At 38.4% G+C, this 144,179-nt stretch overlaps 5 protein-coding genes, 1 long non-coding RNA gene and 1 pseudogene across 8 annotated transcripts; 3 read left to right on the top strand and 4 right to left on the bottom strand.

Annotated features, from left to right (window-relative positions):
• Nucleotides 1–36,569: 36,569 nt before the first annotated feature.
• Nucleotides 36,570–39,803, bottom strand: LOC127450122 (beta-galactoside-binding lectin-like). Its single transcript, XM_051713924.1, has 4 exons — nucleotides 39,553–39,803; nucleotides 37,680–37,759; nucleotides 37,412–37,583; nucleotides 36,570–37,145 (listed from the first exon to the last, which is right to left on the bottom strand). The coding sequence occupies exons 1-4, from the start codon at nucleotides 39,556–39,558 to the stop codon at nucleotides 36,999–37,001; spliced, it is 405 nt and encodes a 134-aa protein (XP_051569884.1). The 5' UTR covers nucleotides 39,559–39,803; the 3' UTR covers nucleotides 36,570–36,998.
• Nucleotides 39,804–43,892: 4,089 nt separating this feature from the next.
• On the top strand, nucleotides 43,893–47,351 carry eef2kmt (eukaryotic elongation factor 2 lysine methyltransferase). Of its 2 annotated transcripts, XM_051713891.1 has the most exons (8): nucleotides 43,893–44,120; nucleotides 44,217–44,279; nucleotides 44,358–44,438; nucleotides 44,570–44,671; nucleotides 44,765–44,898; nucleotides 45,104–45,351; nucleotides 46,941–47,090; nucleotides 47,204–47,351. In XM_051713891.1, the coding sequence occupies exons 1-8, from the start codon at nucleotides 43,896–43,898 to the stop codon at nucleotides 47,302–47,304; spliced, it is 1,104 nt and encodes a 367-aa protein (XP_051569851.1). In that variant the 5' UTR covers nucleotides 43,893–43,895; the 3' UTR covers nucleotides 47,305–47,351. The 2 variants fall into 2 exon arrangements, with proteins under 2 accessions (XP_051569851.1, XP_051569852.1); XM_051713892.1 differs by lacking the exon at nucleotides 47,204–47,351 and having other exon boundaries at nucleotides 45,104–45,430; nucleotides 46,941–47,074.
• Nucleotides 47,352–47,495: 144 nt separating this feature from the next.
• On the bottom strand, nucleotides 47,496–53,125 carry LOC127450099 (chitobiosyldiphosphodolichol beta-mannosyltransferase-like). Of its 2 annotated transcripts, XM_051713870.1 has the most exons (13): nucleotides 52,840–53,125; nucleotides 52,550–52,627; nucleotides 52,344–52,447; nucleotides 52,105–52,253; nucleotides 51,911–52,000; nucleotides 51,650–51,760; nucleotides 51,367–51,488; nucleotides 51,230–51,268; nucleotides 49,177–49,236; nucleotides 48,960–49,070; nucleotides 48,715–48,829; nucleotides 47,832–47,907; nucleotides 47,496–47,685 (listed from the first exon to the last, which is right to left on the bottom strand). In XM_051713870.1, exons 1-13 carry the CDS (start codon nucleotides 53,111–53,113, stop codon nucleotides 47,548–47,550), a joined length of 1,467 nt encoding a protein of 488 aa, XP_051569830.1. In that variant the 5' UTR covers nucleotides 53,114–53,125; the 3' UTR covers nucleotides 47,496–47,547. The 2 variants fall into 2 exon arrangements, with proteins under 2 accessions (XP_051569830.1, XP_051569831.1); XM_051713871.1 differs by lacking the exon at nucleotides 51,230–51,268.
• Nucleotides 53,126–54,813: 1,688 nt separating this feature from the next.
• Nucleotides 54,814–56,499, top strand: LOC127450108 (UPF0764 protein C16orf89 homolog). Its single transcript, XM_051713905.1, has 9 exons — nucleotides 54,814–55,048; nucleotides 55,111–55,167; nucleotides 55,248–55,398; nucleotides 55,467–55,584; nucleotides 55,756–55,912; nucleotides 55,993–56,097; nucleotides 56,173–56,184; nucleotides 56,234–56,299; nucleotides 56,396–56,499. Exons 1-9 carry the CDS (start codon nucleotides 54,814–54,816, stop codon nucleotides 56,497–56,499), a joined length of 1,005 nt encoding a protein of 334 aa, XP_051569865.1.
• Nucleotides 56,500–67,233: 10,734 nt separating this feature from the next.
• Nucleotides 67,234–69,193, bottom strand: LOC127450125 (uncharacterized). Its single transcript, XR_007898913.1, has 3 exons — nucleotides 68,151–69,193; nucleotides 67,901–67,978; nucleotides 67,234–67,547 (listed from the first exon to the last, which is right to left on the bottom strand). It is a non-coding gene; the product is annotated as an uncharacterized LOC127450125 (long non-coding RNA).
• A 3,306-nt stretch (nucleotides 69,194–72,499) lies between these two features.
• On the bottom strand, nucleotides 72,500–89,849 carry LOC127450969 (tetratricopeptide repeat protein 30A-like; annotated as a pseudogene).
• Nucleotides 89,850–90,483: 634 nt separating this feature from the next.
• On the top strand, nucleotides 90,484–94,246 carry si:ch211-76l23.4 (uncharacterized). The gene is made up of 4 exons (XM_051713923.1): nucleotides 90,484–90,511; nucleotides 90,912–91,055; nucleotides 92,125–92,254; nucleotides 93,065–94,246. The coding sequence occupies exons 2-4, from the start codon at nucleotides 90,953–90,955 to the stop codon at nucleotides 93,264–93,266; spliced, it is 435 nt and encodes a 144-aa protein (XP_051569883.1). The 5' UTR covers nucleotides 90,484–90,511; nucleotides 90,912–90,952; the 3' UTR covers nucleotides 93,267–94,246.
• Nucleotides 94,247–144,179: the final 49,933 nt, after the last annotated feature.

A 144,179-nucleotide genomic window follows, 5' to 3' on the forward strand; every position in this document is an offset into this window, starting at 1 on the left:
TGCCGAAGCACCCAGGGGCGTTCTCTGCAGTGCACCAATGCAGAGGAGGGAGAAGCCGCTGAAATGCGCTGTCAGATCCAGCAGAGGTGAATGAACAGTCGTGAGAATTCAGCTTAGTGAGTATGACCGTTCAGCTCCGAAGAGATTGTCTGAATGAGTGGTTGCATACCAGCTTCTTTTATACCCGTATGTCCGGGGGAGTGGCATGCAAATACCACTCGCCAATTTTCATTGGCCTTTTATCAAAGACCAAAGGTGTCTCGGGCTCCCAAGAGTGACCCCTAGTGTCACTTCATCGACACAACATTGAGTGAGTGACAGATAGGGAACATGATTGTTCTCCCTTCGAGTGCCCTCCAGAGGGTGAATTATCACATTTCAAATGCACAACAAGCTGGAAATGTTCAAGGAACAAAAAGACGTCACTTCCTTAAACTGTCTTGAAATAGTCTATACTGTACTTTGAAAGAAGACCTAAATACATGTGTTGAAAAAACAGCCTTTTGATTTTACAAAATGTATCTACATTTGAGATATATGCATTGAATTCATTATTTTTAAGTAATAACAGTGTGATTAGATCTGGTTGTATTTACTCACTTAATATAATCATGTTCATTTTACTTAAGTAAATTAAGATTTAGATTAGAAGGATCACTAATCTCGATGTTGGTGACTGCAAATAAAACACCATAATTTAACACAAAACAGCATCAAATCAAAATCAATACACATTATACAATAAAAAAATAGTATATATAGTATATATAAAATGTACAGTAGGTTGTATTGTACTGTATTGACATTCAGGCTGTCGGTTGATAGTCAGTTGCCAGTGTGTTGTTAAGAGAGATATAATTATGACAGTCCAGTGTGAGATAATAAGTTTAATAAAGTGCAGTGCTGATGTATATTGATCGTGAGAGATCAAGAGTTCAAAATTCTGATTGCTTGGGGGAAGAAGCTGTCATAAAGATGGCTGGTGCAGGTCCTGATGCTGCGATACCGCCTGCCTGATGGTAGCAGTGAGAGCAGCCCATGGCTCGGGTGGTTGGAGTCTCTGATGATCCTCCGAGCATTTTTCACACACCGCCTGATATATATGTCCTGGAGGGAGGGAAGCTCACCTCCGATGATGTGTCTGGCAGTTCGCACCACCCTTTGCAGGGCTTTGCGGTTGTGGGCGGTGCTATTGCCGTACCAGGCGGAGATGCAGCCAGTCAGGATGCTCTCTACAGTGCTGGTGTAGAACCATGTGAGAATGTGGTGGTTCATTCCAAACTTCCTCAGCCGTCTCAGGAAGAACAGGCGCTGATGAGCCTTCTTCACAACGGCCTCAGTGTGGACAGACCATGTGAGTTCCTTAGTGATGTGGACACCCAGGAACTTGAAGCTGCTGACTCTCTCCACTGGTGCTCCATTGATGGTGATGGGGCTGTGTTCTCTTTCTCTTCTCCTGAAGTCCACCACAAGCTCCTTTGTCTTACTGACATTAAGGGAGAGGTTGTGCTCCTGACACCAGCGTGTCAGATTGTGCACCTCCTCTCTGTAGGCTGTTTCATCATTGTCAGTGATCAGACCTACCACCGTCATATCATCAGCAAACTTAATGATGGCATTGGAGCTGTGTGTTGACACACAGTCAAGTGTGTACAGGGAGTACAGGAGTGGGCTGAGAACACAGCCTTGTTGGGCTCCAGTGTTGAGGGTCAGTGATGAGGAGATGTTACTGCCCATTCTAACCACCTGGCATCTGCTTGACAGGAAGTCCAGAATCCAGCTACACAGCGAGCTGTTTAAGCCCAGAGCCCGGAGTTTCTCATCAAGCTTGGAGGGCACTATGGTGTTGAATGCTGAGCTGTAGTCTACAAACAGCATTCTCACATAAGTGTTCCTTTTTTCCAGGTGGGAGAGAGCAGTGTGTACTGTAGATGCAATGGCATCATCAGTGGAGCGGTAGTTGCGGTAAGCAACCTGCAATGGGTCCAGTGATGGAGCAGCACAAAGCAGATGTAATCTCTGATTAGTCTCTCAAAGCATTTGCTGATGATGGGGGTCAGAGCAACAGGACGCCAGTCATTTAAGCAAGTGATTTTGGATTGCTTTGGTTCAGGCACAATGGTGGATGTTTCAAAGCATGTTGGGACTACAGACAAAGAGAGGGAACACTAAACAAAACTGTTAACACAGCTACAACCCTTACCATTACCAACAACAACTATTTATGCTCCACATAAGCCCCCATACTTAGCCCAGGCTTACATAAATAAATATTCATGTGTAAGAGCATATAGCACTGCCCCAAACACAGCTCAGCTGAAACAACTTTTTTTTGAGTGACTTTTAATAATTGGCATGAGTTCATTCAAAACATAGAATAGTTTAAAAACAACATACAGTAATCCTCTTGAGTAAGATGAAAAAAATTAAAATCAATCAAAAGAGCCAAATTTGATACCGTACAATTTAACAAGGGCCAATCAATTTTTTTTTCAGTGTGTTTGAATGTACTTCATGCATATAAATCAAAGATATATTTGAAACTAAAAATTAAGCGACATGTTCAGCAATTTCAGCAAGTGAAATACATCAGTTATTCACATGCTCTCCCTTTTCATTTCACAAGAAAAGTTTTGCATGTCTTTTTTTGTTTCTTATGAATCTGACTCTGGATACATGTCTGCCAAGCTGGAATCTGGCTAAAATCCAACCCCATTATAAAATGGACCTCACAGTTTTTGCAGCCTGGGAGCATTAATGAAGGTCTGTCATTACATAGTAAATATGTAAGTGTGTGGTATACCTGTCCACCATTCCATGTCTTTCAAGCTTGATCGTAAAAAATTAATTATGAAATCAATGCGTTATAAATTTGTCTGTCATGCTTCCCTGATGATCACATTTAGAGCCTGTCTCAATGACAGCTCTTAGTCTGCTCAAAAGCCCATTCAGATAACGAATTACCTCCAGCTTTTGACAGATACACACACATAAAACAGAGTTTGGGAATGTGAAATCTGGCAACACTGGTAGATTTGGTAAAGTAAACAATCTCTGTTGGCAAAAGCACCTCACACAAAGCCGAATTAACCCCTTGCAGAGATATTATGAGCCAAGCTCTGATTGGTGTTCATTCCTCTAAACAGCCCTGCATCTATCCACCTGCTGTCAAATTGCTTCCTGCCCAGCACATCCCCTGAGCCCCATTGGGGATCGGAGTTAAAGTAAACAGAGAGTAGTTTGTATTTCCATTACTGCCATAATTCTATTCTGGCTATTTGCGCTATTGATTCACCAATGGATTATAGAGAGGAGCAAGTCACCCAGGCTATACAGGAGGGCCACAGAGGAGAGGTGGAATTAAAAGTCAGCCATTGCTAACCCCAAGTGACACAAATTACTATGAGTGACATGAGCATTCTCTAAGCTCAATAGGGAACGATGATGTGGCATTGATTAGAATTATTCAAATGCTACTCCTGTCTTGTGAAGGGTAGAATGTGAGATGGCAAAGCAATTTTTCAAAGTGCTGCATCTTTTTGAAGATGAGAACAAAATTATTAGCACGCTACTCTTCCTGTCCAAGCCTGCCCTGTAGTGCTTAAGGGAAATGTAGTCAAACGCAGTAGATTGCTGCTTTTATCCCAGTTGTTACAAAATCTGGTTTTGCAATAAGAAATAAAATGACAAAGTGGCAGCCACAGAGCCACTGCCTTAGGCAGTACAGTAGTTAAAGCTGGAAAGATTGTATTAAATCTTGAGAAAAGGACAGAAATGTTGTGAGAGAGTACAACCTTGGACAGGGCTCAAGGCGACCTAGGTGATGAAACTCTCAGGACAAAAAAAGATGCTTTCAGCCATAAAAGAATGAAGATGCATGGTCACACACACACACACACACACACACACACACACACACACACACACACACACACAAACTTGTTTTTATATTATTGTGGGGACTCTCCATAGACTTCCATGCATTTTATGGATTTTATACAGATCTAATGATAAATTCTATCTCCTAACTCCAACCCTACCCCTAAACCTAACCCTAACCCATTTTTTTTTTTTTTTTAGTATGTTTAATAAGCCATTTCCCTAGTGGGGACAACTGGCTGGGCCAGTTTGGTCCCCACAATGTAGTATAAACATGTACACACACACACACACATCCATGCACACACACACACACACACACACACACACATGTTGGTGCAGCTATCATTATGAGGACTCTCCATAGACATAATGATTTTTATACTGTACGAACTATAGATCCTATCCCCTAACCCTACCCCTAAACCTAACCCTCACAAACAAATTTCTGCATTTTTACATTTTCAACAAAACATCATTTAGTATGTTTATTTTTTAAGAGATTTGAATTATGAGGACACTAGAAATGTCCTCATAAACCACATTTATAGCATAGTACCCTTGTAATTACCAGATTGTAACCTAAAAAAAAGTCCTCATCAACCACTTAAACCTGCCCACACACACACACACACACACACACACACACACACACACACACACAAAATACAAAGTTTCTCACATACACACATTTGCACTTTAAAAAGACTTTACAGCACCTGGGTAGCCTGACAGGGATGCCAAGGTGCTTATCAGCTCAACCTGGGTGAGTCAAAAGGGACCAGAGTGAGAAAGAGATGGAGATGAGAGAAAGGAGAAAAAAGGAGTGAGAGTTCACAGAAAAGAGTGAGAATTAAAGAAAAAAGATGTGTGATAGAGAGATAGGATGCGTGTGAAAGAGGGTGAGTTGAGTCTAGAGTTCCCCACCAACGCTCTCAAGAGCAAGGTGTCAGGAAGGATGAGACAAAAGATCCAAATGCTGAGACAATGAACTGGTATTTATTTAACAACACAGCAGTGCTGGTAAAGCTTCAAATGGGGGGAATCCCCAGCACCGCCTGCAGCGTGGAGAAGGTTGGTGTGTTTGTAGGCTTGTGTGCATAATGGTAGTGTAGTGTAGATCCTCAAGAAATCCAGAGAGATTAGTACGTTCGTAGGTTTGTGTGCGTAGTGGTCGTGTGCAGAGTAGTTCCGATGCAGAGAGGTATCGCTGAGGAGAACTCAGGAGAAGCGCCAAAGGAAGCGAGGCAACAGGCAGGATGGTAACCACAATCCCGGCGCACACAGCACAGACTGGTAACCAATACACAGAACATGTAACAGGGTATACTAGGGCAGAGGGAGAGAGTGGTAAGCAACAGGACTCAAACAACAATTGAGCGATGAACACAAAACAGAGTGAGGTAAATATAGTCAGGAAAAGTCTGTATAGCGCTTTTTACAACACACATTGTTTCAAAACAGCTTTACAGGAAATCATGCATAAACAAAAACAAAAAAATGAAACTGTAATATCTAGAAGGTCTTACAGTGATCATTGTGTAATCAGGTGCTGCTCGCTCGCAGCAAGCTGGAATGATCAGCGATACCATGGAAACAATTAAGGCTTCCATGGCAACGCTGATTACGCGAGCCAGCGACACCTGAACCAAACAGAGAGAACATGTAATGACTAACTGGAACAAACCAGCACACTCACCGAGACACAAGGTATGCACACTCTGATAAAATGAAACCTTGACAACAGAAAGTGCAGATACATATTGTGTAAAATACATTTCTGCTGTAAGCTGATTTCAAACATGGTGAGATACAGAAGGTCATGTAACTATTAACAGGGTTCCCATACCTTTTGACCAGTGAGTTTCCATGATTTTTCTATGACTTTTGCATGATTTTTCCAGTAACTTGGATTTCGAGATAAAGATTTAAAAAAATAATTTATACAAACTGTACTCACAATGAGGAATGAAATGTTTTTGAGCAGAGCATAACTAGAAAACATGATTTACTATAGAAATTTCCATGACTTTTCTATGAAATTCTATGAAGTTCAATCTTTTATATATATATATATATATATATAATTTTTTTTATTATTGCAAAAGGCACTGGGATGTAAATGACCATTACACAAAGCATTAGCTATGTGTAATTAACTGCAGTATATTGGCAATATTCTAAATAAGAAATGTAAACATCATGTTCTGAATGTATTAACCCCAATATGAGTATATATGGAATAAGCATGAAGAGATAGTAATACAAAATCTTAATCAAGTGCGGAATTATAAGACTATGACTCTCTATTAGAGAGTATCAAACTACATGTGATTTCTGTCCAACCTTTCTGCAATGGGATATGTTACATTTCTTAAAACAATTATATAAATGGAATAGTTATTTTAGGCATTGTGTTATTTAAAACCAATATTCAAAGCAATAATAGTATTGTGTTCAATGTCAACATAACCATTGTGTCTCTACTGATGCAGACTCATGCAAGTATTCTCAAGAATCACATTGCCTTGAGGCAACAAGTCAGCCCTCTCTCTAAAGCACAAAGCTGTACAAACAGGCTTTCATTACCTTCATTATCTGTTTTGCTCAATGAGCAGCTGCAGTCTGATGCACTTGGACCCAATAAAAACTGGTACTGAATGAGACCACCAGGACTCCTCCAACTGACTCAAGCTGACATACAGCCTTAATACTAACCCCACAAATGATCCTCTAAATGAAACTTAAACCTAAAGATTTAGAGCCAAATAGAGAGCATTCATTTTGGTGAAGTATTAAGACTTACATGCTAAGTTGAGTAAAGTAAGCAGTGTTATAAATAAGCAAACCTTTACATCAGCAATGCTGAATTAGTGTATTTACATTTTTGAGAGATTGTAGGCCGCTTGTGTCCAGTGGTCCTACCAGAGCATACCATAAGCATAAAGACATCCATCTGACAATATAAGGCTTTATAACATTGGCACAGCTATTTTAACTCACCAGTGCTCAATTTGGACTGTAATGGTTTAGCTAGATTGTCTGCGGGAAACATTAAATTGGGCTTTAGTTGTTGTAGGTCTAATCTCATTGTATATTAATATAAAAGGCTGTTGGGATCCTTGGCCAAACATCCTATAGAGAGGAAATGATTTAATCACAGTCTGCTGTTCAACACAGAGCCTCACACTGTGCATATATGAGTGTGTGACATTGAAAGGGAGTGCAGGAGGGGAATAGTAAGGGCTGGTTTGAGAGAGCTGAAGGTCAGATCAGAAGTGGAGCTCCATGCACAGCTGCAGGGGTTATCTCACAGAGAGAGAGTGGCAGCAGGGGGCACGTCTTTACACATTTAACACCACCTCAGTGGAACCAGTGGGCATGAAGGTCATTGTGGCTAAAAACACATAAACACACATGCATTTAAATGCAAAGCAAACCCCGAAATAAACAAAGACACACACAAAAGATAATTTTAAAGGTAATGGACACAAATACTGTACATCCACAAAAAGAATTTCAAGATAAAACTATTTGCAGTGAAAAATGGGAACTTCGACTACTTATGCACTAAGATAAACACAGAGAGTGCTGGGCAGTTTCCTTTGGAATGTTATCAGGTACTGATTACAAATTACATGACAAAAAATGCAATCAGTAATGTAATCTCTTAGATTACATTTTAGGTAATCTAATCTGATTACTTTCTGATTACTTTCTGATTACTTTCAACCTAATTCTGCATGGTTTAATCATTTGAGTGGTGCCACAAATTGTCCACAAATTCAGAAAAATGATTGCAAATGTAAAAATATGAAGGAAGTTGTAATATTTTCATGTGTTCCCCCTTGAGAGGTCTACTTTTGTCTACTCTAGGCCATCCATCAATAATAGATTTACGATTTGCGATGTAAAGTAAAAAGAAAAAAAAAACATGCAAACATACATCAAAATGCTTAGATTAGATGTGGAATCCTTTGCAGTTGACAGGATATTAACTTTTGGAAGGCAGAGTTTACATTGCACAGTGATGTTTTTGCCCCGTGTCTCCTTAATGAAATTATCTCTATAGATCCAGTAGATAAATGCTGAGGTAGACTGCTCCTTCTTCACCTGGCTGGCTAGTAGCCAGTATCAGTTTTGAGTGCAGTACACACAACCCTCCCCCTCTCTTCTGAAAACACTCGAAGACCTACCGAACATACACTACCATTCAAAAGTTTAGGGTCACTTACTCATTCTCTATTTTTTCTTTTTTTTTTTTTTTTTTTTCACATTTTAGAATAATAGTAAAGTCATCACAACTATGGAATAATAGAAATGGAAATATGGGAATTATGTTGTGAAAAATCCAAAATAAATAAAAACGATGTTATATTTTAGCATCTTCAAAGTGGCCACACTTTGCCTAGATTTTGCAGAAATGTACTCTTGGCTTTTTCTCAACCAACTTCTTGAGGTTTCACCCTGGGATGCTTTTTACACAGTATTGAAGGAGTTCCCATCTATATGTTGGGCACTTAGTGGCTGCTTTTTTTAATTATTCGGTCCAAGTCATCCATTTAAAACTTTTTTTTTTTTTTTAAATAGAATTTTAGTTTTGTAATTAAATAAATGAATATGTTGACACAATTATATTTTTGTCTACTAAACAAATTTCAAACATTTAAGCATACACCTTCAGATCAAAAGGTTTTTAAGATCATGAGAAACATTTCAGGTAAGTGACCCCAAACTTTTGAATGGTAGTGTATATCTGCAGTGTGCTGATTTACAATGAATAATGCTAAAGATTGAAAATAGAATTATTAGGATGATCAATAAATGATTAACAATTTACTGCCATTGCCTTGTTAATCTGTAATCGTGTAATATATAAAAAAGTAACTATAGTCCGATTACAAGTATTTAAGAATGTAATTTAATCCAATTACAAGTACTTGATTTTTGTAATCTGATTATGCAATCCAGATTACATGAAATCCGTTACTACCCAGCACTGAACACAGATCATAAATCTACAAAGAGGATTTACATTCTGAGAGATGACATGCTTTTTAAAGATTTCTCTCTGAAATGAGAGAACATTTCTCAAAAACTTCTATTCTCTTGTTCCAAAAGATTACAACTGATCACAAGATCATCACACAGTTACCGTTCGTGTGGTGGACTTCTGAAATTAAGGGGGCCTAGTTCCATCGCTGTGTTTTAGTTTTGTTAGTATGGTACACATATAGTCTTGTGCAGCCAGACCTTTGACTAAAATAGTAAAAGTCAACTCTAGATTCTATTGCAGCTTATACTGGCCAAGAACTGCCTGCTTAGCCAGGAAGATCCTTCTGAACTGTCGTGTAAAGTGATCAATTAGTTGGTTTTGTTAGTACGTGTCATTTAGGGGTGGGGATATCCAAGATATGTAATACCATAATAAAACACAGGAGTGGGAAAAAACTAATTTAAATTGTGCTGTGGCAGTTTCTGCAAGCGATTGCACAGAAAATACCAGGAAAAAGAGCGAAAACTATTTCCCAGACATAACTAAGAAAACATGCTTGTGTATATCGGCTTTATACCTCAAATGAATATCTCATATCAAATAAAAGATATGATGTCACTAACCTGGCAAACTTTGGCAAATTCAGTGATAATTTCAAATCTCTTGTTGCATAAACTCTGAGCATTGTAATCAAGACTCTGTGTTTATAATGAGCTCGAGTTTGAAGTGCGAGACTTCTGATTGAACGAGAGGAGGAAAGACTTTCGGTCAACAAGTCTCATTCAACAAGAAAAGGGGCTGGATGAATTATGAATAAAAGTGACTGATGACCACACATTACAATGACATAGGGACGTTATTTATGTATTGCTTGATAAAAAAAATAAAAAAATAAAATAAAAAAAAATCATGCTCAGCTGTTCACAAAATTATAGGTATGTTTTTTTGTAATTTGTGGGAAAATGTTTATGATGCTTAAACACTGCTGAAGTCTCTTAGTATAATTGTAGACCTGCACATGTTAGTCAAGGATAAATGGACTTGTTTTGGTTATGAATGACTCAATGCAATGACTCGTTCAAAATGTAACAGATGCTCATTTCATTTGTTGCCATCTACTGGCTTTATACCTCAAATTAATATCTCATATCAAATAAAAGATTTGATGTCACTAACCTGGCAAACTTTGGAAAATTCAGTGATAAATTCAAATCTCTTGTTGCATAAACTCTGAGCATTGTAATCAAGACTCTGTGTTTACAATGAGCTCGAGTTTGAAGTGCGAGACTTCTGACTGAACGAGACGAGGAAAGTCTTTCATTCAACAAGTCTCGTTCAACAAGAAAAGGGGATGGATGAATTATGAATAAAAGAGACTGATGACCACACATTACAATGACATAGGGACGTTATTTATGTATTGCTTGATAAAAATTAAAAAAAATCATGCTCAGCTGTTCACAAAATTATATATATATTTTATTGTCATTTCTGGGAAAATGTTTATGATGCTTAAACACTGCTGAAGTCTCTTAGTAGAATTGTAGACATGCACATGTTAGTCAAGGATAAATGGACTTGTTTCGGTTATGAATGACTCAATGCAATGACTCGTTCAAAATGTAAAAGATGCTCATTTCATTTGTTTCTACTGGCAACCGTAATTTGCAGAAATGGCCAACCATCGAATCAATAAATTAATCTGAACAAATCTTTTTGGTGAACAGATTCAAAAGACTTGAATTATTGGGATCAATCAAAATCCACACCACTAGTTCCAGTAATGGCATACGTTAAAGTTATATGCACCAGTTACCTTCTACTATTAACACAGAACTTATACTAAAATATTTTTCAATGTTTTACAATATACTAATATTTCATAATAAAATAGAACTAAGGCACATTAATGTCTCATCAAGTAAATGCGTTTTTAAACATTTTTCACTTTCAAAATATAATTAACCAAAATCTATGGAAAGTTCAGCAAAACACACTTCTAACACACCAGTATGATGTGTATTCTGACAAAACCCTGCCAAATAAACTATCATACATGAGTGTGAAACAACCTCTTACACACCTTGTCCATATGTACACTTGATCAAAATAGACTCACATATACAGCATGGCAGCAGCAGTCTGAAACACATCATCAAACAGCTGTATATTGTACATAACATACAGTCTGGTGCACATTAACATACAACAGTGTGAGCAGTACTATAAAACATTAACATATAGAAGAGTGCCAAAGCACTGATATACAACAACATACAGCATACCAGCAGGAGTCTGATACATATTTATATACAGCAAAATTGCATTAGTCTGATAAACTGCGATATACAGCAGAGCAGCAGTATTCCAATATATATTTACATACGTACAGCAAAGCAGCATTGGTCAGATACAGCAAAGCAGAAGTGTTCTGACTGCAGTTTGTGCTTGAGGAATGCAAAGGCCCACATGCATATCAGTGTGGTCGATCACTCTGGTGCAGAAATGTGAAGTCATGCTGTCTAAATATAGAGCTAGGTTTATGTAAGTCTAGGTGAATGACTCCTTTCCACAGATTACTTCTCACACTCTCTCTTTCTCTCTCTATACATCCATCCAAAATCCAGATTTTAAAAACCTACAGATGTTAAAAATACCAAAATCAAACAGCACTGCAAATACTGTACAGACTCCTGAATATATAAATACATGGACATTCACACCCCAGTGAGTGTGTAATGCACACCAATATGCTGATAACCAAAATGTTAGTTTATTCAAAACATCTGACAACAAAAGAAAATTGTGTTTACATAAGAGCTGAAAACATCTGGTTATTCGCTTTTGATGTTAAAACTAAATAATTTGGTAAAAATGCCAGTAAAGGTGTTTGCAATGCGAAATCAGGGTAATGGGACAAAATCTATGTGTGCCTATGGGTTCATGCTTAAACTGCTTATGACCATACCCCCAGTGAATCAAGTAAAGAATAATTGATGATGGACCATTGAATTATTGAAAAATAATACACACCAGAGGAGGAAATGTGGCCACGACACGCAAAGTTGTTCCCTGCCAGACGTCAGACCTGGGGGAGTGGGAATTACGTGCGGAACATGTGCAACATGGACAGATTAAGCCTTTGCGCACTGTCTCCACTATGCGAGTTGGGGTGGCAAAGCTCATCTTTAGGGTGGCAGCTGCCACCCCGTGCCATCCTTCTGGCCACACCCGTGAGCCAGTGTCTTTGGTTTAATTGGTTATATTGCTGTGGTAGTCTGTATGGCTCTTTGAAATAACAGAAATAATTTGGCAAAGTGATATGTAACCATTATGCGGTCAAGACCTGGAACTACTTCATAGCTGTGCATTTACTGGAAATTAATTGCACACCTTAGAACGTCCATCAACCAGTCAGAATCAAGCATTCAACAGACCCATGATAAAATACTATTTAATACATGATTACACACGTTGTCAGCTTTATAAAGTATAATCAGTGTAAGAATGTGCATCTAAACACGCTCTCTGTTGTCTTTAGCAAAAACATATTTTTTATCTTTAATTCTCCCACTCACACACACTGACACACACACACAAATATTGACTGGTACTCACACCCTTGTGCTGTGTAATCTCCTCTAGGGTGGGTGATGGGGTGTAATATCTATAATGACATACCTTGACTGCACTGCTGTCAAACATATTAACCTGATTACATTCACATTAGCCCCATCAAACAGGAATGGAAAAATCATCACCATCTGTTGAATGATAAGGCAGGAGTACGTACTCTTGGAGGGGAGTATTAATGCTGCTTGAATGTATGAGATTGTCAGACTTCATTACCCCCCTTAAATATATATTAATTCATGTGAGATAATAACTGGACAATGCTCTGGTAATGTCAAACTAAGTTACACTTCTTTACCCTCTGCTACTTTGTACTGTATGTGTTTGAGAGTGAGTGTGTGATTGTATTATTCCCAACCATTATCAGTGTGATGGATGTGTGTGTGTGTGTTTGTGGTTTAAGAGGATTTTTTTTTTTTAGGTTACAAACTGGTATTTACAAGGGTATTATGCTATAAATGTGGTTTATGTGGACATTTCTAGTGTCCCCATAATTAAAATCGGTAAAAAAACAAACATACTAAACGATGTTTTATTGAAAATGTAAAATGCGAGAATTTTTTTTTTTTTTTTTTTTTGAGGGTTAGGTTTAGGGGTAGGGTTAGGGGATAGAACCTATAGTTCATACAGTATAAAAATCATTATGCCTATGGAGAGTCTTCATAAGGATAGCCGCACCAACATATATGTGTGTGTGTGTGTGTGTGTGTGTGTGTGTGTGTGTGTGTGTGTGTGTGTGTGTGTACAGGTTTTGCTATACTTGTGAGGACCAAGTATTGAGAATCAACCTGTTCTGTGAGGACATTTCTGGTTGTGAGGACCTTTTGTGTGGACCTCACAAGGGAAATGGCATATTAAATTATGTTTTTTGGAAAATGTAAAAATGCAAAAAGGTTTAGGGGTAGGGTTAGGGTTAGGGGATAGAATCTATAGTTTCTACAGTATAAAAATCATTATGTCTATGGAGGGTCCTCACAAGTAACAAAACCAACATGTTTGGGTGTGTGTGTGTGTGTGTGTGTGTGTGTGTGTGTGTGTGTGTGTGTGTGAATGATTGGTGAGACTTTAACCAGTCAAACTGATAGTAATTAAATTACGCTAATCATGTCTTAATGAGGGAGATTAGACAGGTGAGCTTCTATGCCTCCAAGCAAAGCTATGCTTCAAAGAGCAGAACATGAGAGTGAAGCAAACAACTGTTACACTGCTGCAACGTATGTTTCCATTGTTATGAATTTATCCCTCATTCGCTCTTCTTATCAGATTCTTGCTCTTACTCACACACGCACACACACACACACACACACACACACACACTTATACGTAGATAAACATCAGAGTAGGGAGGGTGGGAGAGGAGGGGTGAGGACAGGGCAGAGGAGAGAGAGGAGAGGTCTCGAGACAAGGCTAAAAATATCTGGTTGCTGTACTTAATGCTTTCACGCTTTCATGGAGCTCACATACATACTCACACACATGAAGACAGACAGAGACCCGAACTTAACAAGGTGAGTTACAGACATCTCTATCTCTCTGATACAACAACAAACACACACAAAAACAATCTCTACACTAGTAGACACACCTGCACAGATATGAACACAATCATTTATTGTGATAGTATTTGGCACTAAGTGCCAAGCAAAGAGATTGGTGTGTTTTGACTCTCATACACAGCAACATCTCTGATGCACCATTTTATTTTTGCATAACTTAAGCCTAAAACCAGCCTGATATCATTAATATATGTAACTATTTGAACGTTAATATCTGTAACATTTAAACATACATGTTTTTTGTTTGGATAGACACTAAAACGTATAATATGGATGTTTGAAAACATCTAAAAAATGTTTTTTTTTTTACTTACAGATTTAGAAACTTAAAATATTGACGAATCCATTACACTTATATTTGAATACACAAATCAATTATAAATATACAGGTGCATCTCAATAAATTAGAATGTCGTGGAAAAGTTCATTTATTTCAGTAATTCAACTCAAATTGTGAAACTCGTGTATTAAATAAATTCAATGCACACAGACTGAAGTAGTTTAAGTCTTTGGTTCTTTTAATTGTGATGATTTTGGCTCACATTTAACAAAAACCCACCAATTCACTATCTCAAAAAATTAGAATACATCATAAGACCAATAAGAAAAACATTTTTAGTGAATTGTTGGCCTTCTGGAAAGTATGTTCATTTACTGTATATGTACTCAATACTTGGTAGGGGCTCCTTTTGCTTTAATTACTGCCTCAATTTGGCGTGGCATGGAGGTGATCAGTTTGTGGCACTGCTGAGGTGGTATGGAAGCCCAGGTTTCTTTGACAGTGGCCTTCAGCTCATCTGCATTTTTTTGGTCTCTTGTTTCTCATTTTCCTCTTGACAATACCCCATAGATTCTCTATGGGGTTCAGGTCTGGTGAGTTTGCTGGCCAGTCAAGCACACCAACACCATGGTCATTTAACCAACTTTTGGTGCTTTTGGCAGTGTGGGCAGGTGCCAAATCCTGCTGGAAAATGAAATCAGCATCTTTAAAAAGCTGGTCAGCAGAAGGAAGCATGAAGTGCTCCAAAATTTCTTGGTAAACGGGTGCAGTGACTTTGGTTTTCAAAAAACACAATGGACCAACACCAGCAGATGACATTGCACCCCAAATCATCACAGACTGTGGAAACTTAACACTGGACTTCAAGCAACTTGGGCTATGAGTTTCTCCACCCTTCCTCCAGACTCTAGGACCTTGGTTTCCAAATGAAATACAAAACTTGCTCTCATCTGAAAAGAGGACTTTGGACCACTGGGCAACAGTCCAGTTCTTCTTCTCCTTAGCCCAGGTAAGACGCCTCTGACGTTGTCTGTGGTTCAGGAGTGGCTTAACAAGAGGAATACTGTAGCCAAATTCCTTGACATGTCTGTGTGTGGTGGCTCTTAATGCCTTGACCCCAGCCTCAGTCCATTCCTTGTGAAGTTCACCCAAATTCTTGAATCGATTTTGCTGGACAATCATAAGGCTGCGGTTCTCTCGGTTGGTTGTGCATCTTTTTCTTCAACACCTTTTCCTTCCACTCAACTTTCTGTTAACATGCTTGGATACAGCACTCTGTGAACAGCCAGCTTCTTTGGCAATGAATGTTTGTGGCTTACCCTCCTTGTGAAGGGTGTCAATGATTGTCTTCTGGACAACTGTCAGATCAGCAGTCTTCCACATGATTGTGTAGCCTAGTGAACCAAACTGAGAGACCATTTTGAAGGCTCAGGAAACCTTTGCAGGTGTTTTGAGTTGATTAGCTGATTGGCATGTCACCATATTCTAATTTTTTGAGATAGTGAATTGGTGGGTTTTTGTTAAATGTGAGCCAAAATCATCACAATTAAAAGAACCAAAGACTTAAACTACTTCAGTCTGTGTGCACTGAATTTATTTAATACACGAGTTTCACAATTTGAGTTGAATTACTGAAATAAATGAACTTTTCCACGACATTCTAATTTATTGAGATGCACCTGTATTTGTACATTTTTACTGTTTTATAGATCCCTTAACCCTACCCCAATATAAAATATAAAAACAATACAGAAACATGTAACAAGCAGATTAATGTACAGTAGCAATAATTTTTGTTGCAATATATTAATTTATATATATTTTACAGCCGCTAATCCCACACCTACTCCTAAACCTAACCATTTATTAAGCATATAAAACACGTAACAGGCAGATCAATTTAATCACAATAATTTATTCAGAAAAATGGCAAAATTCAATAAAAAAGTAGTCCAAAAGGCAATGTGCTGCATCCGATGTGCTCCCTAATGACATACAATAGCATTGTGTGAGGTGGAGAGTAGAATTTAAATTATTAATCGCTGTAATTCTTCTCCTGATGCACTCCATAATGGCGTTGTCATATCTCATTCAAACATATACATCACAGAATATGGCATGTCACAGACAGTCGCGAGACACTTGAGAGCCAATGAGCATTCGACATCCCTGCCATAAAACCGCTGGTGGTAATGCCTGAGGTGGCAGTTTGAGGTTTGAAAACGAAACCAGCATGGGTTGGCGGTTACCACAGCGGTGTGGAGGATGGAGATGGAGATTGTTGAATAAAAGGCTTGAATTTGGGTCTTGAGGATTTGGGTTACATTTACATTTATGCATTTGGCAGATGCTTTTATCCAAAGCAACTTACAATGCCCTTATTACAGGGACAATCCCCCTGGACAACCTGGAGTTAAGTGCCTTGCTCAAGGACACAATGGTGGTGGCTGTGGGGATCAAACCAACAACCTTCTGCTTACCAGTTCAGTGCTTTTAGTCCACTACCTCACCTTTTTGTGGTTTAATGGAAGTGAATGGGGCCAATTTTTGAATGTTAAATTACTCACTGATTCAAAAGTATAGCCACAAGACATAAACAACATGCATGTTAACATAATTTTATTTTAATAAAACCATTTACTAACCTTTTCTGGGTAAAGTTTTAGCCAATCTTTCAACTTTGTTGCCATGACGTAATGTCAACAAACCAAATCCCTAAAATGACTTTAAAAATGACAATTTAAACAACTTTACAGCTCAATTAATACATTAGTTTTAACAAAATATTTAATGCAAGTTCTTTTATAAATTATAAGCTTCAAATTTCTGCCTTTAAACCCTCCATAAATTGGACACATTCACTTCCACTGTAAATTCCTCACTGTAACCTCGATTTTTGCTTCTTTTGTTTTAAGAAAAGGAGGAAAGAGTCAAAATAAATCTTTGTGGTAATCAACATTATGTCATAAATGCTTTTGATTGAGCTTAACTTGTATTGAACCTGTGATATTCCTTTAAGGATTTAGTGTGATAAGTATTTTCGCACTAGGGCGAAATATGTTTTGAGATATGAGATATGTTTCAGACAGTGTAGTCAATATCTGGTATTTATAGATAGGATGCTGAAGTGATACAAATTTTGTCTCTGAGACTAGCTGTCAGTTTGGAAAGAGAGGATGGAAAACTGGAAATTTGTCTGTTATGACATTCTGCTGTAGTGCTGAAGTGAACATACTGTATGTGAGAGATGCATATTACACATTCATTCAGTTGCTACTGTGTTGAAAAAGCAGACTTGTTTATTCATTCACTACATTTATTCGTCACATAGTTCGCTATATATTGTAAAAAATTAGAAGATGCACAAGGCAACATTTGGGGTTCCTCATAGCCACACCAGCGAAACCCTCTGGAGATCTTACAGACACCCATTCGGTTCTCTGAGAGACTTATTCTTGATTCCTGAAAGAACTGTAAAGAACTCTTAAGGACTGTCAATGGTTCCTTCAGTAACCCATCATAAGGAAAAAGTTTCAAGGCATTTGAAATATATTTTGAAGTTCCTTGAGGACATAAATATAACATTTGAGGCACTTTTAAAGAATGCCTAGAGGATCTCCAGAGGGTGTGATCAAGGTGGTAAGATTGGAAGTGTGGCAGCTGACCCCAAATGTTGCCTCAAGTATTTCAAAGACACTCATGGATGTGGATCGGGTTTATAAAAATTGGATATGATGTGTTTGCTGTTCAGATTAGAAACAACTAAACAGATATGAGACTGATACACAATTTTTGCTGCCTGTCTGAACAAAGTGTTTTGGAGCATGGAAGAAAATTAGGGAGCAAAAAAAGGGACAAAAGGAGTACAAATAAGAAGTCAAGCTGAAACAGGCCAGGTAAGATTGTTTCTGTTCCACAATTAAGTATAAGGGAGGAGGAGGGCAATGAGTGTGAGAGACAGAGGAAGAGAATCATGGTGAGAGAGGGAGAGCGAGAGATAGAGAAAAAGCAGTGACAAAGGCTGACATGGGAGGCAGTAACCTGTTTGCCAAATCTCTGTACATCTCTTCTCCAGGGAGATGACCTCTAACCTTTGTGAGCTGATTACCATTCACACACCTGAGACTCACAAACACAAACAAATGCTCAAAGAGTCATGCTGTGTCACACACACACACCATCTGCTTGCCTGTCTCCATCTCTTCGACTCTCATTAGCAACCATACATATCCTGTACATTACACAAGGTAACAGAAGTCTGTTTGTGTCTGTGTGTGGCTTCTCTTGAGTTATGAGAAGAGACTGCTGGGACAGAGTTTAAAGCTGGAGAATCAAAATCATATTTATAGACTCAAAGCCTCCTATCTCTCAGACCTGCTGAAAAGACCAGCTAATACCAATATTAAGCTGGTTTATACTGGTAAGTGGTGGTAACGGTGTAATGCTGGCTTTGCAGTTGATCTATTTAACCATATAGGTCAACATTATGCCACAAATGCTGTCGATTGAGCTTAACTTGTATTGAACCTGGAATATTTCTTTAAGCTAGTAATGAAGCTTGGATCCAGAAAAGCAGCATCACCAGCATCCAAAACAAAATGGGGTTAACTTACCAGCTATGCTTGGTGATACAAGGTGAAAAGCTAAGCTAGCCTAGAAGGTGGGCCTGTAGCTCACCAGATGGATTCTCAATAATAGCCGCTGTTCCACTATCGGGCCAGTGCGAGCCAGGGCCATAAACTGGTCAGCCCATTTCAAAAGCCAAAACAAACACGCATGTTATCTAATTATCTAGTTATCTAGAATATCAAGTTTACATTGTATGGAAACATTAGCTAGCTAGCAAGATAATTTAACGTTGACAATAACTGCCATGGTCTCTCCACTAACAGCAGGATGATGTCCCAATATACTGTCCATGATCTAGAACCATGGAAAGTTCTTCCTTTGGGCACCGCTTTGTCCATTGTGCATCTTAACAGCTTTGTAATGTGTCCGCAATTTTTGCTGAGATGCAGGTGCATGACAGCACACAAATATGTCGGCATCCTATACATTTACTTTTATTAAATGATATCGATCAATGAGTCAAAGTTCCTACATTACAAGATATTAAAGCTTGTTTAACTAATGTTTTTAGAGACTGGTGTACAAAACACAGTAAATTAAACTCTCTTTTGATTATCGTACACCTGTAGCACAAATGCTAGCATAGCAGCATTGTTTATCAGTTGGGTTTCTAGGAAACAGTCAAACCCCTGTTATGCTAACGGGAGTGTTGCAGTTTTGGTTGTTTAAACGTAATTTTCCAAGCATCTGGCAATGGAATTCCTTTATGGTCGAAGTTCAGAGAATTCAAGTAGGAATACCCCCATTCGACTTGAATGAAACGCAGCATAAATGTCTCGCTAAACTCCGCCTTTGACATTGACCACGCCTCAATCACCAGTTGGCCTTCTTTGGCCCAAGGGTAATCGGCGGACCAAAGGCCATTGGCCGTTTGCCCTGAATAAGCCCAAAGGGAGGCACGATTAAGCCCCAGAAGTGACAGTGGGAACGCAACTGGCCTTGGCACACACTAGCATGCCTTCATTTGGCCTGAAAGTGGAAATGCGGCTAATGTTGTTTGATTCTCAGACTAGACGTTGATCTGGTGGCAGCCAGCCTACTATAACTTAGCAATGTCAGGCTGTGAGTGATCACAGTTGAACTGCAAGATGTCATATAAAACCATGTCAACCCAAAAAAGCATCTGTGTCTGCTTAGACTTCCAGTTGCAGAAAGACCTGTTTGTCTCCCTACCAGTCTGCACACTCTCTCATGTGTTAGCTGTAATCCTGGGACTTTTACTGGGTTGCATTATCTTACATCAGATTATTTGATGAGCAGGGATACATTGGTGATACTGCAGTAAATTACAGCAACCGAGGTTTAGTGACATGAGCGTAAGAGAATCTGATGAGACCGAGTCAAGTGCAGCGGGACGTGAAAGGAAAACTGCGAGAGGAAGATGTGGGGTGGGAGGAGGATGGAATGGAGAGACAAGAAACAAAGTGACAGACAAAAAAGATGCTGACAAAGAAAGCTTGAGCTGAAAAAGTTGATAAAGTAAAGTGATTCAGCAGCATAAGCACACAAAAAAGGTTGAAGATAACACAAGAAGAGAGGAGAGAGGCAGAACGGCCAGCAGCTCTTAATAACCCTGGACACAACCCCCATATTACTGAAACAAGCAGCTCTCCTTATCAGCCAGCTAAGCAGAACACCAAGCACAGAGCCTCAGGCAGCACCACCCAGGAAGAATTCCTCTCTCATCCCACCACTGTTGTGTCCAGCAGCTACTGCCATGGTCAGGTCATGGACTTGCTTCCTTCTGCCTCCAAGCTTTGCAATTGAATAAACGCGGCAATTACAAGCTTTTGATCAGAGCCAAGAGCAACAATGCACTCCCTCTCTGCACACGCTGTAATACAAGACAGGCGTCAGCATGCCATCTGAGTCTGGGCTCTGATCCTAAACCAAAGATTACACTAGTAGACATACCTAAAATGGGCTTTATAGTAGATATGTAGTACATCCTAGGACATGAAAAATACCCAATGTAGAATGTCTATGATAATGTGTCTATTCCAAAATTTAGTGAGCTGCCTCGCTGTCTCCTGCCTACATAGGCAGCTATCTTCTATAGCAGCATCCTTACAGAAATAATGCCTCATAAGAGACCAGTTTGAAACACTCTACATAAGCGGCAGCTCCACGCATCATTCAAATAGCACTTGTCACATGCAGCGCATGGGAGAGTCAACTCGCAAATGATTTCAATACAGGTAACGCAAGAGAAACTATGTAATCCTTTAATGAGCATTAATAAGCACAGCACACACACATTTTGGGTAAAATAGTAAGTTTTGTGTCATATTAATTATTTATCGATACTTTTCAGTAGTAAATATATAAGTATTAATAAGTATTTCCAGAGACTATTTAGCAGAGATGAGCCACTTCTATTTAAATGAAAGGGAGAAATTGGAACGCCCAACCAAGAAGCTGTAGCGCCCAATGGTCAACAAATGCAGAAGTCCTACTTTACAGGTAAGAGAGCCAGTCACTTTTACAGACATCACCTGTCAATCAACTTGCTAACACACATGCGCATTAGCTATACAAGATGGTAAAATTGCGTGTTTTAGCGTGATATGAGGTAAAGAAGCACATTTTATGATTCCAATATTAACACATTTTATTGCTGATTTGAAATACTGTATGTATATATCATAATCTTGACCAACCGTTTTTGAGATTTCGGTTTTCCCCATTCAAGTAGATAAGAGCTGCACTGGCATGACTGGAAATAGCCTCCCGAGAGTGTTGCTAAAAAGACTTTGGTATTTCTCTCACTTTGTCCGCCATCTTGGATTTATTTTTTCCGCTGAGCTCTTCATTATGCATTCTGGGATCCCCTACCTGGGGAACGATATGTACAATGCTACCTTTGAATTTGGCCGAAATGAGGTATCTCAAGAGGCAGCATAATTAAGATACCTGCATTTTGGAACAGCCTTCACGTCGGGAGCGTGCCTATGATGTCTTAAATGCTCCGGAGGATGCTAACTAGATTTTAGAACAGACCCCATATGTCTTGATATCTGATGCACAGTGGCGGTTATAATAATGGGTACTCACACAAATACCTCTCATGATAAACGTGCACTCCTCTCCTGGGGAGATGTGTAGACTTGTGCAAAAGGGTCTGTACAGGACTAAGAGACCTCAGAGCTCCAGTGGGTTTTGAACACACAGTCATCCATTTCACTTATACTCAGCCCTTCACCCCTGCACAGTCGTAACAGATGGGCTCTATTATCACTTTACTCTCTCAATGCCACTAAACACATTTCTCCATGCAGGTTACTTATTCCATTTGTTTTTCCTGCCAGTACTCACCATTTAAAAAGATAATGCATATGTAGGCTTGTTGAGTGAATGTGAGCAAGATTAAAATGACTTGATATTTCTTATACAGTAATACAGTATCATCAATACTGTTGTGACTATTCCAAATGAAGAGTGTTGTGATATGATTTCATAAGAAGCTAAAGTGACTAAGAGATGCAGAGAAGTAGAAGAGAATGAAGTGAATGTCACAGTACTCTTACAGTGACTGTTTGTTTTTTACAAAAGGTACAGACTCTGTGTCTGTACAAGAGAGATGGAGATGGTTTTGAGAAGTATAGAATGCCACTGTAGATTCAAATGTCAAAATGCATTACAACTATAATAGACCATTGAAGCAAACATTATCTCTCATTCTTGGTTTCTTAGTGGCATCTAGTGGTTTTTAAGAGACCATATTTGTTCTAAAAGTGTCATGGATTTAGTGGGATTTACTGCATCACATCAAGACCATAACCATGTCTTGAACATTGGGGGGGACTAAACTATTTTTTGGGGTGGGGGGTCGCGGGTGTTGAGGTCACAATTATAATTGTCCTCTTTGGTCCTTTAAAATAGTAAAGGCTCTGAATGCAATAATTTTCGGAATAATGGCTTTAAATGCGATAAAGGCCCAAAATTTTATAATTGTATAATTGTATAATCTTTTCTTTATTTTTTGTGCTGTATCAAAGAAAATATTAATTTAATTTGTATTTCTTTTCATCACTGATGTACCTGTAAAATGACATGACTGTGTCAGCTGACTAGCAAAAAGAAAATACACAAAATTATTAACTGCCATCAAGTTGTCCCTCATTGTGTTTTTTCCCCCAGTAGAATCTTAAAACAATCTTTTCTTCAAGAGCTCGAACGCTGCTCTTTTCCATACAAAATCAGTTCATACTGACCATTACTGGCAAGGTACAAAGAAAAAAATAAAATCATAGTTAATATACCATAAAAGTAGTCCATACAACACAAAGCTGTTGTGTGGCCCAAGAATATAATGCATACAAGTCATATGGACTACTGTTATGATGTTTTTATTCTGAATCTGTAATAGTGCTTTATAGAATTTGTCCTTTTTGAAGCTTGACAGCTCCTGCTCACTATAAACTGTTATTCTATGGAATAGAGCTGCTTAAAATATCTTTTTTTATGTTCCAAGAAAAAGTAACAGCATATGGGTTTTAAAAAACATAAGGGTGAATAAATGAGTGAGTAAAAGTACATTTTCCATTTTTTGGTGAACTACTCCTTTAACTGGTGGCTCATCCTCAAAATAAAATGGTCACTTTTTAAAAAAAAGACTCTTAGGAGATACTGTACAAAATTTAGAATTAATTAAAGACATAAAGAAAGTATTTAGAAAATCTTAAATTGATTTTAAATTATTACCTAATAGTAAAGGAAGGCTTTCTTGGAAGAACCACAACATTTTCTTGTTCCCAGACTTTGCAAATTCAACAACAGAGAAACGTGATCGATTCAAGGAATGCAAGAAGCTCTTACATCAGCGGAAGGTCGCTTTTTCACTGATGTTCCCAGACAAATTGAGAATAGATACTAAGGATGGCTGCAAAATATTTACATGCCCACAGCAAGCAATATCCTTCATAAAGTCAATGGAATGAGCAAGTCATTGTGTGATGCAGCAGAGTAGACCTGACTCACTGAACATTCACTTGTTCGTCCGAGGAGCACCTTCTTTGTTTCTCTTTGTGCTGGTTCCACCTAGCGGCTAGAGTATGTTTTAAGGAATATTTCTTGCAATCATTGGAGTGATTAAGGCACTTGTTGCTCTCGTTTATCAGCCGAGTGAACCTGACTCACTGAACATTCATTTGACTGTCTGAGGAAACTGGGAGCCTTTTTTGTTTCTTTTTGTGCTGGTTCTGCCTAGTGGCTGGAGTTTGTTTTGTGGAATAACACTCCTTCGGAACAGTTGTGGATGAATCTACATGTCTTTGTGTTTATCCCGCCTATTGGCTGGAGTTTGTTTTACATATTATTTTCTGTTGTGTAATTCTGTCTCACAAAATTTGTACAGAAGCACCGGACTTGAGCAATCTGATGGCAATGTTGTCGCAGGGGCTCTCACAGGCATACATGGACTGTTTGAGTTTAGAGGGATGGACGGCGGTTGGCGCTGTCGTGCACGGGGTTAATGCGCACGTTTTTCTTTTTTCTGTTTTTTGTTCTGGGGGAAGTTTGGGGTTTGTTTGTTGCTCTAATGTTGGAATGTGATCTTTATAATTTCATTTTTGACACACAATCTATTTTTTCTAATATGTCAAAATGTCAAATGTTAATATGAGTGGATTGTCTCTCTCCACGTGGAATGTGGATGGGCTGGGGCACCCCATAAAAAGAATGAAGGTTATTTCTTTTCTTAAACCTAAGAAATATGATATAGTGTTTCTTAAAGAAACACAGCTTTCTCCACAGGAAGCTGAAAAATTTGGGAAGATATGGGGTGGACATGTTTTCTTTAGTGCTGGCTCAAGTAAGAGCAGGGGAGTCATTACATTGATAAGTAAACATCTACAATTCAAATGTCTCTAACAGATTAATGATAAATTAGGAAGATTCATTATTGTTTTAGCCCTCATTTCATCTGTTGTGGATTGCTCAATTGGAAACATCTTTGTCTCAGATCACACCCTGGTGATTTTAGAGCTGTTGCCACATACGGAGAAAAAGAAATCATATAGTTGATGCTTTAATGTATCCATTTTGCAAAATCCTGAATTCCAACAAATGTTAAAGGCTGAAATCAGTGTTTATATGGCGACTAACTGGTCCTCAGTATCCTTTGTGGGTGCGGCTTGGGAGGCACTTAAAGCGGTTCTTAAAGGTCAAATCATACAGTATGACTCATTCATCAAAAAATCCAAAGCATGAGAACTTGTGAAGTTGGAAGGGAATATTAAAAGTGCCGAGGCAGAGCTGAAGTGCCGAATGTCATCTGATGGCCTCAGAGAATTTACCCGATTGAAATACAGATATAATACTATTTTGTCGCGGAAGGTGGAGTTTTGGCTATTCAGGGCAAGACAGTCATACTTTGAGTCGGGGGACAAAGCAGGGAAGCTTCTGGCTAGATATATAAAGCAGAGAGAGTCTTTTTCTACCATTCCCTCTGTGAAATCTGATGGTGGTGAAATATTTACCTCTCCATTGATATTAATAATGCTTTTAAAAATTATCTTTAAAGAATCTTGACCTTTATAGTTCCATGTCTTCGTCTACTGATGAAGATATTAGAAACTTTGTGGAACCATTAGAACTCTCTAAACTGACGACTGAGCAAAAAAATAAATACTGAGATAACCTTGGAGGAGCTCGGCGAGGTAATAAGGCCTTGCCTACAGGCAAGGCTCCGGGCCCAGATGGTTTTGCCACTGAATTTTTTAGGTCTTATGCTACAGAACTGGCTCCACTTTTGTTAGAAGTTTATATGGAATCATTAAAGAATGGAAAGCTTCCACCAACCATGACACAAGCACGGATCAGTCTGATTCTTAAAAAGGACAAAGATCCAAGCGAGTGTAACAGTTACCATCCAATTTCCCTGATCCATCTAGACGTAAAAATATTGTCAGAAATTCTGGCTAACCGATTATGCAAAGTTATGACATCTCTCATACAGATAGATCAGGTGGGGTTTATTCGGGGCCGTAGATCTTCTGATAAAATTAGGCGTTTCATCAATATTATGTGGTCATTGGTGAATTATCAGACTCTGGTCGCTGCCATCTCACTTGATGCCAAGAAGGCGTTTGATATGGTAGAATGGGATTTTGGAAATATATGGGTTCGGGAATACTTTTATTGGATGGATTAAGTTACTTTTTAGACACCCGGTAGCGGCGGTACAAACAAATTGATTAATTTCAGATTATTTTACTCTGGATAGGGGCACCCGGCAGGGTTGCTCTCTTTCCCCATTATTGTTCTGTCTTGTCCTGGAACCATTAGCAGCTGTGATAAGAAGGGAAGATGATTTTCCAGGGGTGGTGGCGGGAGGTGTGGCGCATAAGCTTTTGCTTTATGCAGATGATATTTTATTATTCGTCTCTGACCCCATTAGATCTATGCCTTGCCTCCATAGAATTATTAATTTATTTTCTAAGTTCTCGGGATACAGTCAATTGGTCTAAATCTGAATCTTTGGCTCTGACAGCATACTGCTTTACACCTTCCAGTGGCCTTAAGTATTTGGGCATTTTATTCCCAGCAAATTTGTCTGATTAAGTTTTGTCCCCTTAATAAAAAGGTTTTCGAGCGATGTGGGCAGGTGGGCTTCATTACATTAATCTCTCCCTATAGATGTCCCCTTCTCTTACTTCAAGCAATTTGATAGCATAGCGAAGTCCTTCTTTAGGAATGGTAGCATGCCAGATTACATTTCAATTAGTTGCATAGGCCGATTGACAAAGGTGGGCTAGGCCTACCCAAGATTTTATTTTTATTATTATTATGCATTCGGTCTCAGACATTTGGCTCACTGGTCACTTCCACCTGATAGAGCCCCTCCCTGGTTTTGTATTGAACAGGAAGTTCTTGCCCCTATTTTGCCATTGCAAAGCCTTTCTATCAAACTAACCAGAGAAGTTAAGTTACACCCTGTTATCTCGCATGTGCACTCGGTATGGACAAAAGTGTCCAGAGTGTTTAATTTAGACATTTATTTAAATGTTGCCTCAAGCATATGCTTGAACCCTAAATTATGTATTAATAAGTCCCCTTTCTGCTGGTCAGAGTGGATTGTGAGGGGGGTTAATACACTCGGTGACCGATATGAGAGTGGAGTGTTGAGATCTTTTGAAAATTTGGTTCAAAATTTTGTGATTCCCAGATCTCAGTTCTTTAGGTATTTACAGTTGAGCCACCTGCTCTGTATTGTTTTTGGGAGTGGCACACACCACCCTAAAGCAGCAGATACTCTGGGAGAGGTGATTACGGCTTTTGGAAAAGGTCATGAGGCATCAGTGTTTTACTCCCTGCTAATTCAGAGTCTGGGGGATGGAACTTCAACTTCTCTCAAGAGATTATGGGAGAAAGATTTAAATTTGGTATTGAAGGAGGGAGTGTGGGTTAGGATTAAAAAAAATGTCAAGTCTGCATCTAGAGATGCAAGGGTACGCCTTATGCAATTTAAGATTTTACATAGATTCTACTGGACCCCCTCTAGATTGTATAGGCTTGGTCTTAAAGACACACCCACCTGTTTGCGATGCCAATCAGAAGATGGAGACACAACCTATGCTTTTTGGGGGGGTGTTAAGATCCAGGAATTTTGTGTTTTTTGTGTGACATTTAAGGCACTCAAATTTTACTCTGCCTCAGACTCTGTATTTTGGGCGATGGGGCGGTCATAAATTTTGGGGATATACACAAAAAATTGAGTTCTGACCAGCATTATGGTTGGCAGGCTAATTATTTTAAGGGGATGGAAGTTGGACAGGGCGCCCTCATTTCCGAAGTGGTGTGGCTGCTTTTGAGGAGATTTAGGAGGCTGAAGGCTGGGGGTTTAAGAGCAGAAGGCTGGGGGTTCAGAATTTGTTTGACAGGAAGTGGGGCAATTACTTGGTGTTTTTGGGGGACTCTCAGGGAGGGGCTGGGGAGAGAGATTTAATTATATATGATTATTATGTTTGTTTGTTTTGTATTTTGTGTGTGTGTGTGTGTGTGTGTGTGTGTGTGTGTGTGTGTGTATCTATTTGTGACCACAAATTTAGGAATAAGAAAAAAATTGAATGTAATAAATAAACTAAAAATACATAAGATAAAAATAACTCCAGCACTAGGGACACCCCGTTCCTCATGCTGGTTGACATTTTGTTCATTGTGGTGGTTAAAAGAGCGTAAAATTAAGGAATAGTCTTTCTGATTGCCCCATTAACTTGATAACACGCTCTTTAATTACAGCAATTAGTATAATCTTATATACTGTATGCTTTGATTAAATGGTCAGAATGATATAGCTTATTTTAGAGCTACATACTCAGCATTGTTTATGTAGTTAAATAATAAGAACAGAGTTATATTGTTTTATGGCAGAGATGCTCATTCTTTTAAAGTAGCACATCAGTCTGTCTCCTACGAGTCAGTATTATTTCATTTATGTGATAACAGAGTCAGGCAGCTAATCATTTGTCTTGCCCCTTGCCTGTATTGCTGTGGCTGGGACTGCAGATTATGATTTTGGCTAAATGCCACTGTCTGACCTCTGTGAATGTTAAAACATGCTAATAGCCACTTTATACCTCTGTGCACATGCCCAGTGCTGCCCATCCTTCCCGATTATGCACATCCACTCTCAACACTCAGAATGTCAGCTCTCCATGGAAACCAGACCACTGAAAAGCACCCAGTCAATGACAAAAGACATTCCATGGCAATGAATTAACAACCGGTAGAACAAGAAAGCAATCAAATGAAGGAGAATCCCAGTATGTGGTACAGTATACAAGGGATTTGCTATTATGATATTATGTGACTTTGTGAATACTTTTGTAAAGCTGTTACTGTAATTGGGGAGAAACATATGTTTTTTGCCCTGAATTCACCATAAAAAAAATAAATAAATAAATAAAAAAAAAATGTCAAAAGTAAAGAAAAAGAGTATAAAGAAAAGTTTTCAATATTTCTTCATTTTAAAATAAAACTAGGAAATATTCAAGGTGATGTATGCACTATATAGTAACTCATACACAGTCTGTGTCCAAAAGCTGAAAATTGCTGCCTTTGGTGGCTGTATATGGAGGTTGATAGGCATCAAGGCACGTCCAAAGCCAGTATTTGCATCACAATCTGTCTACTAAGATGCCTCTATTTGGACAGTTTTTGAAGGCAGCACAGAGTAGATCCAACCTCCGCCGCCTTTGATATCCCAAAAGTTTGTGTGTGCAGTTCGCTGTTTGATTGAAAGAATAAACATGGTATCTGATAGAGCAGGTGAAAGCATTAATCTTTTCTAAATACAGTATATATAGTTATACTGTTATTTTTTTTATTATTATTATTTTTTTTAATTTTTTTTCAACATATCACTCCATTTTTAGTGAGAAATTAGCATTGAGGTGTCCAAATATATGCTTGGCTATGTCTAAAGCACACTTGACATAGTTCAAGATCATTAGACATGAAGTTATGGAGCCTTGGAAGGCTGTCCAAAACAAGAGTCCTTCCTAGGTGCCTTCAAACAAAAATCGCTTCACAGTGCAAGTCTATTAAACATGACTGAAGAGCCAAGAAATCACATACCAGTGAGGGCTATACTTACCATAATTCATACACACAGGCCTTCATGCCTATCAAAAGGTAGCTGATGCTGAGTACTAGCACTTACCTCTGTATAGGAATATGAGGAACTCCAAAGTAGAGGTAGACCAATATATCGGTTTTACGATTAATCTGTACCGATAGTTGCTTTTTGGAACTATCGACTATCAGAAAAAATATATGTAGATAGTTGCTGATATTTTGTTTTAATTTTTCACCTATTTTTTATTTATTTATTATTATTTATTTATTTTATTTTTTTAATTATTATTATTCCTTGTCCATAAACCTCATCTGGTGAAATATTGTGTACAGTGTTGTATAAAGTATCCATTTGTCATACTTGAGTAAATGTAAAGATACCTTCATGGAAATGGATTCAAGTAAAGCTCATGAGAAAACGACTTAAGTAAAAGTATTAAAGTAACTGATATTAAATTTACTTAAGTATCAAAAGTACAGGTAAATTGCATAAATTACGGAACAGTTCATTAAACCCATGGCAACTTATTTGATTGGTGGTGCTCATCATTTACTCGCCCTCATGCCAACCCAGATGTGCATGACTTTCTTTCATCTTCAGAATGCAAACAAAGATTTTAGAAGAATATTTCAGCTTTATAAGTTAATTCAATGCAAGTGAATGGTGGCCAGACATTTCAAGCTACAAAAAGCACATTAAAGCTAGGGTGTGTAATCCAGAGAGGCTAGCAGTTAGCAAGCTAGCTTTGAAAGCATAGAGCCCGCCCTCGCCTCCTCTATCACACATGAACACACACACACGAGCTAAATACTTCATTACATTAACAAAATATATCAAAAACAAATTAAACCATGTAATTACCTGTCCAAAAGAAAAACAGCTATATGGCATCATTTTTCAGACACTTTGAGTCCCACAGTTGCCTCCAGCGTGGAAAAGCAACGCCATTGTTAATTCTGCTTTTAGCATGCTCTTGATCCAGAAATGTTTTCATTGTAGAAGTTTCTAACTTTCTTTTCTTGTTTCCTTTTCTTGGTGGTTCGGGAGGAACATAAGGTAGCTGCGGTTCGCCTTCCATTCTTGCGCTCGCTCTGCACAGCGTCAAGGAACCCGCGCTGATGACGTGTGATTGTCTGTGCGAACAAGTTGCGTGGCGGTATGCAAATATAGATTGACAGACAGAAAGGACATCCTATCATTACATTCAGACCGAATGCAATGATTGGGTCGATCATTTTTTAGTCCTGTCCCTTCCACAGAAGATATATATATATATATATATATATATATATATATATATATATATATATATATATATATATATTTTTTTTATTTTATTTTATTTATTTATTTATTTATTTTTTTTTTTTTTACATTTAGACCACTTAAATTATTGATTTCTATCAGGATATATAGCAAAAAAAAAAAATCTGGAAAAGATTGCACACCCTAGCTTTAATGGTACATTCAAGTCACATTAGAATGATCATATTTATGGGATTATGGGGCCAATAAGCAACCACACAGAACACCCTGGCAACTGCATAGCAATGTGCTGAAACACAGTTAAAACAACTTAACAGCATAGCATCAACCTGACAACCACATAGAACACCCTGTCAACTGCAAAACAATGTGCAAAAAACACAGAAAACAACTTAGCAACTGCATAGTAACAACCTGGCAAGCACATATTGTAGGAATGCGCCAAAACACACAGCAGAGATCACCTTGACAACTGCATAGCATGCCCTGCAACCATCCAGAAAACCCTAGTTACCACATACTGTAGCATAAATGTGCTACAAAGCAAATATAACACTTTAGCAACCACCAGAAAACTAGTTTTGCTTCAGCAAAGACCATTCACATCTTCATAAAATATAAAAATATATATTGTTGGACATTTTCATGAGCACTGGTTCATATACACCACACCTTGTTTAAATGTAAAATGTAAACGCATGTGATTGACTTTTATATGAACAGGTCTCCTGGAAAGGTGGGAGACTGATCGGACATAATTTCACACAGCTTTCATAATGTTTAAGCCTAAACTTATTAATGAAATTAGTCGAAAAAAAAATTTACTCTCATGAGTAGTTTCTTGTCTTCCCCAGAGGCGACGGAACACGTAATCTGGCAGGCGCTTCGCTTGTTATTTTGATTCAGATTCATGATTCGCAAAACAAATCATTCAGACTGCTTTTTGAATCTTTTTGTTCAGTTCAAAGGAAACAAATTGAAAAGATTAGATTCAAATGATTTTTTCAACGAATCACACATCACTATCGCCGATCTGCATGCATTTTTGCACATACTGCTGTTATTCTTTTTTTTTTTTTTTTTTTTTTTTTGCGGTGTTCATTCGCAAAAGTAACGAAAGGGTCTGGAGATATTTATTGGAGTAAAAGTATCAATTTTCTCTTCAAAATGTAGTAAAGTGAAAGTAAAAGTCCTAAGAAATATTTATACTCAAGTAAAGTACAAATATTAAAAAAACTGTACTTAAGTACAGTAACGAAGTATTTGTACTTCGTTACTATACACCTATGGAAATATATACATATAAAACTCTTCATCTGGTGAATCTATAGACTATAAAAAGCTTAATTTAATAAATACTTACATATAGAGCACTGTAACGGCGCCAATTCTCTGTTATTTCAAAATAAGAGTCCATGGTGTATTTCAGGCTTGTTCAAAGTAAAAAGTCCCGTGTTATGCACCAAATCTTAATTTCTCTGGTTATTATCGAGATTTTGTTTGCACAATAAACTGCTTTTGGTATGGAAAGATTAAGATATTTTGTATTATACTATAGATCGATTTTAAAAAACTATTGGCCGATTAATCAGTTATTTAGTTATCGTATCTGCAAAATCAAAGAAATGTTCTGTTATGGTTTGTCAGTGCTAAAGACAAAAGCAGTCTATACTGATGCAAAAAGCACATGATTATGAAAGATGCACTTGGAAACAAAATCCTTAAAAATAACAAAAACTCTAAACATGTAATTCATGATATATTAAATTAACTAAGGTTATTTTCATAATCTGAAACAGGATATTCATACAGCAAAATATATAGAGAAGGATTTGATTTTAACCGAGAACTGATTGAATATCACAGGTGATTGGAGGGGTGGAGTTGAAAAAGTAAGAGGGATTTGTGATGTTAGCCAAAAGGGAAGCCTTTTCAAAATTATTACTACATGGCAAAAAAGTATTACAAAGACAAAATATTTAACAGGGTCACCATGACATCAAAATAATTTAATGGCTTTCATACCAAAACAACAAATAATAATTTGGAGTGTAAAACTTAGTTAACGTAAATAATTAGTTCACCCAAAAATGAAAATTCTCTTATCATTTACTCACCCTCATACCATCTAAGATGTGTATGACTTTCTTTCTTCTGCTGAACACAAATGAAGATTTTTAGAAGAAAATCTCAGCTCTGTTTGTCCTCACAATGCGAGTGAATGGTGACCAGAAATCAGAAGGTCCAAAAAGCAGATAATGGCAGCATTAAAGAAATCTGTAAGACTCCAGTGGTTTAATCAGTCTTCTGAAGGAATCCAGTTGGTTTGGGGTGAGAACAGACAAAAATATAACTCCTATTTCACTATAAATCTTGACAGCATGTTATTTCTGTATGATGGTTTTCACATAAATAATCTTCTCACACAATAGAGAAAGTAATTGTTGCGTCTGCTGCACCGGCTTGAGATGCATGCACATTTACACACTGTTCACTTCCCCTCCTCACCAGAGTTTGTTGGGAGATTACATGTGTTGTTTCTGTGTGATGATTTTCACATAAACAATCTTCTCACACAATAGAGAAAGTGTTGTTGCGTCTTCTCGTGCTGCACATACTGGACACACACGCACTTTTACACGCTGGTTGCTTCCCCTCACCGCTGGTGTTCACCGGGAGGCTTCACGCAGGCTGTTTCTGTGTATTCTGTTCACATAAACTGTAAAAAAAAATCTGAAATGTGCTAGTCACAAATATTGAGATGCACACATTCATCTCAATGACAGATCTTACCTTGCAGCCGTCCTCGGGCTGATTTGCATCAGTAGATCTAAAGGACGCACACGTACTTTCATGTATGAGTTGCACCTCGTCTCAGGCTGTTTTGAGATTCGCATTCGAGGGAACAGCTTATTAATTCAGAGTCCTTTCCTTGGATCTCCACACTCTCAAAATGTACAGATGCAGCGCTCGCTCCGTTGAAGCTAAGCGGCGTGCACATTTTGAACTACCTCTATGATGGGCTATTATTAGTTCGATCAGAGGCTCTGTTGTGCGAGCACAGGAATTTATTACTTTGAGGCACAGGCTGTACAAATGACAATGTCAAACTGGGCGAAAAGCATCCGCCATCGCACTGTTAGGACTTTTACATGAGACCTCTCCAATGCTGGTGCGCATTGGCATAACTCTCCTCTGTCTGGCTGCTCTAGCACCTTGGACAGCTCCAACTTTTTAACAGCATCATGCTGGGTCAGGTCTTCTGGCAAAAGCTGGTAATCATGGATGCGTTCAGCGCAGGCTGAGGCACACTGTGCGGCGGGGCCCAGCCTTCAGCACCTGGCACTTCAGTCGTCTGGAAATACTAACTGTCTCTTAGCCTTGAAGGCTTTGCATTCCGAGGTAGCGAATCACCATGTTCTGATTCAATCAGAACATTATATAAATGCCATGCCTTAAGGGAGACAGGCGCCAAAACCCCCTCGCCCTGCTACAGTCCCTGTTTGGGATTTAAACCTGGTGCTGAAGGTGCTCACGAGCCCCCCGTTTGAACCACTGGAATTTTTTAAGTTATGTGTGCTTTCTTTAAGACCACACTCCTATTGGCTCTGGCCTCAATAAAATGGGTGGGTGATACACAAGTGCTGTCGGTTGACAGCTCATGCCTGGTATTTGGGCTGGGTCTTTCAAAAGCCACCGTCAACCCAGAAAGGCTACGTGCCTAAGGTTCTATCCACGCCCTTCGGGGCTCAGGTGGTCCATCTACAAGCCTTCTTTCCCCCACCATTTAATTTGGATGAGGAGCAGTCAATGCATTTGTTTGTTATGCCCTGTGCGGCCATTACACATGTATGTGGAGCGCACCTGCCAGCTGTCGGATCAGCTCTTTGTTTGTTATGGAGGACGCACAAAAGGCATGTCCATCTCCAAGCAAAGGCTCTCTCACTGGATCGTAGATGCGATCACCCTCGTGCTCCTTATAAAAGGCGGGCTACCTGTTATAAATTGAACACAACCGCCTGTGTAGGCTGTTATCCAATTTTCCCCCACTAGAAGTCACAAGCACTTCCGATAAGAATAAACCTCCCTACCTCTAGTTATGATGGGGTTAAATTTATACTGTGTGTATTATGACTCATATAAACTCAGCAAAAAAAGAAACGTCCTCTCACTTTCAACTGCTTTTATTTTCAGCAAACTTAACATGTGTAAATATTTGTATGAACATAAAAAGATTCAACAACTAAGACATAAACTGAACAAGTTTCACAGACATGTGACTAACAGAAATTTAATAATGGGGGGGGGGGGGGGGGGGTCAGTAACAGTCAGTATGCATTAAGTACTGCAGTGCATCTCCTCCTCATGGACTGCACCAGATTTGCCAGTTCTTGTGGTGAGATGTTACCCCACTCTTCCACCAAGGTCCTGGACATTTCTGGGGGGAATGGCCCTAGCCCTCACCCTCTGATCCAACAGGTCCCAGACGTGCTCAATGGGATTGAGATCCTGGCTCTTCTCTGGCCATGGCAGAACACTGACATTCCTGTCTTGCAGGAAAACACGTACAGAACGAGCAGTATGCCAGTGGCATTGTCATGCTGGAGGGTCATGTCAGGATCCGCCCCTGACCTCATACAAGTGTTTTACAGCAATGTCGAGTGAACTAAATCGATAAGGAACGTCTCTAGCTACACATGTAACCTTGGTTCTCTGAGATGAAGGAAATGAGACATTGCAAAAACTGGCCGCACTACTACTTCAGAGTTCGAGGTACGAGCAATGTGTTCTTGTCCTTCAGTCAGAAAATTTAGAAGAAATGGTGTTCGCACACCCGCTTATATAGGCCAAATGCGCGCCTAAAGGGGCAGGGCTCAAACACCATTGCCAATCATAAGATTGTCATTATTATACAAGAGATTCAACTAGGTTGTCAGAGAGGGAATTCCCCAAAAGAGTTTACCGCAATGTCTCGTTCCCTTCATCTCAGGGAACTGAGGTTACATGTGTAACTGGAGACGTTTTGAGAGAAAGTATGCCATTTATGATCACGTGATTCTGGGAGGTGCGTCCTCACGAGTTGTGATACATTTTAAACATAAGGTGATTTATTCACAATAGTATATCAAAAACATAGGCTACCACGACCATTTCGTAATTTGCTCTGAATATTGTTATGCTTTCTCAAACTAAATAAAATACGTCCATAAATAAGCAAAGTTACAGATTATTAGTAGCATGTGGTGATCTTGGAAACTGACTATAACTTCAATGCTTTACTATCAAATATCTACAGTAGTGGTTACTTTTTTCCTTCATAGAAGTGACATTTTACTATGTCATACAAATTGTATTTAATCTCTTTCATTTCTACATGTCAGTTCTTGATGTAGGCTTGGTGTCACGACCAACTGTTCACTGCTATACGCTTAATGGAAGGCTACTTGCAGAACAAGTCCTTCATTTTACATAGTTTTAATATAATAATGTACAGTATGACGTGTTTCAACTGTTCCTAACCACACAAAACCTTTGAATTCTGCTGTTTGGATTGTCATACACTTAATAGTTTATTAATGTCATTTAATCTAGCAGTGGGACTGACTATTTTTGGCCTACCTGAAGGAATGAAGGATTTGTTTCAGTCTAAATTCTCAGTGTGTTTATTCATTCTATCAAACAGAGCACCACTACACTTAAACATAGGGAAAATTCATTTCTGCCTGGATACAATAAAAAAAGGACAAAATGGACAATTGGGTCTTAGTTTATTTGTAAATACATATGTTTATCTGCCAACAATTATAAGCTTGTAAATTCCTTTTAGTTACAAAACAGGAGTAATATAGCATGAAGTTGTAGGAAAACCGTAGGAAAAATAAACATATAAATAACCTATAGGTTGGAAAATGTCAACCACCTCTGATAATGGTTTAGTACCTATCAAGCAAATGGCAATTTACTGTAGTTTGCTCCCTCTAGTGGTTGAGAGGCAATACCACATCAAGATTCTTGTGCTGAATTGGCATACAAATAACTAAGAGATAGGGAGAATACAGCCTCTATAAACAGTAAGTGAAAGTTGTGGAATAACAGAGCTGGATAAGTGGCAAAATAAGGCAGAGATTAAATCAGCCCTTAAGAAACAACAGGGAGCCTTTTAACCTAGTTCTGAAAGGTCTACTTTATTTCAATTCCACAAATCCTGACCTCACCCTTAAACTGCATGAACTTGTATTTCTCAGCACCAAGACGGTTAGGGAAGTGAATATCAGAACCATCAGAAAGGGTAATCTTGAATTCCTCATTAGTGAATGTGATTTTTACCTATAAGGCAGAAAAGAAAGAAGATTGTGAGCAAGAACAAATTTGCATGTTAAAAATATTGAACATGTTAAAATCTTTCATATACTAAGAATGCATGTTAAATATGCAAACTCTTAAATAACAGCTTTTAAATTCCATCCACAGCTGTTAATATAAAAACATTTTCCATTATTACTTCTTTACTGAGTGTATCCTTTAGACAGCAATTTCATTAAGAGTCATTTCAAAGAAGCAATTATGTAAGCAGCGATATATGAAAGTCCTGCCTTGAACTCCTCATTCTTATTGAATGGAAAGCTGCCATCTCTTTGCTCCTCACACCAGTTGCCGCCCTGGTAAGAATTGCATACTACAGTTCGCTGGTCGCCATTGATGTCGAAACGAGGGTTCATGTGAAGAGCGATGTCATCAGGACTGTGACCAATGTTGATTGCAAAACTGCAAAAGATAAGTACATTTCCCGAAAAAGATACATTTTACTCATTTAAATATTACTCCTGAAGTCCTTACAGGGAGAGTTATGACAAGACGTACTTTGTCGAATCAGCAGTGGGGACTCCTGTAACAGTCAGAGTCTGTCCCACCTTGAAGGACATATTCTGGATGACCACACCCTGTTAGACAGAGAAAGAGCCCAACATCACTCTTTAATCCATATAATTTGGTCTTCTTTTTCTATATCTCCCAGATGTGATTAACCTGGAATGCATACAACTGGTCTGAAAAACAGAACATGTGCATCCATATAAATTTAAATTGTACAGCTGGACACTGTGCCTATAGGTTCTCTAGAGATGTAAGAGCTGTAGCTGTGATGGAGAGAACAGAATACGTCTGACAAAAGCAATGAAGTCAAATTCCTCAGCTCTGGAAAGAAAACCCTGGATGGACAGGCAAAAGGCACAGAGCCAGACCTGAACTTTCCAAAACTGCAGATGTGGCACGATTGCTCTATATTGGAAAACCTCTACATGGTGAGTGATGCTGCTCTGTGGGACAAGATGGATTAAAAGAATAGCCATTCCTCAATTATTAAACCTTCAAAAACTAGGTTTTGGCCATGCCTACCTCTGAAGAGATTTTATATGAGTTGAGAAGTTAAGGGATGGCAGCTGCAAAATTACAAACTGAATTGCACAATGCCTCAATATGATTCATGGTTGCGAAGGAAAGTAGATTTTATAGCTCTTTTAATGATGGCAGAGGAAACAGGCTACAGCTGACAGAATGGTGTATACTGTAGAGAAAGTGCAGTCGAATAAGAGGTGAGTCAAAAAGAGAGATAGAAAGAAGAAATAAAAAGAAAAAAAGAGAAACACTTAGACTGCTGAGAAATACCCAGATGTGTAACAGAGGTGGATACTTTCCATGTTAGTCACTTAAACTGCTTAGAGTTACTGTTAACTAGAGCTCTGTGAAAACAATTATTACAAAAAGACACCCTAAAACAAGTGTGAAATGCCTTCCTCTTTCTCAGAAAGGCAGCCCTGCTAAGACTGCAGAAGACACCTGGAGAATGCACAGGCTTTCAGATTGGCATTGCTGCCAATGACTGAATAAAGATGCTTTTTCTAAGAGACATAAAAGTGTGCTAAAGGTCTCTGTTCAAAATGTCTGTTTATGCCTCTGGGTAACTGGACTCAGACCACAGCTGGCTTAAGAAGTAGTTCACTCAAAAATGAAAATTCTCTCATCATTTACTCACCCTCATGCCATCCCAGATGTGTATGACTTTCTTTCTTCTTCAGAACACAAATAAAGATTTTTAGAAGAATATCTCAGCTCTGTTGGTCCATACAATGCAAGTGAATGGTGACCAGACCTTTGAAACTCCAAAAATCACATAAAGGCAGCATAAAAGTGATCTATATGATTCCAGTGTTATAAATCCATATCTTCAGTAGTGATATGATAAGTGTAGGTGAGAAGCAGATCAATGTTTAAGTCCCTTTTTACTATAAATCTCCACTTCCACTTTCAGAATGTGAAAGTGGAGACTGATAGTAAAAAAGGACTTAAAAAGGACCTACAGAGCTGAGATATTCTTCTAAAAATCTTAATTTGTGTTCTGCAGAAGAAAGTCATCCACATCTGGGATGGCATGAGGGTGAGTAAATGATGAGAGACTTAAGTAACTATAAGAGAATTTAGTAATTGAGTTAAGTAACTATGATAAAGTGTTCTTCTCTCGTCTCTGAGAACATTGAATCACCATAAATCGAGAGCCAGCATACATTGCAAACACAATAGCATAGACCAGTGTTTCCCAACCTTTTTTCTGCCACGGCACACTTTTTAAGACAGCTATCCCACATAGGCTAACCATCGCCAATATTTTTCCTTTTCAAGAACTTGTCCATGTATTCTGTCCGTCTTATGTATCGTCGAGGTGTGCAAGAATACTCACGCTCATTTTAACGTCACTCTTTGAATCCAAATACAAAGTGAAATGAAGCAACCAGGAGAACGTTGAGTCGTCTGGAGTGCTTCTTATGTCCGCTGCGGGTTGGGAGTAGATGACCGATCTTTACTTCATCCAGTTGTATTTCTTTGCTTGTCTCTTCCTCGACCAATTGCAAAAGAGGCATGTGTAATTATGGAATCTATTTCTAGTGTCATATGGTAATATGCTATAAATACAGCCAACTAATTTAAACATCCGACTTCATACGCATAATAAAGGCAAGTGTACGTCACTAGCACATAATTAATTTAATTATACGCATGTTGCCAAATCTAGCTTCTAAGGCTTCATCCAAGATGATTATACGCATGGTACAATTTGATATGATTGTACAGATCGTACGATGATCTGGACTGAATGGATTAAAAAAGTCACACCTTATAAAATGAATTTCTTGTATTAATAAATGAAGTAAGCATCAGTTGGTGCCAGAGGTGATGTATTTCTTGTGTGCTAGAATACTCGGCATTTAAGGGACTCGTGACATTACGGAGTGGCACCACCAATTTGCGCTGCTTTGCGAAACTGATGGGCATTTTAACACGACAGTGTTTGTTTATTAGTCTTCGCTTTACAGCCAATCATTTCAAAACACTCGTAAATCTTTCTAGTCCTTGTGGAATTGTTACAAATTGTCTTGCTCTAATACACAATTAAGTTGTATGCAAGTTATGTCATTTTGTTAAAAATTACACAATTAAATTAGATGGAATTTTGCTATGAAATTAAAAAATAGGCTTTGTTTTTAGTGTAGCAAGATCATTTTCATTTTCTTATGTCATCTGAAAAGTAGGCTGTGTCATAAGACAGACACGAGATAACCTAGCTGCAAACTTAGCTCTGATCAAATGTGTTGAATAGGCTACTCTGTTTTTGAGAAAGCCTCTTATCCCTAACTAGGCCAACTACACATGTTGCACACAAAATAAAATAATGAATCAAACTGCCCAACTGAGAAAGTGAAAAGGGCAACATAAAACAAATAACTAAATAGGATCTAATGGGCTAACTATAAGCTACTTCTCTCTCTCTCTCTCTCTCTCTCTCTCTCTCTCTCTCTCTCTCTCTCTCTCTCTCTCTCTCTCTCTCTCTCTCTCATGTAGATTTGGAATGCCACATAATGCTGCTAAATTTCTGTGCTGCATAATGCTGCTAAATTTCAGTTTTGTCATCTGCCAGAGAAAATAAAGTTATTATAAGATTACTCATTGGTCATAAAATGCTTTGGCAGCAGCAACCTCCAATAGTAGTTGCATGCTCATCATCGTTATAATATGGAGATAGAATTGTTTCTAATTCAGAGACAAATGGAAAGAGATTCACAAATAAATGTAAGGTGTTTCACAAAAATTAAATGAATTCACAAATAAAAAGAATGAGATTTACAAATATATGTTAGGAGTTTCACAAAAATAAAGTGAATTCACAAATAAATAAAATGAGATTGCAATTAAAAATGTATTTACAAATCTATTTTTTAACTCACAAACACAACTGTGTTCCGTATTCATTTGTGGATCACGCACATTTATTTGTGGATTGCTTGCTGTGCTCTTGTGGATGGCAGCTCACATTTGTGAATTCTGAAACATTTCTTGCATGAGATGTGGACAATCCACAAATAGGTGGACTCCACCCATTGTCTACTCAAGCCAATCAGATAATGGCCACATTACTTGGACCAATCATAGCATGTTCTATCTTCAACCAATCATGCTGCGTTTTACTATCAGGGCGGGACCAAAGTCACAGCGCTCTCATGAGCATGGAATCAAGCACTTGCAGATAAGTTCCAAGGCCTCAAACTTTTAAAGAAACGGACGCCATCAGAGGAATACTGTGACTTAAAGTACGTATCATTTTCTCTCAGTTATAAACATGTGAAGGGTCTTGTTCAATGTCGACAGCTGAAAATTTATAGAGTGTCCTGATCATTAGCTTTATAGCTAACCTGGCTGACTGTATGAGTCTGCTATTTTAATTTTAACCAAGTTTCTTAACTGAAACTCCTAGCTAATTAATGGAAAATGTATGTGTGTTGTCAAAACCTTTACTCTTAATGTTACATGGCAGATCCAAACAGACACACTACTAGACACTACAAAAGATCAGTAGTACAGATAACACATTTATAAAACATGAATAATATTAGAGGATCTTAGGAGCACAAACCATAAATTAATATCCTATATTACACAGTGTACAAGATCTGTTATGACAATAATTTGGTTTCCATTATGTTAATGTATATAATAAAAGCAGCTATAAGGTAATATTTATTAGAATTTTGCATTTTAGCACTTTTGTGTGCATGTTTTAGGAGTTTGTATTATGGGGTCCCTTCATAAAATACAGCGTCCTGTTCTGATAGTGATAATTGACTCAGTGGTTATTGCCATCTTTTTCAGATGTTTTTTTTCCAGTGTACTGCCCATCAACTTTGAGCACTTGACTCACCTGCTCCAGAACTCAGTGGTTCCTGCTCCAATTCAGGACACCTTTTAAAATGTGTAATATGAGATTATACATTTTTTGTTATGTCAGATTTATTTTGTTACAATGTCATGTCTTTAATGAAAGTGCAATACCAATTTAAATAAACCGTAACATTGTCTTTACATTGACTTACTTAGAAATGAAAATTCTGTTATTTACTCACTGTGGTGAGCAGGGCGGGGCCGAGCGGAATCTGGGCAGAGTGAGGCTGGGAAGATAAGAAGTGAATGTGTTCCACCTGTGTGCCACACTGGTCTTGTGTTCCAGTGAGGGGCGGCAGGAGTATTTAAGGAGAGGAGACAGTGGCAGACAGGGAGAGAGAGACGCATGAAGCTATGTGTTTTTGTGTTCGACGTGTCTGTGGGGAAGCAGCACATGGAGTTCTTTTACGTTATGTTTAAGTGAAAATAAATGTCTATGTGTTGTATCAAGCCAGTCCCAGTTTCCTCCTTGGCCATCTTGTGAAATCAGGTGCCGAAACCAGGGAAGGAGGAAGGATGCGCTGCTGTCCGGCAGGAGGAGGAGGAGCCGTTGCCATCCGCCAGGAGCCGGAGGAACTGCTGCTGTCTGCCAGGAAGCAGAGGAGCCATTGCCATCCACCAGGGGACGGAGGACTCGCTACCATCCGCCAGGAGGCGGAGGAATAGCTGCCATCCGCCAGGGGGCGGAGGAGTGTCTGGGGCTGGCAAGCCTGTCTCTCCCTATATATACATGAACATAATGTGAAACCAAATTATTGGCATAGCAGATTTTGTACACTGTGTAATATAGGGTATTAATTTATGGTTTGTGCTCCTAAGATCATTTAATATGATTCGTTTTATAAAGGCACTATCTGTACTACTGATCTTTTGTAGTGTCTAGTAGTGTGTCTGTTTGGATTTGCCATGTAACATTAAGAGAAAAGGTTTTGACATCACATAAATTACATACATTTCCATTAAGTAGCTAGGAGTTTCAGTTCAGAAACTTGGTCAAAATTAAAATAGCAGACTCATACAGTCAGCCAGGTTAGCTATAAAGCTAATGACCAGGACACTCTATAAATGGGGAATTTTCAGCTGTCGACATTGAACAAGACACTACACATGTTAAAAATGATATGTACTTTAAGTCACAGTATTCCTCTGATGGCGTCCGTTTCTTTAAAAGTTTGAGGCCTTGGAACTTATCTGCAAGTGCTTGATTCCATGCTCATGAGAGCGCTGTGACTCTGGTCCCGCCCTAATAGTAAAACGAAGCGTGATTGGTTGAAGACAGAACGTGCTACGACTGGTCCGAGTAATTTGGCCATTATCTGATTGGCTTGAGTAGATGATGGGTGGAGTTGACCTATTTGTGGATTGTCCACAGCTCTCACGCAAGAAATGTTTCAGAATTCACAAATGTGAGCTGCCATCCACAAGTACACAGCAAGCGATCCACAAATAAATGCACATGATCCACAAATGAATACTGGACAGTGTTGTGTTTGTGAGTTAAAAATTATATTTGTAAATATTTGTTTTTATTTGCAAATCTCATTCTTTTTATTTGTGAATTCATTTAATTTTTGTGAAACTCCTTACATTTATTTGTGGATCTCATTCAATTTATTTGAGAACCAACTTTCTATTTGGGAATATCTTTTCATTTGTCTTTGAATTAGAAACAATTCTATCTCCATATTATTATTATTATCATCCTCATCATCATGATACCAAGAGGCACTATTATCTGCTGTCAATATATCAACGCACAACCAAACCGGCAGGTGGCGCCGCAACAAAAACATTTGCGGACTGACACACATGAAGAAATCATCACGGAATTCGCACATGCAACTTCCGCAGTCTCTCTTCAGTAATGTTATAGCTGCTAACAGACTTAGGCATTTAAAAAAAAAGATGAACCATAGACCTCCAATGACAGTCATAGAACAGGACGGAATGAGCCACAACGCTAGAAAAGACATTACACATACTTTTCAAGTGAACTTCTTCGCCATGTGTCTTTTAAATAATTTTCCATGGGATGTACGTACTTTCCTTGCAAACTTGCACTTTCTTTTAGTGAGAAATTATTTTTCAGGTCGATTTTCGTTCTCTTATTAATCCAGTTTGTTTTTGCAGTCTTTAGACAGGGAGCTAATAACTTCAAAAACACCAGACATCATACTGGACATTCTTGAGAAGGTATTTAAAATCATGTGCAAGTTACTGAATGAATTGAAGTGAAAAGTGTTTCAGTATTCTACTTATTTTTCGTTGCAGACATGTTTGCATCCAATTTGTCTCAGGAATCCCCCATCTGTAAAATACAGGAGACGCTTCCTAACAGAATTAATAAAAAGGGTTGGCTTTGTTTCTTTTCAGTCATGGAACATACACTCTTTATACACAATTTATATGTTCCACATATTATTATTATTATTATTATTATTTTTTTAGATACAGTTTGTTCACATTATGATGCATCTTTTTAGCATGAGATGTTGGATGCGGAACCTCTAGATGCACTGTATGAAGCACTGGGAGAGGTCATGTGTGCACAGGAGGAGGACATGTGCTTCAAAACCTACTTACTGGTAATGTAGATCACACTAAACCTGAGACATAAATGTGACTTTTATACCATCTAACAAAAAAAGAACATATCTGAAAGTGTTGGGTCACAACAGCCAACAGGAGATGCTGTGAGCCTTGCTGAAAATGTGGCTCTCATCTCTGAGGGCACCACAGGTCTGGTTACCTGGGAGGCTGCCTTGTACCTGGCTGAATGGGCTCTGGAGAACACCCACATCTTCAAAAACAAGTAGGACTTCCATTTCACATCTACAGTATATGGCAATTTTATTGTTTACATTTGATTTTAGTGTTTACATTATTATACTTAATGTATTTATTTTATAGCGTATGCATCTACTCAAAGTATTGCACATGAACAAATTGCTGACATTTGGGTTTTAAATTGCAAGAACCTTCACATTCTCTTCAACATGTCATTGTTGCACATGCAGGACAGTGCTAGAGCTGGGTAGCGGGGTCGGACTCACTGGCATTGTATTGTGTCGGTCATCCAGCCTAAACAAATACATCTTCAGCGACTGTCATCAAGCTGTGCTCCAGAGGCTGAAGAACAATATTGCAAACTGCTTAACTAACTGTGACAGCAATAGTACATCAGTGTGCGTGGAGGAACTGGTTTGGGAAAATGTGTCTGATGAGCAGCTGCAAAGAATACAGGCCAACAACATCATTGCTGCAGGTCACATAAAATCCAGGGATATTTTTGGAATAATGTAAACATTATAGTTTGGAGCGTCATTTGTTTTACTGAATAAAAGGTCTGTGAATCCTGTCTATTCAAATACAACTAAACTCAGCAAAAAAAGAAACGTCCCTTTTTCAGGACACTGTATTTTAAAGATAATTTTTTAGAAATCCAAATAACTTTGCAGATCTTTATTGTAATGGGTTTAAACAATGTTTTCCATGCTTGTTCAATGAACCATAAACAATTAATGAACATGCACCTGTGGAATGGTTGTTAAGACACTAACAGCTTTCAAACGGTAGGCAATTAAGGTCACAGTTATTAAAACTTAGGACACTAAAGAGACCTTTCTACTGACTCTGAAAAACACCAAAAGAAAGATGCCCAAGGTCCCTGCTCATCTGCGTGAATGTGCTTTAGGTGTGCTGCATGGAGGCATGAGGACTGCAGATGTGGCCAGGGCAATAAATTGCAATGTCCATACTGTGAGATGCCTAAGACAGCACTACAGGGAGACAGGAAGGACAGCTGATCCTCCTCTCAGTGGCAGACCACGTGTAAAAACACCTGAACAGGATCGGTACATCCGAATATCATACCTGCGGGACAGGTACAGGATGGTAACGACAACTGCCAGAGTTGCACCAGGAACACACAATCCCTCCATCAGTGCTCAGACTGTCCGCAATAGAGAGAGGCTGGACTGAGGGCTTATAGGCCTGTTGTATGTTGTACATCACCGGCAACAACGTCACCTATGGGCACAAACCCACCTTCGCTGGACCAGACAGGACTGGCAAAAAGTTCTCTTCACTGACGAGTCGGGTTTTTGTCTCACCAGGGGTGATGGTCGGACTCGCGTTTATCATCGAAGGAATGAGTGTTACACCAAGGCCTAAACTCTGGGCGGGATCGATTTTGAGGTGGAGGGTCCGTCATGGTTTGGGGCGGTGTGTCACAGCATCTTCAGACTGAGCTTGTTGTCATTACAGGCAATCTCAATGCTGTGCGTTACAGGGAAGACATCCTCCTCCCTCATGTGGTACCCTTCCTGCAGGCTCATCCTGACATGACCCTCCAGCATGATAATGCCACCAGCCATACTGCTCTTTCTGTGCGTGATTTCCTGCAAGACAGGAATGTCAGTGTTCTGCCATGGCCAGCGAAGAGCCCGGATCTCAATCCCATTGAGAACGTCTGGGACCTGTTGGATCGGAGGGTGAGGGCTAGAGCCATTCCCCCCAGAAATGTCCGGGAACTTGCAAATGCCTTGGTGGAAGAATGGGGTAACATCTCACAGCAAAACTGGAAAATCTGGTGCAGTCCATGAGGAGGAGATGCCCTTTGTTCAGGGACACATTATTCCATTTCTGTTAGTCACATGTCTGTGAAACTTATTCAGTTTATGTCTTAGTTGTTTAATCTTTTGGTTTTCATACAAATATTTACATATGTTAAGTTTGCTGAAAATAAAAGCAGTTGAAAGTGAGAGGACGTTTCTTTTTTGGCTGAGTTTATAATGTTTTAGATGATAAGTGTGCCAATGATTTAAGTAATATTATTGTGTTTATTTGAACCAGATGTGGTGTATGATCCTGAAATAATTACCTGCTTGGTAAGATTGCTGACTAGACTTCTGACCTGCAACTTTCAAGAAACCCACCCTGATGTTTACATTGCTTCAACAATACGAAACTTACAGACATATGACTGCTTCAAGAAAGAATTGGGTAGGTTTCATATAAAAATTTTAATAAGTCTATTCCATTTCAGTAATGACTGAAACAAACATTCACTAATCCTTGTGTAACTCAAAACAAAATGTTTGTTCTTTTATTTACAGAAAAGGCTGGACTGCAACATGTAGTCATTAAAGATTCTGTTTCTCAAGTATTCCCATACAACCGAGTGTCCACCATAGAAATGATCAAAATTCATGTATGACAAAACCGTGAAGATCCTTTTGTAATAAAGTATTTACTTGCATATTATTTACATGGATAGTGTGCTTTTTATTCTTACGTTCAAGTCTTTCCCAGTGGCATTGCTGGAATGCTGTCCCACTATGGGGACAGTTAGCATAGAAATATTTACCCTGTGCAAATACCTGACAGTAACTTTCCATTAAAAAAAAAAAAAGATTTGAGAACCTGTTACCCAAGCCCAGCACCAAGACTCTAATGATGGTCAGTCACAGTGCTCTTTAAAAAGAGGCAGGACGTTATGGTCCCAGTTCTCATTCCAGCGCTGCTGCCCGCTTTCCCTTAGATTCTTCCTGAAGAGACCCAGTTTACCCTGTTCACTGGGAAAGTCTGAAAACAGAAGCTAAAGAGACATACCAGAATTAGCTGAGCTCAATCAGATTTTTTTATTATATAAGAATCATATGAGTATTTATTTTTATTATCAGATAAACATTGGTATGAAATGCACATGGATTTTTACTGTCTCTTTACTTTGACTCATCTTACCTTTAGCTGTTCCGAAAGCTCATTGGAGTCTTTGAAAATAAGCCCATTTTCTTCGTGTTTCACCAGTTCATGTAAGCTACAGAGATCAGATGATAATCAGTAGGTGCAATTGTTCACTAAATGACACCTGACATATGTTTGCATGAAGTGACCAATGTCATAGGCTGGGTTTCCACATACAGTATTTTTATGCACATTTTGGGATATTGCAAAAAAACTGCTGGACGGAAACACAGAGATGCGAATAAAATCTAAATTCCCATTAAAAAACGTATACGCTCACTTGAGGTGGATACGTGTTTTATTCAATAAGAAGAAATGCGCAAACACATTTACTGAATAAACTCCTATTGAATTTATTAGGACTACAAGATGCTCATCAAAAAATTCATGTGACTGAAAAATTAGTACATAACTGGACTAACCAGCGGATTAATCATCGCATCTGAAATGTTGCTCTGGTCATCCTGAAATAATGGTGTCCTGAAAATCCAAAGCCTGCAAAGAGTTTGCAGAGCAAAAAGTCGAATACAAACCTGTACTGTGCCAAAGAGCAGGTTTATTGATGCTTTTGAAAATATCTTACAGATCTGCACAGTAAAGTCATAAGGATGGAGGAACGCCCACACATAGTACTCCCAGAACTGTGACGCGTCGTCGCTCCCAGACATGAGACGAAGTTCTTTAAACTGTTTTGTCTTCGTGTGCTAAACCGTGAGAATTTTAATAATAATAGTCACAGTGGCTACAGTTTATCCTGATTTTGTTCTTTTGAACACATGGGATGGATACGCAGCTTTATTCGCACATTTTTCTTGCAATATTATGGTTTTTTGCATAAATAGAATTTGCAACTTGGATGGAAACATAGCTATAGTCTTACCACTTAAAGTGTATGGCACAGACTGGCAGACAACATCCAAACATATCAACTACCTTCATTGGAAGGTCAAGACCACTGGAGGATTTGTGCAAGCAGACACCAAGATCAGCAGAACCTGTGCCCAAAACATCAGAAAAATAGCACACTCCTGTAAATATACAGTAAATGTATTAAAACAATAAACCCAACAAATGGTGAAACCCTGGGCTATGAAGTATATATTGTTGTTAATAAGATCCTCGTACCAAGTAAAACTGGATAATCCTCTGCCTCCAGCCACGGAGTACAAATCTTAACATGTTTAAATTCCTTGGAGTCAATCAGCTTCTTGTAATACTCCTTCTGAGGACCTTTACCTGTATTTAGAAATCAAAGTATTTGAAACATGTTAAACAGGTCTTGGTGCACAGGTCATTAAAAAAAAGGGGGCATTTTGTGCATACTAGATTTTGTAGTGCATACCTGTAATTACACAGACCAATAATGGAAGTTTGTCTCCTGCCTCAACAAACTTCTCATAGTCTATTGGAGACAAAAGAAAATAAATATTGGAGATTTTCAAGATATATATACAGTTGCAATCAAAATGATTCAACCCAAAGAGAGTAAGGATTTACAAAGGTAAGCTTTTATTTTTCTGATGACCCAGAATTTTTCAAGATTACATCTATATCAGCTGAGTGACATTCAAAGTCGTAGTGTGAATATATAACCTAATATTTCTAAATAGCAGGATTTTTAAAAAATACATCCATGTCATAATTATTCAACCCCTATTGCATGTAGCTGTTTCTTAAATATGTTAGGCTACACAATTAATTGTTTTAAAACAAAATTAAGCCATCATTCTACAATGGCACTTAAGTTTTAAAATCTAAGTTTAGTGTCGTAAGCAAAAATGTATTTCTATGAAAAAAAAATGCAATTAAAAATAAGCTGTCACAAAAGCTAAAAGAGGATATTATTTCATTACACAAGAAAAGACCATGGTTAAAAGTACATTTCCAAGAAATTTCAATTTCCAATAGACAAAGTTGGCAGCACCATAAATTGTAAAAATGTAAAAAAAAAATTTAATATGCTACAACAGCAACCTTCTTGGGTGTAGAAGAAAGCAAAACTTCAAGGGAAATGTTCACTTGAATATTCAAGAAGGAATTAGGAAAGACATGTGGAGGCCTGTAGAAGGTTTTATGGACGTATGACACTAAACTGAAAATGAGTTTTAGGACAATGGGTCAGCAGTACATCTGGAGTAAGAAAGGCAAGGAGATAAGAACGACACCATCCCCACAGTCAAGCATGGAGGTGGGTAAGTCCTGTTATGGGGCTGCAGAAAATGGCTATCCTGACTATGTGACTGACGCCATGGATTCTTTCAGGTATCAGGCCATTTTGGCAAAAATGTTATGCCTTTAATATGTAAATTGAAACTCGGTGATCACTGGACTTTCCAGCAAGACAATAACAGCAAGGATACATCCAAGTTGTTCAACATCTGGCTCAGGGATAGGTTGTGGAATGTCCTTGAATGGCCCTTTCAGTCCATCATTAAAATCCCATTGAAAATCTTTGTTGGGATTTCAAGGAAGCAGTGGCAACATAGAAACCAAAGAATGTCAATGAGCTGGAAGCTTCTGCTCATGAGAAATTTGTAAAGATTCCAATAGAGGTGTCCGAAGCTTGAGAACACTTGCCTGAAACATTTATTTGATGTTATTAAAGGTAAAGGATGCTCCACAAATGATTGACTTTTGGGGTTGAATATTTTTGACCTGATATTTGTGGAGAGAATTAGTTATTTCTTTATTTAAAAATTTGGGTAAACTGTATTTTTTTCTCAAAATCACTCAAATTAGTTTTAAAAACTTACTTTGACCATTTACTGAAGTTTTAATTCACATCAACAGAACGTATTGCTGGTCAGGGGGGTTGAATAATTTTGATTGCAACTGTGTGTGTGTATATATACAGCCACAACATTAAAACCACCTGCCTAATATTGTGTAGGTTTCCCTCGTGCCGCCAAAACAGTGCCTACCAGCATCTCATTCTGTGATGCTATTCTTCTCACCACAATTGTACAGGGTGGTTATCTGAATTACCGCAGACTTTGTCAGTTCAAACCAGTCTGGACATTCTCTGTTGACCTCTCTCATCAACAAGGCATTTCCATCTGCAGAACTGCCACTCACTAGATGTTTTTTTTTTTTTTTTGGCACCATTCAGAGTAAATTCTAGAGACTGTTGTACATGAAAATCCCAAGAATGCTATTCTGAGATGCGGGTTGGTGCTGTTTTGGCGGCACGAGGGGGACCTACACAATATCAGGCAGGTGGTTTTAATGTTGTGGCTGATCGGTGTGTATTTATATATATATATATATATATATATATATATATATATATATATATATATATATTATTTATTTATTTATTTTTCAAAAGTTAGGATAGGCTTTGATGTAAATTATAGAAATGGCTGACATGTATATATGGTGAGATCAATAATAACCTTCAAGTGCTTGTAAAAGAATTGAGAAGTCTTCATCCTCTGTTGGAAGAACATAAATATGAAAGGGGTTGTGACATTTTAATTAAAGAAATAAATGATAATTCTTCTATAACTCAGTGTGACACCACAATACTGACCAGTCCAGCTGGTGCTGCTGATAAGCAGAGCGGGTCGGCCAGCAGAGCGTGTCACAGCACCTGTTTGAGTATTGCGCTCTGTGAAGGCTGTTAATTCCATGTGTTCCTTAGAGACCTCAGAACTACAAAATTACAAATATTTTAATATCATATCATGAGAAATATGAGCCAATTAATACAGTGACAAAGATTAAATAGCAAAAGAACTGACTGAAATTTTCCTAGAAAGAAAACCCTTCTTATAACTAGGGGTGTGACTCTATGTAATGACAAAAATACTTACCTAGGCTTAAATGGTGAATAAGCACCACCCATTCTGACAAACAGCTCATGTTGAAGTTTCAGATGTGTTTCTCTAAATATTGAGGGTGGCTTGTCATATAATGTTGTGGCCCTACAATTGCAAAACTGAATTAACTGGCATGTCTTTCAACTTAAATCAAAAATCAAAAATTAATTCAAATATTAATTCAACGTTATTCACATTAAAAACAAGTAATTAAATAAAACCACATTTAAAAAAAGACTTCAGAACTAAACTTACTCAATATTCCAATTCTTCTTAAGATCTTCCCTCATTGCATTGGTGACACATAGGTTATGATCTGAGAAACAGCCAAAGAGCTTCTCATACCTAACAACACAAAACACAAACAGTTCAGATTATTCACAAATATCCAAAAATACCACAGAAAACACACAGTCTTTAGAGATATTTTTAGGAATTACTTTGCTTACCATTTTGCCACCTTAACAATTAGATGATTCTCCCCATGAGTAAGTGCCATTATGGTGTATCCATAGTTGTGCCAGTCTATGATAAACTGGTTTCCCCTGAAACGACTTGCCACCCATGTCACTGCTATAGCTGGCAGCCCAGGGGGGTTCTACAGAAAGTATAAAAAAAAATAATAATAATTATTTCGAATTTCACTTTAGTAAGACTTTCCACTTTGCTTAATGCAAGACATAGATACCTGCATAAGGATATAGCCTTGGTCCTCAATCTTCATCAACACATAGTACAGCTGAAAACACTGGAATATCACCTTTGAGACATATCTGAAGATTTTAGGGCCAACTGAAAGGTAAGACACAAATTAAACTCTGAATAACTGTGCTTGGTCTGTTGTGATTGAGCATGCTTTTTGGACAGCTGATGTATCTTTTAAGTTTGCATTACCTTTTAGCCCTTTCAGCTCTGAAATGGGGAGTATGTCTATCCTCTCATCCTCAAGAATGTCTTGATGAGGTTTAGTACCTATGTGGTCAACATGCCAGTGTCAGGGGTGCTAAAATACTTGTTTACAGTAGTGAACTCGATATCCATAATACAAAGGATATCTATAAGCCAGCAGTAACAGATTCAATTTCATTATGTATAATATGATGGACAATGGAAATTCGAACATCATGCATGACGACAAATCAATAATGATTTTGTGAGAAGTGTATGCAATAAAATGTATATACCAAGAAAGCCAATTAAGGTGACATTGTATCCATGTCTGCTGAGAGACAGCGCATGATACTGCATACGAGGACTGCGCCCTATATCTCCCAACACCAACACGCAAACGTTTAAATGTGCAAGTTCATCTCGTCCCTTTAATCCACTGGCTAGTATAAAAATAAGCACTACTACAGCGACTGGTAGAAGAGCCCACGATAAGCTTAATCCTGATAAAAGTCCTAAAAGAACCAATGAAATTGTCACTACTGCTACTGCCGCATTGGCATCCGCCATTGTGTTTTCCTGATTATGACGTGGACGAAAGTAGGGCAGAAAGTTTAAAGAGACATACATCGTTTTATACCGCATAAAGGGACGTTCACACCGAGCGTATTTTTTGTCCGTCTGCACACTTTTCCATGTCTTGCTATGTAAACTTACGCTAGACCGACGTCTTTGACTATTGTGCCGCGTCATGGATGTAAAATAAACCCATCTAACATTTTTTGGTTCCCAGAACATCATGAAAATGAAAATTCTCTCATCATTTACTCACACCCATGCCATCACAGATGCGTAGGCCTATGACTTTCTTTCCTCTGTTAAACACAAATGAAGATATTTAGAAAAATATTTAAGCTCTGTAGGTCCTCACAATACTAGTGAATGGGGACCAGCATTCTGAAGCTTCAAAAGCACATAAAGGCAGCGTGAGAGTAATCCATAAGACTCCAGTGGTTACATCCATGTCTTCAGAAGCAATATGGTGGGTGAGAAACAGATCAATGTTTAAGTCCTTTTTTACTATCAATCTCCACTTTCAAATTCTTCATGCATATCACCACCAACTGGGCAGGGAGGAGAATTTGTAGTAAAAAAGGACTTAAATATTGATCTGCTTCTCACCTGCACCTATCATATTGCTTCAGAAGACATGAAGTTAACCACTGGAGTCGTATGGATTACTATTATGCTGCCTTTATGTGCTTTCTTGAGCTTCAAAATTTTGATACCCATTCACTTGCATTGTATGGACCAACAGAGCTGAAATATTCTTCTAAAAATCTTTGTTTGTGTTCAGCAGAAGAAAGAAAGTCATACACATATGGAATGGCATGAGGATGAGTATATGAGAGAATTTTCCTTTTTGGGTGAACTATCCTTTTAAGGTAAGTTTTTGGCATCCCAGGAACAGTTTTTTTATTTATTTATTTATTTATTATTATGATTATTCCAGAAATAGAAGGTTTTGTAGGTTGTACATGATGGTTCACCTTAATGTTCCCTTAAAATCTTTTAATTGAACCTCTGTTAAAAGACAAGCCCTCAATAGATTATTTTTTATAATTAACTATTAGTTCATAATTAAAATCAGCACCCTGCTCTACGTCAACACCACACTGAAAACTGAGCTTTGATTGAGCTCTGCATCGGACATGCACATATTGAAATTAATTATTCCAAATAACCAATGACTTCAACACAGTCGGTGGGTTTTGAAATTAGTAAGCTAAAGAAAAAAACTTATCGGTTACACTAATGTTCTTTTCGATTAAATGTGTCAAATATTTATCAAATCAATAACATTTAATCTCCCATCTAGAAGTTGTTGTTGTTTGTGTGTGTGTGTGTGTGTGTGTGTGTGTGTGTGTGTTTAGTAAATCCATAAACGATCTGTCAGTAGATCTAATTTCTGTCAGAGGAAAGAAAGAAAGAAAGAAAGAAAGAAAGAAAGAAAGATATTGTGTGAAATAGGGAGAAATTCCAGCCAATGCTAAATGTTGTCAACAAAAGCAATAATATTCAAACTATGTGATACTCCAGGGATAAAAGCCTTAAATCTCAGCGGATCTTAGCCACGTGATGGGTTTGCTACATCAAACATCTTTGTTTTCGAAAATAAAGGAAATACAAACTGGTTAGAAGCATAGTCTCTACGATTTACAAATTATTCCCATATATTTTTTATTTTATGCTCAAATCTTTTAAACACTATGTTGTATCCTTTCATTATGCTTCTTATTCTCTTGTCTACAGTTGATTTGTCAAAGCAGAATGTGACTGATAATATACTTATGAGTTTGTCTAAGGGTATTACATACTTTGAGAAGCAGGGCACACACATCAACCTGGACAGTGTTGTTGGATACATAATACTTCAAGGTAAGACACTAATGAGTGGATATATTTTTTATAATACTAATCTAGTTTGTCTGAGTGACCTATATGGTCAGAAGAATATATATGAATATGACAAGGTGTAAGTTTGTTTGTTTAGACTTTTTCACGAGAAAGCCTGTCCACTGCTGTCAGCTCTCTTCAGGATACAGATTCCAAATACTTCAAAGGTAAAACTTGATTGTAAATACAATCTATTCTAAAAGATCCAGCCATGATGCAGATAACCAATGTACTGCGTCTCCTACAGAGTTTGAGCCCCTATTGGACAGCTCCTTTTGGTCCCTGCCTGCAGAATGGAGCTCCATAGACCCCTCGCTGTCTTATACCTCATCGAGGACTATGGAGTGCTATGATGAGCATTTGAGTGACAAGTGCATGACTCTCCTTCTCGGAACATGGTAAGAAATTGTAGCATGAAACCAAATTATATATATATGTTGTTTTTTTATTGTTATTTTATTAAAAGGAAAGACAATGGAACCCCCTGTATCATCACAAAGTCCTGTAGAGACATAATGACACAGTTTGGATGTCTACACTATTTCCTGTCCCACCATCTACTCTACTTCATGATAGGATCAATGGTAAAGTATCCTGTTAATCTTTCTTGTATCTCAAGCAAATGATTGTGTGCCCTTTGTTAAGAGAAAGAGAGAAGAGTGTCGTACATTTCTGAGAAACCCTGAAACAAATCTTAAACAACATATGTGAACATCCATCTGTTTGTCTTCAGTTTGACACTTGTTCCCTCTCAGAAAGGGTGCTCCAGAATGTTCAAGGGGGACATGAGATTGTCTTGCATCAACATAACTGTGGAACACTACCAGAGAATCTACAACATCATGAAGAGCAACCAGGATATATTCAGGAATGGTCTTCCTGGTCAAATGCAAGACATCTTTATAGAAAATAGTTAGTATATGCTAAAGGGTGGTTATACACAATTAAATGTCCAAAGATTTGGCATCCATTTACTTGTGTGTGTGTTTCAGTTCTTTTATGTGGTTTAGTGGGATTCTCAGACTTCTATAAATTGGACTGGATACAGTCTGTTCTATTATGGCAATACCAAGAAGTAGGTTGTTTTGGCAAAGAAGGTAAGTAAAATGCATGTTACATATAAAAAATAATCTTATCCTATTGAACATAAAGGTAGCCAGCAGGTTAAGCAGAAGACTTAAAACCATAGAGGTGTTACCTTTCAAGTTGTCAATTGCATAATTAATTGTATTTATTTATTTATTTATCTTTTGGATGTACCCCACAAAAGGGTGAAAAAAAGGGAAAAAACACTTAAAGGTGTTAGACAAACAGTCAGGCTACAATTAGACATTTGATTATTTAATGATGTGATAGAAGTGTGTGAAACTGACTCTTGTGTGTTTCCTTTCATAGATGGCTGCTCAAGTCATATAACAGGAGTTGCAGTGAGTGCATTAGGAGGGTTTCTCAACTACTACCTTTCAGAGCAAGACAAAACGAAGATGCCCTTAATCTAAAAGCCATGCTCAGTTGTATATTAGGTCTTCTTATCAAGCTTTTTAGTTGAATTTTGGTATTTATTCTTTCCTATATTATCTATTCTCTGTAAAGGTGTGATAGGTTCACTCACGCTGTTTTGGTGAGAACAGCATGAAACATTGAAGGGCAAGTAAGTGCAAGTAGTCAGGAAGACAAATGACAATATAGTCATAAGAAATAAAAAAAACCTATTACATGCAGTTTATAATTTTATCATATTTTTATTCTTAAGAAAAATAACCAAACTGTACAATTTAATGCATTTCATAATATCTGTGATGTTTGGGCAATTAGTATTACGCTGCTGTTAAATTGAGGCATGTTTTCTTATTTTAGCACAAACAAAGCTTAGTGCAAATTATTTAAATGCCCTTCTTTGCTGAATATTTTCTCTCAGTTTAACTAAGCTTTTGGAAGGAGCAAACCCTTTTGGGTTCCTTATTATAGGGAATGCATTCTTTAAAATGCATGTTTGACTTCAGTCCAAAAACAGCAGCTTAGAAAGTACAGACTACAAGCTATGTTAAGACATCTTATTAGTCAAACAACAATGCATCCATGAAATCTTTTTGACTATTAGACTCATATTATAAATAAATACACATTCATTAAAATGTTAGTGAGAAAACGGTGGTCTTTGCTGATTATCTGTCCAATGTCCTGTTCCAAAATAGATATATGAAGTTTTGCAAGAATATCTTTTAAGGAATACTCATTCCATCCTGTGACTTCATAGAAGAGAGCTTTAATCAGGCAAGTGTTCTTGCCGATGTGCATGCAGTCCTCCTCCAGAGGCTGCTCTATGATGGCAGGCATATCTCTCCTATACACTTGAGGAGAGGGTAAAAAAAGTAATTGGTCCCATGGAGAACATCAGGATTTAAATTTAATTAGTGCCTCAGCTTTCAAAAACAGCATTTCATCCCTATTGAATTAAACAATTACAAAAACAGCAAACTGATAATCACTGGATTGGATTTTGTTATGTTGCATATTATTGGAAAACTGAAGCATATTGGCACTGTCCTGCTACATCCGAAACAAAATACAGCTCCTGTATTAAAGGGACTTTTTTTGTGAGATCAGAATAGCAAACCGTCTCACATTCACAGTGCCCTAGGAACTGAATGCACTCCTACACGACTGAATGTCTGAGCATGATCATGTGTTTGGCCATGTTTTCCAGCAGTGAGAGGAAACATCTTTTAGCATAGAACCACGTGTCTGTTCCAAGCTGAAAACACAAGATGTCAGTGTCATTCCGAGCACAAAGATTTCTGTAAAATCACAGGGAAATAGCATTTGACAGCTATGAATGAGTGGAAAATAAAATTTGAGAACAAAGTGACCTTGCCTCCACAGAAATCTCAATGTGTTTAGAACGCATGACTATGTTTTGAAATAGTGACCTTGGTTTTGATCTTACCAGGTCTTGTAGCTGTAAAAGTATTATACTAATAACATTTTTAGTTCAGAAGCATCTAAAAGAGTCATGGGGGTTCAACGCCAAAAAGAAGTGCAGTAGCAAGCCATGAGAGCAAAAATGCTGTAACACTGTTTACACTGCTGGTTACAATGAAGACCTTTTCAATAGATATTTTTAGACTGACAAAATCCTGAGCATCTTGGTAACTGATCTGAAAGGTCATGGGATGTCCAAACCCACAAAATAATAATAATAATAATAATAATAATAATAATAATAATAATCATAACAGCCATAATATACCTGCATATACACTACCGGTCAAAAGTTTTGAAACACTTGACTGAAATGTTTCTCATGATCTTAAAAATCTTTTGATCTGAAGGCGTATGCTTAAATGTTTGAAATTAGTTTTGTAGACAAAAATATAATTGTGCCAACATATTAATTTATTTCATTATAAAACTGAAATATAATTTAAAAAAAAAGTTTTTGAAATTGATGACTTGGACCAAATAATAAAGAAAAGCAGCCAATAAGTGCCCAACATAGATGGGAACTCCTTCAGTGCTGTTTCAAAAGCATCCCAGGGTGATACCCCAAGAAGTTGGTTGAGAAAATGTCAAGAGTACATGTCTGCAAATTCTAGGCAAAGGGTGACTACTTTGAAGATGCTAAAATATAACACAGTTTTGATTTATTTTGGATTTTGTTTAGTCACAACATAATTCCCATATTTCCATTTATGTTATTCCATAGTTTTGATGACTTTACTATTATTCTAAAATGTGAAAAAAATTATAATAAAGAATGAGTATGTGTTTCAAAACTTTTGATAGGTAGTGTGTGTGATATATATATATATATATATATATATATATATATATATATATATATATATATATATATATATATACACTGGCAGCCAAAAGTTATAATGTACAGATTTTGCTCTTATGGAAAGAAATTGGTACTTTTATTCACCAAAGTGGCATTCAGCTGATCACAATGTATAGTCAAGACATTAATAACGTGAAAAAGTACTATTACAGTTTAGGGTTAGGTTAGGGTTAGGGTTTTTTTCTTTGCAATTCTTCCAAAAAGGCCTGCACCCCTGAGTCTTCTCTTTACTGTTGTACATGAAACTGGTGTTGAGTGGGTAGAATTCAATGAAGTTGTCAGCTGAGGATATGTGAGGCATCTATTTCTCAAACTAGTGACTCTGATGTACTTATCCTCTTGTTTATTTGTACATCTGGGCCTTCCACATCTCTTTCTGTCCTTGTTAGAGCCAGTTGTCCTTTGTCTTTGAAGACTGTAGTCTATACCGTTGTATGAAATCTTAAGTTTTTGGCAATTTCAAGCATTGTATAGCCTTCATTCCTCAAAACAATGATTGACTGATGAGTTTCTAGAGAATGTCTTGGTTACTGTTGTAACCTCCGTTCCCTGATGGAGGGAACGAGACGTTGTGTCGATGTAGTGACACTAGGGGTTGCTCTTGGGAGCCTCAAAGTTCAGAGGTGCTTGGGGCTCCCAAGAGTGACCCCTAGTGTCACTATATCGACACCACACCTCGTTCCCTCCATCAGGAATGGGAATTGGCAAGTGGAATTTGCAAGCCACTCCCCTGGACATACGGGTATAAAAGGAGCTGGCTCGCAACCACTCATTCAGGTTTTGCACTGAGGAGCCGAGACAGGGTCCCGGCCATTTCAGCGGGTAGCTCAGCATTGTGGCAAGAGGGACACAATGTCTTATTCCCTCCATCAGGGAACCTCATCTCGGCTGGAGGGACCGGCTCTATCGCGTCCTTCTGCAGAAGGATCAGGAACTCCGCACGCAGGACAGCGGCATTCTTGCCCCTCACCGAGGTGAAGTGGATGCTGCTGAACCCGGGCGGGCGCCTGACGAACTGAATTGCATAGCTGAGTCGGATTGTCCTGGCCAGCCAGCGCGATGGGTTGGAGAGCACTAGCGACGCCTCCAAACTCCTAGCGAGGGGCACCAAGGGGACAATCGCGTCTGACGTACCTGCGGGTGGGGCCTCACGGCGGGGCAGAGTAGGAGCTGACATGTCGAGGAGCCTCACGTCCCGAGCTCGTGGCTGTGCTGAAAGACACGTCAAAGCACTTATCTTGCTCCGTGTGACCACCATAGGACCGGTCAGCGATGGGGAGGAGGGTGAATGTCCTCATGACTCGTCACAACCGCCTGAGCATGGGTGTGTGTGTGTGTGCTGCAGCTCGCCGTGCAAAGGCGGAGAACCCGCTTTCGTAGCGCCCTGCCTGCCGTGAACGTTCGGTGTCCGGCGGCCGTGATAATGACGGCCGTAAAACACTGGCTGTGTGACCCAGGAAATGAGGAAACTGCTCTTTCTTTGAAAATGTGGGTGCTGTAGCCCCTCGGGTGTGCGGCAAAATCAAATTCAAAGGGAACAAAAGATTCTCCTCCCGGCCCTCTATCAGCAGCTGGAGTGGTCTGTCCACCACCTCCAAACTTACAGCAGGTCTCCTCATCCCTGGGTCGCCCATCTCATTGATGCTTTGAAGCCTTCTTAGGGTTCTTGGTGCCAGATCGTGGGACGGGGGGCATCAGCTTCCTGCGGGGGGCTCTACGTCGGGGCCAGGCAGTCGGCCCGGGCTGCGGTGGAGCCGGTGTCGTCATCGCAGGGGGACACCCTTGGCGACGAGCAGACAGGGTGCGGGACCTTGAGCCACGCCGGGGCAGGATGTGTTGGATTGCTTCCGTCTGCTTATTGACCACCAAGAACTGCTGGGCAAAGTCCTCGATGGTGTCCCTGAACAGGCCAGCCTGGGAGATGGGGGAGTTAAGGAAGCATACCTTGTGGTGGACCACCAAGGTGGACATTGCCTGCCCGAGAGCCGCGCCGTGACCTTCGTCGCCCGGAGGGTGAGATCGGTCGACGAGCGCAGCTCCTGCATCACTCCCAGGTCAGGACTACCCTCGTGCAGCTCTATCAATGCCTTGGCCTGGTGCACTTGCAGGAGGGTCATGGCATGCAGGGCAGAGGCGGCCTGTCCAGTGGCACTGTAAGCCTTGGTCGCCAAGGACGATGTGGACTTACAGGCCTCGGATGGGAGTCTCGGGCGATTTCGCCAGGTGGCGGCATTTTGCAGACACAGGTGCACCGCAACTGCCTTGTCCACCTGGGGAATTTCCGTGTACCCCCTGGCCACCCCACCGTCGATGGTAGTGAGAGCAGAGAAGCTCAGAGATCGGGTTCAGGCAGTAAAAGGTGCCTGCCACGACTTTGTGAGCTCCTCGTGCACCTCCGGGAAGAATGGAACCGGGGCGGGGCATGGCCGTGAGCGATGCTCTGAGCCCAGGAAACAATCATCAAGCCGCGAGGGCTCAGGGCAGGGTGGAGGATTCCACTCAAGCCCGACACTCGTGGCAGCCCGGGCAATCATGGCTGCCAGCTCCGCGTTGGCCTCAGACTGGGCGACCACACCCAAAGGTGGTAGCCCAGTCGAGTCCTCCGCGTCCGACTGGATCAGCCCGCTCTCCGATGCTGCGATCAAGAGCTCATCCTGCTCTCGAGCCCCGAATGAGACATCAAACTCGCCCTGGGGCGAGCCGCCTGTCTCATCCCAGAACTCGACCGGGGCAAACGAGCGTACTGGGGAATGGGAGGTCCGTGGGGAATTACCCGACAGAACCACTCCCATTGAACCCTCTTTTATCTTAAGACATAATTTGTGCACACTGCTCTTATTATGTAATCTTTATTATATTTTGTGTTACATTTTAGACAATGCAAAAAAAAAAATAAAAAAAAATTGAAATGTCTATAGATACAGAACCAAAAATCCTTTATAAGTATTATGTGAATAGGGTGAATTAATTAACTAATTTACAAGGTTGACAATAAACAGATGAAAAATCTTTTTGTCTGGGTCATCATAAGATATCTGCTCTTCTACTTTCTCTATATTCCTCATCAGTTCCTCTGCCTTTACACACACAGAAGCACATCATGACAGGTAAAGGAAAAACTGAGGCAGCAAGCAATGCAATGAAATAAAGGCAACTAGTACTACTTGTATTGACTACAGTTACAGGGTTCCCACTCTTTTCAAGCCACAATTGTCCAGGACATTTCCAGGACATTTTATGCACCCAACAAGTGTAATATTGAAGCAAAAACATGTGTCCATTTAAATCAAGCTTTTATTTTGCAGTTTCTGTGTGTTTTTGACAGAAATTTCTCACCTCCAGATAAGCAGTATGCTCCATAGCATAGTGTGATTATTAATCCCCATAAAGCAGTGATTTAAATAAATAAATACATAGTCTGTATGTGCTGTGCACTTCAGAGTGCTCTCTGTCTCTGTCATCTCACACACACAAGCGTACACATGATGATCATGATGAGGTGTTTTCAGTGTATGAGCGGCCGGCTCTACACATTCATTTTGAAGCGCGCATCACTTGCAGATTATTTATTTATTCAATTAAATCAGACACTTTTTTAGTTTAATTATCACACTAAGACATATCACAATTTTAAATGTACATTCAAACACTCATTTTCGTCCAAATACAGTATGTCATATTCCATGACATTCTGCGGTTTATTGCTAATGCCATTTTTATGACTATATTCCATGTTATCTGCATACTACATGTTGTAAACGTGGAATAAGCTGACTCCGATCGTTGAATTACTGAAAATGAATTCACAGTCCGAGAAGTTAAGGCTGAATCATCACGCTACGAACCCAGTGTGAATTATTTTTTTTTAAATCAGTGGTCCGACTGTCATCATTGTCTAAAGTTTATAACTCACAGGGATGCAAACTCATGAGGGTCCAAAAAGTTGAGACAATCACTAATCCACGGACATGTTTTCCGCGCTTATTTTTTTTAAAGAGTAAGCACCAACTTAAGCTATTTTAATGATTCAAGTATAGAAAATTATCTGGTATTTTGGGTAAAGGTATTTTGGTGTGGCTTGCTTCTGTTTCACAACTATGTTCAGATTAAATAATTGATTAGTTTAGTGACCCCTTCTGGAGATGCCACTAGGCGGCAAAAAATGAAAGTCTAATGTGCTATGAACAAGTCATTGAATCATTTGAAATGTTCACAACCGAAATCTGCCAAGAGATTTTATAGTATTTAAGCATTATAAGAACAAAGCAGATCTATAATTTCCACTCAGTTTGTGAACTGCCGAGCATAACTTGAAAAAGACAACAGTAATAGTCTAATAATAATAATGAGTATCAATAACGTCCTTACCTTCTACATTATAAAAATTTGCATGTCAAATCTACTGATTTCAGTAGAATGTTTAAGCATTATAAGAACAAAGCAGATATACTGTATCATTTTCCTACAGTATTTAAACTGCTGAACATGACTTTTATCAGAAAAGACAACAATAATAGCATAATAACAATAATTTTGAGTTTCAATGATGTCCCTTCATCTTTTTAAAGTGCATTTCACATCAGTTGAGTCGAGGCGTCAAAGCTCCGCTAAACACCAGCGTCAAGCGGTGCTTTGTCCTCCAACATGAAGCATTTACATGTTTCCACTGATCATGGTATATATATTGGAGGGGGGCTGTACTTGTTTGTTTTGATTATTGGGGTGTTACCTCCTCCCCATCCCACCTGGAATCTACGCCTCTGACCACGACCTTTGTGTCGTTTGTCAGGAGATTTTAGCTAATGACAGCATGCGACCTACTAAACTCCGCAGACACCTTGACACCAAGCATACTGAGGTAGCGGGGACAACTTCTTTTTCCAAAGAAAACTTCAAGCCTTTCAAGGTCAGAAAAAAGTTGTCGGAGAATTTGTCAAATTAAATGCAAAGGCCACTGACGCTTCATATCATGTTATGCAGCGTTTTGCCAAGGCGGACAAAGTACATAACATCGGAGAGACATTGATTCTGCCGGCAGCCAAAGATATGTGTTCATTGATGGTTGGAGAGGCAGCGGCTTCTAAGCTTGATTCTGTTCCACTCTCTGACAACACAGTGGGTCGGTGCATCTTTGACATGGCACGGGATGTGAAGGAGCAAGTGTTAGACAGCATCAGGCACAGCCCTTTTTTTGCACTCCAGATCGACGAATCCACTGATGTGGCCAGCTGCGCACAGCTGTTAACATATGTGAGGTATGTGAAAAACATGGACATTCAAGAAGAGTTTCTATTCAGTAGTCCTTTGTGCGCACACACACACATTGGTGTGGCTATCCTTATGAGGACTCTCCATAGACATAATGATTTTTATACTGTACGAATTATATATTCTATCACCTAACTCTACCTCTAAACCTAACCCTCACAAAAAACATTCTGCATTGGGGGCGCCATCGTGTACATTGTGTCACAAAGGAGGCCCACTGTCTTTGACTTTGAAAACCCCTGGCCTAGTGAGTAAGCGCACTTAAGGCCAATTTATACTTCTGCGTCGAATTTACGACATATGCTACGCGTAGCTACAGTGGATACGGCGTAGTCTACATCACAGCCTGACGCACACCTCCTCAAAAATTTTTACTGCGCGTCGCATCGACACAGACCACAACAGATATGACTGGTCCACTTTAACCAGAGACCACCTCCAGGATGATAACAAGGATGTATGAGGTAGCGTCGCATTTTTTCCTAGATTATTTCCAAATACATATCACATTGTATTTGGACTCAGGACCATTAAATAAACTGTCTTAGTCGGGAGCATCTGCTGTTTTTTTTATTTTATTCTGTTTGTGTTTCATAAAAATAATAATAATAATAATAATAATAATAATATGTTTATTTTATATAGCGCCTTTCTTGAACCCAAGGTCACTTTACATGAGAGCAAATACATGAAATACAGCAAATGGATAGATAACACATAAAAAAGGCAGCCAAGAGATAACACTGTGTGAAGAGATGAGTTTTAGATGTGATTTAAAGGAGGAGAAAGTAGTGAGTTCCCGAATGGGGTTGTGGGAGAGCATTCCAATGTCGAGCAGCAACAGTCATAAATGACCTGCCTCCCATTGGAGACAACCTGAACTTCAGGTTAACAGGAAATTTGCACCAGTAGACCGTAGAGTGCGAGTGGGAATATAAGGGCAAATTAACTCAGAGATGTACTGAGGAGCAAGTGTGTGAAGTGCCTTGACAGTTATCAACAATATCTTGTATTGAATGTGATAGGTAACTGGTAGCCACTGGAGCTGTTGCAGAATGGGGGTGATGTGTGCAGACTTTTTACTGGAAGTAAGAACCGTAGCTGCAGAATTTTGGATGTACTGTAGGCGAAGATGTATTTCATGAAGTTAATAAAGTTTAGAAAAGTTCATGAAGAGATACGTTTACTCCACGTTGTAGTAAGTGTTATGGAGGGGCGAATTTATGAGCTTGCCATGCAAGAAAACAGGAAGTGTGCACAATAAACATTGAAAAATGTAATTACTGTAGTTCAATAACTGGGGTCTCTGGATACTCGGAAATTATAAAGGTAAAAAATGTATTAAAATAAATTATGAGACGCTCAACAGCTCTTCATAAATTTAAACCATTTTAAAATATTTAAAGTAGCTTTGTACTCTCAACGACATTATTTGTGATGCAAAACATGTGTGAAAAACACTTTGGTGTGAAGTTGGAGCCGAGGTTGTGCTGATGCATCACTTCAAAGTCTTCAGTGTATTCAGCAGCACTGACACAAGTCATGTGAAATCCCGTCAACGTGTAGAAACATCAGTCACTTTTACACATTAATAGCTCTTCCGCCCTTTTCTCACCATGATGAACAAGGTAGACTCACATGCCGATGCTGAAGTAAATGAACAACATGCCCCTCTCATTCAATCAGTCAGTAAAAGTACCAGGACATTTAGTTTGTTGATGAATGAGAAGTTTCACGAATGCCGTTTCTTACTTTGCAGCACCGCTGAAGCAAAACACGCGATTGGTCATAGCTGTAACCAATCAAAATATCTACCTCGGTTGGACCACGATTGCCAAGCACACGAATGGGTGCTGCTGTAATCAATCATGAGGGTGTAAGCGCCCTTAACCGCTGATGATGTTTCACAATGTGTAGCTGCCAGCAGTGAAAAAACTTTACAAATGTGTTTGTGCTTGTAACAGAAACCTTGCTAGCAACACAGTCAAATGGTTATATTCATATTTTCCAGGACATATAATTATTTTTCCAGGACATTTAGGTATTTTTCTAATTTTCCATGACTTTTCCATGACTGGAAAACTGCATTGCAAAATTCTAGGTTTTCCAGGATGCGTGGGAACCCTGCAGTTATAAGTTTATATTAAAATATTTTAAATGTAAAAAAAAATGAACCTCTTTATTTTGACTGGTGACACCCACAGGTTAGCAACAACAATTGCACTGACGTTCAGGATCTACATGACAAAATGTGACTGTTAATTCTTTGCGAGGATTCTAATAAGCATGCACTTTGCAAAATAATCAACCAGCAAAACACCATGCAGAAAACCCCATACAGTGCCATACATTGCATTGTACCCACATACAATGCAATGTATGGCAAGACTCAAAGAGACACAGATAATTTTTACTGAGGATTTTGTTTTCCAGGGACACTCTTGAATGTTACACTGTTCCAGCTAGCAAGCAAAGGAGCAAAGAAACTTTTTTCATGTGAAATTTTTGATTTGTGATTAAACTGTTTGCCAAATATTTCAGTCAATACCCAACACCATGACTACCATCAAATTAAGTAAAATAAATAAATAAATAAAACATTTACAAAATTAAATACATGTATTGAAACCATTTCCAATAAACCTTTTTAACAGTAGGAGGTGGTCATTGGTGTAGCTGTAATTAATTACAATTATTTAAGGGAAAAAAGGTTTTTCAATGGGAAATTTAATCCATTCTGGTTAGGCTTCATCTGCTTCAGAAAACCAGCCATTCATTTTAAAACTGCATTCTGCAATTTGTTAGGGCTAGTTTACATGCAGACATCAAATATTAAATGCAGCTTTTAGATCCCTCTTGAGCTCCATGTTATTTTCTTATTTTACTGTGTATAAAAACAACATTTGGACCTCACCATTTATGGTAACTACTAGTGGTCAGTGCGGGTATTCTGACTTATTGAGCAGTTATGCTCATGGGAGACCCGGATTCGAGTCTGGCCTTGGTCATGTTCTCATCCCTGCTCCCTCTCTCTCACCCCTTGAGTCACTTTTTCTGTCATTTATTTGAGTTATTCTTATAAATTTATCTTGGACCCAACATTCATGAGTGTACTGGTCTTTTAATAGGGCTCATTTACATACAGTACATTTACAGTTAAAATTATCAGAAAACCTAATATGACACAGTGGACATGAAACATCTGACCTTTTAATACTATCAAACTTACATTCTCATAATATTTCTTAACAATGGCTCACATTACCCAATGGCTTCTTTATATTTGTTATCTTACATGAAGAGCACATGAGCAACATTAAGTTTCCAAGTGTCATGCTCATTGGAGAACTCCAATGACTTGTGGAAGATCTTTTCTACCATGCTGTAGTTCTCCTGGTTAAAGGCAGATTTTGGCTTGTGCCATTAATACATCTTTAAAAAAGAAAATACATAGAGCATTAGCTTAAAACACAACTTTTAGGATTCACCTTATACTGCTAAAAGACTAAACCTAATGTTCACTACTTCTGCTTATGAACTAGTATTTATTTTGCATTTTTAGCTGCTTGCTTGGGTCACAAACACAATACCATAAAATAAAAAATAAATAAAAAATAAAATAAAATAAAAACTTTACTAAATGTAATGTAGCCATGTATCTGTTCAAACAAAAATATTATAAAGAACTAAAAATCATATACAAACGGTGACTATTTCACATGCATTTACATAAATAGAATAATAACAGAATCTTGACACAAAATAACAACAAATCATAAGTTTACCTCTCCAGAAACTCATCATAGTCTTGGACATATTTCTTTTAAGGATTCTTCATCCCGATTGTGCATTGCTTCCTGTACCTTTGGGGAAACAAATAAATTAGGCATTTCAATGACATTCTTCTTTTAATTTGAAAGTTCAGATTTATATTTGCATTGTGATACTTATTACATAAAATATATCTTATGTTATGTTAGGGCATTATTAAAAATGTGAAAAGGCAAAATGCCAGAATGTAACTTGTTTTGTAACCTTGCGTAACTGCTCAGTCAGTTTCCCAGCAACTTCATCAAATTTTCGGAAGGCCTGTGTCAGATGAAAAAGGCACTGTCATTCAAAAAATGACTCTGCCAGTTGACTCTGAGCGCGCATCCAGTTTCTCTGAGCTTCCTCAGCCTGGAGCTTCAGCGCTGCTGCTTCCTGTTCCCGGCGGGAGATGCTTGCTTCACTCAGCTTTGCCTGGCCAAGGAGGTTATGGGCCAGTGACCCGACGATCTTGGCCAGCTCTTTGTGGCTGTAGTCCTGTGTCGGATCGTGGGCCATCAAGGCGCTCAGGTTGTCGTCGAGCTGTTCCCGGCTCATGTTCTGCAGGTCCCCGGCGGCTTCAGGAATAAGGGTGCTAGTCAGGGCACTCAGCCAGGTCTCTAGTCGATCCCAGTGGGCATCAGGGCTGGATGATCGAGACATGTTGGCTCACTGGTGAAGAGAGAGAGGGAGAGAGGGGAAGGGACAGCACACAGGCCAATGCAAGTTCTTATAGCGTTAGCAGGCTACAATTATAGTAATTTTTATGTTCTATGCTCGGTCTGTTTGATGGATACAAACAGTTAACGGAGGGTAGACTTGGCACCTGTTATCTCAGCCATGAATGGCAAGGTGAGTCTAATTGTTGTGGGGCACCGGAAAGGATCTAACAAAAGATTGTTGACGGCGTGATCATCTAAAGACTTTGGCAGCTTGGGTCGTCAATCTATTACTTGGCTTTCTCTGATGATTCTCAAAGGTTCGGTCTCTTAAAGGTTGAGGAGAAACCTGATTTTGGGGTTTCACTAGTTGGAAGGGTCAGTATTCTATGGGTTAGGCTTAGTGATGGATCGAGGTGATCCAGTCGGGATCCCGTGGCAGCTCACTGTGATCCGCCGTGGAGGCAACCGTCGGTTCACCAACTAAGCACTAGAGGGAGTGTTACCTATAGGTGCACACAAATGGCTAGAATACAGAGATTAATTTTACATTTAAATTCAAACACTGTTTGAACTAAATTTAAAAAGTGGGTGGCTAAGGCAAGAGAGAAAGAGGCCTGAATAATACAGAATGATAATAATAATAAAAAAAAAAAATTAAAAATAATTAAAAAAAAAAAAAATTTTAAAGTTAAAAAAAAAAATTAAAAAAAAAAAAAAAAAAGAATTACAATAAAAAAAAAAATTTAAAAATAAAAATAAGAAAATAAAAGGAGAAGAATAAAAGTTATGATAATAAAATAAATTAAAACAAACCAAGGAAGAATTGGAATAAGTTTTTCAAATGCAATGCCAGGGCTAACCAAGGAAAACCAACCTACTGAGAATGGCCACAAGGTGGCGTGGGTGAGCCACCCAAGGTTCAGAGGGAAAAAAAAGGGTAGAGGTGAAATTTGAGAAGTGCTAGACACTTAACTAAACTGCCCTCTAGTGTTAATCAAAGGTACTGTGATTAAATCTGAGCGCGTCTAGTGTGATTGCTCTCGCTCTAGCGGCTGATTGACTGCAACGATCACAAGTACAATGCAATTTGATCCGAACCGAATTTTAGTTTGTGCAAATTAACTGCACAAAGGTGTGTGGCAGGGTTTCTTCGCTGCCTGTTACACAATAACAATTATAACAACAGGATTTCTTCGCTGTTATTACACAAATTATCAATTATGAACGAACAGGGTTTCTTCGCTGTTGTTACACAAATTATCAATTATGAACGACAGGATTTCTTTGCTGTTGTTACACAAATTATCACTTGATCAAGGTTTTTAAAACTCTCATTTACATACCAATTAGATATGATTAGATTTGAATTAGGCACCCATTCGTACGTTAATGGTTAACCCCAGAGAGTAACGATCATCTAGTTGAATGAAATTTGCAACACAAATAACATCAGTCTAGCGATACTATCACCTAAGGCCTTTAAAAGATGATAAGAGGAGCATCGCTCAAATCCATCTTTATCGCAATGAAAGAAGTTTTCTTCGTTCCAACAGGCGATTTTGATAATATTAAAATGTACTGTAAAGAGGTTTCTTCGTCTTTACAGAACGATTTTAATATTATGAACTGCAGTTTACTTTTACAATTACAATTAACAGTGACTTAATGTTAGACCAATAGAGGCTGTTAAAAATACAGTACTGGAGGTGGCTTTAACCATCCAATCAAAAGAGTGAGTCCGCGTTGCGGCTTGTCTCACTCTGAGCGCGCATAATACAAAAACACAAATAAATTGATACTGAGTTTCCTCACACACAAAGTTTGAATGTGCCCGCATTCTCCACCATTAATATATGTAGCAAATTAGCTTAAAAAGGGAATTATTTATAATTAATTATAACTGGTTATAATTAATAATAAATATTTAGATTAGATCTTAGAATTAACTGTAGCAGAATCGATATTACAATTACCTGATCTGTCCGTCCACCGAGCAGACAATATAATTATTCATCAATTCTAGGAAGATTACTTTCCTGGCCAAGGAACGATAGCCTTCCTACTTATACAGTGCTAGCAGTAGTTTAGCATGTAGCAAGGAGCAACATTCAGTGACTTTGAATTGTGAGCGGAACACAGAGACAATCAATTGTGAATATAAGGGATTTAATAAATGAAACTATAACTAACATACAAACAAACTAAGCAAAACATACATATATAGAATGAAGAAAAGTAAGGAAAGGAGAGAGAGAGAGCACAGAATGGCAATATTTCACATCAATTAACCACAACCTAAATGAGAATCATCAGAGGCACAATTCACCTTAAAAGGGGTTCAAACTTAAACGCGCATCTAATCAGTTGTAAATGGTTACTTGCATTGGTTTGTTGCTGAATAAGAGTCTTGATGCGGTAGACGAGGTTCTCGACGATTTCTTTAGGAGTGAGTTGAAGAAGTCCACAGGAAATCCACAAAGTTACTTGAAGGTAAACACTGCCAGAAGGTTAAACTCAAGAGGAGAGTTTTGGAGTGTGTTGGTCTCAAGGAGAAGAGTTTTGAGCGATGATTAGTCTGCGTTCTGGAGTTTTGATAGTTCATTGCCGCACCCATTTTGTGGGTGGAGTGGCCAATCAGAGGCATGCATTTTGAGCGGGAGAGACATCCTTTGTCTCCGTTTATGGCCCATTCGCATTTTATTGCTGATCTGGACCGCTATTGCAGCTTTTATTTCAAAACATAGTAAGAATTGTTCGATGCATTTCACGATCACATGGTGTACATTATGGTGTGAGAAATAAAGAGAAGATCATTTTGATACCAAGAAGGTAACCTCCAGACGATATTAAAGCAGAGATACACTCATACACTTGAATATAGGCGTTTAACGTCTAACTAATACAAGTAAAGGGTTTTAAGTAAGTTAATATAATAGGGGAATATACATACAACACATGCATATAGCAGATACATTTATAACTGCTTACTATGGCCTAAATAGAGAAAATGTCTTTAGGTGTGTGTGTGACGTGTATTGGAATTACTGGAGACAGACAACTGCTCTGGTGCCTGGCACGGGGGGGTCACCCCCCTTTCTGTGGAATGTGTTTGAAGCTTGATGGAGACACTCCAGAGGCGACCTGTTTTAGCATCCTTTTGATAGTGATAAAGACCATCTGCAATTTAGCACCCATATAAATGTAAACGCGGAGGCCAGGTCAGTAATTTATATGCAAATGTCAAAAGGCTAAAAGGGTTTTTTTAAAACAAAGTGTAACTAGCCATCACTGATCTTACACAGACGTTACACTGACTTTTAAATATGTCAATATGAATAGGACAGCTCTATAATTATCAGCTGGTGTGTTATCACTTGCAAATGAATTATGGCCAGAGGAATCCATCAGTGTAGATGCTATTATTGGCACAACTATCTGCAACACTAATTAGTGAAGTTTAAGATGCATCATTATGATGCATTTGTCTAAAACCGACAGTCAGTATGTTTACATGCGCAGTTATAATTGAGCTACCACTGTTTTTTGTGTAGTTAAATCTTCATCTAGTTGTCCAAGTATACATGACACAATGCATAATTGAATATTTTAAGGCAGGATGTCAAATATGCCAGGTTAAATAAATATATGTCAACTCAGTCTTTCGGGGCATGTACAGGTACGCGCTCAACGCAGAGGTCAGATGTGGTTCGATTAATGTGTATATGAGCTAACATAGCTTTATCGAGGTCTTTTAGTCTGACTTCACAAAATGTTTTCAAAATGTTGACATTTTAAAAAGACAAATTATTGTTTTAGTCCAACAGAAATCCAATTTTTTAAAGTGCATGTAAATGTACTGAATGTAAAGTGATACAGAGCTGATGGAAAATAAAATTATATCAAGTACAGCCTTACTTACTTACTAGTGAGAAACTTGTATGTGAGATCTGCAGCAAAGTCAAAGTACTACAGAGAATGAAAATAATAATTATAATAATAATAAAAACCTAATTAAAGCAATCAATTAAAGTGTCTTTTAAAATGAGCAAATCATTGGCATCATAGCTAAAAAAAAACATTCTATTCTGCTTTCAAAGAGATACCTTCATACGTAACTTTAATTATAGGACTTATGAGACTTAAGAACAGAATTAAGAGTAAAGTGCACTCACCTCATATTTACAGTAGAGCACAAGAAAGTTGCCAAATGTAACAGGAGGGAAGGGGTTTTGCTGAAGGAAAAAGCAAGTTTCTCAAAACCCTCTATAGGCTTGGAGTCCACATTCATCAAGGCCTGGTTGTGAGGGGTGACTGGATCCAATTCCTAGACATATATAAAGAATTAAGAAACCCATACATTGGATAACAGCACACATAATCATAATTTCTGTGGCCGATTGCCTTTAGCTGATCAGAATACAGACAAATTCCAAATGTGAAAGCATTTTTTATTCATAGATAAAGATAAAAAGTCCTATATACAGTATATATACACTTTAAAAAATAATGCTACTAAACCACAAATTGTGGAATCAAATTCCTTAAAAGTAAATCACCACTGTAACATTATGTTTCACTAGAGGGCAGCAGATGGATACACACGCTTGTGCATTCTTCAAAAGAAATGTAATGTGCTCAGCCTAATTGCTTCTTTGGATGAACTAAAAAAAAAAAAATTCAGCGCAGAAAGTGATCTACTGTAACTGATTTCTAATAGTAATACTGCATTGCATATTTGTTAGTTAAATCAGCCTCTGTCATTTAGAAATGTTCGTTGTATTGTCCTGTAAATTTTACTTTGAGCAGCACCCTTAATTCTTATTAAAATCTGGTACATTACTTGCCCTGGCCCTTGCTACAGAAGCAGTGCTTAAAAATACCTTTCCTGCAGGGAGAAACAGTGTATTAAATGAGTGCTTACATAAGATGGATCACTGTTTGGACTCATTAACTTCTAGGTGCCAGCACAAACTAGTACAGAGACATATCCCTGCAGCCCACCTTCATTCCAGCCAACAGGTGTGGGCTTATTGGTGATACAATACAAACCCCAGCACAAAGGGATTACACCTCCACCAGAATAACAAGAACCTCTCCATTATTAGAGTGAGACAATCTTAGGAGAGTTTGACAACGTTAAACTTTTGTGAAAGTGACTGAACATGGCCTGTCAATATGGGATAAAGAATGTGAAATAAATGGTATGGCTAAGACGCTTTTTTTTAAAATTGCAATAGATATGAAAAAAAAAAAAAAAAAACAGAACTCGGATCTGATTTAAAGGGATAGTTCAGCCAAAATAAAACAATTCTGTCATCATTTATTCACCACCATGTTGTTCCAAACATGCATTACTTTTTCTTCTTATGTGGAATACAAAAAGAGATGTTAGGCAGAAAGTTAGCCTCAGTCACCATTCACTTTCATTGCATCATTTTTCGATACAATGAAAGTGAATGGTGACTGAGGCTTACGTTGTACCTAACATGTCCTTTTGTGTTCCATGTTTGAAAGAAATACAGGTTTGACAATAATGTCAGAATTTAGATTTAATGGTCTCTCCATTTAAGACACTGCTGGAATAGGTATAAAAACACTAATGTGTTTTATACTTTCAAAGCAGTTTAAGTACCTCCTCTGATCTGGGGGGCATATCAGTCAGTGCCTCCTGTGCTGCAGCATCTGCAAAAAGACATAGATATATGGAGTCGATGTCGCCAAGCTGAATTTGCATTTCTTCAAGTTTAATAGTAACCACTACACTAGACAGGCAGAACAGAGCAGTGTATCACCCCAGGCTGAATAACAATGTCAAATGCCATTTTGAATCCGAGGAGTCCTCACATTCTTTTAATGGATTTGTGGTATATTATGAAACATGAATCTACTGAGAGCACATCTAAAAGTTTTATAGGAATTCCTATCACAGTGCAACATCAGGTCAGCCTTTTTATGTGTACTCACAGTTCTTCAGCTAGTGTTCAATAACAGCTTTCAGATTAAAAGCTTTGATCAAAGCGGTTACATGCAGGACAAGGGTGTTGCCTACACTTCTTACATCAATGCCTTTTGTTGTCATGCCAATACTGAGTTCTATAGAAACAGGAATAAGTTTTAAACATATCAAAGGCATTTGCACTATAAAGATGCCAGTCATTTTGCATTTATATTCACCGTACAACACTGTCCAACGTGCAAGCAACATCTAAAAGACTTTCAGCTGCACATACCTGGATGCTCTCTGATTCCACATTCAATGATTTCTGCAATATATTTGAGTGCTGAAGCGTACTGCTTTAAACTGTAGTAACAAAGTGCTATATTATATGCCAGGTCTGTAAGATAAAAAAATTATACACCACCCGTCTCAGCTACAGTTTTAGAAACATTCCACCATGTCAAAAAAAGATCTCCACACCGCATCAATTTCCATAAAGATCAAAATGACTACCCTCAAGCAGTGTGGTCAAGCAGTGTGGTCAACCAGTCAATGTGATGTTTGTTACTATTGGCAAAATAATGTTTTTCTGTTTTGTCTATTAAGCTCAACCACAACACACACACACACACACACACACTCACTCACAAACACTCACACAGTTATAGTTCATGTGAGCCAGTGAAGCGCATGCCTCACCTGGCTGGTAGCCCAGTACATTCATAGAGGACATAAACTTTTTGCAAGCCTCTTCATACTCTCCCTCCTTATAAAGCAAACACCCAATGTCTACATCGTAATCTGGATCATCCGGAGGCAACTGCTCAACCAGAGTCTGGAGACACAAAACCAAACATTCCATCAAAATAAATAGTCATTCCAGCTGCATTCTTTGGTCAGACAGTGATTCATTTTCCACATAAATATCTGAATATATAAAAGTATACCCAAACTAGTGGCTAAAAATGAACTGTTTTTCATTTCGGTTCATTCTGAGCAGAAACAGTATTTTTTCATTTCCGGTTCCGGCATTCTGCAGCCTTCTTTCCAAATGGTTACCAGTTAGAATGATTAATAATATGAACAGTTAACAACATTCTTTTTTTAAATGACAGTACTCTGTGCTAAGGGTGGGTGATTTTACCAGTTGCAGTGTTTCCAGATCTCACAAGAGAAAAAAAGCACATGTTTTGGAAAAACAAGCTCAAAATAAGGGACTTGCCTCACACAAAATTAGCAAAAACAAGTGAATACATTTTTTCCCATGTGGGTGAATTTTCAGGATACAAATAACAAGCAAAGTATACAGTAAAGTCTTTTCAATAATTGTATTCTTAATAATAAATTTATCCCCAAAAATATTTTAAATATTTCAAATATTAATATGGCCATCTAAAATCAATTAATAGCCACAAATCTCTCTCTCCTGCATGCATGCACACACTGCGTGGGCGCGTTTGGATTAAATTAAACATCACCTTTTGCAGGCCGAATGATTTTTAATTGTTTAACATTTGTTTTTAAACTAGCGGATTTCTTCAAAATCAAAGCACATGCTTATGTTCTACAAAAAAATTGACAGCCACTTCACCACAATACTTTTATCAAATTATTAAAATTTTCAAGGTTTTAGTGTTTTGTTACTGTCTTTTGGGATCACAAACAATATTCCAGACATTTAACACATTTTATGTACAGATGTTAATGAATAGGCACCTCAGTATTCCAAAAGGAATGTAGCTTTCATGGCCTCTGGGAAGGCACACGTTCCATAAAGGGACTGGGTATAGTAGAGTTTGTAGTCTTCCACCTCTGGATGAAGCTGTATCAGCTGTTCATAGCACTCTGCTGCATTCGTGAAGTCCTGAATGTGATAGTAGCAATAACCTAAAAGCGAGAGGGCAGCCCTTGACTAGACAAAAATACAGATTTCAGAATTTTACATTTTGCATTTAAATAGATACCAGCAAATCCATAAGGCATTCATTCTTCTAGATGGGTAAAAGAGATTTATTTTAGTTATTTGTACATTTGCTTTCTTTTTATTTTACAAAATTGGCAAACTACTTATCAATTAAACAATTTAGAGACAAAACTCCTCTCAAAATACAGATTAAGTGATCACGATCGAGAAATAGAGAAGAAGACATAAGAAAGCCTGGACACAGAGAGAGCAGAGAATATGCAGACACTGCAACCTAAAGCAAATAGAGGAAAAGAAACACTTTCTTCTCATCTGTCCCAAGAACCACACTGTGAGAGAAACATTTTTCCCCAAATTTGAAACACCGAATCCATCATTTCTTATACTCAGTGATACAGAGAAAATCCCCTATATACTTGGAGAGGATGACAGCACAGCCGCACTTGCTGCTAAATATGTGTCTGCCATTCACACTGTTAGACATGACTAATTCACTGTATACATTTCATTCATATTGTATATATTCTCCTATTTTCTATATATATATATATATATATATATATATATATATGTGTGTGTGTGTGTGTGTGTGTGTGTGTGTCTTTTTATTGAATTTAATCATTCTTAGTATTTAAATGTTTAAATTTTCTTTTTTTTTTTCATTACTACTAATTGTTGTATTTACAGTTGAAGTCAGAACTTTACATACACTTAGGTTGAAGTCATAAAAACTCATTTTTGTGGAACCACTCCACAAATTTAATATTAGCAAACTATAGTTTTGGTAAGTCTTTTAGGACATCTACTTTGTGCATGACACCAGTAATTTTTCCAACAATTGTTTACAGACAGATTGTTTCACTTTTAATTGACTATATCACAATTCCACTGGGTCAGAAGTTTACATACACTAAGTTAACTGTGCCTTTAAGCAGCTTGGAAAATTCCAGAAAATGATGTCAAGCCTTTAAACAATTATCCAATTAGCTTCTGATAGGAGGTGTACAGAATTGGAGGTGTATCTATGGATGTATTTTAAGGCCTACCTTTAAATTTAGTGCCTCTTTGCTTGACATCATGGGAAAATCCAAATAAATCAGCCAATACCTCAGAAAAGAAATTGTGGACCTACATAAGTCTGGTTCATCCTTGGGTGTAATTTCCAAATGACTGCAGGTACCACGTTCATCTGTACAAACAATAGTACTCAAGTATAAACACCATGGGACCACGCAGCCATCATACCGCTCAGGAAGGAGACACATTCTGTCTCCTTGAGATGAATGTAATTTGGTGAGAAAAGTGCAAATCAATCCCAGAACAACAGCAAAGGACTTTGTGAAGATGCTGGAGGAAACAGGTAGACAAGTATCTATATCCACAGTAAAACGAGTCCTATATAATTTTAATAATAATAATAATATTCTTTATTTATCACACATTATACATTTGCACATATACAGTGAAACTCTTCTTTTCACATATCCCAGCTAGGCTGGGGTCAGAGTGCAGGGTCAGCCATGATACAGCACCCCTGGAGCAGATAGGGTCAAAGGCCTTGCTCAAGGGCCCAACAGTGGCATCTTGGCGGTGCTGGGGCTTGAACCCCTGACCTTCTGATCAGTAACCCAGAGCCTCAACCGCTGAGCTACCACTGCCCCATAAAGTTTTTGCATATCCCAGCCAAGCTGGGGTCAGAGCGCAGGGTCATAACCTGAAAGGCTGCTCAGCAAAGAAGAAGCCATTGCTCCAAAACCACCATAAAAAAGGCAGACTACAGTTTGCAAGTGAAACAAAAATTGAACTGTTTGGCCATAATGACCATCGTTATGTTTGGCGGAAAAAAGGTGAGGCTTGCAAGCTGAAGAACACCATCCCAACCGTGAAGCATGACGGTGGCAGCTTCATGTTGTGGGGGTGCTTTGCTGCAAGAGGGACTGATGCATTTCACAAAATAGATGGCTCAAGACATCAGCCAGGAAGTTAAAGCTCGGTCGCAAATGGGTCTTCCAAATGGACAATGACCCCAAATTGTAGCAAAATGGCTTAAGGACAACAAAGTCAAGGTATTGGAGTGGCCATCACAAAGCACTGTCCTCAGTCCGATAGAAACTGAAAAAGCGTGTGTGAGCAAGGAGGCCTACAAACCTGACTCAGTTACACCAGTTCTGTCTGGAGGAATGGGCCAAAATTCCAGCAACTTATTGTGAGAAGGTTGTGGAAGACCACACAAAACATTTGACCCAAGTTAAACAATTTAAAGGCAATGCTACCAAATACTAACAACGAGTATGTAAACTTCTGACCCACTGGGGATGTGATGAAAGAAATTAAAGCTGAAATAAATAATTCTCTCTACTATTATTCAGACATTTCACATTCTCAAAATAACGTAGTGATCCTAACTGACCTAAGACAGGAAATGTTTTCTACGATTAAATGTCAGGAATTGTGAAAAAATTTGTTTAAATGTATTAGGCTGTATATAAGGTGTATGTAAACTTCTGACTTCAACTGTATTATTTTATTATTATCTTTTTTAAAACAGTCTGTATTTGCATAACCTTAAAATGCTTTCACAGTACTATACTCCAATTGTCATGCCAATAAAGCTGAACTGAACTGAACTGAGAGAGACTAAGACAGAGACACAGAGAGAGAGAGACTAAGAGAGAGAGAGAGAGAGAGAGAGAGAGAGAGAGAGAGAGAGAGATCCATTGGCAACTACCAGCAAGAGAGATGATCTCCTGATATAACATCAATATTTTGCCAGAAATTATATGTTTTTACGACTCAAGCATTGTTTAAATAATTGGATACTACATTAAGAACACTAGAGGCATAAGATTATTAAGTTAAGACCTCTAAAGCATCTAAGACCACCCTAAAAATATCAAATATAATCAACACATCAAGCTAACTGCAAGCCAAGCTAAGATTCCATGGCAGTTAAAACTGCTGTTGATATCACGGGCCTACCTAAGGTTGAGGCATCTTTCAAAAATGAAGAGGAGCTGGAGATAATTTATCCAGCAGAAGTTAAATCTAGTAAAGAAAAGAAGAAGATAAAAGAGATGATCTTAAGAGAGAACCCAGAGGTGCTTCTCTCTTACTACAGTGGAGCAGAAGACAATAGAGTCCACTGTAACCTGCTCTTCTTCACTGTAAATCCATCAGCCTGGCACACCACCCTCTGCTCTGCCATGACCTGTAGCAGAATAGGGGGCATCAGCAAAGGCAGACAACTCAATCTGGAAGATGAAGAAGAGATAAAGCTGACTGTGAAACTTTATCACAATGGTACAGTCATGGTCCAGGGGCCAGGGGCCAGAGTCCAGCCTTAATGAATTTCAGAGGAATTTCAGACACTTTAAGATGGAGGTTCAGAAGCTAAAGTCAGATCCTCAGGTGAAGAGTAGTGCTACATCGTCCACAAACACCAGCCCCTGCTCGAGCACCCCTCTAACATGAAGACACACTAACACTCCTGTCTCTCCCAAGATCAAGGCCCTGAGAGACAGCATCGCTGAGCTGGAGCAGGATTACTTCCTGTTTAAAGAGGAAACTACCAGCAGCCTATGACTGCCCCAAAGCCAGGTCAGCCACCCCAGTATGCAACTACTTCAGTAGCTCTGCTCTGCTGTCAGACAGCTGGAGGAGACCAACCAAGAACTGCATCAGGAGTTAAGGAGTGTGAAAGAGGAGGTGTTGAGAAGAGAACAGCACAGCCAGGAGCTAGGGAGACAGCTGGAGGAGATGAGAAACTAGCTACACAAGAACACTATATACTTCACAAACACGGCACAACATCAGCACTGTGTCAGCACACAAACTCACTGCACCTCCAGTCCTGCAACCCCTCAGGCTACACTGAACCCCAAGAGGAAAGACAGCAGCAGCAGGCAGAGCCATCCACCTACCATAACACCACCCAACAGAGAACTGAGGAGAAAGGACAATATTGTCATCCTCTGTGACTCCAATGGCAACCACCTCGACCAGAGATAGCTGTTCCGATGGAGGAATGTGAGGAAATTCTGGTGTTCCACCACCGGCTCCGCTCTGAAGCTGTTGAGAGAGGGTGTATTGGGCGTGCCCTCTCACATCATACTGCACACCAGGACAAATTACCTCAGTACCAGAAGGGTGAATGTCGCTAAAGCTCTGACCGACGTGGTGAAAACAGCTTTCAGGATCTACCCCAGTGCTAAGGTTATCATCTCTACCCTTCTCCCTCGCAGAGATACTCCACAAAAATCATTCACGCAATTAATACAGAGATAACTTGTGTTTGTTCACCAATGTCAAATGTGCACATTGCAAACCATCAGCACATCACCCATGAACATCTATATGACGGCCTGCACATTCATCGGGACGGCATGAGATTATTTGCAAAATCCATCAAGGATGCGGCTCTCAGGAACCCACAGAGAACACGTCTTATCAGTGAGGAAAGGGTCACACAGCATCATGGCAGACAGTCAGACAGCTACAGCTGGTAGAGGTAGTTCAGACACCAGTAACCTCAGCCAGATAAAAAACATGCTGAAAATTATATGTGACAATCTATTAGCTTAATTACCTACAATGTGAATTTAGTCAAGCATATTCTTTATTCCTTTATTATTATTATTATTTTGTAATGCATTTTAATTTATTCACTACATTTCAAAACAACATTAGGTCGCAAAATCATATATTATTCTTTCTGGTAAATAGAACATTTTTCAATGTCTTCATTTAAAATAACATGCTAAAACATTCAGGGGATGTTTTCTTCATCTTTTGGAGAGAAAAGCAATATCCCTGATTTTTTAAATATTGTATATAGTTCGGATATAATTATATTACTTGAGACATGGAGTTGTTTAGAGTCTCAAACCTACACTCCTTCAAACTACAGAGAGTTATGTATACCTTCAATGAAAAACCCTCATGTTAAAAATGGAAAAGATTCAAGAGGAATTATAGTTTAGTTTAAAGAGCATCTTTTCCACTACATTCAGCCTGTAAAAAAAGGGAAAACACATATCTGGATTAAACTTAATAAGGAACTCATTTGTTCAGATAAGGACACTTACCTATGTGCAGTATATCCCCCCATACGAGTCCCCCTATTATAATGAGGACACCTTACCAACACTACAGTCAGAGGTCATTCAGTTTCAGTCTCTAGGCTCTGCACTGTAAATGGGGGATCTGAATGCAAGAACTGGAAAGGAACCAGACTACATTAGTTCAGCTGGAGATAAATATATTAACAGTACACCTATACAGCCGAATCAACTCTTTACTAAAGCACGTCAGAGCTTTGACAACACGATAAACAGACATGGGAAATAAGTCCTGCAGCTCTGCAAAAGCCTGGGTTTATATATAGTTAATGGCAGGACAAGGGGAGACTCTCTGGGTCGATTTGCTTACTGCTCACCTCGAGGCAGCAGCACAGTGGACTACGCTATAACAGATATACACCACATTAAGATGAACTACTTCATGGTAATGTCACAGCTTCCTTTCTCAGATCACAGTCACATAGTCATTAGTCTAAACAAGTCTGCAAATCTGCCATCTTCTGATCAGAAAATGTAACTGTATTCTCTCCCCACCAAATTTATTTGGAAAAATGACAGTCCTGCATGGTATGAAACTGAGCTTGACAGCATTCATGTTCAGAAAATGATAGACATTTTTCTACACCAAATTTGGACTAGACAAGAATAGTCAATTTGGCAACAGAACAGTTAACTAAAATATTTTATACAGTGGCCAGCAAAGCCCTGAGAAAAAGAAACATTTACAGAAGCAAACAAGAAATTGTTCAAGCCGATTGGTTTGACAAAGACTGTCAAACATCAAGAAAGGAATTATGATCATTATCAAATGAAAAACAGAGACCCTGAAAACTAGCACACACGAACCACATCATCAAACCCTTAAAATGTTACTACTAAGAAGGAAAAGAGCTGAACATATGACAGCAAAACTCACCAAGATTGAGGAGGCTGTCAATGAAAATTCATTTTTGGGATTTATGGAACAATTTAGATAAATCAAAAAAAGTCAGATAATTTCCCATCTGTAACCCAAAACTCTGGACAGAACATTTTGGAAACCTCTATTCACAAAATGAACCAAACCTCACTATTGATGACCGCCCCATCGCCTAAAATACAGAGTCTGGGGCAGAATAAAAATTGAGTGTCCAATACCTCACACATAAAAGTATCTGCCGCTTTAGGAAGGGTGTAAACTACTCCCAAAAACAGTACAGAGCAGGTGGCGCAGCTGTAAATACTTATAGAACTGAGATCTGGGAATCCCAAAATGTTGAACCAAATTTTCAAAGGATCTCAACACTCCGTTCTCATATAGGTCACCGAGTGTAGTAACCCCCCTCACAATCCATTCTGACCAGCAAAAAGGCACTTACTAATACATAATTTGGGGTTCAGCCATATGCTCGAGGCAACATTTAAATAAATGTCTGAATTAAACACTCTGGACACTTTTGTCCATACAAAGTGAGATAACGGGGATAACGGGGTGTAACTTAACTTCTCTGGTTAGTTTGATAGAAAGGCTTTGCAATGGCGAAATAGACACAAGAACTTCCAGTTCAATACAAAACCAGGGAGGGGCTCTCTCAAGTAGAAGTGACCAATGAGCCAAATGTCTGAGACCAAATGCATAATAATAAAACAAAATCTTGGGTAGGCCTAGCCCACCTTTGTCAATCGGCCTATGTAACTTATTGAAATGTAATCTGGGACGCTTACCATTCCAAATGAAGGACTTCGTTATGCTATCAAATTGCTTGAAATAAGAGAGGGGGACATCTACAGGGAGAGACTGCAGCAGGTAGTTAATTTTTTTTTAATAACATTAACTTTCTCAATCATAGATAAATGTAATGAAGCCCACCTGCCCACATTGCTCGAAAAACATTTTATTAAGGGGTCAAAATTAACTCTAACTAAATCAGACAAATTTACTGGGAATAAAATGCCCAAACACTTAATGCCCTGTTTGGGCCACTGAAAGGCGCCTGGCTGAAAATCCATTACTGGGCAGTATGCTGTCAGAGCCAAAGCTTCGGATTTAGACCAACTGACTCTGTATCCTGAGAACTTAGAAAAGGAATTAATAATTCTGTGGAGGCAAGGCATAGATTTAGTGAGGTCAGAGATGAATAATAAAATATCATCTGCATAAAGCAAAAGCTTACACACCATACCTCCCGCCACCAACCCTGGAAAATCATCTTCCTTTCTTATCACAGCTGCTAAGTGTTCCAGGGCAAGACAGAACAATAATGGGGAAAGATACCCAGAGTAAAATAATCTGAAATTAATCCATTTGTTTGTACCGTCGCTACCAGGTGTCTAAAGTAACTTAATCCATCCAATAAAAGTATTCCCGAACCCGTATATTTCCAAAATCTTAAACAGATAATCCCATTCTACCATATCAAACACCTTTTCTGCGTCAGGTGAGATGGCAGCAACCGGAGTCTGATCATTCGCCACTGACCACATGATACTGATGAAACCCCTAATGTTTTCAAAAGAGCTATGGCCCCGAATAAACACCACCAGATCTATATGTATAAGAGATGTTGTAACTTTACTTAATCGGTTAGCCAGAAGTTTTGACAATATTTTAATGTCTAGCTGGATCAGGGAAATTGGATGGTAACTCTTACACTCGCTTGGATCTTTGTCCTTTTTAAGTATCAGACTGATCTGGGTATGTTGGCGGAGGCTTTCTTTAATGATTCCGTATAAACTTCTAGCAAAAGTGGAGCCAGTTCTGTAGCATAAGATCTAAAAAATTCAGCGGCAAAGACATCTGGCCCCAAAGCCTTGCCTGTAGGCAAGGCCTTAATTACCTTGCCAAGCTCCTCCAAGGTTATCTCAGAATCAACAGAATTTTTTTGCTCAGTTGTCAGTTTAGGGAGTTCTAATGGTTCCACAAAGTTTCTAATATCTTCATCAGTAGACGAAGATGTGGAACTATAAAGATCAAGATAAAATTCTTTAAAAGCATTATTAATATCAATGGCCAGGGTAAAAATTTCACAGATGAAGAAAAGGACTCTCTTTGCTTTATATATCTAGCCAAATGCTTCCCTGCTTTGTCCCCCGACTCAAAGTATGACTGTCTTGCCCTGAATAGCCAAAACTCCACCTTCCATGACAAATTAGTATTATATCTGTACTTTAATCGGGTCAATTCTCTGAGGCCATCAGACGACATTCGGCGCTTCAGCTCTGCCTCGGCGCTTTTAATATTCCCTTCCAACTCCACGAGTTCTTGTGCTTTGGACTTTTTGATGAATGAGGCATACTGTATGATCCGACCCCTAAGAACTTCTTTAAGTGCCTCCCAAGCCACGCCCACAGAGGATACTGAGGACGAGGTGGTCTCCATATACACATTGATTTTAGCCTTTAACATTTGTTGGAATTCAGGATTTTTCAAAAGGGAAACATTAAAGTGCCAACTATATGATTTATTTTTCTGCGTATGTGGCAACACCTCTAAACTCACAAGGGCGTGATCAGAAACTAAGATGTTTGCAATTGAGCAATCAACAACAGATGAAATGAGGGACTTAGATATATAAAAAAATCTATTCTAGAATAAATCTTATGGACTGATGAAAAAAATGTATAGTCCCTACCAGACGGGTTCAAAGTCTCCAAATATCTGTAAGACCAAGATTTTTACACATCCTGTGAAGCGTCAATGTTGCTCTAGGTGGCTTACACACTTTTGCTTCACTATGATCAAGGACTGAGTCCATCAAAAGATTAAAGTCTCCTCCCAAAATTATAACATGAGGGGTGCCAGCGGTTTGCAACATCCCTTCAAGATCTATAAAAAAGCCCTGATCATCAATGTTAGGTGAGTAAATATTAGCCAAAATAAACCTTTGCTCCTGAATTTCTGCTAAAACAATAATGACTCTTCCTAATTTATTATTAATCTGTTTGAGACATTTGAATTGTAGATGTTTACTTATCAATGTAATGACTCCCCTGCTCTTACTTGAGCCAGCACTAAAGAAAACATCCACCCCATATCTTCCCAAATGTTTCAGCTTCCTGCGTGGAAAGATGCATTTCTTGAAGAAACACAATATCATATTTCTTATGTTTAAGAAAAGAAATAACCTTCCTCCTTTTTATGGGGTGCCCCAACCCATTCACATTTCACGTGGAGCGAGACAACTCACTCATATTAACATCTGACATTTTGACATATTAGACAAAATACATGTCAAAAACAAGATTATAAAGACCACATTCCAACATTAGTGCAACAATCAAACCCTGAACTTCCCCTCGAACCAAACAAACAGAAAAAATAAAAATGTGCGCATTAACCCCGTGTAAGACAGAGCCAACTGGCATTCATCCCTCTAAACTCAAACAGTTCATGTATGCCTACGAGAGCCCCCGCGACAACTTTGCCATCGGATTGCTCAAGTCCGGTGCTTCTGTACAAATTTTGTGAGACAGAATTACACAACAGAAAATAATCTATAAAACAAACTCCAGCCAATAGGCAGGATAAACACAAAGACGTGTAGATTCATCCACATAAATTTTCCGAAGGTGTGTTCTTCCACAAAACAAACTCCAGCCACTAGGCGGAACCAGCACAAAAAGAAACAAAAAAGGCGCCCAGTTTCCTGGGACAGTCAAGTGAATGTTCCGTGAGTCAGGTCCACTCGGCTGTTACATGAGTGCAAAAAAATGCCCAAATCACTCCAATGTTTTGCAAGAAATATTCCACAGAACAAACTCCAACCAATAGGAGGCATAAGCACAAAGAACGTGCAGATTCATCCACAAACTGTCCCAAAGGAGTGTTACTCCACAAATCAAACTCCAGTCGCTATGTGGAACCAGCACAAAAAGGAACAAAGAAGGTGCTCAGTTCCTCACACGGTCAAGTGAATGTTCAGTGAGTCAGGTCCACTCGGCTGTATACAGTATCACACAGTAACTTACTCATTCCATTGACTTTATGAAGGACATCGCTTGCGATGGGTATATAAATATTTTGCGGCCATCCTTAGTATCTATTCTCAATTTGGCCGGAAACATCAGTGCAAAAGTGACCTTCCGTTGATGTAAGAGTTTCTTGCATTCCTTAAATCGATCACGTTTCTCTCGTCAAATTCGCAAAGTCTGGGAACAAGAAAATGGCGTGGTTCTTCCAAGAAAGCCTTCCTTTACTCCTCGCCGAGAGTAACACAAGATCTTTATCGGATGATCTCAGAAATTTGGCCAGAATTGATCGGGGCCTCTCTCCCTCAGTGGATCTCCAAGCCGGAACTCTGTGACTTTGCTCGATTTCCAGCTTATGGCCTGATATGTCGAGCAGACTCGGGAAGAGCTCGTCCAGGAATTTCACCATATCTCGGCCTTCTTCTTTCTGAGGAATTCCAACAATTCAGCCGTTGTTTCGCTGGTTACGATTCTCTAAGTCTTCCAACTTTTCCCAAACGGGTTCCAGCATTTTAGCAGCTACTTCCTAGCAGGTTAGCAGCTAATTCCCTCTCCGATGACTCCAGATAATTGATGCGTTTCTTGTAACCAACTCAGAGAATTTCATGTCCATGGCAGTGATCAATCAATGCATTACAGCAAGATCCTCCAACTCAGCAATGACCTTCACCAGCATTGCCGACATGCTCGACAGTTGACACTGAATCTCTTCCACTGCACTGTCCAAACTGAGTCCCTGGTCTGCGGCCCTGTCAGGGGTATCAGCTTGAGCACTTAAGTGTCTTTTAATGTCTCCAGAGCCCGAGGATTTTGAATGCTTTGACATGTTGTCTTCATAGAACAGTTATGGAACAGGGTGTATTGAATCTCACCAGTTTATTATAAAGTATTAAAAACTAGCAAAGTGCACAGAGCTCGCCGTTCTCACGTCCGACCCTTGCACGGTGCCACGCGACCACCGAAAGATGCTATTCTTAAATTATTTAATCTCTTATTAAAATCAGGACACTTTCCTGAGAATTGGAAGGAAAATCAAATAATCCCAATTTTCAAAGAAGGGGACAAGTACAACCCAAATAACTACAGGGGCATTACAGTAACAGCAACCTCAGGAAACTATTCTGTTGCATTATAAATAACAGATTTGTGAATTTCATTCAAGAACACAAGACACTAAATAAATGTAAAATTGGATTCATGCCTAAACAGCGACCAACTAATCATATCTACACACGCCACTCACTTATACAGAAATATGTTCAGCAAACAAAACAAGGCAAAATATTTGGCTGCTTCATTGACTTTAAAAAGGCCTTCAATTCTGTTTGGCATAACGGACTCTTCCTTAAATTCATCCAGAGTGGAATAGGAAGAAAGACATATGATATCATAAAAGACATGCACAAAGACAATAAATGCTGTGTTAAGATTAATGACAAAAGAACCAACTATTTCAATCAGACCAAGGGAGTTCAAGGCTGCAGCCTCAGCCCAACTCTATTTAATATTTATATAAATGAATTAGCCAAAACCCTTTAAAACTCACCTTTCCCCGGACTGATCTTAGATGGCAGTGAAATCAAATGCCTCCTTTACGCTGATGACCTCCTGCTGCTGTCACCTTATGAAGAGGGACTACATGAAAGCCTCTCCATTTTAGAAAAATATAGCAGTGATTGGGTTTTACCAATAAACATGAAGTCCAAAGTCATGATTTTTCAGAAAAAAGAAAAATCCCATTATGAGCAATAAATATATTTTTACCATTGGGGGAACAATCCTTCATCATGCCAACTGCTATAATTATTTGGGTCTTACAATCTCTACTTCAGGACAATTTGATTTGGCAATAAAAGGTCTGACTGACAAAGCCCATAGGACATATTATAGTATAAGAAAATCATTATTTAAATTAAAAAAAAATGTTGCTGAAAGTCTTCGACAGCATCATCAAACATATACTTCTATATGGCTGTGAAATCCGGTGCCCCAAATATAAATTCAATTATGAATCCTTGGATAAAAGCCCTGTTGAAATTTTCCACCTAGAATTCTTTAAAACATTTCTGGGAATTCACAGAAATGCTCCGAGTCTGGGTTGAAGAGCAGATCCTCTCCTCACTGAAATCCAGAAGAGAGCAGCTAAGTTCTGGTTCCATTTGTCAGACACACCTCCAGATAACTACCATCACTGTGCCTTTACACACAGGACAGGACACCCAGAGAGTGACCCTATGCACTATTTAGTAGAAAAATATCAACTAAATTCATCCATCCAGTTCAGACTGACAAAACTGAAACAGACAGAAAGAATAACCCAGGAAGAATACATTCACGATTGGCAGCACAAAGTCACACAAGTACATAAATTAAGATACTTCCACAGAATCAAGACTGATTATAAATTGGCACCATATTTGATCCATATTAAAAACTATCGACAAAGAAAGCTTCTGTCAAAGTATCATCTAAGTGAGCACAGTCTGTCTGTACAGACAGGTTGACACAGACAGAATTGGAGACCCAGGGCGGACAGACGGGGTTCACACTGCACTGAAGGAGTCATGGAGGATAAGCTGCACTTCCTCACTCACTGCAGTAAATATGAGACAATTAGAAACACACATTTTACACAAATAGCTCATATTCTACCTGAATTCCAGGATATAAATGATTTAGACAAACTCTTGTATCTTATGGGAGAGAAAGTAGATTGTGTTCAGCTGGCAGCGCAGTATGAGTCCTGTCATCATATGAGGGAGAAAGACTGATCCCTCATGATATTACAGCTCTATTGAAACTGATATTTTAATTTACTTTTTCCCTCCCTTCCTCATTGCTCTCTGTATTTTACTTTGTCATTTGTATTTTATTTTATTATCATTATTATTTATTTATTGAATATACATGTTTTTTTTATGATTGTAATATGTATATTACTCAATGCTTTGGCAACATTGTACATCATGCCAATAAAGCTCATTTGAATTGAATTGAATTGAGAGAGAGAGAGAGAGAGAGAGAGAGAGAGAACGTTTGTTGCTTTATTAAATGCAAAGAATTAATCGAGTTTGTTGCTGTCTACTTTTGTGTGTTTGAGATGTTCTTTGCTCAGAATATGAATTGCGTCTCCATAGCGCCCCTCTTTGTAGTAATAGTAATAAGCATTATTAAACCGTCCCATGACGAATGTTAGTTGAATTGTTTAGCTAAAACGCAAATGACAGCATATCAAACCGATGAAAACTAACTTAGCCTGTAAGCTTGAGCAATACCTCACCATTGTATACACGGTGTTTATACATGGCCGTGTACTCGCCGTCTTTAATCGTTGTTAGCGGCATGACGGAATGCTAGCGCCAAATTGAGTTGTATCCCATATACAAAAACATCAAAGTTAGAAAGTTCACAGACACTACGCAACCGTCTGGTCGCTGAGCAACCGCCCCAGAAACAGATGTGACGTAATGAAAAGGCATTTCTGGTCTCTGCAGAGGATGATGAAAAACATATCTCTACTTAGTACAATATCACATTTCTTGTTTCTTTCATTTATCATTACTGTAGTTCTAATTTACCCGTAATTTCACGTTGAAAAATGAAGAAATTAAGAATCACCTGAAAGTGGCAAATTGTCATTTTAACATGCCACACAACAATTAGAGTTAATTAGATTACAACAGCACTTTAAATGTGCATTTTAACTATTATTGGTAATAAATACATTATTTTATTTTCAATTAACTTTGACACTGTATCCTTAGACTGAATTTAATTACACATGTAACACAGGAGTCAGTAAACTATCCTTGATTAACATTTTGGACCTCAGGGGAGATCTGAAGTGCAAGTTAGTGGCTTGCTCATACAAGCCAAGTGCTTGGAAAAGTTGTGTATGATAGTGAGGGAATGTTTTTTAAAAAGGAGGGAGTGTTCTTGAGACAGGCACCAAGGGTGGTGTAGCTCTGTTTGGTGGATACGAAGGTACATAACTCCAGAAGCACAATACAGAACGCACATCTTCCCAAACTTTCTGACAGGTATGTATGTAAGCATGGATATTTAGAGCTACAACTTCTGTTTCATTCCAATAGGGTAGATTGTTTTTATTTTATTGTAACTGTGCCTTTTTACTCAGTGAAAAGATTTAATATTTTCTTGCTTATGAAATATATACAGTAGGGTTTATATTCATATTTTTTTTCCTATACAGTTACAATACATTAATTTATTAATAACTTACACCAATATTATTTTTAGGATTAAGATTGATAGTAAGTTTTGTAGCACCAAACTTGATTTATCTCTCAGTAAATATAGGCTACACATCATCTGCCTATAGGGGTGTAGGGGAAAAAATCTGAAAAGTGAATATTTAAACATTTGCTCTGGGAAACAGTAGACTTTCAGAATATTTACAGTGTAGATTAACGCAATCAGAATTTCTAGTTGTACTTGTGTTGGAGACAAAAGGAACGAGAATGAGTTTCAGGGAGAGTCTGTTGTTCCTGACTGTGGCCGTGGTCCTAGTCTGTGGTCAGAGGAGACGCCCTGCAAAAGAAGAGTGGAACTACCGTGATGGTGGTGAGCTGATTTCTTTTTGCTTAACAAAAACACACTGGCTGACATTCAAATGATGTATGCCTTGATGTGTTCTCACTGATATTTTTTATATATGGTTTCATATTGGCAGAGGCTACTTGCACCAAGTGCAATAGCGACAAATGCTATTTGCACTCCAGTGCAAATAGTGGCAGACACTATTACACTCCTAATTTAATACTAACATACAGTGTGGGGCATCACTGCAGCATTTTTATTGTGTTTATTTGGAATCCCCCACCCCTAACCCTATCTTACATAAAATGAACGACAGTTTAACTACAGTAACCATAGGTTCACAATTGTATTTTTCTAGGAAAATCATAGTAACCACAAAATTAAACATGGTTACTATATTAACAACATATCACTGTATTAATCATGGTAAACTGCATCAAAACTACAGTTTCCACCAAAAAACATGGTTACTACAATATGACTATAGTAAAACCATGGTTAATTTTATCCAGATCAAACCCTTCTCTCAACTCCCCGAACTTCACTGTGGCCAGTAGTATTATAGGAAATATTAAGAATGGAGATATGGGAAAAAATATGACAATAGGCAGGATTCGAACTCGAATCGTCAGCCTGAAAAAAACATATTCACACCGTTGTACCACCATGAGCCACTACAACGACACATGAGGGCGCTGTTTGTCATAAACTGCTTTGTTTCCACCAGACTATTGGAGCGAAAATAGTCACTTAATTTTTAGTTCTCTTAACTTACTAAACGTCTAACCTGTTAACATGTTCAACGTCTCTGACCCATCGCGAAAAATTAAAAAATGCCCGCCTTCATTTGACTTGCAGTTGACCCAAAGAAATTTGTCGTGGCTGTTTTGAGTTTGGTCTGAGCAATGATGGGCGGAGCTAGTGTAAATAGCCTCTGCCAACAAGATGGGCTATGTGTACTTAGTGTAAAATAGACACTGTGTTTCAGATTTTTTTTTTGTTTATATGAACCTAAATAATAACTAGGCTATTTTGCTGTTATAGCGTGTAGTAAAATCAGAAAATTCAATGATATTGCTTTTTTGGTTCTCAGCTGAGAAAGTAAACATGCGAGGAGTTGCAAACTTGACTCAGGTCCTGGATGATTGGAGGTTTGATATCCTGAACCAAATAAAGGGACTTCTACAAAATGACCACCAGTCCTTGCTGCCAGACTACTCCAGGTAGTGTCATGAGGATTAATGTCCAGTTGAAAAGACCATTATGAATTCCCATGCTGGTTAGTTCTTGTCTAGTTTCGGTTAAGCCGATCGACCAGCATTGGCTTTCATTAAGCTGGTTAACCAAATAAATCTAGCTGGTTAAGCGAGTTAAGAAACCTGGTGGGGATACCAACACACCCCTTTTCTGCAGGGGTGTTACATCAGATTTCAGATTCTGCCATTTTTTCTTTCCACAGACATAAAACAGCAGGGAGGGGCAGATAGTTGTTATTATGGTATCTGCAGCTACGTCAAAATCCCAAGCATGTGGACTGTGTTCTTTTCAGAGCTAAACATTTCATTAAGCTGGACAGCTGGAAACTTTGCAAAATTGTATGTGCTTAATAGGGAACTGCTTGGCTCCAATTGGTTTGGAATCTAGTCATTATCATATTCCGCAGGGCGTTATGCCATCAGTAACATAATCAACAGTGTCCAATAAAACTCTGCAGTGTTTTGGCATAAATTCATAGCTAGCAACCATAGGTAGATGCCACATGGAAAGGCTGTGTGGCAAGCCAGTATCCTCAAAGACCATGAACAAAACTACACAACTATGTTCACTTACAGTGATGATTAACATGGTTTGTGCTGACCACAATGTGTTTTGTACAGTGTTTTGCACATTGGCTTTTGGAATTGTGTTAGGTTGCCATTCAAAGTCCAATGTAAAATTTGGGTCCTGAAGCAAAATCAGTTGGGAACCACTCTTTTATACCATGTTCATCTCTCTAAAGCTCTTAATTTATTTCTCTCATTGATGGATCTCAGGATCCAACCTCTCTCTGAGGCTTTGGATGACTTGTACAAGGAGTTCAATGCCCTGAAAGCACATCTAGGTGAGCTGACCGAAAAGTTTGTACCACTGGAGACCTACATTGATGAACTGAAGACAGAGAGGGCCAATGCGAACGCATCACCTACCAGTCCAGTGCGCAGAAGGGTCATTAAGAAGAAGATTCTTGGCTCCTAAATGTCCTGAGCTTTGGAATGGAGCTGGTACTCTCCTGACGCAAATGGCTATGATGTAGATTTGCTTAGATTCTATTTCCTTGGCCTTTGGCCATCTTGTTATTGCATGTTGCTGGGAAACAGGTAATGAACAATATGCTGAACATGGTGAATGTCCCCCTCTGTGGTTTGGGCTATATTTGAAAGTAGCGATTTATAATAATGGACATAGTTGCAACAGGACTGACTTTATTTTTAGTATACCTTGCATCACTCCTAAACAAAATAAATTATTTTAAGTATGCCTTTGTTTTTCAACATAAGAGCATTGCATTTCACTGACAATATTAATCCTGTACTCGGAATTATTCAGTTTGAGTAAATTTAAATATTCATGATTGTCAGTGTAGTTATATTTGGTATTTGCAGCACTCACAATGATCAGTGACTCATGCAGGTGTAAACTAATTATGTACAAACTAAGAACATTCCAAGCACACAATAAACTGTGTTTTTTCATTGTGTATTTATGCGTATAATCTGATGAACATGGTAATTAGAGGCTTAAATTCTCTTGCAGTCTCATGTAAGCTATAATAAATTCAGTCTGTTGTCTTCACTCCTAAGTTTCGGTGTGTTAGCTGACTTAAGACATAATTAGATTTCTGCATAATAGTGTGATGTTTATTTAGTGTAATAGTCAACTGTGCATGCTTTCATCAATCCAAGTCCTTGTCTTATCCCTGTTTCTCAGCATCTCTCAACACATTTTATGAGAAGCGCTTATTTTCACTTTCTGGTGAAAAAAAAAAAAATTATATACATGTGTGTGTATGTATATATATATATATATATAGATATATATATATATATATATATATATGTATGTATATTTCATGTTATGTACTGTGCATTTGTATGTGTTAATATGTGCTTAAAATATCTTAAATGATTCTTTACGGTTTACCTAAACTGCTTTTCTGTTTTGTTCCCAGCTGTAAATCCAGCTAATATATATATATATATATATATTTTTTTTTTTGGAAATACAAACTTATTAAAAATATTGCAAAAGATTTCCTGTGTTTGTCTTGTTTCATTAATCTATTCCAAACAGTTTATATATATATATATATATATATATATATATATATATATATATATACACACATATATATATATAAATATATATATAATTTATTTATTTGTAAGACCAGACAGCTCTCAACCACACTGTTTCTATGTCACATATTCTTTAAACATGACACATTACAGACAAATTTATTTTCTTTAATGTTTTGTGGAAAAAAAAAAATCATTCTGCATGTGTTTCATGATTGAGACCCACAGACGCCACAGTGTGCCCACACTGTAATATTTAAATGGGACCACAAGGGGGAAACACAGTGTTGTGTCTCTTCTTGGCCACATACTACAATGTGGTTAGGATGCTGTGGCCATTAAGTTATGAGCAGCTCAAATGTTTCAAGTAATTGTTGAGTTACCATACCAGAATGTCCCATAGGAACAGCATGAACAGATTGTTGCGACAGTGTCAGCAAAATATATTAAAATAAATGTGTTCACAACATACACCTATTGATAGCAACTAATCATATATCTCAGCATGAAGTCTCTTAAATTCTTGAAGAATTATGAAGCATCAGACTCAAAGGAGAGCAGAAAAACATGTTACGTAGCCCTATATGGTATAGTCATCTCTTATACCCACAAGTTTGAGTTGTAAATGTATCTTTTATGACTGTCATTTATCAGTGGTGCAATGAACTTAAATATTTCATAAACATTTTGTGACAATATCAAAGTATATTCCTTGGTTGCTCATCCATATCTAAACATTATCTTGTAATGTACCATCCTACAGTATGATGCTTCTCTGCCTATATGGTTATTACAGCCCTGCTTATAATTACTTTTAACAGAGCTGCTTCTCTTTTATTCTTAACTGAAGTTCTAATTGAAACATATTACTTTTTGTTTTCCTTGCTTTATATTTGTTTTCTTAGTGTTAGACCTGCAATGTTTGCTTGAGAGAAAGGATACACAAAGTTTCATTTGATTTGAATGTATCTTTAAGACTTTCAGTAAGTGAACTGATATAAATTGCAATTGCATTTGCAGACTGATCAAATTCACATACTGAATTTAATCAGCCTCATAAAATACTAATCTGAGATCACTTATGATTAAGACAGGCTTAACAAGAACTTTCAAACCAGGGTCAGAGCAAGAAATTTTAACCATGTCTTAAATAATATTATTACCTATATGGCTTGAACATTTGGTTTGGCTTTAACCTTGAATCTTGGAGGACTTACGTCATGTAAGTCTTATAGATCTTGGAAAATGGCTCTAAGAGGCATCTAATATATTGATTTCTTAGGCATTTACAGAGTGTTATCAAAAGCTCAATTGTAAAATTGAGATGATGTTTTTAAAAAGTTGGGAAGGACAGTTGACTGAACTGGATCACTGGAACATCGATAAAGTTCCACTTTTATTAGTTTCCGTTGAGCTATTCGGTGTGATTCAAGGCCACTGCACAGTCAGAGGACTAAACAAAGCACCTACTACTGCAAGCGAATTGAACTGCAACGTATCGGTTACATGAAGCGTAACCCTAGTTCCCTGAGAGGGAACGAGATGCTGCGTAATCACTATGTGGACACGTCCCGTGGGCTCAAATACCCTAAGGCGAAGGTAAACCTCATGCTTCATAAGCCAGAACACCATAACACCTCTGTTGTGGCCACAAAAGTACACAAACAACTGCTCCGAATTATGCCACTGGCTAGTGTGGTCAACATAAACTAGCGTGCCCTAAATGGGCAAAACATATGTAATCTTTCATTTTCCTCCGACTCAAATGGGGGAAGATAGAAAGACTGAAAATGTATAGTCTGCGAGTGAAAGGATATAGACACAACCTTGGGCAAATAGTCCAAGCGAGGTCTTAACACAACCCTTGAATACCCTGGTGCAAAATCCATACATAAGGGATTAATCAACAGGGCATGCAAATCATCAACCCTTTTAAATCAAATCAAATCAAATCAAATCACTTTTATTGTCACACAACCATATACACAAGTGCAATAGTGTGTGAAATTCTGATGCCAATGCCACCAGCAGGGCCGTTTTAAGAGTCAGAAATGTATCAGTAAGTGTATCCAAGGGCTCAAACGGAGCTCCTGAGAGCGCTTCTAAAACAACAGATAAATCCCATAAGGGAACGCGGACAGGAAGCACAGGTCTAAGCCTGCGTATGCCGCGCATAAAACATGAGACAAGAGAATGTCTACCGATATGGAGACTCCATTAAAAAGCATGTGCTCAGCAGCTATAGCGGCAACATACACTTTAAGCGTTGCCGGGGCAACCCCGGCTCCAAAACGCTCTTGCAAAAATTCCAACACTGTACTGATAGGGCAGTGAATTGGATCTTTGCCTCGCGCTGTACACAAAGTAGCAAATATATGCCACTTAAAAGTATAAAGCTTCCTGGTTGATGGAGCTCTAGCATTCAGAATGGTATGAACCACCGTGGGTGATAAACCATCATTCAATAAAGCGCCCTGCTGAGGGGCCATACTCATAACTTCCATAAGTCTGGTCGGGGGTGCCAAATGCTGCCCAGAGCCTGAGACAACAGGTCTGTTCTGACCGGAATCTCCCAAGGCGCTTCCTCCAGGAGAGAGACCAGTGTTGAAAACCACACTTGAGATGGCCAATACAGCGCCACAAACAGAAGCCAAACCCGATCCTCCCGAACTCTCTGCAGCACTGCATGCAGTAGACTGATCAGAGGAAATGCATAAAGATGCATTGTCAGCCACTGATGCGCCAGTGCATCGATGCCCAGCGGTGCCGGGGAGAGAAGAAAAACCAGAGGGACAGTGTGACGTCTCGCTCGAGGCGAACAAGTCCACTTCTGCTCTGCCGAACCTTATCCAGATTTATTTCACAATCTGAGGATGTAATGTCCATTCTCCGGGCATCAATCCCTGTCTGGACAGGAGATCCACCCCCAAATTCAATCAACCCGGGACATGTACGGCTCGTAGAGACAGCACATTGTTGTGCCCACAGAAGAATGTGCCATGCCAGCCTCAGCATGGCATGAGAGCACACCCCTCCCTGGCATTTGATGTAGGACCCCACTTTCCTGTTGTCCGACCAGATAAGGACATGGCTGTTCTGAATCTCTGGACAGAAATAGTCTAATGCCAGCAGCACCATAAACATCTCCAGACAGTTTATGTGCTAATATCGCCATTGGCCCATCCAAAACCCTTAGGCTGGAAGGCCCTCGTATACAGCGTCCCAACCTGTGAAGGAGGCGTCTGTCGTTATAACTCTGCGGCAGCACACCTGTCCCAACGGAGCACCCAACATCAGAAGTTGTGTCCATTTCCATGGTAACAATGTTCGGTAGCACCCACGCGTCACTTTGAAGGGACAAAATGCATGCATTAGTGGTTGGAGTCCCTTTATGGAGTTCATCCAGCACTGAAAAGTCTCGCATACAACATGCCCAGGGGAATGACAGCAGAAGCCGCAATCATGAGCCCCAAAAGCCTGTGAAATGTTCTCGCAGGGAGAACACATCCCACTTTGAACATCGCTAGATGCCGGCAGAATGTAATCTCTAGATGGCACACTTGGCTTATCTTTGGCGGCTGCCACTGAACCAGCGACACAGTGGAGGGGAAAGCCCACTCCTTTAAACCTGAGGCTAGCTGAGGAAGTTTTTATAATGGTTTTGCCTTTATTGATTCAGGCATAAAATATGGGCACCCTGAGATGCCTTCGCAGCAGGGACGCTGATAGAATAAACTCTTTCCCTGGTATTTTGAATGGGGAAAATTGTGTAAACATTGGGGGAGATGTTTATTTGGGAGAGCTGGTTTGTCACAATGGCCCCAGCTGTCACATATTCCCTGTTTTTTGTATGGACTTTTATGTTGAAATTCTGGTTTAGTTCCCTGTTCCTGTTTCCTGTTAGTTTTGTAGTCCTTTGTAGTTTCTTTTCATGATTGGTTTTCCCGAATGTTTCCCCAGGTGTTCCTCGTTCCCTTGTTTTCTTTTGTGTACTTAAGCCCTTGTTTTCCCCTGGTTTTTTGTCAGTCTTCATCTGTATTATGCTGTGCTTTGTTCCCTGTGTTTTGTTTCATTATGTTCTGAATTACCTGGTTTACCTTTATTTTATTAAAAAGGCTGCATTTAGATCCTCATTCCTCTCCTGTCTCGTCACAGAAAGACTGACCAAGAAATGGATCTAGCGGCCATCAGGATTCTGCTCCTTCAGCAAGGGGACCGTCCAGTTGAGGATCACGCCCGTGAGTTTTTAGAGCTGGCAAATACAGTGCACTATCCAGACCGCTCTCTGGTGGTTTTCTTCTGGGCTGGTCTGAATAGTGCACTGATAATATTATCTTATTCCAGCCACTCGCTCTGCTGCCAGGCTCACCGGTCTCTGCATGATCCCCTCTGCCGTGAGCAGTGTGCTTCAAACGGGGAGGGGAGAGAGAGAAAGGCTGAGGCCGTTCCTTTATTGCCTTATTCATGTGCATTCTCCCAAATTAGAGGGCAAATTATTACTTACCTTCCGATGACAAATTCGTTATACAGCATTTTGTAATCGCGATGGCTCAAGAAATTCAAGACATGCGTGGTAACTCTTTTGCACGCTTTGTTTGTCAGAAAATGGGCGCCAAGCTAGGCCTCAGAGCATGTCCAAAGCACTTTCACTAAGAAGTTCGCACTCCAATTTCTCAGACACAAAGCAGAAAAACCACAAACGGCTCCCGCACACGGAGCTCCAAATCTGCAGGCAGTGGAACTGGAGCAGGTGGGGATAACGCTTTGTGGTGAGAAATTATGAGCCTCGAAAAGTGCTACTATCTCCCTCGGATTCCTGTAATGTTTAGAAAAACATACATTAAAATTTGCTCTGAAAATGTCTACGCTGTATAACAACATCCTTACATGTTTTCCACTCAAAAGAGAGAATAATAATCCTCGCTTCGACGTGAGTCTTTGGTACAAACACGGGTTTAGACAAAATCATGCACTGATGAACAGAAAATCTGACGCGATGGCACGAAGCGAGTGCCTTTATGGAGCTCGTGATATAGCTCCCTGGGAGCGTCACTTAAGCGCCATCAGCCAATAAATTGGCTCGATTGTATAAGGGCTTCAGACCATGTGACACGGGACGTATCCCCATAGCGATTACGCAGCTCGAGTGACCTCAATAGGGAACATGTTTGAAAGATTTTCTGGAATTGACATTAAGAGCATTTGGTATTGTCATAAATCCATATTGAAATGATCCATACTGTATGACAGCAATGTAGTTGTGATATCAACAAGCCATCAAGAAGATGAGAAAACAAAGTGTGTGAGAGTTTATGACAAATGTTTAACAAAATCCTGCAATTTGTTAAAAAAAATGTTTCACCAAAAAACTAAAATTCTGTCATTTATGAATCCATATGACCTATGAGACTTTCTTTCATGGAACACAAAAGGAAATCTGACAGCATCAGTCCTCATTTACATTCATTGAATATTTTTGCCATACAATGAAAGTAAATGGTGATAGGCGATTGATCAAGATCTGGATGGTTTATGGAACAACTATTTTAATATTTTACATGAATCTGCAACTTCTTTTAACCATATGGTATTGAAAACTGTTCAGCCAAGCCTTTTAGTCAAACTCCAGAAGATACTTTATATCCCATTCTTGGAATGTCTTCTTGAAACCGGTGTAGTCAGAAATTGTTAATGTCTAAGTATGCTTTTATACTGTAGATGTTCATTCTAGCCTGCTTTCAGAACATAAATGTCTTTCTTGGATATCTTTATATAACAAGGTCTGTATTGGGGTCACCCCGATGAGAGAGGGCATGTCAATAAAATGCAGTGACAGACATGCTTTAATTGAGTCTTGACTGAGTCCGAATTAAAGTGCACATCTTGACCGAAGATTTAACAAGCTCTTGGAGAAGTTAATCCAAGGATATTGGAGGTCTTACAACTATAGAGGCTGCAAAGAAGATACAATCTGAAGAATTATGTGACCTCATTTCTCTGTCTGGTTCCATCACCAAAACTACAAACTGCAATAACCTCAGCCTGAAAGGCCAAATCAAATGCATTAAATTGTAACAAATCTATTTTAATGCAGAAAAAGATAGTTCAAGCCTTTGGTTTATCAGCATCTCTGACATGTGGGTTTGTGAATTTGACTGATTGCGAGCATTTTGAATGTAACAAATTCAGAGGTGGGTAGTAACGTGCTACATTTACTCCTTTACATTTACTTGAGTAACTTTTTGAAAAGAAAAAAAATAATTACTTTTAAAGTAGGTTTAAAAGTGGGTACTTTTTACTCTCACTCAAGTAAATTTGCTTTTATTTCTTTACAATGGGCTCCGTTCCTGTCGTTACATTACTGGGTTTAATTTTAATTAATGTGTAATTTATTGAGAGATTACTGAATGGGACTTTTACGAGAGCGGAAGTTCACACAGCTGCACGCACTGTCAAAGACTGTCACTCAAGTCATCAATGCAGCAGCATCAAACTCTTCAAAGTGAAACACTTTCTTCGTTCTGCACAGTGAAAAAATAATAGTTTTGTCATGCAGTGCCTTCATTTAACACCAAGACAAGCTGATATTTCAAGATTAAAATCTCAGCTTCATCTTAAGGCACCACGCTGAGGTAAGTTTTGGCTCTAATGTTAACACAGGCTTTTCTGTGACATGATGATGGTCATTTTCAGGGTGATTCCGTAACTGGGCTCTTATGACATCAGTTTTTAAGTGTAAATTTTTAAATCAGTTCAGCAATATATCAGTGCGCTTTGTCCCGCGTCCTGCATGTCATGAGCAGTATTTACGCATTTACTGGAAACTATTGCAGCTACTTTGGGTGGATTAACTGTATCAATCCATATAAACATCCAAGTTAAGTGTAAATGCCTTTTACTCTGCTGTTCGTGTGATTGACAACTGGAGTGCGAACAGACAGCATTTCTGCACGTGCACAGTGAGGGCCACGCAAGACATGCGCGGGCACGAGGCGATCATATGGTGAAGAGAGTGGCTGTGTCCGAAATCGTTCACTCATTCACTATTTCCTACATAGTGAATAGCAGTTAGTGCACTATATCTCAGCAGTAAGTGAACGAAATGAGTGAGTGAATTCGGACGCTGACGTATACATTGAGTGTCGGAGCTGTGGAGCTGTCGCAGAAACAACGTCACATATGCACTTTTAAAATACTTGGGCCTTAGTTGTTATTCTTATTCAGTAATATATTAATACAATACATCTTCATTCTGTTTGTCATTTTTAATATATACTGCGTGTTAATATAAAGAGTAAACACATTTTATCAAATAAAGAGTACATTTTAAAATGTATCTGTATATTTTGTCTCTCTATATGTTATGTTATTTTAATCAAGTAATGATTTGTCAAAAAGTAATTTAATATATTCAGCATGAAATAAATTGCAGGAGTGGAGGAAGCAGTAAACTCCCAGCACGTACGTCTTCCCCTTGGTGGATTGTGGGCAATTAACCACTGTCCAGTGTACATCAAATGTACACTCGAAATTAGAGTGCATTGTGGGTAAGAGTGAGTGAACAAAATTAGGGAACGAGCGGCTCACTCAGAATTCAGTCCTAGACTCCTAAAAAAACGGCGGACACTCAAAATAGTGCACTATATAGTGGATGGGGCGGTTTCAGACACAGCAAGTGTTCCACGACCAGGGATGGTGCCCTACGCAGTCTGCGTACTCTGCATTTAGAGATCGCCAGTACTGCTGTACAGAACTAATGATCTAAATTCTCTGTACAATGGAAACTGTAACTACACTGAAATAAGAATCCATGCAGGACTTTAAAAGCTATGAAATAGCTAAAGTAGGCATTAATAAAGCATTATCTTGCTTTGGTTTATATTTCAGCATTATATATAATGTCCTTATGGGACATTTTCACGTTTTCACCGTAATAATTAATAGAAATGTTTCCAAACCTTTCTTTCCAAACCTGACCTGACTTGAGCCCTTAAAGGGATAGTTCACCCAAAAATTAAAATTCTCATTATTTACTCACCCTCATGCCACCCCAAATGTGTATGACTTTCTTTCATCTGCTGAACTCAAATGAAGATTTTTAGAAGAATTTCTCAGCTCTGTAGGTCCATAGAATGCAAGTGAATGGGTGGCAACATTTTAAAGATAAACAAAATCATATAAGTCAGCATAAAAGTAATCCATAAGAGTCCAGGGGTTAAATCAGTATCTTCAGATGTGGTAGGTGTTGGTGAGAAACGGATCACCTTCACATTCTTCTTGTGTTTTTGGTGATTCACGTTCACAGCAAAAAAATAACAAATATTGAGCTAAACTATTCTTCTAAAAATCTTAATTTGTGTTCTGCAGAAGAAAGGAAATCATACACATCTGGGATAGCATGAGGGTGAGTAAATGATGAGAGAATTTTCATTTTTGGGTGAACTATCCCTTTAAAGTGATAGCTCAGCCATAATTTAATATTCGGTCAACATTTCCCTACCCTCATATTGTTCCAAACCAGTGTGACACTTTGTATTATGTGGAACACAAAATATTTTAGACAGAATGTTAGGGACTGACAGTCTCAGTCACCATTCACTTTCAAAATATGGAGAAAAAAAAACTTTCACTGAAAGTAAATAGTGACTCAGGCAAACATTCTGTCTAATATCTCCTTATTGTGTTGCATGGAAGAAAGAATGTCATACGGGTTTGGAACAACATGATGGTGAATGATGACAGAATTTCAATTAATAATAATAATTCTGTAATACATGTTAAATGTGTATTATGTAACGGAATATAGGGGAGTAAACATCTATTATGTCATTTGTGAAAGTAATGAGTTACTCACTACATGAGTACTCTTTTAATGGGATACTTTCTTACTCTTACTCAAACAATTATATATGTTAGTACTTTTACTTCTACTTGAGTAATTATTTTACTTGAGTACAGTTTTTGGCTACTCTACCCACCTCTGAACAAATTAGAGCCATGCTTCAAGAAAATCATTCTTGCTATCTTTGCCAGGCGGACTTACTGTAAACATCCAGAATTATTTACGATTTTAGATTTACGGTTTGAAAACAGCTGGAGACTGTCAGAATGCTTAATATAAAACTTAAAAAAGTAAAAATATATATTACTAAATGAGTCCCAAATCACGAGCTTGTGAAACATTGTTATTTTTAAATACTTTTGCTTCCACTTATTTAACTAAGGCTAGATTTAACACAACATTTCAAGTGATCCACTTAAATGATGGGCAAGATATTTCTATAAGCTTGATTGGTCAAACCACCCCTATGCCTTACATAACTGTATAAAATACAATAAATATATATGTCTAAACGCATATGGGTCTTGACCTACAGAAGTTCGGAGCAATCATCGCTCTTTAATTTTACAGGATCTGGACTCCAATCACTGTAAAATCTCCAGCCACAAAGTGAAAAAACAAAAAAATAAAACTACAAACTACAAAGGAGGCAACTATTTGCATTTGAGGAATTGTTTTATGTAACGTGTCACAGCACAGATGTTCAAAAAGAAATCAAAGAGCACCATAGTCGTCCTTGCAGCTGTATGAAAATACAGTTGTGCTCAAAAGTTTGCATACCCTTGGAGAATTGGTAATATATGTACTATTTTTAAAGAAAACATGAGTGAGCAGGCAAAACACATTTCTTTTATTTCTTATTGGATTCATATTCAACTGTAGGTTATAACAGAATGGCACAATCATAAAACAAACATGGGTTTTTCATTGTATCCTGAACAATTCTTCTGGCAGTTGTGGCTGAAATCTTTCTTGGTCTACCTGACCTTGGCTCGATATCAAGAGATCCCCAAATTTTCCACTTCTTAATAATTGATTGAACAGTACTGACTGGCATTTTCAAGGCTTTTGATATCTTTTTATATCTTTTTCCATCTTTATAAAGTTCCATTACCTTGTTACGCAGATCTTTTGACAGTTCTTGCAATTTAAAAAGCCACAGGTGTGGGAAATTAACCTTTAATTGTCATTTAAACCTGTGTGTGTCACCTTGTGTGTCTGTAACAAGGCCAAACATTCAAGGGTATGTAAACTTTTGATCAGGACCATTTGGGTGATTTCTGTTATCATTATGATTTAAAAAGGAGCCAAACAACTATGTGATAATAAATGGCTTCATATGATTACTATCCTTAAAAAAAAGACAGTGTTTTTGCATGATCAGTCATATTTTCAAAATCAATGCCAAAATTTCACAATTTCTGCCAGGGTACGCAAACTTTTGAGCACAACTATAAATCCTTGAAAGAAATCTATCTCATAGAAGACAGACATGACATTTCATGTAAAATGCAAATTTCATAAAAAGATTAGTAAAACTGTCTCAAATTTTTTAAATTAAAAAAATGAATTACAAATATTAATTGTTTTCTACTTTAGTCAAGATATGGGGATTTTTATATCTAATTCGTTGGATAAAGCAGTGTGCTATATAATCAAGATTAAGACATACATCGCTCAATCCTAATATCCATCATATGTCAGATTTTAGGTTATTTTAAAGCTTCAGTCTCATAACTGGTGTTTTAAGCTAGGTCATAAAGAACCTAAAAGGACTCGTGTAAATTATTCAGATGTTTGTTACTTTAACTGAATAACTGGGGATAATCAATCACAGAAACCAAAATACGAACTTCAGCTATGGAATGATTGAATTTTAGCCAGATATGAGATCCAGCCAGATATGAGATCCAGCCTTTTACATTAGAGGTCCATGATCCAAATTATGAAAGCAATATTATTAAAAAACTCTTCAAGCCCAGTGTCAACTTGAATGGACAATATAATGGATATATATATATATATATATATATATATTAGTGCATGAGTCATATAGGGCTTCTATGATACTTTAATTGAATGCCCCCATCCTAATTGACTTTTATAATATGGAAAAGAATGGCCATGATATTCTTCAAAAATTCACCTTTTGTGTTCTACAAAAGAAAGAAAGTCATATGGGTTCTGAACAAAATTGGTTAAGTTATAACACAATTTTCATTTTTGGAAGAACTATTATCGAGTGCAGGGAACTTAAAGGTGCACTCAGTAATTTTTTCCCCATTAAAAAAGTTTTACTCAAAGAAATCAATTGTAATTTTGAAACATATGTATAAAATCATGTCCACTCACATGAGATGAAGACTCTAGTCATATTAGTAACCTTATAAAATCTGTTTTATTCTACATGGAGCAGGGGCGCCCTCATGGGGGCTGCCATTTTAGAGTCACGTGACCAGCTGAATACTACTCGCTTAATCTCAGTAACCATCTTGTAATTGGACACTTTCACTCTTGGGTTAAATTAATCATGGCTGATTGTGATTGTGAATAGAGAATTTCTACAATGGCATCTGTAACTGAAAACTATTGATTTTGAATGATGCTACATCCACACCACTAGGTGTCACTGTTCTAGTTGCTGCCAGCGCACTGCAAGAGTCTGTGTTTGTAGCTTGCTAGCCTGCTTAGCATTGCTTATTCTTGCTTATTCACATTCATCGTTTTATCCTTTGCCATTTTACCACATGCTTCGGGTTTTTCCGCTTTTCTACTGTTTCAACTGCATGTATTTTACCATGTGCACGTGTTTCACTCATTTTTTCCTTTCTTTTTTCCCGCTTGTCTACATCTCACATCTCAACTGCCTGCATTTGTTTTCTCCACTGTGTTTTACATGGATTATTGCATAAATCTCAAACATCTGCTGATTAGGAACCACATCGAACCACATCGATCTCAAACCCTCGCCGCTCAAGAACAACCACAACAACAAACAACTGCGGTAAGTCATGGCATCCACTCATGTTTTTTCTTCCTGCATTGCATGCCACATCTTTACTATAGCTTCTTCCGTCAGCAGTGAGGGATTCACATGTGATAAATGTAAAGAATTAGTCAGGCCCAGGTCAGGAAGCAGACAAAATGGTTAATCTGAACATCTGCTGGCTGCCTTGAGACGTCACACAGGTCACATAAATTACAACACATAGAGACTGTATCACCTAGATATCATATAGAGACTGTGTCTGTTCCCTGAACTACCAAACACAAAACTCTCACTAAATAATTTAGAAAAAAATTTGATTAAGTTCAAACTTGAAAAAAGAAAAATAAATTATTGTAGATAAACATCATATAAAGGTAGGGCTACTAAACATTAGATCTCTTTCTACCAAAGCACTAATTGTAAATGAAATTATTACAGATCATAGTTTGGATGTGCTCTGTTTGATTGAAACCTGGCTTAAACCGAATGAATATATTAGTTTAAATGAATCTACTCCCCCAGGTTATTGTTATAAACATGAGCCTCATCTGAAGGGTCGAAGAGGTGGTGTTACTACAATTTACAGTGAAGTTTTTGGTGTTACTCAGAGAACAGGATATATGTTTAAGTCTTTTGAACTAATAATGCTTAATGTGACACCGTCAGATATAAATAAAAAAAATTCTGTCGTCTTTTGCCCTTGCTACAGTATATAGGCCATACTCTGATTTCCTTGGTGAATTTGCTTATTTTCTATCAGATCTAGCAGTTAATGTACAGTAGATAGAGTTTAATTGTTGGTGACTTCAACATTCACATAGATAATGAAAATGACACATTGGGATTAGCATTTATCAATGTTCTCAACTCTCTTGGACTCAGACAAAATGTGACAGGACCAACTCATCACCATAATCATATGCTAGATTTAATTCTGTCATATGGAGTTGATGTTGATACTATAGAAATTCTACCGCAGAGCGATGACATCTCAGATCATTACCTCGTTTCTTGTTTGCTGTGATCAGCTAATGTCATTCAAACTACACCACGTTATTGTTCAGGTAGAACTATTCTTTGGACCACTAAGGATAGCTTCACTAATAATCTTCCAGAATTGTCTCACATACTCAGTAAGCCAAAAAGTCTAGAAGAACTTGATGTAATAACAGAAAATATAAATACAGTCTTCTCTAGCACTCTTGATATTGTCACCCCTCTTTGATTAAAGAAAAAAGCCCTGTACCACGGTACAATGATCACACTCATGCTCTCAAGAGAGCGGTTCGGAAAATGTAGCGCAAGTGGAAGAATACAAAATTAGATGTATTTCCCGGTGCATGGCAGAATAGTGTCTGTAGCTACAGACAGGCACTAAAAGCTGCCAGGTCAGCATATTTTAGCAACTCATAGAAAATAACCACAACAATCCTAGCTGTTTATTCAGTACTGTGGCTAAATTGGTTAGGAATAAAGCACTGACTGAACTAGAGATTCTGTCACAGCACAATAGTAATGACTTCATGAATTTCTTTACTGATAAAATTTAAATAATCAGAAATAAAATTGGAATTATGCAATCAACTTTCACAGCACCTCATAAAACAAATTTTCCACATGAGCAACTTCAATCCTCCACTGTCATAGGTCATGAAGAGCTAACAAAACTTTCAAAAAATCAAAAGCCACAACATGTATGTTAAATCCAATACCAACTAAGCTCTTAAAAGAGGTATTCCCTGTAATCTCAGAACCTCTTCTTAATATTATTAATTCCTCGCTATCCTTGGGACATGTCCCAAGAAACTTTAAAATGGCAGTTATCAAACCGCTTATTAAGAAGCCACAGCTTGATCCTGGAGAATTGGCTAATTATAAACCGAACAATGTTTCAAAGAAATGTTTCAAATCAAACATTTATGTCAAAAATACTAGAAAATGTAGTGTCCTCCCAACTATGTTCATTGCTACAAAGAAATGGTATATATGAACAATTTCAGTCAGGATTTAGGCCCCATCACAGTACAGAGTTCCACTTATTAGACACTTATTAGAGTTACATATGACTTGCTCTTATCACTTGATCGCAGCTGCACTTCTCTTCTAGTGCTTTTAGAACTTAGTGCTGCCTTCGACACAATCGATCACGACTTTCTCTTGAATAGGCTGGAGAATTATGCTGGCATTTGTGGACTTGCATTAGCATGGTTTAGGTCCTATTTATGAGACCGCTACCACTTTGTATGTGTAAACAAGGAAATGTCAAATCAACCAAAGTTAAGTATGGAGTGCAACAGGGATCAGTTTTAGGGCCTCTGCTTTTCTCCTTATACATGCTTCCCCTGGGAGATATTATCAGGAATCATGGAATAAGTTTCCACTGTTATGCCAACGATACCCAAATTCACAATTCTCCAAATTAGCAGTGTATCAATGAAATCAAAGATTGGATGGCCAGAAATTTCTTTCTACTCAATTCCGACAAAACAGAGGTACTAATGATTGGACCAAAAACCTCTAAAAAGAAGCCGCTAACATATAATTTGTCTCTCGATGGATGCACTGTTTACTTCGTCTTCTACAGCGAAGAACTTAGGTGTTATATTTGATATCAATCTGTCCTTTGAAAATCAAATTTCCAATGTTTGTAGAACAGCATTCTTCCACCTCAGAAATATTGCTAAATTACAACACATGCTCTCTGTTGCTGATGTTGAAAAACTAATTCATGTTTTCATGACCTCAAGACTAGATTATTGTAATGCATTACTGGGAGGATGTCCAGAAAGTTCAATAAATAAACTTCAATTGGTTCAAAATGCAGCTGCCGGAGTGCTGACTACAACCAAGAAATATGATCATATTAGCCCAATTTTATTGTTGTTACATTGGCTACCTGTTAAATTTAATATTAATTTGACAGTTTTGTTAACTACATACAAAGCTTTGAATGGTCTAGCTCCATAGTAATTAAGTGACCTTCTGACATGCTATTTTCCATCACATAAATTATGATCACAACATTCTGGCTTGTTAATAATTCCAAGAATATCAAAATCCACAAAAGGAGGTAGATCCTTTTCATATTTGGCTCCGAAACTAAGGAATAGTCTCCCTAACACTGTTCGGGATACAGACACACTCAGTTTAAGTCTAGACAAAAGACTCATCTATTTAGCCAGGCATACACCTAATTTATCCACCAACTCACAATTAGGCTGCTTCAGTTAGGTCTGCTGAAACCAGAAACATCTATCATGATCTATAACTCTGCATTAAATTGAATGGCATCTACGCTAATATTATTCTATTTGTTTCCATGTCAGGATTCATATCCCGAGGTTACCAGAGCTGGCCAGATCCAGCTCCGTTCCTGCTTGGTGTCTGACTCCACTGCTACATGTCGCTGAGTGATGATGACAAACAACAGCCGGTGCTAGCCAGACATCACTTCAATCTTTTGTCTTCAGAGGATGAACTAATGGCAACTCCAACTGTAAGACATTGGATACTTTATATGCCACTGCCTGAACCTTGGATTTAGGATGGACCCCACCAAACCTAACCAAAATGACCTGCCGTTTGAACTGCGATGCACCTCGTTGATCTCTACCTGCATCACCTTTGTCTATTGATGGACTACACTCTTGAAATGGAATACATAGACTATAATTTAATTGCCAACAAAAGCCTTCATCAGCCAACGAACAATGCATCTATGCATTAACATCTGCAGTTAATCCAGGATGGACTTCAAATACATTAGTCATTAATCTTAAATTTCATTAAAAAAAAATCTTCTTTTTTTTTAACACTGGACCTTAACACTTACTTAATTTACAAATTTTAAACCATGACTTGCACTGCACACAAATAACTAATATTGGCTTTATATTCATGATATTTTGCCAGAGGGGAACTGGCTCCCACAGTGAGCCTGGTTTTTCCCATGGTTATTTTTCTCCATTAACCAACAGCTTATGGAGCTTTGTGTTCCTTGCCACAGTCGCCTTCAGCTTGCTCACAGGGGTTCTAAATACAATTATTATTAAATTATTACATTTTTATACACAATTTACAAACATATTTAATCAGACTACACAATGATCACTCTAAGAGTTTATAGATATTATGGTTTCATTTTTTTTTTTTTTTTTTTTTTTAAATGCATGATCTCCTGTAAAGCTGCTTTGAAACGATGTGTGTTGTGAAAAGTGCTATACAAATATAAATTACTTGACTGTAGCGAGAATTTTTTTTTTTACAAATTTGCCATTATTCCTGTTCCTACATATATGTACAAATTCAAGCCAGTGGGCCCATAACCATGGTAGTTGGGGTAGCGAACAGGGTTTTGGGAGGAAACAGCTGAAAAAAATCTCTTCATCATCTCTGTGTTTGCGGCTTAAGCGGCATGTTTGTGTACATGACAGGCTCTTGAAGGGGTGGGTTAAAATCTGACTAAAAACTTTTGACTATTGGCAAAACTGTCGAGCAGCTTTGCATGTGTCAGTAGAGATGAGTCAGTCATTTCAGTGGAAGAGCAAGTTATTACATTTTGAATAAAGATTACAATGACAATAATAAATATGCATGGATGAATTTTTCACAATAAAACCAGTAACATACATTTTTAAAAAAGTAAATAGGGTCCATTTTGATTTTATGCTGACATTGAATGTGAAATACAACACCAGACAGTAATTCAGACTTGGAAGTGTTAAAGAAGTGTTCTGGTTGACTGAGAGAGATCATCATTTTCAATTACAGTGCAGGGTGAGAAGGGACATACATTACACAATCTTACAGTGTTTCAAACAGCTGTGCTTGGGATTAACAGAATAAAAGGGAGATGGAACAGAGATTAAGTGGTCTCCCTTATTCACAACTTCAAGACCATCTTTGCAGTGTTGTCAATAGATTACAACCGTTTGAAATGATGGTGATGAGAGAGAGTTCCTGGTGATACTGAACAGTCATCCTTGAGATGAGCTCCAAATAAATTGCTACAAATATCGATACAAATTAGAAAATTCAACATAGAGCACATCCAGACAACATCTAGGAAGATGTTTTTGTCAATATTTTACAGTTTTGTTATTCTTTTTTTTTATTTATACAGTTGTGCTCAAAAGTTTGCATACCCTAGCAGAAATTGTGAAATTTTGGCATTGATTTTGATTGATGTCTTTTAAGGATAGTGATCATATGAAACCATTTATTATCACATAGTTGTTTGGCTCCTTTTTAAATCATAATGATAACAGAAATCACCCAAATGGCCCTGATCAAAAGTTTACATACCCTTGAATGTTTGGCCTTGTTACAGACACACAAGGTGACACACACAGGTTTAAATGGCAATTAAAGGTTAATTTTCCACACCTGTGGCTTTTTAAATTGCAATTAGTATCTGTGTATAAATAGTCAATGAGTTTGTTAGCTCTCATGTGGATGCACTGAGTAGGCTAGATACAGAGCCATGGGGAGCAGAAAAGAACTGTCAAAAGACCTGCGTAACAAGGTAATGGAACTTTATAAAGATGGAAAAGGATAAAAAAAGATATCCAAAGCCTTGAAAATGCCAGTCAGTACTGTTCAATCACTTATTAAGAAGTGGATAATTTGGGGATCTCTTGATACCAAGCCAAGGTCAGACAGACCAAGAAAGATTTCAGCCACAACTGCCAGAAGAATTGTTCGGGATACAAAGAAAAACCCACAGGTAACCTCAGGAGAAATACAGACTGCTCTGGGAAAAGACGGTGTGGTTGTTTCAAGGAGCACAATACTTGTTGACCCCTCTCCAAACATAGCGCTTATGGTTGTGACCATAAAGCTCTATTTTGGTCTCATCACTCCAAATTACAGTGTGCCAGAAGCTGTGAGGCGTGTCAAGGTGTTGTCAGGCATATTGTAACCGGGATTTTTTTGTGGCGTTGGCTTCTTTCTGGCAACTCGACCATGCAGCTCATTTTTGTTCAAGTATCACCGTATTGTGCTCCTTGAAACATCCACACTATCTTTTCCCAGAGCAGCCTGTATTTCTCCTGAGGTTACCTGTGGGTTTTTCTTTGTATCCCGAACAATTCTTCTGGCAGTTGTGGCTGAAATCTTTCTTGGTCTGTCTGACCTTGGCTTGGTATCAAGAGATCCCCAAATTATCCACTTCTTAATAAGTGATTGAACAGTACTGACTGGCATTTTCAAGGCTTTGGATATCTTTTTTTATCCTTTTCCATCTTTATAAAGTTCCATTACCTTGTTACGCTGGTCTTTTGACAGTTCTTTTCTGCTCCCCATAGCTCAGTATCTAGCCTGCTCAGTGCATCCACGTGAGAGCTAACAAACTCATTGACTATTTATACACAGACACTAATTGCAATTTAAAAAGTCACAGGTGTGGGAAATTAAACTTGAATTGCCATTTAAACCTGTGTGTGTCACCTTGTGTGTCTGTAACAAGGTCAAACATTCAAGGGTATGTAAACTTTTGATCAGGGCCATTTGGGTGATTTCTGTTATCATTATGATTTAAAAAGGAACCAAACAACTATGTGATAATAAATGGCTTCATATGATCACTATCCTTAAATAAAAGACTGCTTTTTTTACATGATCAGTCATATTTTCAAAATCAATGCCAAACTTTCACAATTTCTGCCAGGGTATGCAAACTTTTGAGCACAGCTGTATATTTTTAATCCTGTCACAACTGAATCTGAGTGAAGTCTGAGATCAGCTAATCACAGGACAACCTCTGCAGAAGAGGATATTCATTTTGGAGAAGACAACATCAAGCAACAGCAACTAAAAAGGAAAATCTCACAGGAAAAGAGAGGTAAAGACATATTTTAAGCAGTCAGTGTCAGTGATCTTTGCTTCAGGAGCAGACAGTGCTGAATCATATTTCTCTTTGGAAGGAGCAGCATAGAGAGCCATTTTGGACACAACTGTACATTATTTAAGCTACAAATCCAGTTAAAGTGGTATCCCCCCCCCCCCCCCCCCCCCCATTTGGGATTATTTATTATTTTGTATACCTTTTTATACATTTTATACACTCACTAAGTGTATATCAAAAATAAACAAAAAAGGCATTTTCTTCAGTTGATTGTTTACATTCCAAAATCAACTATGGCCAGTGCAGCAGCTTGGCTCTGCCCTTTTGTTTACCCTCAGAAGAGCTCTGAACACTCCAGACAGCTCCACAGACCAAAGCAGATGAAGGAAAAGCCTGAAACACTGTTTGCTGACTATGATCACAGTGTCATTACCAACAGGCTCTTTTACACTGAAAACAGCCCTTTATGGCACACCGCCTTCTGCCAACACCTCACCTTTACCACGAAAAGAGGCATCTGTAAAGGCAGACAGATCTTGGTATTTGAAGATGCTGAAAGAAATGATGAAGCAAGAATCTTGACTTTGAACCTGTATCAAAATGGCACTATTATGGTCCAGGGATCATAGCCTGCTTTCAAAGTTTTCATAGAAGGTTTTGAACAAATAAAAACACTGACACTGTCTGATGAAGATGGCAACAAAGACTAAAATATTAATACCTCTCCCATACAAGTAGTCCAAAAGAAGATGATGACTGCAGCAACTATAATTCCATATCCAATGTTGAGAATGAAAGACAATTTTTCCCTTCTGGAGGTAGAGGTAGTAGAGCTAAAAGAACTGTCCCATCTGAAAGACAACAACAACATGGAACAGCTTACAAATGACATCATGAATTTAAGACAAGAGGTTGAATACCTACAGAGAGACAGAAAGGAGACATCACAGGAACTTCAGCAAACTAAAGAAGACCTGAGAGAAGTAAAATAAACTTTTGGAAGACAGAAATGCAGAACTCTTTGCCTTGAAGTCAGAACTACACACCAAAGATGAACTCATCAATAATCTGAAAGAACAGCTCAACTCTGTTTCAGCACCCAAAGAATCTCCTGCTAAACCCTTGAACGTATCCAGAGATGCTCATTGAAAATCCCCAACCTGAAGAATCACCAGTGCAGGAAGAGCTTCACTCCTCAACTGATCCACCAGTCCATATCCACAGCTCTGCTCCAGTGGATCCCAGAGAAACACAGGCTCTTATCCTGACTGATTCAAATGGGAAATATTTCAATGAGAAACTTTTGTTCCCAAACATGAAAGTCCAGAAAATGTGGTGCCCGAACACAATAAATGCTTTTCAGATCCTTCCTGATAAACATCTAAATGAAACTTACAAGCACATTATAATCCACACAGGGACAAATTATTTAAGGGCCACAAAAGGGCATGTGGCCCAGTGCTCAGAGAGGTGGCCATCAGAGCCACACAACGGTTCCCAGAGGCAGAAATAACCCTGTCCATGTTACTACCATGCAGTGATGCACCATTCCACATCATTCATAGAAATAATGTGAAACTATCCAGAAACTGTGCACTTCTTCCAAACGTTCATCTCGCCCATCATGAAGATATAGGGCCTCATCATATGTATGACCACGTCCACCTAAACAAACAAGCAGTAAAAGTCTTTGCCAGAGTGCTAATAAGCACAGTGTGGCGGAATGATCCTCCCCTCCGGCTCGTCATCGTCGCCCCTCCTCTTAGGGCCGCCCTTCATATGGGAGTTGGGTGGGAAAGCGAGAAGAGGTGCATAATTAATAAGCCTCATTTAGTCAGTGGTGAATGAAGCACACCTGATGGGGATAATGATTCATCACCACTGTCTTTAAAACGCAGAGCACACCTCTTCTTGGGGAGCCGGCTTCAAATCTTCACATGTGCACGCACTGGCATCCTCGCACGCCCAGGGCCAGAGCTGGATGAGATGGTGTGCTGCCGGAGCCGCTCTTTGGACCCCCGGATGCGTTAATGAGTCGCCGGGGGTAAACAGCTCACATTGCTGCTGACGAGCTAGATGCCGGGCTGCCTTCCCCTCATGCTTGCCGCGGGCCTGGGAAGACAGGCCGCCCCTCACACCGTAGACCCTGGAGGGGAGCGTGAGCGGCCGACTGACCCAGCTCATACCTGGGCCATCCTATGGACACTACCCCGCCCTTTCACGGAGCCCCGTTTCACCGTGAGGATGCCAGATTCCCCCTTTATTATGAACACTATTCCCCCTTGGACACTTTATTATTACCCCACTTTATGGACATTTACGTTTATTATTATTTCCAATAAATGCCTATCCGAGGCTTGACGCCACACCCACTGTGTCTGTCTCTTGCTCACCCTGCCACAACAGCCCTTGGGAACACATGAAGCAACAGCAGAAATTCAACTGACAACAGAAGCTCTCAGCCATCAAGCACCCTCCACTCTCCACCACAGTCTAGAACGGCCACGGGACCTTCATCACAACACAAGAGCTATGCAGCGGCAGTTCAACAACCACAAAACCCTGCAGCTCCTCAACTCAACCAGATAAGACATCTACTGAACAGAATCTGCTCAAAACTGATGAATTAATCTAAATAACTCATACACATGTGTGTATATATATATATATATATATACGCACACACATTATAGACAAACTTACCCATGAAATAATTTAAAATCAGTTGTTTGAATATACAAGGCCTGCACTCTTCTACTTTTGGTAACAAGACTGTAGACCACGATGTACTAAGTAATTTAACAGACATTGTCATCTCTATCTTTCATGAGACATGGTGTCGCAGTAATGAGACTTTACATTTTCCAAAAGGATACAGAGAAATTGTTGTTCCCTCATTAAAAAAAATCTCAAAATGCGGCTGTGATTCAGGTGGAATACTTATATGGCATCAATTATCACACCAACAAACAGTTATGATAGTTTAGTGAACACAAATGGAAAGCAAATGTTAAAGCTCTGTAAAGGTTTGGGGCTGTACATCCTTAATTGCAGAACCAGGGGAGATTCTCATGGTAGATTCACGTATAGCTCCAGATCAGGAGCCAGTGTGGTCGATTATTCAATAACACATATTGATCCAAACTTCATTGGTACTTTTACAGTCAGACCTCAACTCCCCATTTCTGATCACTGTCAAACAGTGCTTTACTTGAAACAACCATGTGAAAAGACCAACAATCCTCCCATTGAATCTGTTTCCTTTGAAACCCAAACTCAAATGGCACCAATCCAACCTTGAACAATTCAAAGGAAACATAAACAATTCTATAATATAAAAAAGGCTGGATGATTTTATGTCCACTGATTTCACCCCAGATATTAATGGAATAAATTTAGCAACAAACAACCTTAATCATATATTTGAAACATTGGCTTCTTCATCTAATATTCAAAAACAAATCAACAAAAAATTAAAACAGATGTGTGCTTTGAAAGTGAATGTAAATGTTTAAGAACTAAGAAGGCTTTCTAACAAAAAACATAATGAACCAAATTGTCTGAAGAATTACAAAATACTTCTATGCAACAAAAGAGAAACTGATCCAAAATTTCATCCATAATTTATTCAATTAATGAATCAATTGACCAAAACTCTTTTTGGAATCGCTAGAAGAAATGTAAAACCCCTAAATCAGAAATGTCACTTCAGAGTGGCTCAATTTGGAAATCTAACTTCAAAGATCTTTATAAAAAAAAATTGAACCCACAGACCTCAACCAGCCTCAAAGAAAAATAAAGCAAAAACTAGAAGAGTATATATATATGTCTTTTTATTCTATTTAATCATTCTTAGTATGTAAATGTTTAAATTGTCTTTTTTTAAATTATTATTATTACTACTTACTGTTGAATTTATTATTGTATTATTACCTTAAAATGCTTTGGCTATACTATACTCCAATTGTCATGCCAATAAAGCTGAATCGAATTGAAACTGACATCCAACCTGCTGTCATTTGCTCTGATAAAAACCAACTGAGATGGAGACAGAAAGGGAATTAGCTCCTGAGCCCCAGGGATCTCTAGATTGTCTAATATAAAATGGATTCCGCTTGCCAAAAACCGAACAACTGACAGAGCCAGGGATAACAGACCAAGTAGTCCCAGGGACACAGGTTATTGTCCCACAGAAATCTGCATTCACATAATCAATGATGAGCATAATTCAGATGTTCCCTCTGAGATTACGTTTCCCCTCCAAGATTACATTTTTACAGCTGTGGGCCATGCATTTTAAGTCTAGGCCTTCAGTGCGATTCATGCCATTAAGAAAACACAGTTTCACAATGAATAAGATGCTATGCCTATCATACATTGCGTGGCAATCAACTAATAATACCAACTGACATTTTAAAAACACGTCCAACTTGAAACGACACTTAATGCTCAAGCAAGCCTAACTGCAGCATGACTGTTATCACATCCTCTCTGTCTGTTCACACAAGATCCCCTTCCCCTGAGTATTAACCTCTACCCGGACAACACTTCCCAGTATCCCCTTTTTCCCGCCATTGTCACTCACACCTGAATCTCATTCACTAATCAACTCCCAGTGTATTTAGTCTCTGCTCTCACTGCACTTCACTGCGAAGTCTTGCCAATTTGCATGTTGTCTTGCATTTCTGAGCGTTATCTTTTTCTACTGCCTGCCTGTGTTGATTATTGCATGTCCCTTGGATTACCCCTTTGTTTACCGACTTTGATTTGTTTCTTTGTTTGGATTGTTTACCTGGTTTTGACCTCTGCCTGTTTAACTACGATTGCATTAATCTCTGCACATGGATCTTCACTCGGTGTCTGCCTCTGACTCATTACAACTGAGGTCTATAATACCTGGAAAAATATATCTAATAATATTTAAGATTTAAATGTTGCTTGCAATAAATTTCATTTCGTCAGGCTACACAGTTATGCTGCGTTCCATTCAAGTTGGATGTGGGATATTCCTACTTGATATCTCTGACCATAAATGCATTTCATTCCCTGATATTAGGAACTGCAGCGCTCCCGTTAGCTTAGCAGAGGTTTGACTCTCATTAGAGATGTCTCCTAGCAACCCAACTGATAAACAAGACTGCAGCGCTAGCATTTGTGCTACAGGTGTATGATTATCAAAAGAGATTTTAATTTACCTTGCTTTATACACCTGTTTCTGCAGGCGTTTGTTAAACAAGCTTTAATATCATGAAATGTGGAAGCGAACTCATTTATTACTTAATTTTATTACTTAACTCGATATTACTTAATAAAGTGAATGTTTATCACTTACTTTGTATATCTCCCTGAGTGTGGACATGTTTGTGTGACATCATGCCCCTGCATCTCGGCGAAATCGGAATTGAGAATTTCTGCACAAGACTACAAGTTGTAATTCTCACTTCAAGATGATTTCCATTGTACTTTTCCAAGTAGGAAGTTGTAAAATCCGACTTTCCGTGTTGAATGGAACTCAGCACTACTTTTCAAAACTTGATCTGACACTGAATGCTCAAGCAGCCTAATTACACTTAGAAAACTCCTGATGTTGCTATAACAATGCAAAAAGCACTTACCAATTTACTTGAAGTGAAAATCAGTCATGCAGAACATCTCGTGTTTTTAAATCCATAAGGATCTCTTTCTCAATGGCGATAGCAGCAGTGATGACAGTATTGTGCTTTTCTCTCTTGAATTACATACATCACTTAAAGCATGATTACATCACTCAAGACCAGCTAGAAGGCCTAGACCGGGACATATCCTAAAGATCACACCCACACCAACCAATCAATCTGATTGGCTGATGAATCTGACCACTGTTGAGGGATTCTGTGGAAATTCTGAAGGCCTGAGGGGGTGGAGCTCAGACTCACACGCTGCTTCTGCTAACGAGCTCGGCTTCAGGCATGCGATTTGTTGTCACACTTTGCTTGTTAAGCATCAAGGAATAAATTCTGACTGGATAAACTTTTCGTTTTTCTCTATTTGTTTGTCGATTAAAAATACATAGGCAAAAAGGTGATTGAGAATGAAAGGATGAAAAATATTAATTTATTTCGCATGTCAGGCCAACAGAGAAGGCTTTGCTGGCCCTGAGAATTCGCCACTGCATTTTTACTCCACTGATGGTTAGGTTTACATTTGGGGTTTAGATTAGGCTGTACGGTTAATTAAATGTACATTCTTGTTGACTGTGTTACACCTTTTACAAGAAAAAAAAAATACAACCCGCTTCACAACCCACTTTTAGCGCCACTCTATGGATATTTCATTCGGAAACTAAGGCTCACATGTGCCCATACGCTCAACAACACTTCCAGCTTTGGCCACTGGGGGCAGTGGTTAAAATTTCAGGAAGCACAGACCGATTTCAGCAGCAGAGATTTCAACCTACTATTAATGAATTCACAGTGAGTTGCTAACCGATCTGGGCTACAACAGTTGTCCCATTAATTACATGTAATTCGTGAGGCACATACGTAAGTTTATGTGCTTGAAACATAACATATGTCCTAACAGTTTCAAAACTACTGTTTGTGGCAGGAATTTACGCTTGATTGTGCGTAATTCATTTTGTAGAACAAAATGGGAACATCTCTTCAAGTTAACCACAGACATTATTTTACTTATTGAGTTTTGGAGTTTCCTTCTTTAGGAGTTCTTTGACTTTGCATCTCCACAAGAGTGACATATACCTTTGCATAGAACCTTGAAGAAATGCCAAATGACAAAGAAATGCTGGCTGGTGAGCTGTTGTCACAGGAGGCAACACTGTGCTGTTAAACTGTCTCCAGGTATGGTTCCTGTTAGTGCACTGTGGATCTGAAAGACTTAGACATTTATGGATGATGTGGTAATTAAATCAAATTAAACTGCAACAATTAAAGAAATGTTGTACTTTGTCACTACTAATGAATTCTTGATTATTATGTGACAGTGCAGATTATTAAAATCACTGATTTATAAAGACCATTCAAATAATATTATACAGGTGCAGACATTGTAACCCTTCTGTTTTGTGAAAAAAATTCCAAACACCTTTTCAGTTTGGGTCAAATAAGACCCAGTAATGTACCATAGACTATATTGCACAGCACACCCCCCTTTTGATGATAAACATGAATATTAACATACCATTTTTTTGTATTTTTTTTTTTTTTTTACATGGTACACAAGCTTTTCTAGTAGCATTTCATCTGGAAAGAGCTCCACCTATTGTCAGCAGTGATACAATTCTTTTATAGTATTCTTTCATAGTATTCTTATATATTATTTTATAGATATTTTCCCAGTAGATATACAATAAAGCCTTAATTTTGAGTGACAAAGCTGATAATTGGAATATTTACACTTTGTAAAAAATGAGCGAATATCCCATTGACTACCATTGGAAAGGTCCCAACACATAAGGCGTTTTTACCCAGCCGAGTTAAAGGAATAGTTCACCCAAAAATGAAAATCTGCCGATAATTTACTCACCCTCAGGCCATCCAAGATGTATCTGAGTTTCTTTCTTCATCAAAACAGAATTTAAGACTTTTAGGATTTCATTTCAGGCCTCCTCCTCCAAACAATGCATGTGAATGTACTCCGTTTTTTTGATGGGCCAAAATTCATATTTAGGGTGCATCAAAATAATCCACACGACTCCAATCGAAAAATAAAGTTCTTCTGAATGCAGACGATTGATTATTTTGAGAAACAAAACAATACTTATATACTTTTTAACTACAAATGTCCGCTTCAGTACATCTCTGTGATGTGTGCTCATGAGAGGGATGATGTAAGCTCGTTGGTAAGGTCACGCGTCACGTGGTGGAGGAGTCAGGAAGCGCATGGTTTAGGACCTAAACCATGCTAATGCAAGTCCACAAATGCCAACTTAATTCTCAAGCCTATTCAAGAGAATGTTTTGATCAATTGTGTCGAAGGCAGCACTAAGATCTAAAAGCACTAGAAGAGAAATGCAGCTGCGATCAGGTGATAAGAGCAAGTCATTTGTAACTCTGATATGTGCAGTTTATGTACTGTGATGGGGCCTACATCCTGACTGAAATTGTTCATATATACTATTTCTCTGTAGAAATGAACATAGCTGGGATGACACTACCTTTTCTAGTATTTTCGACATAAACTGGAGATTTGAAATCGGTCTATAATTAGCCAATTCTCCAGGATCAAGTTGTGGCTTCATAATAAGCGGTTTTATAACTGCCATTTTAAAGTTTCTTGGGACATGTCCTAAGGATAGCGAGGAGTTATTAATATTAAGAAGAGGTTCTGAGATTACAGGGAATATCTCTTTTAAGAGCTTACAGTAGTTGGATCTAACATACATGTTGTGGCTTTTGATGTTTCGATGCTAGCTCTTCATGACCTATGACAGTGAAGGATTGAAGTTTCTTGCGAAGAAAATTATGAGACACTGTTTTCTGTGGTACTGTGACAGACGATTGCATAATTCCAATTTAATTTCTGATTATTTACATTTTATCAGTAAAGAAATTCATGAAGTCATTACTATTGTGCTGTGACGGAATATCTGGTTCAGTCGAGGCTTTATTCCTCACCAATTTAGCCACAGTACTGAATAAAGTAACACCAAAAACTTCACTGTAAATTGTAGCAACACCTCCTCCTCGACCTTTCAGATGAGGCTCATGTTTATAACAATAATCTGGGGGAGTAGATTCATTTAAATGAATATATTAATCCAGTTTAGGACAGGTTTCAGTCAAACAGAGCGCATCCAAACTATGATCTGTAATAACTATGATCTGTAATAATTTCAATAATTTCATTTACAATTAGTGCAATTAGTGCTTTGGTTGAAAGAGATCTAATGTTTAGTAGCCCTACCTTTATATGATAATTATCTTCAGTTTTTTTGTTATTTTCAAGTTTTACCTTAATCACATTTTTTCTAAATGATTTAGTGAGGGGTTTGTGTTTGGTAGTTCGAGGAACAGACACAGTCTCTATGTGATATCTAGGTGATACAGTCTCTATGTGTTGTAGTTTATGTGACCTGTGTGACATCTCAAAGCAGCTTGCAGATGTGTGGATTAGCCAGTTTGTCTGCTTCCTGACCTGGGCCCCAGTTAGTAAAATACTATCACTATTAAGACTATGAGCCAAATTACTAGAGAGGAGAGCTGCACCTTCCCTGGAAGGATGGAGTCCATCTCTCTTTAGCAGGTCAGGTCTACCCCAAAAACTCTTCCAATTGTCTATGTCTAGGCAGCTAAATGTAATCCACACGACTCCAGTTAATCAATGTCTTCTGAAGCAAATCGATACGTTTGTGTAAAAAATAAATAGATAATTAAAACATTAACGGCTTCCTGCCAGCAGTTGACGCATCACGTAGCTGTTGCGTGACGTAAGTGTTTCGTCGAGTTCACGCGAGAATTCGAAGCGGCGCTTATTTATAACAGAAGAACGAACGTCACATGAGAATTCGGCCATTTCAAACAGCATCAGAGCCTTGGATGGAAGCGATGATTTAAAGTTAAAAACATTTTAATTATCTACTTGTTTCATGTGGAAACAAGTCATGTGGATTACTTTTATGCTGCCTAAATGTAACTTTTGGACCATCAAAGTGCTGGCACCCGCTTACTTGCATTATAAGGACCTGACAGAGCTCTATCTTGTTCTTAAAATCTTTATTTGTGTTTTGCTGAAGAAAGTCATACACATCTGGGATGGCATCAGGGTAAGTGAATAATGAGAGAATTTCCATTTTTGGGTGAACTTTTTCTTTAAGGCACAGTCACACATACCTTCGCATGGCGAGATTCTACCTGCGAAATACAGTCATCTCAATGGGAATCCGCGCGATCGTGAATTTTGCAGTGGAACTTCAGTGGAAGAATTTCCTCTCTGAGGTACGATTTTTTTACTGAAAGACTTGACTTGAAGATTAAGATTCATAAGTTTTTCTGTACCAAACATAACCGGAGGGTTAATCACTTTTAATGTTTTCATTTGATCAAATTAATTTTTGTCAATATTTGGTATTATACAGATATTGATTTACATGATTATTATTATTTTTTTTCTTTAGGAGCCCTGCATTGTTAAACCCATCATGTTGTGCTCCTCCCTGCAGCTTCCTTCGGGCTATCTATTACCAGGCTACCTTGCAGGTCTGTTTAGGAATCTGGCCCCCTCTGGCTGAAGAGTGCAACTCACTGGCTGTCATAATACTCACCTGAAACAAGCTGATGCAAACAGGACTGCCATGAACTTTGCAAAAAAATCTGCCATTCAACAATTCACTCCTCTCTGGAATTATATTTATTTATTTTATGGAAAATAGATGATGATTCAAGAAAAATCCCTGTGGACAGAGGAAAGATTTCTGCCCTTGATTGACAGGAGTACAGGGCCATTGTGACAGGGGTTGATTGGCAGGCTAAAATAGCACCAGGTTACTGAATGACACTATTAAATGAAATGAGATGGCACATTTTTTGGGGTGGACAAATTCCATTTGCTGTTTTAGCCACACGTGAAATTAGTTTTGAGGAAACAGTCCCTACCCAAGCAAGATGCTCTACCATCTTGGTAGATGGGTGTTTTGTTTTCTTACTCTCTTAAGAAGATTTAAGTGGGCTGAGGATTGGATTACAAACTGCAGCCAAGTCACTCCTGTTGACTGAGAGCTGAGGAACAAATGACTTGTCACTGAATTGTTATTTATTTTTTGCTTTCTGGGACTAAAAATGACACTATGTAAGACTATATCATTATGACTCTGAAACAATTTTCTGGGAAGATGAAAAAACAATGTCCACAAGTTATTTCCATGAAAACTAATTATACCGATGATGAAATTGCCACAAATTCCGCAGCCAAGGTTACCAGTCCTTTAAAATTAATTAAGGTCTGACACAAAATGGAGGATGTACAATGCTGTAATCAGAAATGGACTATCTGACTTTCAGAAAGGTGGAGTTGAAACACATGGAAAAGTGTCATGGTCCTGTCACTCTTGTCAGTCAGGGTTTTTGTCTGACATGCCCATGGCATCACTGTCCTATGTCTGTCTTGTGTTTCATTGTCTTTCTTTGTGTGAGCACATGATTTTTGTTGTATTCCCTGTCGTGCGCTCTTCGGTCTGTCTTGTTTCATGTCTGGAGCATGTTGTCTGTGTCCTGACTTCCTGTCTGGTTCTGGTTCGGTCTGTGTTGGGATCCGGACACTCATGCTCCATGTCTGTCTGTTATTGATGAGGGTGCATCATGCTTATGTCATCTTGGCAGCATGAAATCACATTAATAGTTTACATCTGTCTCTGTGACAATAGGTGCACCTCACGTCACACTCACGTCGCACTTGCGTTGTGCTGTGCACTGGGGTCGAGAGCTGTTTTCATGTTGTGCTGAGATTCGGTCACTTTGGTCTGAGATTTCGGGTTTGTGTGTGGCCGAACTCTTGCACAGGTGTCCTGTCTTGTTTTTGTCACCTGTTGCATGTATCCCATGGCGTTTGCCTCGTGACGTACACTCAGGTTTCATTTAGTGTGAGAACACTGTTTGGTGTTGCTACGCATTCTCTTATCTTGTTTTTTGGTTGGAGTGGGTGTATATTGCCTTACTGTCTTGGCAATGTGCGCTCATGCCATTCAGGTGTTTTGTTGTCTTGTGAGAGCACGTGGCTTTGTTTAGTTTCTGTATCGCCGCGTGTCTCTTTGTCTTATGACATACCCTGCCTCCTTGTTTGCCCATTATTAGTTTATTAGTCTCACCTGCCCTGTCTTGTTGACCTGTTGATTTCTCTCCCTATTTTAGTCTCCTCATGTTTGCTGTCCAGTGCCAATTTATCTTGTTTCCAGTCAATTGTTTGTTCGCCTATGTTGGTACTGTCTGTCGATCCTGTTTCATCCCTGTTCCCGTAGCCCGGTCCGGTCGGTCCTGTGCCCTGTGTTCCCTACCCCAGCCTGGATACCCCTTTTCCCCTTCGGGGTAGTTTATGTTGTTTTTCCCCCCTTGTGGGAGTTTTGATTTGTGTTTTTGCCCTTTTGTACTAACTAAATTCCCTTTTATTTTTTCAACTCTGCTTTTCGGTTCTGAGCCTCATTCTGCAAACTGTGACAGAAAAGCAACTCAATAACCTCTCCAAGTGAAATGGCAAATTAGGAACTACTTGTTGTTTTCAGTTATGCATGAGAACTCCCAATTTTTCAGCACAACCAAATTTTCTGTCAACCCCTTTGCTTAAAGATTTCCATTTTTTAAATTTTTTTATTTATTTAAACATCAACAACATACATATTCACATCAACACAACCAACAACACAGCATACATACATACAGACATTGTGCTTTTACATAGTGTACATATAAAGAAAAAAAAAGAATAACATCAGTAAATCATAAGCAAAACCTGACATCAGCATCAGTTTGTCCACTTACAGTTATAATTGGTTTTGAAGATAATTTATGAAAGGATGCCACATGACAGTGAACTTAGACCCGGAGCCCCTTAGATTAAGTCTTATTTTTTTTTAAACTCAAGAAATGTAACATCTCTGGCCCACTGTTTAAAAGAAGGGGGGAAGGACTATTTCCAATTAATCAAAATCAAGCACCTTGCCAACAGTTGCCAAGAGTTGAAGCTGTTATAGCTGCAAAGGGTGGGCCGACGTCATATTAAACCCTATGGATTAAGAATGGGATGTCACTTAAGTTCATATGCGTCTAAAGGCAGATGAGCGAATACTTTTGGCAATATAGTGTATGTAAATTTATCAGGGGCTACTGTAAATGAGTAGGCAGAAAAAGAAGTATTTTTTGCTGCACGATTTATAGGGAATAATTCACTCTTAGAGAGGTTGAGTTTATTCTCCCGAAATGCGACTGAAATGCTCAAGTGCGGTCATAACATGAGGGAGATAATTATGTGGATCTGTGATAAATAGAAGTAGATCATCTGCACAGAGTGATAGTTTGTGCTCTCTGTCCCCCTAGATATACCCTGGATAACAGAGGTTGACCTCAGCGAAATGGCTAGAGGTTCAGTCACCACTGCAAGTAATAAGAGGGACAGAGGGCAACCCTGTCTAGTTCCCCTATACAATGGAAAATATTGTGAGCTAGTGATATTTGTAATACTGGAAGAAAAGGGAGAAGCATATAAGAGATTTACCCAAGTCAAAAAATTTGAACCCACACCAAACCTCTCTAGACAGCTGAAAAGATAGCTCCACTCCACTCTATCAAAGGCTTTTTCAGCATCTAGAGATAATAAAATTTCAGGTATATGCTTATTTGAGTCAGGTGAATAGATCATATCAAATACTCTGCGAATATTAAAGAAAGAAAAGCGCTTTTTAATGAAGCCAGTCTGATCTGGAGCTAAGATAGTAGGGAAAATGTTCTCCAGTCTTCGAGCTAGAACCTTTGCCAATATTTTACAATCCACATTGAGCAAAGATATAGGTCGAAATGAGCTGCAGCTCAAAGGGACTTTCCCTTTTTTAGGTAAAACCGAAATCGTCGCTTGTTTAAATGTGTGCAGGAGGTGGCCTATATAGAATGATTCCTCGAGTACAGCAAGTAGCAGATGCATTAGTTTCCCTTTAAACATTTTTTTAAATTCTACCGTGAAGCCATCCGGTCCTGGAGCTTTTGAGTTTTGCATATTTGAGAGAGCTATATTAAGTTCTTCTAAATTTAGAATTTTCTCCAACTCTGCATTATCATCAAAGGGAATTGGGGCATTTTAATGGAATAAAAAAAAAAGAGTTAAGTTCGGAAGGACTATAGTCAATTTCGGATGATTATAGGGCTGTATAGAATTGTTCAAAGGCCGAATTGATTTCTGATTCATCCTTTGTGACCCTGCCGTCATCTCTACGAATAGATGTTATAATATTTGTATTTGAATATTGCCTTATTTGTTGTGCAAGAATTTTCCCAGATTTGTCCGTGTTCATATAATTAAGAGTGAGATTGAAGCAGAAGTCTTTCTGTCTGTTTGGATGTTATTAGATCAATCTCTGTCTGTAGCTTTGTTCTTTACTTAAAAATTTTGGGTGAGTGCTTGATTGCAAGTTTCAAGTCTAATTGTTTAATCTGATTAATGAGATCATTTAGATGCCGGTTTCTTTTTTTCCTCTCCCATGATGAGAATGAAATTATTTCCCCCCTAATATAAGCTTTTGAAGACTCCCAAGGTGTAGCTTTGCTGATATCTGGGGTATCATTGATAGATAGGAAAAGATAAATTCTATTATTAATTAAGTCCACAAAGGATGAATCGGAAAGAATTAAATTATTGAAACGCCATGTCTTCCAAATTAGTGATTTGGGAAAAGCTCATTTTAATACAACTGGACTATGATCTGAAATTACAAAAGATTCACATTTACAGTCAGTAACAGAAGTTACAAATTTAGCATCTATTAAGAAGTTGTCAATTTGTGAATATGAACAATGCACTGGGGAAAAAAAAAGAGAACTGCTTAAGATTTGGATATAAGAAACACCAGGGATCGGAAAATGTATACTTCTCCAAAAAAGTATTAATAAACATGGCAGATTTAGCTATGTTATAGGGCATTTTTGAAGACCGATCCATAGTGGAGTGGAGCACACAATTAAAGTCTCCTCCTAGAATTACTTTATGTGTTGTCAAATTGGAAAGACTGGTTAAAAAAGATTTTATAAACGATACATCGTCCCAATTAAGGGCATAAATATTGGCTAATATCAGGGGAACATTATATAATGAACCAGTTACTATTACAAATCTTCCCCCTCTATCAGTTTGAACATTACTCACGCAAAACGGGGTGTTTTACTAATAAGAATCGCGGTCCCTCTGGATTTTGACTGGAAATCTGAGTGATAAATTTGCCCCACCCAGGATTTTTGTAGTTTATAATGATCAACTGATATTAAGTGAGTTTCTTGGAGAAATACTATATTTGCCTCCAGTCTCTTTAAATGGGTAAGGATCTCATTGTGCTTTATAATGTGGTTAATCTCTTTCACATTCCAACTCACAAAGTTCACTGTAAGTAATCTGTTATATTGTCCCAGGTCCTGAGAAACTATTCAGAAATGCGTGCATCCATTTTTGGTTTGATATGATGATCAAAGTAAGCCTCTGCCTCAAGTGGTGATTTAAAAGAAAGTCTAGTGTATCAAAAGTGAAGCGTAAATCTGCCGAATGATGAATGCCATATGAAATTCCAGCCTGCTTTAGCTTGAGTTTCACAGAGTTAAAGGCAGCTCTTTTACGGCTAAGTTCGGCACTCATATCTGGGAAAATATGGATGCATGTGCCGCGAAATGTAAGCTCACCGCGCTTCCTGGAGGCTCGGAGAATCTTGGCCTAATCGGAGAAGTAGTGCAGACGTACGATCATTGCTCTGGGTCTGTCGCCAGGACGGGGCTTCAGTGCGATGGCACGATGAGCACCATCTAACACCACCGATTGAATATTAGGCAGATTTTCACCTAGCACCTCTGAGAAGAAGCCAGTCATGAAGTCAGTAGGCCGGCCATTCTCTGCATCTTCAGGTATGCCAATTATCCGCAGGTTTTGGTGACAAATCCTATTCTCAAGGTCTTGTTGTTGCTCTTGCTACTTCTGTATTTGGTCTTTCAAAGTTGAAACTGTGGTTTCCAATGATTCTAGCGAGTCGTGGTGGGAATTGAGCATTGTTTCCATATTGTCCATAGTATCAGACACAATGGTTTGCTTAGTCTGAATGGAATGAATTTGCCCCACTATCTCCAGTTGTAGAGCATCCATTTTGTTTTTAACCTCCGCTCGAAAGGTTTCGACAATCAGTCCAATCTCTGAACAAAAGCTCGCCATCTCTGTTTTGATGGTATCTGCCATCTGACTGCGGGAGAATATCAGTTCAGTTTTAACCAACTGAAGGAGTGTATTGTCCTCTGGCATCAAAGATAGCTCCACGGGGTTGTTACTTGTGCTGTTAGCAGCGGCTTCCATGCTAGCTTGCTTTAGGTTCGGACTATCGAGCCGTGTCTGTCTTGTCGTCGATTTTTTCATATTTTTGCTTGTCATTTTGAAATAAGTCGGTTGACCGTATATGCAGGGTGTTATTGGGGACAAAGTTATTCCTTTTCAAAGTATACTTAAACTTATTTTAGTGCAAATAAAATGAAATTATGTGAGAGCGCAGGCGAAACGCGACTACCTCCTCATCTTGCCGCCGGAAGTCCTCAAAGATTTCCATTTTAAACAGTGCTTTAAAGCCTCTCTGCTTAATGACTGAGGAAGGAGGAAAAGAGAGGTGCAAATTGACTTTCAGGTATTTCATTAAAATATCAGTTGACCTGAGGATTGTCCACTGATCCAATGAGCCAAGATCCCAGACAGATCTGGTGCTGGCATTTCAGCATCTGTAATAGATTCAAGGGAATGAGATTCACTGGGATAGCAGCACACAAGACTCTGCTCGAACTTTTTTCAATTTAATTCAGCTCCCAAAGGGAATATGTGTATGGTTCAGGACAGGTTCAGAAATGAAAGGTCTTTAACCTGAAAGCCATGAATTGTATGCTTTCAGGGCTCTGTGAGCCTGTTGCTGCATAGACATGACTCCTCACCAGGGCCATCACTACGAATTCTGGTCCCTCTGATTTTGGAGTGCTATGGGCCCCTTACCTTTTTCCCAAAAAAATAAATTCAACCATGTAGTCTGTTAGATTTCTGGTGGGGAAAAAAAATAAATAAACGTAACTTTTCGTCCCCTCAAGGGTCAAAATTTAGACCCAAAACAAGGGTACTACCCCAGTGATTGCCTTGTACCTTTTTACAGTACCTTTTTTTTATAGAGTGTATGGTAAACCATCCTTTTTTTCCTTACTTTTGCTGTAACTTTATTTATCTGTTAATTTGATTTGTTAGACTGTTAACTACATGATCCTTCATCAGCCCAGCTGTTTCTGTAGGTCCCTCTGGTCCCGCTGGCCCAAAGAACCCTTATCATCTTTTACTCTGCAAGCGATGGTCCTACTCCTCATTTGAAACATCATGGCAGTTGTATTTATCATGTTTTTTTGTGCCAAGACTGTATTTTATTTGCCGAATGAGTAAGCCAGACACAGCTGGCATCAGATGAGAGCTTGGACAGATGCAAACAAAATTCACACTGAGTGGCACAAGCTCCCAGACTCCTTTCAGAGCAAAGATCTTAGATTAGATTAGATAGTTAAACCCCTGTATTCTGGAAACAGCCCTACTCAGGAGAAATGCATGATGTCACACAATGACGGAAGAAGAAATAGCTTTCTGGTGAGGTTTCTCTGAGCCTTTAAAATTGGAGGAGCTAATTATAAGTCAAAGCGCCGTGATGAAATCCAGATTAGATAAAAATGTACAACTGATGTCAAGTTTTTAATCGTTACGTCTACATAAAGTTGGGAGATTAAAGCTGACCCCTGACGCAAGCTGTACCATGATAAAAAAATTAAAAATTAAAAAATAGTATTTTTAGAACATCTAGCTATGAGTATGGTTGTTTATTGCCACTGACCCAGCTGAATCGACTGACGTAGAGTGGGTCCAATCAATTTATATATGGAAAGATTCTCATAATCTAATAGATTTTAAAAGCAAATATAACAAATAAATAAATAAATAAAATAAGGCAGAATGGAGTACAAACTCAAATAATTGTTTATTTGATAAAAAAATATTTAAAAGAAAATATGGTACATTTGTATCAACAAATTTGAAAAAATTCCCAGTGGGACTTAATCTTATATTTGCTGTGACAAAAATCAATTGAGGATTTCCAATTGCAGTTTATCAGATGAGTTGTAGACAGAGGTGGGTAGAGTAGCCAAAAACTGTACTCAAGTAAAAGTACAATTACTTTAAAAAAATAATTACTCAAGTAGAAATAAAAGTACTGTAATTACTTAAGAGTAAGAAAGTATCCAATTAAAAGAGTACTCAAGTAGTGAGTAACTCGTTACTTTCACATATGACATAATAGACGTTTACTCCCCTATATTCCATTACATAATACACATTTAACATGTATTACAGAATTATTATTATTATTAATGGAAATTCTGTCATCATTCACCATCATGTTGTTCCAAACCCATATGACTTTCATTCTTCCATACAACACAATAAGGAGATATGTTTGTCACTATTTACTTTCAGTGATTTTTTTTCTCTCTCCATATTTTGAAAGTGAATGGTGACTGAGACTGTCAGTCCCTAACATTCTGTCTAACATATTTTGTGTTCCACATAATACAAAATGTCACTCTGGTTTGGGACAATATGAGGGTAGGGAAATGGTGACAGAATATTAAATTATGGCTGAGCTATCACTTTAAAGGGATAGTTCACCCAAAAATGAAAATTCTCTCATCATTTACTCACCCTCATGCCATCCCAGATGTGTATAATTTCCTTTCTTCTGCAGAACACAAATTAAGATTTTTATTTTAAAATCTTCATTTGAGTTGGGGGGCACTAGTGAGCAGCGCATGGAGTAGATGTGCTTCCAGAACCTCCTCCATGCCAATCTTTATATTTAATAATTTGATAGTCTCACATCTCATCTCATCTGTCTCGGGAACTTCCCTGACATACTGGGATCCGGTTAGTTGACTTTTGCGATGACATGCCTAATAAGAACTCCGACCAACTTTAGCTAATGCTAATGCTAGCAATGCTAGTGGCAGATCTCGAGCTCACGGTTAAGCTACAGGTGGTGACGACAGTGGAGATTTGCCTCTAATCTGGGAGAAGGTCTCCGACAAGATCCTCAAGCACATTAATGATAAGTTTGATAAATTGGAGCAGACTCTCCAGGCAGTACAAAGCTCCCAGAAGGAATTGATGGAGAAGGTAGAGTCCACCTTGCAACCACCACCTCCGGTGGGAGCCAAGCCCCATGCCATTATCGCGCAGGTCCACTTTTGTTGGGAGAAGGAGCTCATACTGCGACTCCGGAGGATGTGAGAGCTGGAGTATAAAGGCAACAAAGGTGCTTATTTTCCCGGACTACACACCAGATGTGATGCGGCAACGACCGGAATTCAGCGAGGTGTTGGGTGATCTACAGGATCTACAAGGTGGAAAATAGTCTCCTCTTTCCTGCAAAGCTCTGCATCAAACACAAAGGCCACTTCAAGCTTTTCACCATACCGGGTGAGGCAATGTCATTTCTGAACACTGACCTAAAGAACATATCCTAAAAACTCAGATGCCGCTCTGTGCGTTCAAACTGAGGGTTTGTCACATTTCATCATGACTCTCTGTAATTCAGAGAATTCGATTGGTCTGTAACTTATTTCACTTTTTTCAGTCACGATTGGCAGCGGAGCTGAGCTAGCTACTGTTGCTTAGAGGCTAGTCACCACACGTGTGAATAGTGGTCCCGGGCTTAGAGGGACACCCATACTTCGTTTTGGGAGGCACTTTGTGGGTGGGTAGGGAACATGTTCAGGGGGTTGTTCGAGTGTGTTTTTTCACACTGTAATGTGTGTTATGTGTTTTTTACTGTCTTTTGTGTTTTTTGGAGAGCACGCCAGATCGTTTTCATTTCAGCGATAATGTCAGTACCTGACAGTATTGTACATAGCAGCTTCTATAACAACTTAACACTAGTCTCATGGAATGTGAAGGGCCTCAGCCATGTAATCAAAAGAGGTTGCGTCTTCTCTCATCTCAAATCACTGAAGCCAGACATAATTTTTCTCCAGGAAACGCACACTGGCGCAAACGAACAGCGTAGACTAAGAGCAAATTGGTTTTCTCAGGTTTTTCCAAGCGCCTTTTGCTCGTAAGGCCAGGGGGTGGGGTTGCTATTCTTTTTTGTAAAAATTACCTTTCGCCTTGACTCTATGACAGCAGACCCTTATGGCAGATACTTAATGATTTCAGGTCATATAAATTCCTTTCCAGTAACTATGCTTAACATCTATTCCCCAAATACTGACAATCTTGTTTTTTTTCCCATAAAACTTTTGGCATGATACCAGCCTCTAGCTCCAACGTCATTATTGGAGGTGATTTTAATTGTTACTTAGACCCAATCCTGGACAGACTTTCTACAAAACTGGCCCCTACCATAGCCTCCATGCAAATTTGAATGATTTAACTAAGACTAGGAACATGGTTGATATTTGGCGACTACAGCACCCTACTGTCAGAGATTTTTCTTTCTGCTCTCATGTCCACAAATCATATACTAGGATTGACTATTTCCTGATTTCTTCTGAATTGTTACCCAACATCACAAATTCCACTTACAATATTTTGATCTCTGACCACAGCCCAGTATCACTTCAATTTAAAGACATTCTGTCTAGTCAAAAGTACAGCTGGAACTTTAACCCTCTTCTTCTTAATGATCACTATCACTGACCATATGACTACACGTATAGATGAGTTTCCCACCACCAACGATAATGGGGAGGTCTCTGATTCCACCCTGTGGGAGGCTGTAACATTGCTGCTGGCAATGACAACGATGAATGAAGAACCCAAGTGCAATTTATTTGACAAAAGTGAAATCCAAAACCCTAACTGTAAACGTGAAACATAAACATAAACATGAACTTAACTATAAACTTGATTAACATAAACTTAACATAAACTTGACATAAACAGCCACGACAACATTACCAAACATACAATACTTCACAAAGGACAATGGAAAACATGAGGTTTTAAATACATGGACATGGGAGACCAAACCAATGAACAAACAGAACTCTAAATAAGATAATTAAACAATAAACCAATGAAAACAAGACACATGAACATGGAGGGAAAACAGGAATCACATGACTAGGGAACCACGTGACATGAACCAGGAACTAGAATTTTCAAAATAAAAGACATAAAATACAAGAATTAACAAAATACACATGACAGAGGCCTTTAAGGCTGTGATTTAGTTTGAATCATCTAAAAAAAGAGAACTTAATTAGGGATTAGGGATATTGATAAGATGCTTCCAGCACTTGATATAATGCTTCCAGCACTTGAAGAGACGTACAGGTCTTCCCTCTTACAGTCTGACTACAACAAGATTTTAAAATTAAAATATGAATATTATACTATCCTTAACAAATGTGTTAGCAGCCAATTACTAAAGCTCAAACAGAAATATTTTCAACTCAGTGATAAACCAGAGTGTTTATTAGCAAGTCAGTTTAGAGGAGAGCAAGCTAATCATGCCATCCATAGGATTAAATCTAAATCAGGTGTTTTGGTTACTGACCCGAAACAGATAAATGTTTGCTTAAGAGACTTTTATAAGGAGCTATACTGAACAAAAATATAAATGCAACATGCAACAATTTCAAAGATTTTACTGAGTTACAGTTCATTTAAGGAAATCAGTCAATTGAAATAAATTCATTAGGCCCTAATCTAATCTAGTCAATGCGTATGGAAAATTTCTGGGATCTTTTATTTCAGCTCATGAAACATGGGACCAACACTTTACATGTTGCGTTTATATTTTTGTTCAGTGTATATTCCAGTAAAGTAAAGCCCACTGATACAGATTTTTGTAATTTTTTCACTAACCTAAATATTCCACAACTAGATGACATATCTAGAGATGACATTGACACCCCTATCTCTAAGGAGGTCCTCCAGGAAGCTATTCTAGCATTCCCCTCTGGAAAAGTGGCAGGCCCAGATGGCATTGGCTGTGAATTTCATGGAAAAATAGTCCCTCTCATTTTAAGAATGGTGAATGAATCAATGAAAAATAAGAGGCTCCCCAGTTCACTCTATGAAGCTAATATTTGTTTGCTCTTAAAGAAGGGAAAAGTAGAGACAGACCCTGCAAGCTACAGACCAATCGCTCTTCTGAATTGTGACCAGAAGGTGATAACTAAGGTTTTGGCCACAAAATTAGGTAGGCATATCTCAACAATCATACATCCTAATCAGACTGGATTTATACTAGGTAGATTCTCATTTAGTAATGTTCGTCTGCTTTTGAATACATTATATTCGGTCCATGACAAGGACACGCAAGCTGCTATCTTATCTCTTGACGCTCAGAAGTCATTCGATCAGATCGAATGGCCCTATTTGCTAGAGACGTTAAAACAATTTGGGTTTGGGGTGAATTTTATAGAGTGGCTTAAAATAATTTACTCAAAACCAGTATTTTTTATTCTGACTAATACTGATAAATCTCAACATTTTGACCTGCAGCGCGGCATGAGTCAGGGTGATCCCCTTTCTCCCTGTTGTTTGATATTGCTTTGGAACCTCTTGCAATAGGAATCAGGGGTCACTCAGGTTTCCATGGTGTAAAATTTGGTAATGTTGAAAGTCTTGTGAATCTATATGCGGACGATTTATTAATTTGTTTATCTGATCCAGTAGTGTCAGTTCCCAATCTTCTGAATTACATTAAGTCATTTATTAAACTGTCAGAATCTACAATAAACTGGGATAAAAGCGAGTTCATGACCCTGACGAATAATTTGAGCCCGGCTTTTTTTAAATCCATACTGTTTAAATTGGTTACCACCTACTTTACCTATCTTGGACTGAAGATTTCTAGAAACCAAACTTTTATTTGAATTGAATTTCCTGGACATGGTGGACAAATTAAAAGTTAACATTAAGAACTGGAAGCTGCTTCCCCTTTCAATGATTAGCTGCATCAATGCTATTAAAATGGTTGCACTTCCAAAGTTCTTGTACCTTTTCCAAAACCTTCCTGTCTACTTACCAATATCCTTCTTTAAACAACTAGATTCGGTTATCCTTTTGTTTGTCTGGGCAGGTAAACCCCCTCGCATTGCTAAAACGCACCTACAGAAGAATGTGAACAGGGGTGGCCTCGGCCTTCCGATATTTAAGCATTATTATTGGGCTGCGAATGTGAGGGCTCTCACTTTCTGGCAGCGGGGCTTTCCCGATGATGGGTCTGATGTCTCCCCACTCTGGATAAAAATTTAATCCATGTTAGTTTCAGAAACCTCTCTCCCGGTGTTGCTCCTTTGCGGAGCACAGCTCTCCTACAAATTAGTTGGTAATAACTTCATTCTCAGAAATTCCATGAGGATTTTGAATCAAATTAAATTGGTAAATGTCTCAGTACACACCCATATAACATACAATCATTTGTTCAAGCCGGCACAGATGGATGGAGTGTTTCTGGACTGGAGGTGGAGGGCGCTGTGTTGTATTGGCGATTTATATATAGATAATAAATTTGCTTCATTTCCTCAGCTCCAAACTAAATATCGCCTTCCTCAACAAAATTTTTATCGCTACCTTCAAGTCAGGCATTTTGTATGGGAGCGTATCCTAGAATTCACAATCAAACCAAAGAGTCACATTTTTTATGATTTACTTCTCTCACAGCCTGACTCTAAGCATTTGATCTCTCGATTTGTCACTACTTTTGTAGTGCCGGTCATCTCAGAGAAGCCTGGCTGTGGAACTGGGTGCTCCGGTGTCAGACGAAGTGTGGGAGGAAGGTTTGGCCGGTATACAGAACTGCTCCATTAGTTCTAGATACAGATTAATTCAATTTAAAGTCCTACACAGACTGCATTATTCCAAAACCAAACTTAACAAGATTTTTGAATCAGTTTCCTCCCTGTGTGACAGATGTGGTACTGCAGAAGGATCACTGTCACACTTATTCTGGTACTGTCCAGTACTAAGTAATTTCTGGAGTGACATATTTAACTGTCTTTCCAAACAATGTCGAATAAATATTCAGCCTGATTGTAATTTTTCTATTTTTTGCTGCTCTGACAGTACAAAGGCCCTTCCTTCCAATCAGAAGCAAATTCTTAGAGCAGGCATGGTTGCAGCTAAAACATTTATAGTACTAAACTGGAAGTCTCCACTGTCCCCATGTTTCAAGAGGTGGCTCAATGAAATGCTTTCTATTGCTAAGATGGGGACTTCACAAAACTACTTCTTGAAGGTCTGGAAACCATTTTTGATATTGCTTGATGAGATTTAATTGTCTGATGAGTGTTTGCTGCTATGTTTTGTCCTTATTTTGAACGAATTCTGATCTTGTACTTTGATTGATATGCTGGTAGTCCTCCACCTGTATGTGTTTTTTTTTTTTTTTTTCTATGTCTATTGTGTGTCTGTTATGAGAAAATTTGAAAATAAAGTATTTTAAAAAATCTTCATTTGAGTTCAGCATATGAATGAAAGTCATACACATCTGGGGTGGCATGAGGGTGAGTAAATAATGAGAATTAAAATTTTGGGGTGAACTATCCCTTTAAGGGCTCTTGTCAGATCTGGATAAATTTGTCAACAAGAAGAGAGCTTTGGAAACATTTCTAGTAATTATTACGGTGAAAACGTGAAATTGTCCCACATGGACATTATATATAATGCTGAAATATAAACCAAAGCAAGATAATGCTTTATTAATGCATACTATATTAAGTCCTGCGTGGATTCTTATTTCAGTGTAGTTACATTTTCAGTGTCGCAAGAACAATTAGTTCTGTACAGCAGTACTGCCGCTATTTAAATGCAGAGTACACAGCCTGTGTAGGGCACCAATCCCAGTCGTGGAACACTCGCTGTGTCTGAAACTGCCCCCTATCCACTATATAGTGCACTATTTTGAGTGTCCGCCTTTTTGTAGGAGTGTAGAACTGAATTCTGAGTGAGCCACTCATTCCCTACTTTTGTTCACTCATTCTTACCCACAATGCACTCTAATTTCGAGTGTACATAAGATGTACACTAGACAATGGATAATTGCCCACAGTCCACCACGGGGAAGACATACGAGCTGGGAGTTTACTGCTTCATTCACTCCTGCAATGTTTTATTTCATGCTGAATGTATTAAATTACTTTTTGACAAATCATTACTTGATTAAAAAAACATAATAACATACAGAGAGACAAAACATACAGATACATTTTAAAATGTACTCTTTATTTGATAAAATGTGTTTACTCTTTATATTAACACACAGTATATATCAAAAATGACAAACAGAATGAAAATTTATTGTATTAATATATTATTGAATAAGAATAACAAGTAAGGCCCAAGTATTTTCAAAGTGCATATGTGATGCTGTTTCTGCGACAGCCCCAGAGCTCCAACACTCGGTGTATATGTCAGCGTCCGAATTCACTCACTCATTTTGTTCACTCACTGCTGAGATATAGTGCACTAACTGCCATTCACTATATAGGAAATAGTGAATGAGTGAACGATTTCGGACACAGCCACTCTCTTTGCCATACGATCACCTTGTGCCCGCACATCTCTCACGCGCGTGCCTTGCGCCCCTCGCTGTGCACGTGCAGAAATGCTGTCTTTTCGTGCTCCAGTTGTCAATCACACGAACGGCAGAGCAAAAGGCATTTACACTTAACTTGGATGTTTACATGGATTTATTCAGTTAATACACCCGAAGTAGCAGCAATTGTTTCCAGTAAATGTGTAATTACTGCTCATGACATGCGGGACACGGAACAAAGCGCACTGATATACTGCTGCACTGATTTAAAAATGTACACTTAAAAACTGATGTCATAAGAGCCCAGTTACAGAATCACCCTGAAAATGACCATCATGATGTCACAGAAAAGCCCATGTTAGCATTAGAGCTAAAACTTACCTCAGCGTGCTGCCTTAAATTGAAGCTTTTGATTTTAATTTTGAAATATCAGCTTGTCTTGGTGTTAAATGAAGGCATTGCATGACGAAACCATTCTTTTCACTGTGCAGAGCAAAGAAAGTATTTCACTTTGAAGAGTTTGATGTTGCAGCATTGATGACTTGAGTGACAGTCTGTGACAGCACACGCAGCTGTGTCCCATTCTATAATCTCTCAATAAATTACACATGATTAAACTTAAACCCAGTAATGTAATGACAGGAACACAGCCCATTGTAAAGAAGTAAAATAAAACAATTTAATTAGAAATGTATTTGAGTGAGAGTAAAAAGTTCCCACTTTTAAACCTACACTACAAGTATACTCAAATAAATGTAACAGAGTAAATGTAGCGTGTGTTACTACCCACCTCTGGTTGTAGAGTGTTTGCCTTTATCCTGCCCTGTGCGTTAACTTAATTTATAGCCTCAGTCACCATTCACTGTCATTGCATCTTTTTTTCCATACAGTGAAAGTGAATGGTGACTGAGATTAAACATTTTGCCTAACATCTTCTTTTGTGTTCCACGGAAGAAAGAAAATCATACAGGTTTTGACTAACATGAGGGTGACTAAATGATCACAGAATTTTCCTTTCTGAAATAAACAAAAGGATGATTCTAACCTTAATAAATTCCACTATTATTATTTCTATAAACTATAACTTATATGCACTGGACTAATTATATATATATATATATATATATATATATATATATAAATATATAAATATATACACTACCAGTCAATCGTTTTGAAACACTTGACTGAAATATTTCTCATGATCTTAAAAATCTTTTGATCTGAAGATGTATGCTTAAATGTTTGAAATTAGTTTTGTAGACAAAAATATAATTGTGCCACCATATTAATTTATTTCATTATAGAACTAAAATTTAATAAAAAAATAAAAAATAAAAAAAATGTTTTTCAAATTGATGACTTGGACCAAATAATAAAGAAAAGCAGCCAATAAATGCCCAACATAGATGGGTACTCCTTCAGTACTGTTTAAAAAGCATCCCAGGGTGATACCTCAAGAAGTTGGTTGAGAAAATGTCAAAAGTACATGTCTGCAAATTCTAGGTAAAGTGTGACTACTTTGAAGATGCTAAAATATGACACAGTTTTTATTTGTTTTGGATTTTGTTTATCACAAAACAATCCCCATAGTTCCATTTATGTTATTCCATAGTTTTGATGACTTTACTATTATTCTAAAATGTGAAGAAAAAAAAAAAAAAAAAATAAAAAAAAAATAATATATATATATATATATATATATATATATATATATAAAATAAAGAATGAGTAAGCGTTTCAAAACTTTTGACCGGTAGTGTGTATGTATGTATATATATATATATATATATATTATATATACACACACACACACACCACCGTTCAAAAGTTTGGGGTCACTTGCCTGAAATGTTTCTCATGATCTTAAAAATCTGAAGGCGTAATACTTCAATGTTTGAAATTAGTTTTGTAGACAAAAATATAATTGTGCCAACATATAAATTTATTTAATTACAAAACTAAAATTTTATTTAAACAAAAATAAATGTTTTTGAAATGGATGACTTGGACCGAATAATAAAGAAAAGCAGCCACTAAGTGCCCAGCATATAGATGGGAACTCCTTCAATACTGTTTAAAAAGCATCCCAGTGTGAAACCTCAAGAAGTTGGTTGAGAAAAAGTACATTTCTGCAAAATCTAGGCAAAGTGTGGCTTTGAAGATGCTAAAATATAACATAGTTTTGATTTATTTTGGATTTTTTGTCACAACATAATTCCCATATTTCCATTTCTATTATTCCATAGTTGTGATGACTTTACTATTATTCTAAAATGTGAAATAAAAAATAAATAATAAAAAAAATAAAAATAAAGAATGAGTATGTGACCCTAAACTTTTGAACGGTAGTGTGTTGAAGTGGGTTTCGCCCAGGGCGCCATACAAGCTAGAACCACTACTGCCCTCACAGCAAAACAGACGTTCAGCACTGCAGGACCGGGCTCACTCATAACCTGCCCACAGAATCCACGCCTTTAGCAGCAAGTGGGCCGGAGAATGTGATGCGTCACAGAACCTAGGGACATTTTCACACCTTGGTCATTAGCATGCAGCCTTTTCATCCCAGTGTTTGACCAGAATATACAGTAGAACAGAAGGAACAGCAACAGCTCACGAGAAGCACTTGTCTTTATCCTCCCTCACACTTCTGTCTGGCCTCTGTTATTATAGCTCTGGCAGAACGTGTGGTGCGGGGAGAGATTAGAGACTCATTACTAATGGGACGCCGAGGAGGATATGGCAGAAGGTTTGTGTTATGTGCATGCCTCCATCTCTCATGCGGTTTCACATCAATTTGGGATGACAGGAGGAATTAATAGAAAAACAGTCTCTTTTCTCACAACAGTAAAATTTTCTCTCTTCTGATGAGAAACTTCAGAGGATGAGACAAAAGCAAAGAAGACAACAGAGTCTTTCCTAGCAGCTTCACTAGCACTTCAATGGAGTTGGCAAACACATTCAAGTGCTTATTTTTGTCGCTCCAGTTTCAGTCATTGTTCATTACCGCCACGTGTCCAAAGCACTGAGTGTAATTTTTTTAAGTGTCTGGCAGCTTCACAAACTCTGAATCACTGAGCATTATTTGGGTATTGGCTTTAATGTATTAATTTCTTCATGGCCCTTTAGGAAATTAATGAAAAGAGAAATCAAACATTTTTACCTTCATCCATCTTCTATAGCCACTTGTCCTATGCAGGGTCACAGGTAGTGCTGGAGCCTATCCCAGCTGTCTTGGGCCAAAGGCAGGGAAACACCCTGGACAGATGGCCAGTCCATCACAGGTCAACACACAGACATACACATTCACACTCTCACCTACAGGCAATTCATAATCTCCAATTAACTTAACCTGCATGTCTTTTTGGACTTTGGGGGAAACCAGAACACTGGAGGAAACCCACATGAACATGGGGAGAACATGCAAACTTCACAAAGAAAGGCCCAGTTCAGCTGGGACTCAAACTAGAGACCTTCTTGCTGTGAGGTGATGTTGTGGAGCGTCAGTAAGAAAACTCTCGAAGTCAGGAGTTCCAGGTGTCAAAGGTTAGAGTTTATTGAGCAAAACCGACAAACCCTGAGATGCCAGCTGAGATCTGAATCCCTTGGTCCAGACCCTCATCTTTTATAGTTACTTGTCTGATATTACCTCATGTGTACACCCCTTCATTATTTTTTGGTTGTCATGGATACTGTTTGCCACCATTATCTCACAGAGCCTTTGATTTATTTTTAATGGTGGAAACCTGGCTTTAGTCTATTTTTAAAAATAACTTTTTAAAGTAGTATAAAAACATGACAGTCTGAGCATAATACGGTCACTTCGACCACTAGTTGTTTTCATCTTTATCTTCAGCTGTGTTTCCCAAGGTCCATAACATCATTATTTCTGTTACTGCTGAGGGCACTGTGTAGTTTTTTGCAGCATCAACACTTTTAGTAACCTCATATGCTCTATCCTGGGTCACACAAAGTCCAGTAAACTCATATGCCCTCTCCTGGGTCACACAAAGTCCAGGCTATTCTATATTAGTATTATTCTGTTTGATATATAAAATATACTATAATATAGAAAAATATACTATAGTGACAGTGCTACACACTGAGCCACCGTGTAGCCCTTTTTTGCTCTCATGTTCCCTTGATATTGACTTTACTGTTTCTACAGTTGCAATCAAAATTATTCAACCCCCCTGACCAGCAATACATTCTGGTGATGTGAATTAAAACACATCAACTAAAACCTCAGTAAACAGTCAAAGTAAGTTTTTAATACACATTTGAGTGATTTTGAGAACAAAGAGTTCAGTTTACTTAAATTTAAAAAACGAATTATCTCCACAAATGTCGAAAATATTCAACCCCCAAAGTCAATCATTTGTGGAGCATCCTTTATCCTTAATAACAGCAAATAAATGTTTCAGGTAATTGTTCTCAGGCTTCGGACACCTCTCTATTAGAATTTTTACACATTTTTTCATGATCAAAAGCTTCCAGCTCATTGACATTCTTTGGTTTCTGTGCTGCCACTGCTTCCTTGAAATCTCAACAAAAGATTGCAATGGGATTTTAATGATGGACTGAAAGGGCCATTTAAGGACATTCCACGACCTATCCCTGAACCAGATTTTGGACAACTTGGATGTATCCTTGGTGTTATTGTCTTGCTGGAAAGTCGTGATCACCGAGCTTCAATTTACACACTGAAAGCATCACATTTTTTCATGCCAAAATAGCTTGATACCTGAAAGAATCCATGGTGTCAGTCACATAGTCAGGATAGCCGTTATATGCAGCTGCAAAACACCCCCATAACAGGACTGACCCACCTCCATGCTTGACTATGGGGATGGTGTTGTTCTTGTCATCACATTGTCATCTTACTCCAGACATACTGCTGACCCATGGGTCTAAAACTCATTTTCAGTTTAGTGTCATACGTCTATAAAACCTTCTTCCAGGACTCCACAGGTCTTTCATACTTCTTTCCTATTACTTCTTGAATATTCAAGTCAACATTTCCCTTGGTGAAGTTTTGCTTTCTTCCACACCCAAAGAAGGTTGCTGTTGTACCATATTTAAAAATGTATGATTGGTGCTGCCAACTTTGTCTACTGGAAATTGAAGTGCCTTGGAAATGTACTTTTAGCCATGACCTTTCTTGTGTAATGAAATAATCTCCTCTATTAGCTTTTGAGACAGTTTATTTTTAAATTGCATTTTTTAGTTAGAAATACATTTTTGCTTACAGCGCTAAACTTAAATAAGTGCCATTGCAGATTGATGACTTAATTTTGTTTTAAAACAATTACTTGTGTAGCCTTACATATTTAAGAAACAGCTACATGCAATAAGGGTTGAATATTTATGACATGGCTGTATTTATAAAAAAAAAAAATCCTCCTTTTTACAAATATGAAGTTATATATTCACACCATGACTTTGAATGTGTCACTCAACTGACATAGATGTAAAGTTTAAAAATTCTGGGGCATCAGAAAAGCTTACCTTTGTAAATCCTTACTGTCTTGGGGGGGTTGAGTAATTTTGATTGCAACTGTATGTTTGGGATACCAGAGACCTCTGGTGTGTGTATAAAAATAATAGCAATTTGACCTCTGACCTAATCAAAACCCATTTGGCACATATTATTAAAGCTGCTACATTTCAGATATCTTCCTGGTTTCTGTTTTGAGTCATTTTGACCCGGAAAAATGTATTGTAGAAAAATAAAGTGAAAGATATTAAAAGACTGGTCAGGCAGTAGTCCGTCTCTACAGTGTGTACCGTTCAGACAATCTTAGCAAGTGAAAATTAATTGCAATATTGTTTAAATTGTAGCCAGTGGATTATGAAGAAACA

This window comes from Myxocyprinus asiaticus, chromosome 13 (assembly GCF_019703515.2).
Source record: "Myxocyprinus asiaticus isolate MX2 ecotype Aquarium Trade chromosome 13, UBuf_Myxa_2, whole genome shotgun sequence".
Classification (NCBI taxonomy): domain Eukaryota; kingdom Metazoa; phylum Chordata; class Actinopteri; order Cypriniformes; family Catostomidae; genus Myxocyprinus; species Myxocyprinus asiaticus.

Excerpts from the sequence above, each read along its gene's own strand:
- LOC127450122 (XM_051713924.1), bottom strand. Across the intron at positions 37,584-37,679 it reads CCCACTGCTGATTCGACAAA|TTTTGCAATCAACATTGGTC; the intron begins GTACGTCTTGTC and ends TATCTTTTGCAG. Across the intron at positions 37,146-37,411 it reads ATAAGAATGAGGAGTTCAAG|GTAAAAATCACATTCACTAA; the intron begins GCAGGACTTTCA and ends TCTGCCTTATAG.
- eef2kmt (XM_051713891.1), top strand. The coding sequence starts at position 43,896 with ATGAAGAAATCATCACGGAATTCGCACATGCAACTTCCGCAGTCTCTC. Across the intron at positions 44,280-44,357 it reads TACTGGACATTCTTGAGAAG|ACATGTTTGCATCCAATTTG; the intron begins GTATTTAAAATC and ends TTTTCGTTGCAG. Across the intron at positions 44,899-45,103 it reads ACCCACATCTTCAAAAACAA|GACAGTGCTAGAGCTGGGTA; the intron begins GTAGGACTTCCA and ends TTGCACATGCAG.
- LOC127450099 (XM_051713870.1), bottom strand. The coding sequence starts at position 53,113 with ATGGCGGATGCCAATGCGGCAGTAGCAGTAGTGACAATTTCATTGGTT. Across the intron at positions 52,254-52,343 it reads AAGGCTATATCCTTATGCAG|AACCCCCCTGGGCTGCCAGC; the intron begins GTATCTATGTCT and ends TACTTTCTGTAG. Across the intron at positions 51,489-51,649 it reads TATTCACCATTTAAGCCTAG|TTCTGAGGTCTCTAAGGAAC; the intron begins GTAAGTATTTTT and ends GTAATTTTGTAG.
- LOC127450108 (XM_051713905.1), top strand. The coding sequence starts at position 54,814 with ATGTTGTATCCTTTCATTATGCTTCTTATTCTCTTGTCTACAGTTGAT. Across the intron at positions 55,585-55,755 it reads ACTTCATGATAGGATCAATG|AAAGGGTGCTCCAGAATGTT; the intron begins GTAAAGTATCCT and ends GTTCCCTCTCAG. Across the intron at positions 56,300-56,395 it reads AAGGGAAAAAACACTTAAAG|ATGGCTGCTCAAGTCATATA; the intron begins GTGTTAGACAAA and ends TTCCTTTCATAG.
- si:ch211-76l23.4 (XM_051713923.1), top strand. The coding sequence starts at position 90,953 with ATGAGTTTCAGGGAGAGTCTGTTGTTCCTGACTGTGGCCGTGGTCCTA. Across the intron at positions 91,056-92,124 it reads GTGGAACTACCGTGATGGTG|CTGAGAAAGTAAACATGCGA; the intron begins GTGAGCTGATTT and ends TTTGGTTCTCAG. Across the intron at positions 92,255-93,064 it reads TTGCTGCCAGACTACTCCAG|GATCCAACCTCTCTCTGAGG; the intron begins GTAGTGTCATGA and ends GATGGATCTCAG.